Raw genomic sequence first — 114,550 nt, 5'->3', positions numbered from 1 at the left:
TCTTGTATGCTTAATGTCGATAAGGCAAGCGCTTTCAAAATTACCTTTATTTTTTCTTTTTTTATATGTAATGATGTAACACAGTGGCCGATCCAGAAATATTCATATAAGGGGGCCCACTATAACTGCCGCTAAGAAGGGCCCACTATAACTACCCACGAGGAGCCCGCTCCATGCATGCTTCAGTGGTTCCCTAAATAATCAACCATTTTTTAAATAATAAAAAAAGTGGGGACCTGTCACTTGCCCCTAAATCCACCTATGTTACAATATTGTCGATGCTTAGATGAGTGCTGAGCGCCAAAAACATGTTTAAACCAGAAACATATTCAAAATATGTATCTGTTTAAGCCCCCCCCCCCCCCCCACACACACACTTTCTCTGTCTTCCTATATAAGTCGCATTCGGTGAAATCAGAATTATGTAAAGAAGACGGGATTGCAGCTACGACAAAAAAAAAAAAAAAGTCATCTGTGACATGTTTCTCAGTTTCCTGTCGGGGCCTTTTACGGATGATATCATAGCCGTCAGTAAATGAGCATGAGTTTTCCCCATTGTTGAAGTCCGTACGGTTACTAAGTAAAACTTCTGAGTTGTAACTCATTATCAACTTAACCATTCAGAACCCTAGGTTTTGTTGCTTCCTTGTTCCCGTTGAATATATGACGGAATCAAACTTGTTTTTTAAGATCTCACCCCTCCCCTTTTTAATCACAATTAATGGACTTACAAATCATACTGGCCTAAAACAACATACACCACTGTCTCAGGTTGGGTGAAGGTTAAAACGTTTAAACCCGCTGCATTTGTTTGCACCGGTCCTAAGTTAGAAACCTGGTGTTCAGTGGTTGTCGTTTATACTGGTCCTTTTGAAGGCCCTTTAAAGCTTGTTAGACGGTGTGAGCCAATGGTCTGTGTAGAAGGCCGTACTTTAACCTATCTATAATTGTTTACTTTAAATTGAGACTTGGATGGAGAGTCGTCTCAATGGCATTCATATACAACTTCCTAATATATCTCATAATCATTGTACATGTTGTGCTAGTGATGCAAAAATTTAATTGATGTCATAATTTGATTTTTTTTAAATATTATTTAAATCATTCGGTCTTGATTCCGCCCAACAATCTTTACAAGGTATTTTGTATGCTTCATATAACACAAAGCTCTTCTTAATGCATGTGCATTATTACAGGAATCTGATGTTCATAAGTTGTCGTTTGTTTATGTGGTTCATAAGTGTTGCTCGTTTCTCGTTTTTTATATTGATAAGACCGTTGGTTTTCTCGTTGGAATGGTTTTACACTATAGTGATTTCTTGTTTACTTTTAATATATATCAGCATTCCTATATCAGCATTCCTATTGCTGAAATGCGAAACCGCGAATTCACGGAAATGCGAAAATGTGAAACCGCGAAATCACGGAAACGCGAAATTGCGAATTCGGAAAGAAAACATATTTCGCGTTTTTGCGTTTTCGAATTCGAATTTTCGTGTTTTCGACTTCGCAATTTCGCGTTTTCACCCTATAGAATATTAAGGGCGAAAACGCAAAAACGCGAAATGGCCTGTAGGCCATTCTAATCCAGTTCAAAGTTCTTAATTTTCCAATTAAGGGCCCCTTGACGGGACATAATGACAACAATACACCATACATTAATATGATTCTTAACACATAAACATATATACATGTACGACATGTACATCTTTCAAGTTTTGTCGGCGAATCAAAGCAAACAGAAATACCTATAGTATCAGCATTTCTCTGACTTACGATGTTATATACGAAATGTTACAAACATTGATGTCTCTGTTTTAATAGATAAGAGGATAAATGTATCCTCCAATAAATTCTAAAACTGCATAATTAATAACTAGATAGCTACAAATTTATTCAAAGAAATGAACTATAATTAAGAAACATTCAATTTCAATCATAATCATATTCTATAAAATATTCCAATTTTTGTATTCTAGGAGATGAGCTTTTCATAAGAGGGGCGAGTTGACAGACGTTTATATTGATATTATCGGAATTTGATCTATTTCATAATTTGGGCGATTTGGTAAACCACAGTGAAGGGCCGAATTGGTAGTAGGGCGAGTTGTCTTCCATTCAGAATAAAATGGAGAGCACTATTTCGGAACTAGTGAGGCCGGCAACTACTGAGGCAGGTTTTTGGTCCCGCCTACTTGAAATAAAACACGCCTACTTTCTGAACTCTTTTTTGTTGGAGATAGAATAAGACTACAGTATACGGGACTGAAACATAATTTTTATCAAAGAGCACACAAAATGGCGAAACAGTTTGAAGCGGGGAAAAGTTGTACATTTGAAAAGATGTGTTTAGACAACAATAGATGATTAAGTAACATGGACACAACTTCTCAGTCATTGTATGAAGATAACATGTATTCAAAGAAAGGTTTTAGTTATTGGGCGCCAACTTAGATAACCGGAGATCATGGTGCCATGAATTTCATTTTAAAATTTCTCGTCCCCAAAACTTGCAGTTGCATACATGTATGGACATCTGTCTTACAAGACGTGTTGAATCGTTGACCGTCTGGGCTTACAATTGAAGGAAAAGAAAAGCCTTCACAGGGGTATCGAAAGGCAAGGGAGATGGGTAAAATTTGGCTAAATACGGAATGGCCACATAAATCTGAAAACTAACAAGGCCTGGTTTGCTTTTTACACTGTATTTAGGAGGTCAGAACTGAGACATTTTGTAATAACAATCTACAAACCTTTGAAAAAAATGATAAAAGCTTTCTGCATTTTGCGGCCTGTTTCTCAATTTCTTCGTCCCGTTTTCGCTTCATCCGATTTGTTGATGGCATGATTAGTAACTGTATTCACTATTCAATCTATTGCAGTTTGCTAATCAGCTGATTACGAAATCGATTACAAAATGGGGTCCTAGTGAACTTTTGTTTACGTTTGAAGAGAAATAACTCAAGCGGTATTCATAAAATATGTCTTTTAGTACCGGTTGTTAATTATGACGATAAAGGCATGGCGTCAGAAATTTCGACAAAATTAGGGCAGGGCGCCAAATTTATTTCCTGAAAAAGGCAGGGCGTCGAGAAATCGCAGCAGGGCGCCATTACACGCCAAAACCATCTGTAGGAAACACTACATGTTGGAAATAAAAGTTTTTTTTTATACTGATGTAACAACATGAATTTGTGTTAAAAAATGCTTGCCTTCACCGGGACACAACCCTGGAACTTCTGTATCACAAGGCAGCACATTAACTGACTGAGCTAAAGCAGTACTTCCTTAGCTCAACCACTAATGCCTAACTAAGTACCTTCCACATTTGCTCAGGGAAGCAATCTTGTTACACCTTTTAGGTGGACAACAACCCAGGCATATTTTTCCTAAATAGGGTGTATATACTGTATTTAGCTTAAAAATTAAGGAGATCAGATGTCTATGACAACTAGCTAGACATGTTCTTGATTAACAATGTTTTTAAACTTTATTTAGGAGGTCAGATTCCAACACACCTACTGAGACATGGTCTTGACAAATGGAGATATATGCTGCATGTAAGAGGTCAGATGTAAACGAATACAAGCCAGACGTGATCTTGTCAAATAGGGATATACACTGCATGTAAGAGGTTAGATGTTAACAACTACAAGCCGGACATGTTCTTGATAAATGTTTTTGAACTTTATTTTGGAGATCAGATGTCCATGACAACTACTGAGGTATGTTTTTTATTAATGGTGTTTCATTCTTTATTTAGGATGTCCACAACAACTAGAGAGGCATGTTCCTTATCAATTGGGTTGCCTGTATATACAATGTAACAATATAGGTCAGATGCCTATTACAACTACCGAGGCATGTTTTTGATAAATGTTTTTTTTTACTATTGTATATAACAGGTCAGGTGTCCATGACAACTAGCGAGGCTGGTTTTTGATAAATAGTGTTTTTATATTGTATTTTACAGGTCAGATGTCCATAACAACTAGCAAGGCATGGTTTTGATAAATGGTGTTTTTATACTGTATTTTACAGGTCAGATGTCCATAACAACTAGCGAGGCATGGTTTTGATAAATGGTGTTTTTATACTGTATTTTACAGGTCAGATGCCCATGACAACTAGCAAGGCTGGTTTTTGAAAAATAATGTTTTGATACTTTATTTTACTGGTCAGATGTCCATGACAACTAGCGAGGCTGGTTTTTGATAAATGGTGTTTTTATACTGTATTTTACAGGTCAGATGCCCATAACAACTAGCGAGGCATGGTTTTGATAAATGGTGTTTTTATATTGTATTTTACAGGTCAGATGTCCATGACAACTAGCGAGGCTGTTTTTTGATAAATGGTGATTTGATACTTTATTTTACTGGTCAGATGTCCATGACAACTAGCAAGGCATGGTTTTGAAAAATGGTGTTTTTATACTGTATTTTTCAGGTCAGATGTCCATGACGACTAGCGAGGCATGGTTCTGATAAATGGTGTTTTTATACTTTATTTTACTAGTCAGATGTCCATAACAACTAGCGAGGCATGGTTTTGATAAATGGTGTTTTTATACTGTATTTTACAGGTCAGATGTCCAAGACAACTAGCAAGGCTGGTTTTTGATAAATAATGTTTTGATACTTCATTTTACTGGTCAGATGTCCATGACAACTAGCGAGGCTGGTTTTTGATAAATGGTGTTTTTATACTGTATTTTACAGGTCAAATGTCCATAACAACTAGCGAGGCATGTTTTTAATAAATGGTGTTTTTTTACTTTATTTTACTGGTCAGATGTCCATAACAACTAGCGAGGCTGGATTTTGATAAATGGTGTTTTTATACTTTATTTTACTGGTCAGATGTCCATGACAACTAGCGAGGCTGGTTTTGATAAAAGGTGTTTTATACTGTATTTTACAGGTCAGATGTCCATGACAACTAGCAAGGCTGGTTTTTGATAAATAATGTTTTGATACTTTATTTTACTGGTCAGATGTCCATGACAACTAGCGAGGCTGGTTTTTGATAAATGGTGTTTTTATACTGTATTTTACAGGTCAGATGTCCATAACAACTAGCGAGGCATGGTTTTGATAAAAGGTGTTTTTATACTGTATTTTACAGGTCAGATGTCCATGACAACTAGCAAGGCTGGTTTTTGATAAATAATGTTTTGATACTTTATTTTACTGGTCAGATGTCCATGACAACTAGCGAGGCTGGTTTTTGATAAATGGTGTTTTTATACTGTATTTTACAGGTCAGATGTCCATAACAACTAGCCAGGCATATTTTATATAAATAGTGTTTTTATACTTTATTTTACAGGTCAGATGTCCATGACAACTATCAAGGCTGGTTTTTGATAAATGGTGTTTTTATACTGTATTTTACAGGTCAGATGTCCATGACAACTAGCGAGGCTGGTTTTTGATAAATGGTGTTTTTATACTGTATTTTACAGGTCAGATGTCCATGACAACTAGCAAGGCTGGTTTTTGATAAATAATGTTTTGATACTTTATTTTACTGGTCAGATGTCCATGACAACTAGCGAGGCTGGTTTTTGATAAATGGTGTTTTTATACTGTATTTTACAGGTCAGATGTCCATAACAACTAGCGAGGCATGGTTTTGATAAAAGGTGTTTTTATACTGTATTTTACAGGTCAGATGTCCATGACAACTAGCAAGGCTGGTTTTTGATAAATGGTGTTTTGATACTTTATTTTACTGGTCAGATGTCCATGACAACTAGCAAGGCTTGGTTTTGATAAATGGTGTTTTTATACTGTATTTTACAGGTCAAATGTCCATAACAACTAGCGAGGCATGTTTTAAATAAATGGTGTTTTTTTACTTTATTTTACTGGTCAGGTGTCCATAACAACTAGCGAGGCTGGATTTTGATAAATGGTGTTTTTATACTTTATTTTACTGGTCAGATGTCCATGACAACTAGCAAGGCTGGTTTTGATAAAAGGTGTTTTTGTACTGTATTTTACAGGTCAGATGTCCATAACAACTAGCCAGGCATATTTTATATAAATAGTGTTTTTATACTTTATTTTACAGGTCAGATGTCCATGACAACTAGCGAGGCTGGTTTTTGATAAATGGTGTTTTTATACTGTATTTTACAGGTCAGATGTCCATAACAACTAGCGAGGCATGGTTTTGATAAATGGTGTTTTTATACTGTATTTTACAGGTCAGATGTCCATGACAACTAGCAAGGCTGGTTTTTGATAAATAATGTTTTGATACTTTATTTTACTGGTCAGATGTCCATGACAACTAGCGAGGCTGGTTTTTGATAAATTGTGTTTTTATACTGTATTTTACAGGTCAGATGTCCATAACAACTAGCGAGGCATGGTTTTGATAAAAGGTGTTTTTATACTGTATTTTACAGGTCAGATGTCCATGACAACTAGCAAGGCTGGTTTTTGATAAATGGTGTTTTTATACTTTATTTTACTGGTCAGATGTCCATGACAACTAGCGAGGCTGGTTTTTGATAAATGGTGTTTTTATACTGTATTTTACAGGTCAGATGTCCATGACAACTAGCAAGGCTGGTTTTTGATAAATAATGTTTTGATACTTTATTTTACTGGTCAGATGTCCATGACAACTAGCGAGGCTGGTTTTTGATAAAAGGTGTTTTTATACTGTATTTTACAGGTCAGATGTCCATAACAACTAGCGAGGCATGGTTTTGATCAATGGTATTTTTATACTGTATTTTACAGGTCAGATGTCCATAACAACTAGCGAGGCATGGTTTTGATAAAAGGTGTTTTTATACTGTATTTTACAGGTCAGATGTCCATGACAACTAGCAAGGCTGGTTTTTGATAAATGGTGTTTTAATACTTTATTTTACAGGTCAGATGTCCATAACAACTAGCGAGGCATGGTTTTGATAAATGGTGTTTTTATACTGTATTTTACAGGTCAGATGTCCATGACAACTAGCAAGGCTGGTTTTTGATAAATGGTGTTTTGATACTTTATTTTACTGGTCAGATGTCCATGACAACTAGCAAGGCATGGTTTTGATAAATGGTGTTTTTGTACTGTATTTTACAGGTCAGATGTCCATAACAACTAGCCAGGCATATTTTATATAAATAGTGTTTTTATACTTTATTTTACAGGTCAGATGTCCATGACAACTAGCGAGGCTGGTTTTTGATATATGGTGTTTTTATACTGTATTTTACAGGTCAGATGTCCATGACAACTAGCAAGGCATGGTTTTGATAAATGGTGTTTTTATACTGTATTTTACAGGTCAAATGTCCATAACAACTAGCGAGGCATGTTTTAAATAAATGGTGTTTTTTTACTTTATTTTACTGGTTAGGTGTCCATAACAACTAGCGAGGCTGGATTTTGATAAATGGTGTTTTTATACTTTATTTTACTGGTCAGATGTCCATGACAACTAGCGAGGCTGGTTTTGATAAAAGGTGTTTTTGTACTGTATTTTACAGGTCAGATGTCCATAACAACTAGCCAGGCATATTTTATATAAATAGTGTTTTTATACTTTATTTTACTGGTCAGATGTCCATGACAACTAGCGAGGCTGGTTTTTGATAAATGGTGTTTTTATACTGTATTTTACAGGTCAGATGTCCATAACAACTAGCCAGGCATATTTTATATAAATAGTGTTTTTATACTTTATTTTACAGGTCAGATGTCCATGACAACTATCAAGGCTGGTTTTTGATAAATGGTGTTTTTATACTGTATTTTACAGGTCATATGTCCATGACAACTAGCGAGGCTGGTTTTTGATAAATGGTGTTTTTATACTGTATTTTACAGGTCAGATGTCCATGACAACTAGCAAGGCTGGTTTTTGATAAATAATGTTTTGATACTTTATTTTACTGGTCAGATGTCCATGACAACTAGCGAGGCTGGTTTTTGATAAATGGTGTTTTTATACTGTATTTTACAGGTCAGATGTCCATAACAACTAGCGAGGCATGGTTTTGATAAAAGGTGTTTTTATACTGTATTTTACAGGTCAGATGTCCATGACAACTAGCAAGGCTGGTTTTTGATAAATAATGTTTTGATACTTTATTTTACTGGTCAGATGTCCATGACAACTAGCGAGGCTGGTTTTTGATAAATGGTGTTTTTATACTGTATTTTACAGGTCAGATGTCCATAACAACTAGCCAGGCATATTTTATATAAATAGTGTTTTTATACTTTATTTTACAGGTCAGATGTCCATGACAACTATCAAGGCTGGTTTTTGATAAATGGTGTTTTTATACTGTATTTTACAGGTCAGATGTCCATGACAACTAGCGAGGCTGGTTTTTGATAAATGGTGTTTTTATACTGTATTTTACAGGTCAGATGTCCATGACAACTAGCAAGGCTGGTTTTTGATAAATAATGTTTTGATACTTTATTTTACTGGTCAGATGTCCATGACAACTAGCGAGGCTGGTTTTTGATAAATGGTGTTTTTATACTGTATTTTACAGGTCAGATGTCCATAACAACTAGCGAGGCATGGTTTTGATAAAAGGTGTTTTTATACTGTATTTTACAGGTCAGATGTCCATGACAACTAGCAAGGCTGGTTTTTGATAAATGGTGTTTTGATACTTTATTTTACTGGTCAGATGTCCATGACAACTAGCAAGGCTTGGTTTTGATAAATGGTGTTTTTATACTGTATTTTACAGGTCAAATGTCCATAACAACTAGCGAGGCATGTTTTAAATAAATGGTGTTTTTTTACTTTATTTTACTGGTCAGGTGTCCATAACAACTAGCGAGGCTGGATTTTGATAAATGGTGTTTTTATACTTTATTTTACTGGTCAGATGTCCATGACAACTAGCAAGGCTGGTTTTGATAAAAGGTGTTTTTGTACTGTATTTTACAGGTCAGATGTCCATAACAACTAGCCAGGCATATTTTATATAAATAGTGTTTTTATACTTTATTTTACAGGTCAGATGTCCATGACAACTAGCGAGGCTGGTTTTTGATAAATGGTGTTTTTATACTGTATTTTACAGGTCAGATGTCCATAACAACTAGCGAGGCATGGTTTTGATAAATGGTGTTTTTATACTGTATTTTACAGGTCAGATGTCCATGACAACTAGCAAGGCTGGTTTTTGATAAATAATGTTTTGATACTTTATTTTACTGGTCAGATGTCCATGACAACTAGCGAGGCTGGTTTTTGATAAATTGTGTTTTTATACTGTATTTTACAGGTCAGATGTCCATAACAACTAGCGAGGCATGGTTTTGATAAAAGGTGTTTTTATACTGTATTTTACAGGTCAGATGTCCATGACAACTAGCAAGGCTGGTTTTTGATAAATGGTGTTTTGATACTTTATTTTACTGGTCAGATGTCCATGACAACTAGCAAGGCTTGGTTTTGATAAATGGTGTTTTTATACTGTATTTTACAGGTCAAATGTCCATAACAACTAGCGAGGCATGTTTTAAATAAATGGTGTTTTTTTACTTTATTTTACTGGTCAGGTGTCCATAACAACTAGCGAGGCTGGATTTTGATAAATGGTGTTTTTATACTTTATTTTACTGGTCAGATGTCCATGACAACTAGCAAGGCTGGTTTTGATAAAAGGTGTTTTTGTACTGTATTTTACAGGTCAGATGTCCATAACAACTAGCCAGGCATATTTTATATAAATAGTGTTTTTATACTTTATTTTACAGGTCAGATGTCCATGACAACTAGCGAGGCTGGTTTTTGATAAATGGTGTTTTTATACTGTATTTTACAGGTCAGATGTCCATAACAACTAGCGAGGCATGGTTTTGATAAATGGTGTTTTTATACTGTATTTTACAGGTCAGATGTCCATGACAACTAGCAAGGCTGGTTTTTGATAAATAATGTTTTGATACTTTATTTTACTGGTCAGATGTCCATGACAACTAGCGAGGCTGGTTTTTGATAAATTGTGTTTTTATACTGTATTTTACAGGTCAGATGTCCATAACAACTAGCCAGGCATGGTTTTGATAAAAGGTGTTTTTATACTGTATTTTACAGGTCAGATGTCCATGACAACTAGCAAGGCTGGTTTTTGATAAATGGTGTTTTTATACTTTATTTTACTGGTCAGATGTCCATGACAACTAGCGAGGCTGGTTTTTGATAAATGGTGTTTTTATACTGTATTTTACAGGTCAGATGTCCATAACAACTAGCGAGGCATGGTTTTGATAAATGGTGTTTTTATACTGTATTTTACAGGTCAGATGTCCATGACAACTAGCAAGGCTGGTTTTTGATAAATAATGTTTTGATACTTTATTTTACTGGTCAGATGTCCATGACAACTAGCGAGGCTGGTTTTTGATAAATTGTGTTTTTATACTGTATTTTACAGGTCAGATGTCCATAACAACTAGCGAGGCATGGTTTTGATAAAAGGTGTTTTTATACTGTATTTTACAGGTCAGATGTCCATGACAACTAGCAAGGCTGGTTTTTGATAAATGGTGTTTTTATACTTTATTTTACTGGTCAGATGTCCATGACAACTAGCGAGGCTGGTTTTTGATAAATGGTGTTTTTATACTGTATTTTACAGGTCAGATGTCCATGACAACTAGCAAGGCTGGTTTTTGATAAATAATGTTTTGATACTTTATTTTACTGGTCAGATGTCCATGACAACTAGCGAGGCTGGTTTTTGATAAAAGGTGTTTTTATACTGTATTTTACAGGTCAGATGTCCATAACAACTAGCGAGGCATGGTTTTGATCAATGGTATTTTTATACTGTATTTTACAGGTCAGATGTCCATAACAACTAGCGAGGCATGGTTTTGATAAAAGGTGTTTTTATACTGTATTTTACAGGTCAGATGTCCATGACAACTAGCAAGGCTGGTTTTTGATAAATGGTGTTTTAATACTTTATTTTACAGGTCAGATGTCCATAACAACTAGCGAGGCATGGTTTTGATAAATGGTGTTTTTATACTGTATTTTACAGGTCAGATGTCCATGACAACTAGCAAGGCTGGTTTTTGATAAATGGTGTTTTGATACTTTATTTTACTGGTCAGATGTCCATGACAACTAGCAAGGCATGGTTTTGATAAATGGTGTTTTTGTACTGTATTTTACAGGTCAGATGTCCATAACAACTAGCCAGGCATATTTTATATAAATAGTGTTTTTATACTTTATTTTACAGGTCAGATGTCCATGACAACTAGCGAGGCTGGTTTTTGATATATGGTGTTTTTATACTGTATTTTACAGGTCAGATGTCCATGACAACTAGCAAGGCATGGTTTTGATAAATGGTGTTTTTATACTGTATTTTACAGGTCAAATGTCCATAACAACTAGCGAGGCATGTTTTAAATAAATGGTGTTTTTTTACTTTATTTTACTGGTTAGGTGTCCATAACAACTAGCGAGGCTGGATTTTGATAAATGGTGTTTTTATACTTTATTTTACTGGTCAGATGTCCATGACAACTAGCGAGGCTGGTTTTGATAAAAGGTGTTTTTGTACTGTATTTTACAGGTCAGATGTCCATAACAACTAGCCAGGCATATTTTATATAAATAGTGTTTTTATACTTTATTTTACTGGTCAGATGTCCATGACAACTAGCGAGGCTGGTTTTTGATAAATGGTGTTTTTATACTGTATTTTACAGGTCAGATGTCCATAACAACTAGCCAGGCATATTTTATATAAATAGTGTTTTTATACTTTATTTTACAGGTCAGATGTCCATGACAACTATCAAGGCTGGTTTTTGATAAATGGTGTTTTTATACTGTATTTTACAGGTCAGATGTCCATGACAACTAGCGAGGCTGGTTTTTGATAAATGGTGTTTTTATACTGTATTTTACAGGTCAGATGTCCATGACAACTAGCAAGGCTGGTTTTTGATAAATAATGTTTTGATACTTTATTTTACTGGTCAGATGTCCATGACAACTAGCGAGGCTGGTTTTTGATAAATGGTGTTTTTATACTGTATTTTACAGGTCAGATGTCCATAACAACTAGCGAGGCATGGTTTTGATAAAAGGTGTTTTTATACTGTATTTTACAGGTCAGATGTCCATGACAACTAGCAAGGCTGGTTTTTGATAAATGGTGTTTTGATACTTTATTTTACTGGTCAGATGTCCATGACAACTAGCAAGGCTTGGTTTTGATAAATGGTGTTTTTATACTGTATTTTACAGGTCAAATGTCCATAACAACTAGCGAGGCATGTTTTAAATAAATGGTGTTTTTTTACTTTATTTTACTGGTCAGGTGTCCATAACAACTAGCGAGGCTGGATTTTGATAAATGGTGTTTTTATACTTTATTTTACTGGTCAGATGTCCATGACAACTAGCAAGGCTGGTTTTGATAAAAGGTGTTTTTGTACTGTATTTTACAGGTCAGATGTCCATAACAACTAGCCAGGCATATTTTATATAAATAGTGTTTTTATACTTTATTTTACAGGTCAGATGTCCATGACAACTAGCGAGGCTGGTTTTTGATAAATGGTGTTTTTATACTGTATTTTACAGGTCAGATGTCCATAACAACTAGCGAGGCATGGTTTTGATAAATGGTGTTTTTATACTGTATTTTACAGGTCAGATGTCCATGACAACTAGCAAGGCTGGTTTTTGATAAATAATGTTTTGATACTTTATTTTACTGGTCAGATGTCCATGACAACTAGCGAGGCTGGTTTTTGATAAATTGTGTTTTTATACTGTATTTTACAGGTCAGATGTCCATAACAACTAGCCAGGCATGGTTTTGATAAAAGGTGTTTTTATACTGTATTTTACAGGTCAGATGTCCATGACAACTAGCAAGGCTGGTTTTTGATAAATGGTGTTTTTATACTTTATTTTACTGGTCAGATGTCCATGACAACTAGCGAGGCTGGTTTTTGATAAATGGTGTTTTTATACTGTATTTTACAGGTCAGATGTCCATGACAACTAGCAAGGCTGGTTTTTGATAAATAATGTTTTGATACTTTATTTTACTGGTCAGATGTCCATGACAACTAGCGAGGCTGGTTTTTGATAAAAGGTGTTTTTATACTGTATTTTACAGGTCAGATGTCCATAACAACTAGCGAGGCATGGTTTTGATCAATGGTATTTTTATACTGTATTTTACAGGTCAGATGTCCATAACAACTAGCGAGGCATGGTTTTGATAAAAGGTGTTTTTATACTGTATTTTACAGGTCAGATGTCCATGACAACTAGCAAGGCTGGTTTTTGATAAATGGTGTTTTTATACTTTATTTTACAGGTCAGATGTCCATAACAACTAGCGAGGCATGGTTTTGATAAATGGTGTTTTTATACTGTATTTTACAGGTCAGATGTCCATGACAACTAGCAAGGCTGGTTTTTGATAAATGGTGTTTTGATACTTTATTTTACTGGTCAGATGTCCATGACAACTAGCAAGGCATGGTTTTGATAAATGGTGTTTTTGTACTGTATTTTACAGGTCAGATGTCCATAACAACTAGCCAGGCATATTTTATATAAATAGTGTTTTTATACTTTATTTTACAGGTCAGATGTCCATGACAACTAGCGAGGCTGGTTTTTGATATATGGTGTTTTTATACTGTATTTTACAGGTCAGATGTCCATGACAACTAGCAAGGCATGGTTTTGATAAATGGTGTTTTTATACTGTATTTTACAGGTCAAATGTCCATAACAACTAGCGAGGCATGTTTTAAATAAATGGTGTTTTTTTACTTTATTTTACTGGTTAGGTGTCCATAACAACTAGCGAGGCTGGATTTTGATAAATGGTGTTTTTATACTTTATTTTACTGGTCAGATGTCCATGACAACTAGCGAGGCTGGTTTTGATAAAAGGTGTTTTTGTACTGTATTTTACAGGTCAGATGTCCATAACAACTAGCCAGGCATATTTTATATAAATAGTGTTTTTATACTTTATTTTACAGGTCACATGTCCATGACAACTAACCAAGCTGGTTTTTGATAAATGGTGTTTTTATACTGAATTTTACAGGTCAGATGTCCATAACAACTAGCGAGGCATGGTTTTGATAAATGGTGTTTTTATACTGTATTTTACAGGTCAGATGTCCATGACAACTAGCAAGGCTGGTTTTTGATAAATAATGTTTTGATACTTTATTTTACTGGTCAGATGTCCATGACAACTAGCGAGGCTGGTTTTTGATAAATTGTGTTTTTATACTGTATTTTACAGGTCAGATGTCCATAACAACTAGCGAGGCATGGTTTTGATAAATGGTGTTTTTATACTGTATTTTACAGGTCAGATGTCCATGACAACTAGCAAGGCTGGTTTTTGATAAATAATGTTTTGATACTTTATTTTACTGGTCAGATGTCCATGACAACTAGCGAGGCTGGTTTTTGATAAATGGTGTTTTTATACTGTATTTTACAGGTCAGATGTCCATAACAACTAGCGAGGCATGGTTTTGATAAATGGTGTTTTTATACTGTATTTTACAGGTCAGATGTCCATAACAACTAGCGAGGCATGGTTTTGATAAAAGGTGTTTTTATACTGTATTTTACAGGTCAGATGTCCATGACAACTAGCAAGGCTGGTTTTTGATAAATGGTGTTTTTATACTTTATTTTACAGGTCAGATGTCCATAACAACTAGCGAGGCATGGTTTTGATAAATGGTGTTTTTATACTGTATTTTACAGGTCAGATGTCCATGACAACTAGCAAGGCTGGTTTTTGATAAATGGTGTTTTGATACTTTATTTTACTGGTCAGATGTCCATGACAACTAGCAAGGCATGGTTTTGATAAATGGTGTTTTTGTACTGTATTTTACAGGTCAGATGTCCATAACAACTAGCCAGGCATATTTTATATAAATAGTGTTTTTATACTTTATTTTACAGGTCAGATGTCCATGACAACTAGCGAGGCTGGTTTTTGATATATTGTGTTTTTATACTGTATTTTACAGGTCAGATGTCCATGACAACTAGCGAGGCTGGTTTTTGATAAATGGTGTTTTTATACTGTATTTTACAGGTCAGATGTCCATGACAACTAGCAAGGCTGGTTTTTGATAAATAATGTTTTGATACTTTATTTTACTGGTCAGATGTCCATGACAACTAGCGAGGCTGGTTTTTGATAAATGGTGTTTTTATACTGTATTTTACAGGTCAGATGTCCATAACAACTAGCGAGGCATGGTTTTGATAAATGGTGTTTTTATACTGTATTTTACAGGTCAGATGTCCATGACAACTAGCAAGGCTGGTTTTTGATAAATGGTGTTTTGATACTTTATTTTACTGGTCAGATGTCCATGACAACTAGCAAGGCATGGTTTTGATAAATGGTGTTTTTATACTGTATTTTACAGGTCAAATGTCCATAACAACTAGCGAGGCATGTTTGAAATAAATGGTGTTTTTTTACTTTATTTTACTGGTCAGGTGTCCATAACAACTAGCGAGGCATGGTTTTGATAAATGGTGTTTTTATACTGTATTTTACAGGTCAGATGTCCATAACAACTAGCGAGGCATGGTTTTGATAAATGGGGGATTTATACTGTATTATATAGATCTATTTCATATTATTTTTTTTGTTTATTAACTATTTGTGTATCCATACGTTAGAAATTTATGTGGAGTAGGATCTGCTTACCCTTCAGAAGCATCTGAGATCACCCCTAGTTTGTGTTAGGGTTTGTGTTGCTTATTCTTTAGTTTTCAATGTTTTGTCATGTGTTCTATTAATATTGTTTGTCTTTTTAATTTTTAGCTAGGCTTTGTCAGTTTATTTTCAATTTATGAGTTTGTCTGTCCCTATAATATCTTTTGTCCCTCTTTTTAAATCAGCTTTTATATATGTTTGCAAGTTAGCATGGGCTTTTTATAACAGTTTGTTGATATGGTAAAATATCATTTGATTTGCTGAATTTTTAATATCTAATTTTAATGCCAAACTAATTTTTGAACCCAATTTTACGGTCTATTAAACATAGAAATTGATAGTGAGAGTTTCAGGTTAAAGTTTTTGGTCAAGGTAGTTTTTGAAGAAGTTGAAGTTCAATGAACTTGAAACTTAATACACATGTTCCCTATGATATGATCTTTTTAATTATAATATCAAATTAGATTTTTTACCCCAATTTCACGGTCCACTGAACATGGTCAATGAAAGTGAATGGGGCATTCGTGTACTTTGGACATATTCTTGTTGAATATATATTTGATAAAAAAAATAGATCAAGCTATTGTCTTGTACAAGAATCTAACAGATGTAACATTTAAATTGTTTGGACATAGGTTTTGAACATATAGAGTATACTTCAACTTCTTTTACAGTGTTGTGACACAAGAGGTTCATAAATACAATACAGGGGAGACTGTTACAATGACACTGATGAGGAGAGAGAAAGGAATGACTTATGCCTTGCCCAAAGCTGTGTGGGAGAAGAAGGAAGGAAAAATACATAGTTACACAGGTAGTAATTTATCATCATAGTACATGTTGTTCATTCAGATACAACTTAATACAGTATACATTAATAGAAGCAAGGATCAAATCATGAACGAGAACCTTGGCCTCGATAAAGGTATTGGTCTTTGGTTTCAGTTTTTTCAAAGAGCTTGGTAAAATTATGGTTTATTTTAGAACTCTGTTGTGTAGTATTACTGCACAATATAATCATTATAAAACTGAGTTGTATTTTTTGCATAGAGAATTTTACTCATGTGCTTTCCACGTCTGAAAAAAGACATATATTTAGCTGAAATGATTAGAATATATCTACTTCCAAATAGTTACACTTGTATGACATCAAATAATTATTCTGCGATAACATATTTTAAGGGAACTGTTACTGAAAAAATTGCATACATGTGTAATCTGCTATAATAACCAATCAATTATAAATTATCCAGAATAGATTGAGTGATATAGGTCACAGGAGTCAACAAGAAGATAAAATTATTAGTAATTGGAATTTTATTTTGTTTAACTCTTAATTTAGATGATGTAAACAAAACAAACTTCCTCAAGTTGTTATCCATGTCAGAGGAAGATATTCAGAAGTTTGTTGTAGAACCAGAAAGATTGACATTACAGAATAAACTTAAAGATGCAGAGGTAAATATATCAGTTATTTAATGGATTTATGTTATTGTTGTTCTGAAAATAGTTGCTGAACTTCATATTACAGGTGCACCCAGATGAAATTGAGTTAATTTTTTTCCAAAGAAATCTTCCCTGAAAAAAGAACAACGGAATAGATTCTTCTTAATTAGATTTGCTAACAAAAAATTGCATATGTTGTTTCTTCTATGAGATATGCATCTAGCTAAATTTGCATTATATGAAGTATAATAGAAAAAAGAAGGATATGGGGTATTCATCTCTGACACAAAATCAGTACAGACACAACAAAATACATGTTATAAGAAAAGAACATAGTTTTTATTACTGTTCTTCATCTGGAAGTCACAGTGAGACATTTAATATGGGAGAAAAAACAACTCTAACTAATTGTTAGTTCAAATTGGCCCCTAGCACTAGTGTGAGCTTATTTAACCGTCAGAGCTCAGACATAAGCGAGTCCATTTCTGTTTTTGACTTAAAGAAGTCAAAACATGTATTTATTATAAAAATGTGTTTTCAATTTTAGACTTATCTTAGTCAGAAAATGACAGACTTGTTTAGGTCTATTTATGTTGATGAAAAAACTTAATTTGACTTGGTGGCCAAAGTACACAACCTATGACAGCAAAAACCTGTCTGAGAGTTCACAAGGACTTGAGCTATCTATATTTAATTATCTAATTAAACATCCTTACTTAACACAGATGTTTTACCTCATTAAGTGTGGTTCCAGGTGGTTGCATTGTAAGGTTAATTAACATTATCTCCGATTTTTTAGACTCTTATTCATATTTTTCTTTAGAATACAAACCATTGGCTTTCAATGTTGTCATTATTTGATTTAGATGCATGACCTTTTTATAAATATGCGTGGGTCTTGAAGTTAACCAATTTTGGTAACTTATCGACTTGTAGGAGTCTATATTTACAACTTTTTGATTCTGGTCAATTATTTCTTGCTTAACAATATTTGACTTATTAAAGTCGTATTTTATCTTGCATTAAAGGGAGACAAATCCTAAAACTTACAAATTAAGACCATTATGAGTCAAAAGCAGATTCAGACTTATTAATGTCTGAGCTCTGACTGTTTAAAAAAAATTGGTATAGAATTCTGCATGGTTATAATTCAATTGATCTTGTTTAATTTTTCAGACATCAGAAGTTGCTTTTATAGATTGTGCACTCCATTTACTGAATGTAAGTTTGTTGTTTATAAATGGTATTAAGAAAAACAAAAAATAAATAAAGTCAAAGACATGAGTTGTATCAAATCAGCTTTGCTTTGATAATTTTCATATAAAAAGGTGATTTTCTAAATTGAAGCTGTTTCAAGGAACAAAAATGCCCCATGCGGTAGGAAGTTTCAAAAGATTCAAATCAACACATCTGCTAAGGGCTGTTCCAAAAATAACATTTAGTAGTTGGGTCACTTTTAGTTAACCCTGCAATGAATAAATGTTATCCTTGAATTATCACAACCTATCTGACATTAGATTTTAGGAAAAGAGGCCTCCCTATACATTTTAACCTTCCTCAATGTAACTTTTTAATTAAATACTGTATTCCAGACAAGACAGCAGACAACAGATGGTCCAGGTAACACCAGCAGCAGTAGATCAGAATCAGAATTCTCAACTGAAGAAATACCAGAGTCTGCTGTGTCTGTACCAAAAATGCTGCCATCTACTAAGGTAAATACTTTATTATATCTACCATGGCTCCAATAGTTAAAACTGTTGGGGAGAATTCAAAAAATGAAAGGGCAATTTAAGTATCACTTTCTTTATCATGGCATTCTCATTTTATTGTTTAACACAATTTTTTAAGCAAAAACTAATATAGAAATATGTTTAAATGGTTCCAAAGATATTTACAACAGTAGATATGTACAACTTACTTGTTTTCTAATATTGCTGTGTTATGAGATCTGTTTATTGCTGGTCTTTCACTATTTACATGTATAAGCAGATGCGGTATGATTGACAATGAGACAATTATCTGTCAGAGTTCAAGAATGAAGTGGATTGAAGTTATTATAGCCCACTGTACTGTACAGCTGTCTTTAATGCTCATTTTTGTTCTGGATATCTTAATTCACCAGAAAGAAAATTATCAATTGTATTATCGCTATTTTGTGCATTTTTCCTTTGATCTTTTTTTTGTGGGAATTTTTCATATCATGCTATTCGCTAGAAACTAAGGAGGCATATGACGTTGCTAATGAAATTGACATGAAATTGGTCATCATAGGTTAAATAGCGATAAACAGATTAATATCATTGGTCATCTCAACTCTATAGCTTTTCTCACTTTCACCATCCCACCTCAAGCAAGAAAATCAATCTCGTTGACATGATCAACAATAATCTATAGGTATTTTTTTCAGGTATCAAATGGAATTATGAATTATTTACCAGGAACATTCAATACACAGGACCCCAGACAGTCACCACCTGTTGATGTTCTTCCTGATTCCTTACCAGTTGAGGAAGCAGCTGAATATCTAGAGATGCCAGTCGTTACTGAAGACTAGCAGAGTAAAAAGAGACAGTTCAATGACAATGCTTTCTACTTTTATCAAGGTATGTTTTATTTGTTATAAACATTATTTGAAAATTGCATAATGCATGGTGCACAGCAAAAAGATGTAAGCTTTTAAAAAGATTTCTGTTTATTAAAAGATTCAAGATTTCATAATAAATGTGTCAATCAGACAATCTGGTGTATTATAAATATAATTGACTTAATCAAGAAAGGTGACCGTAGAATATAAACTTTCTATTATGACCTGCCATAATAAGAAGAGGTATGTTATATATTCGTCTTTTGCTGCTGATGGTCGTTTACCAGGTTGGTTTTGATGGTGTAAAGCTGTAGAATATTGAAATAACAGTTCATGATTAGAATTTAGAAACTAAAATATATGTAAATATACTTTCAGCTTCCGATGGACAACATATCTACCTACATGCCCTGAATGCCAGGTGTCTAGTGAAGGAGTATGGTTCCCTGTCTAACTGCCCAGAGACTATCACTGCTAATAAAGTACAGATGGAAAACATATTTATGTCTGAGGTAAGTAATAGTGCAATGCATTGAGATTGGAGCTTTAACCCTTTCACCGATTGCTGCCCAGACAGAAGCTACTCTGAGACGATGGCTTCCCTGGCTACTATTACTCAAGTGGGAGATTTTCATAATAAATGCCAATACAAACTTGTTTGTAGTTATTTGTGTATTTATTTCATTCAGTAACGTGTTCACAGTTTTTTTCATGTTTTGATAATTTTTTCTTCATATTAAAAATAATCAAATTTTCAAATTTTCGGCATTATTTTGGTGAAATACTTAAAATTCTGCTCTTTGACCTCAAATCGTAATTTTTTTAACCCAAAACGGCAAAATTTTGACAAAAAATTTATGAGGCTGTACAAATTCCTCACACTGAACAATGTCCATTCCAAGTGTTTTGTACATAAAACAACATTTTATGTCAAAAAAGTATACTAGTTTGGCTTCAATTCTTCCATATTCTTTCCAAAAAAAATGTCCCCTCATTTCAAATTCTCGTAATTTCCGTAAATTTCCTCTGATTTTGACACGATTTTCAACAAACAGAAGCGCCATGTTTACACTTTCATCCGGGTATTCATCAAAGAAACATAACTCATATTTGCACTGTTTTAAGCGGGAAACATAAAAGAGGTATTCCGATCCCAGTAAAACTTGTATGATTTTACACATGATAGCCAAGTTGAAAATTTTCGTCACATTTTTCTCAGGAACTACAATACAAGGATTTCTGAAATTTGGTTTCAGGATTTATATAAGTCAGCTATACTGTGTGATTTAAGTTTTTGTAATTTTAATAACTTTCTTAAACTATACTGGATTTCTACCAAATTTGGACAGAAGCTTGTTTATGATCATAAGATAGTATCCAGAAGTAAATTTTGTAAAAATGAAATTCCATTTTTTCCGTATTTTACTTATAAATGGACTTAGTTTTTTCTCCAGGGAAACATAACATTCACTCTGTGGTTAAAGTTTTTAGAATTTTAATAACTTTCTTAAACTATCCTGGGTTTGTACCAAACTTAGACAGAAGTTTATTTATGATCATAAGATAGTATCCAGAAGTAATTTTTGTAAAAAATAACTCCATTTTGTCTGTATTTTACTTTTAAATGGACTTAGATTTTCTTCCAGTTAACATTACATACAGTTAAAGTTAAAGTTTTCAAAACATTTATTAGATTCATTAACTATCCTAGATTTTTACCAAACTTGGACAGAAGCTTCTTACACTTTAAGTATCTATCACCTCACTTTATATATCTATCACCTCACTGTTCATATTTTACAACACTTCATATATATATCACCAAACTTTATATATGTATCACCTCACTGTTCATATGTCACAACACTTTATGTATCTATCACCACACTTTATATATCTATCACCACACTTTATATATCTATCACCACACTATATACATCTATCACCTCACTGTTCATATGTCACAACACTTTATGTATCTATCACCACACTTTATGTATCTATCACCACACTATATATATCTATCACCACACTTTATATATCTATCACCTCACTATATATATCTATCACCACACTTTATATATCTATCACCTCACTGTTCGTATGTCAAAACACTTTATATATCTATCTCCAAACTTTATATATCTATCCCCACAGTCTCTATGTATATCTCCACATAATAAAACCCTATCACCTTACTTTATTTATCAATCACCACACTTTATATATCAATCACCTTACTTTATATATCAATCACCACACACTCTCTATATCTATTCCCATACTCTCTATATCTACTCCAACAGTCTCTATGTATATCTCCACATAATAAAACCCTATCACCTTACTTTATTTATCAATCACCTTACTTTATATATCAATCACCACACTTTATTTATCCATCACCACACACTCTCTATATCTATTCCCATACTCTCTATATCTACCCCCACAGTCTCTATGTATATCTCCACATAATAAAACCCTATCACCTTACTTTATTTATCAATCACCACACTTTATATATCAATCACCACACTTTATTTATCAATCACCACCCTTTATATATCCATCACCACACACTCTCTATATCTATTCCCATACTCTCTATATCTATCCCCACAGTCTATGTATATCTCCACATAATAAAACCCTATCACCTTACTTTATTTATCAATCACCACACTTTATATATCAATCACCACACTGTATTTATCAATCACCACACTTTATATATCCATCACCACACACTCTCTATATCTATTCCCATACTCTCTATATCTATCCCCACAGTCTCTATGTATATCTCCACATTATAATACCCTATCACCTTACTTTATTTATCAATCACCACACTTTATTTATCAATCACCACACTTTATTTATCAATCACCACACTTTATATATCCATCACCACACACTCTCTATATCTATTCCCATACTCTCTATATCTATCCCCACAGTCTCTATGTATATCTCCACATAATAAAACCCTATCACCTTACTTTATTTATCAATCACCACACTTTATATATCCATCACCACACACTCTCTATATCTATCCCCACAGTCTCGATGTATATCTCCACATAATAAAACCCTATCACCTTACTTTATTTATCAATCACCACCCTTTATTTATCAATCACCACACTTTATATATCCATCACCACACTTTATATATCCATCACCACACACTCTCTATATCTATTCCCATACTCTCTATATCTACCCCCACAGTCTCTATGTATATCTCCACATAATAAAACCCTATCACCTTACTTTATTTATCAATCACCGCACTCTCTATAATTATCCCCATAATCTTTGTATTTATACCGGAAAACAATGTCTGTATTATTTTCTTATATGACATGCATCCTCAAAGAAAACAATTAATACAGGTCAAACCATGTTTGTATTATGTTCACATATGACATGCTTTCTATAATAACAAAACACAAACAATTTATACTGGTCAAACAATGTTTGTATTATGTTCTTATATGACATATTATATTCTATGATATTCGTTAGGATTTTATTCACACATTTATGGACTGATGAGAAGGAAAAACTTTTTATTTACAGAAATGGACATCATCATTTATCTTTCAGAACATTATTGCTGTATTAAACACATTAGAAAAAAAGAAGACTGAAAATTTGGCAGTTTTGTTCCTGTGATGCAATGATGTCAGTAATTATGCATTCAGAATAGCATATGAAAAGAATGTTTTAGGCTTTCCATCCATGAATCAGAAGCTGCAAAACTCACCATGGAGTGGTACTAAACTACAAATTTCTACAAACATTTAAACAAGGCAGTTGTTTATCTTTATATTACTATATTTTTCATATTATTATCTTTTCAGAATAGCTGAAAATCATCTAATTTGTACACACTAGAAGACGCTTGGGTGTTTTTTTGCACATGTGAAATATGGTGAATTATGTGCTGCTACAGAAGCTGAAGTTAACATTTTGAAGAGGAAAGATCCAGACTTTTGATGACTACACTTCTGATAATTTCATATGTGTATAGTTTCTATGTCATTTTATTTTAAGGAAAAATTGATCAAAGTCAATTGGAGGGGTTGAAATGATTGTGCCTTATCAATGTAGAATGTTTACAATGTAATTGGAAATACATAAAGTAGAGTTATTTTTTTTGTATTTAGGAATAATCATGTTAAGTATTATTTTTATGATGATTTTATTTAAAGCTATGTATAGCAGAAATTAAATTTAAAAAATGAAAGAACATGTAAACAACAGTTATTATGAAAAAACTATTTACCAAAAATAATGTAGACTTTGTGAGTGCTAGATTAATACAGAAAACCATACAATAAGTATAGATACAGTGTAGATAGATATTTCATTTTTAAAGTGCAACTTGGTACATATACATGAAATGTAATATATTACAATTTTCTTGTCGTGAAAAACTTATGATAGTCATTAAATAATGTTTATAATTTTTTCAAATCAACTAGGATTGTCCTAAAACATTACAGTTATCACAATTATATATTAATCTTACTAAAATGTTAGGTTATTTTGTATTTCCATTCATAAAATGTGAAATTTAAAGTTTTCCCTCAAAAAGTGAAAAAGTTGGAATTTTCATGTCGTAATAAACTTTTGATAGTCAACTTTAATGATGTTTATAACTTTTTCAAATCAACTAGGATTGTCGTAAAACTCTACAGTTATCACAATTATATATAAATCTTACTAAAATGTCAGGTTATTTTGTATTTCCATTTATAAATGTGAAATTTAAAGTTTCACCCGACAAGTAAAAATAGTTAGTATTTTCATGTTGTGAAAAACTTTTGATAGTCAACTTTAATAATGTTTATGACTTTTTCAAATCAACTAAGATTGTCATAAAACTCTAAAGTTATCACAATTATATATTAATCTTACTAAAATGTCAGGTAATTTTGTATTTCCATTCATAAATGTGAAATTCAAAGTTTCATGCGACAAGTAAAAATAGTTAGTATTTTCAGGTTGTGAAAAACTTTTGATTGTCAACTTTAATAATGTTTATAACTTTTTCAAATCAACTAGGATTGTCCAAAAGCTCTACAGTTATCACAACTATATATTTATCTTACTAAAATGTCAGGTAATTTTGTATTTCCATTTATAAATGGGAAATTTAAAGTTTTCCCTCAAAAAGTGAAAAAGTTGGAATTTTCATGTCGTAATAAACTTTTGATAATCAACTTTAATGATGTTTATAACTTTTTCAAATCAACTAGGATTGTCCTTAAACTTTACAGTTATCACAATCGTTTATTAATTTTACTAAAATGTCAGGTAATTTTGTATTTCCATTCATAAATGTGAAATTCAAAGTTTCATGCGACAAGTAAAAATAGTTAGTATTTTCATGTTGTGAAAAACTTTTGATAGTCAACTTTAATAATGTTTATGACTTTTTCAAATCAACTAGGATTGTCATAAAACTCTACAGTTATCACATTTATATATTAATCTTACTAAAATGTCAGGTTATTTTGTATTTCCATTTATAAATGTTAAATTTAAAGTTTTCCCTCAAAAAGTAAAAAAGTTGGAATTTTCATGTTGTGAAAAACTTTTGATAGTCAACTTTAATGATGTTTATAACTTTTTCAAATCAACAAGAATTGTCCTAAAACTCTACAGTTATCACAATTATATATTAATCTTACTAAAATGTCAGGTAATTTTGTATTTCCATTCATAAATGTGAAATTCAAAGTTTCATGCGACAAGTAAAAATAGTTAGTATTTTCATGTTGTGAAAAACTTTTGATAGTCAACTTTAATAATGTTTATGACTTTTTCAAATCAACTAGGATTGTCATAAAACTCTACAGTTATCACAATTATATATTAATCTTACTAAAATGTCAGGTTATTTTGTATTTCCATTTATAAATGTTAAATTTAAAGTTTTCCCTCAAAAAGTAAAAAAGTTGGAATTTTCATGTTGTGAAAAACTTTTGATAGTCAACTTTAATGATGTTTATAACTTTTTCAAATCAACAAGAATTGTCCTAAAACTCTACAGTTATCACAATTATATATTAATCTTACTAAAATGTCAGGTAATTTTGTATTTCCATTCATAAATGTGAAATTCAAAGTTTCATGCGACAAGTAAAAATAGTTAGTATTTTCAGGTTGTGAAAAACTTTTGATAGTCAACTTTAATAATGTTTATAACTTTTTCAAATCAACTAGGATTGTCCTTAAACTTTACAGTTATCACAATCGTTTATTAATTTTACTAAAATGTCAGGTAATTTTGTATTTCCATTCATAAATGTGAAATTCAAAGTTTCATGCGACAAGTAAAAATAGTTAGTATTTTCATGTTGTGAAAAACTTTTGATAGTCAACTTTAATAATGTTTATGACTTTTTCAAATCAACTAGGATTGTCCTAAAACTCTACAGTTATCACAATTATATATTAATCTTACTAAAATGTCAGGTAATTTTGTATTTCCATTCATAAATGTGAAATTCAAAGTTTCATGCGACAAGTAAAAATAGTTAGTATTTTCAGGTTGTGAAAAACTTTTGATTGTCAACTTTAATAATGTTTATAACTTTTTCAAATCAACTAGGATTGTCCAAAAGCTCTACAGTTATCACAATTATATATTAATCTTACTAAAATGTCAGGTAATTTTGTATTTCCATTTATAAATGGGAAATTTAAAGTTTTCCCTCAAAAAGTGAAAAAGTTGGAATTTTCATGTCGTAATAAACTTTTGATAGTCACCTTTAATAAGGTTTATGACTTTTTCAAATCAACTAGGATTGTCCTAAAACTTTACAGTTATCACAATCGTATATTCATCTTACTAAAATTTCAGGTTATTTTGTATTTCCATTTATAAATGTGAAATTTAAAGTTTCACTCAAAAAGTAAAGATAGTTAGAATTTTTTTTTATTTTTTTTCAAATTACACATTTATATTTGTATGTACCAATTTTTGTTGATTGAGGAAAACTTGCATTTTCATGGGTATTTGATTTCATGGTTTTGTCAAAGGTTTGCATTCATTCTTATAGAAAATTTATAACTAATTATTAATGAGAATTTGTGGTTTCCAGTTTTCTACGAAAACCAAGAAACTTGGTATCCGATGAATAATAATGAATCCACAGTTATTGAAAATGTCACCAAATGAAATGTATTCACTGTTTGATATATTTTTTATGCATTGATATTAACACAATTAAAATTTATGTTCTCTGATTGAAAAGATGTTATAATATTTCTGCCTACAATAGTAGGGGTGGGCATTATAGTGTCTTGTTTTTGTGGTCACCTCCTGTCCTCCAAGTTGTGTGTTTGGCTGTCAGTATGTCTGTTCTCTTCAAGTGAATTTGGTCTGGTCATGATAGCTTTCAATGAATTTGTTTCGTACTTGAAACTTCGTATTTGTCTATTTTGAAATTCTAAATTCTATTCCAAATTAACATTTTGACTATATCACAGTTCACTACATGAAAAAGTAATCTTGTGAAATAAATACATAATTATAAAGACAAATCTGGTTTTGAAAGATAAATAAAGTGGTGCTTGGATAAAATTTATAGGAAAACTAATAAAATGTGAATATTTTTAATACTCTGAGTTTAAATGCCTAATTATGGTTGTCATCTCAGTGAATTACTGAACATATAAATATTATAGGGCAAATATGGCTAGGAGTTATTTTTTCCCTGGCTAATGGACTAACAAAGTATTGGTCAGCTTTATATGTCAACATATTTATTTGTTCATATGATGAATCAATAATTCTTATAAATAGTTAAATGTAGCTCAGCACAACCTGGTAATAATTTAGATAAAAGTATCTTAATCATGCATGAAAATCACATTTTTATGAAAAGAATACATAGATTTTTTTTCAAATTTACAAGATTTTGTTATAATATGCTTATATAAATGTAAAAATAAAATGATGTCACCAAACTTGTTTTCTTGCTAAAAGTGCACTCCCTGAAATGTCTCCCCTGCTTTACTTGTCATACTGAATTGATGTTAAAAGTGTGTGATATGCAAGTTTCACTATAAGTTCCACATAAACCCAACATTATCAATGTAAATGAGGTCAAGGCCAGACAAACCCTACCAGGCAAAGATTTACACCTTACTGTAGACCAAAAATAGTAATCATATTGCATATGGTATACAAGAAATAGACCTAATTACGAAAATTAAACATTGACTTTTTATACCATGAAAATGATGGTCAATGTCAGATAAAGCCTACTGAACAAAATGCACGTCATACAATTATTCCATACGCTAAATATACATGTAGTTGACCCAATAGTTTACAGAATTTATAAACAAACATAACCATAAAATAAACATTACCTAATGAAGTTAAGAAGATATGAACCCTGCAAGACAGACACACAACTATCATTACAGTCTTTGAATATAGTACAGTTGACCTATTGCCTATATAATCTAATAAACAAACATCACCATGGAAACCTTATAATGTCTGGATTGATTTATTTTTGTTGAATATAACTTTTAATACTATTGTGCTATTTTGTGAAAAATATGTCAAGGATAAAGGGAAATTTTGTATGCATTGAAGTGTTAAAATTATATAACTTACAATACATGTTCTTATGTTTAAAACTACAAACTTAAGAGAAGAGAAAGATACCAAAGGGACATTCAATATCATAAGTCGAAGATAAACTGACAACGCCATATAAAAAAAGAAGGATCAAACAAACGAACAACAATATACAGAAAACTGAAGATGGAGCATCACAAACTCCAATCAAAACCGGGGTGATCTTGTGTGCTCTGGAAAGGAAAACATATCCTGTTTCAAGTTCAGCACCCACCCTGTTGTTCATGTAACAACGAATCCGGTAATAAGTCTATAATAAGTCTATTATAGATGTGGAAATTACATAAGATGACGAGTGTGGCTTCATATTTAGTTGATGATAATGACAAACTGGACATTTTGATATAATGAAACAATTGCAATTGATTCACAATTTCTTAAGAACTATAGGCAGGTGGAGAGGAACACTTGACCAAATGAATTAGTATCAACTAGGGTCTCCAGATTATTTGCCAACAGCATGGTTTATCAAAACAACAGCATAATCAAACAGATACAGTTAGAGGTTATCTCGGGGACCATTTCACTACTTAATTGATAGGGGTGCCGCTGGGTTTCTGGGGATGTTATACATCTCAGTATTCAACAACTAGCAGATGTCTACACCTTTCTGTATAGCTTTGGGTCGTCCAGTAAACATATAAATGCAGTGTATGAAATGCAACACAAACCATATTAACCATCAATATTTCAGAATCGCAAACATCTTCGACAAAAAAGATAGTACTACCCTTTGAAACGAGGTTTTTTTTCAGACTTGCGCCGCTAGGCACATAACACAAAAACTATAAAAAGGACTTTTTAATTGTTTTACATTGTCGTATCGGGGCTTTTTATAGCTGACTATGCGGTATGGGCTTTGCTCATTGTTGAAGGCCGTACGGTGACCTTTAGTTGTTTATGTCTGTGTCATTTTGGTCTCTTGTGGACAGTTGTCTCATTGGCAATCATACCACATCTTCTTTTATATAGTCTGCAAATAATAACCAGAATAAGAAGTAATTATACTGACTAACTATACTTTATAATATAATGTCAATTTGCACGATAACGATATGATTCCATAACAAATACTAGTAGTGGTAAACATTGTAATAAGGAACTATATCGAATAGAATTAAGCTTTTGAACTTGAATAAAATTATAAACTTTAGTCATACTTAAGGACGAACAATAACACTCAAATACGGTAAGCGCCAGTTTTTAATAACACTACGTAAAACTATTTTTTATAGAAATATTCTTTATAAAGCACAGAGGTGTCAGTATTCACCTCAAAAACTAACAAAACCTTTGAATAGACTTATTAAGAAGGGATATAGTTACGATACTGTTGTCAGGTCATTAAAGATTGCATATTTTGGCGTTAATATTGATTCACTTATAGGGTCTTTGCATCGGAACTAAACAATTTAAAAAAAAAACAGTTGTTGGCATGACACGAGTTATGTTCTTCTCATATATTTTATGATGGTATGATACTAAACCCCTAACGGGAAGGATTGTGCTTGATGTTCATATGATGAAGACATAATCTTTCAGTCAGTTTAATTGAGGTCTGGAGCTGGCATGTCAGTGAACTGCTAGTAGTCTGTTGTTATTTATATATTATTGTCATTTTATTTATTTTCTTTGGTTACATCTTCTGACATCAGACTCGGACTTCTCTTGAACTGAATTTTAATGTGCGTGTTGTAATGCATTTACTTTTGTACATTGGCTAGAGGTATAGGGGGATGGTTGAGCGCTCACAAACATGTTTAACCCCGCAGCATTTTTGCGCCAGTCCCAAGTCAGGAGTCTCTGGCCTTTGTTAGTCTTGTATTATTTTAATTTCAGTTTCTTGTGTACAATTTGGAAATTAGTATGGCGTTCATTATCGCTGAACTAGTATATATTGTTTAGGGGCCAGCTGAAGGACGCCTCCGGGTGCGGGAATTTCTCGCTACATTGATGGTGACCTTCTGCTGCTGTTTTTTTCTATGGTCGGGTTGTTGTCTCTTTGACACATTCCCCATTTCCATTCTCAATTTTAGTATGTGTGCTATTTACAGCTAGGAGATAGATTAAAGGCAAAAATGTATTGCAAATACAAGACCACTAAATTTTCTCGAAAACCACCAGATCACCAGATGTATAGTCTTGGACCATCGTTTTTTTTGTTTTTTTTTTTATCTTTAAAGACTTGCAATAGATTTCAACAAATGAATTTATTCTTATCACACTTTCCATGGAAAGACAAGTTTCAGCTTTTAAATGCAAAATAACAACAAAAATCTTTTTTTTTGTCATGGTATTACAACATAGTACGGGTTGTACTGTACTGCAATATTCTAGGAAATACTTCATAGAAAAATCCATATACATAGGAGTACAGGAAGATACCACCATCTTGAATGAACACTTGTGAAACACTTGCCTGACAAGGGCCCATGATTGGTTTAATAATATAATGTCTAATGTCTAATGTGTAATGTCTAATGTACGGATTTTCAATAAGAAAAAAAAATAACAATAAAATAACACTTGAATGATGCTGCAATCTTTTAATCGGAAAATAAGTGTCCATTCCGTTCAATATTGACTAATTGGAACAAAATTTCAGTAAAGTCATAAGCACTACCCAATGGTACCTTTTTGCAGTGAATTAAAATTTTAATTCATTTTTCTGGGATATTTTACATATTTCAGTTCAACCATTTCAAAGGGCTTAGATTGGTGAACAGCCTGGCGGTCCAAATAAAATTATAAGGGCTGTATTCTTTATGGATATAATTCTAACAAATGAAAGAAAAATATAATGGTGAAAGAAAATCTGAATTATCAAACCTATGACTAGATCATCGCCAAGGTACTTTATAAAAAAAGTGATGTGATCGGATTGCCAATGAGACAACTATCCACCAGTTCAAATAAATTTGATAAAAGCAATTATGTGCAATATGTACGGCCTTTAACCATTAGAAACCCCAATACCGTATAGTCGACTGAAAAGGTCCCGATATATATATATATAAAAATGTGAAATAATTCAAACGGGAAAAACTAACAGCCTAATTCATAACGAAACTATTTTCGAGAACTAAGCACTGATACAAGTACGACAGACGCGAACCAACGACAACCACCGAACTATATGCTTCTGTTTGGGATATAAACATACATAATGTGGCTAGAATAAACCCTTTTGTTAGCGCTCACCACTGCCCCAACCTGGGATTGTGGTGTAATAATAAACTGTATAATTTAGTAGCAATTGGCTTAGCTCAAAGGAAAAACACAATACAAACAAAACACCGAAATAAGAGTACTTGCATTTACTGAAATCTCTCTCAGATTACCAACTGATAAACACTATAATACAGTAATATAACAAATACTGGGATACATGTGCCCCTATTATATAGAATAACTAATAAATGTCGAAGTTTGATTTAACACCACAAAAAGATATTTCAAGAACGAATTAGATTCCATTGTTATTAGGTAACTATTTATGTTCAACCTATTGCTGCACCATTATATCAGAGGCGGATTATGGGGGGGCAGGGGGCCCGGCCCCCCCCCCCCTTTTTGGGAAAAAATTTGGTTGCTTATATAGGGAATCATTGAAGCGTGACTGGTGTGGGCCACCTCTTAGGTCAGTCAGTGCCGGGGCCCCCACTTATGAAAATTTCTGGATCCGCCACTGTATATATTCAACTGTTTTAATTCAATACTTTGTGTGAATATGCCATTCTGTGAACCTTTGTTCTAATCTTTTTGTTACAATAAAGAAAATTCATTATATCAAAAAATATTTAAAAAAAATTCTCACAGACGCCTTCTGTGCACACCCAATGTATTTAGTTAGTGTAAAGACGTCTTAGTAGTCTGAAAAACGCATGTTACCTTGTGCAATGCCAAAATATTATTAAACAGTATGTAGCTAAATGAGTTTTTCATAACTGTACACACACATATATATATATGTGCAATATGTACGGCCTTTAACCATTAGAAAATCCAATACCGTATAGTCGGCTGAAATATATGTATAGCAATCTTTATTATTCAATTATGTCTTAATAAGAAACAATCAATCAGCCGTGATCAGTACCAATAAAACAATATCTAAAGATTTTACTTCTGTGTAAAACTAATGACCTTTAAGAATGGGTTTATTAAAACGAGCAATTAGCTAACACGATTCGTATATAAATTTTTGGGCTTTATGAACAACATCAATGTAAAAATTGGGATATGATATACCGTTGTTTATGCATTTATAGGACTATACAGGTGCATCCTAAATTCTTATCAAGACCTCTGTATCAATGAAAGAATGTTGCAAATATTTTAATTAATGTGTTGTAACAAAATCTCTGACTAAATAATTCATCAGATATACAAAAATTCCGTTCATTAAAACGCGACTACAGACACTGGCATGGCGAACACCGTGTTAAAATAGTCACACCATAAAAGTCGCCGATATCACTGATAAAAAATAGAACGAAAATTCGTCTCCTTTGCTGTTATTTTTGTATAGAGTTTCACTTGTGGTACTGAAATATCCAAATTTAGAAAAGGACAATTAATGCAGTCTATATATAAGATAAATTATTCAAAGTAAATGTCTGTGATTCATGACTATACGGGGAACAAGTCTGCTATTAATAAAGGAGCGAAATTGGTGCGCATAGTGAATACTCACAACCTGCCGATAAACTTTACTTCCTAAATGTACATGTACATTAATTTTATCCAGAAGAAAATATAAAAGCTTAAGTTATCTCATTTATACAGCTCCTGTAAGTATATCTAGCATTATTTCCTTTTCAGTACAGAAAAAAAGGCTTTATAAAAAAGAATTGAGTCAAAAACAAATGCAACCAGATTTACCAAAGGACCATTTAATCTATTAAAAGTACACGTACTTCTCTTTGGTATGGCTGTTTAGTGTACAGAGTCATCATAACTATTAACTTAAATGAGCGAACCATCGAAAGCACTTAAATACCTCTTTCAAACAAAAACATTATCGTAATCAATAAACTTCAATGACAAGTTTTAAGAATAAAATTAAAGATAGCAACTATGGCAATGTTTCAGTCTAGTAAAATGCATACGAAATTTACAGAGAATATTAAGATTTGGTAACTAAGTTGAACGCATCAATCTCATTGAAATAGAGATAAAGGATACAACAGATACAGTTAAGTCTGCCTCATATATTTTGACAGTAAGGATCGGTTGAAAACAAAACTTTGCGACAAAATGGATGATTTCCTAATGGTGAACTTTCCATTTCTATGTAGCAACATTCCAGCAGCGCCTGCATACGGAGTACATATCTCCCAAATGATACGATATCCACGGGCTATTATTTCCTAGTATGATTTCCTTGATAGAGATAGTGGGTTGCTGCTAACAAGAAAGCTATTAAACCAAGTGTTCCAAATGGTGGAGTTGAAATCATCCCTTTGTGAATTTTAAGCACACTGACCGCTACTGAATATACATGTCACAGATGATGTCGAATATGTTCCCTATGTCGTAACTAAAATCCCGTTCCATCGAATGTGACCTCCTACCGAATTCGACTATTTGCCGTGTTTGTAAATCAATAACATGATCAACACGACGGGTGCCGCATGTGGTGCAGGATCTGCTTACTCTACGGTGGCATCTGACAGCAGCCTAGATTCTGGTGGGGTTTGTCTTACTTAGTCTTTAGTTTTCTATGTTGTTTCTTGTGTACTATCATCATGTTACTGTCTGTCTGTCTTTTTTTTTTTAGCCATGGCGTTGTGAGTTTGTTTTCGATGTATGAGTTTGACTGTTCCTCTCGTATCTTTCACAACTTTAGGTTAAACAGATCTAACTCAAAAGCTGGGGTACTTTAAAAACTATGATTCTTATATACAAGTATATCCAATGTTGCAAGAGTAAGTAGTAATATACATCTATGTTGTATTTATTCGCTGGGGTGTAAAAATATAGTTCTTGTTCTTTTGAAAATCAGTATCGAAAAAACCTACAAAAGAGTGGCTGCCGCTTGTTATTTGTGAGGTTGTCAGGTCGGTCCCAATTAAACATATGTAACGTCCATATTCTTCAGAGCCGGTTTATTTAGACGTTTCTGATTTTGAATTCTTAAAATTGTACGTTACTTTACTGTATTTATTTCCTTATGTCATTCTTCTCTTATTCATTTCTCTATCTCTCTTATTCACGCTCTATCTCTCTTTTTGTATATGCAGTATAAAAGTATAAAAATTAATGCCGCTACAGTGATGGACACAGGGGGTCCATGGCCGTTTTGATCCTCCATTTTATTAACGATCAATGCATTTAATAAAAAAATTGGGACATGTGGTTGGAACCCGCCCCCAGCCCCCCCCCCCCCCCCCCCCCCCCAAACACACACACACACACCTCGTATTGACAAAAACGTTGATATTCAGTGAAATCGACGATGTCAATGTAATTTCAAATACTTCTAACCATTTACCATCAGAGACATGGTTTACTATTATTGTTAAGTGACACACCTTCTACTCTGAAACAATAATGTAATCAATTGGCTCCTTATATTATGACGTTTGATGAAGACATGCTATCTTTATAATGCTATACTGTGCATGCAGTAACCCTTTCGTCATCGAAAAGATACAACACTGACGCAAACAGTTACGCATAGTGTACACAAAGAATTGAGATGTTTTTATTTGAAACAAAATGAATTATCGGACGTGTTTTTCTCAGTGCTGATAAACTGATGATATTTGCCAATATATGACATATATCCTGGCATGCTTCACATGGTTGTCGTTACGATGAACTTAATTTGTACATTTTATTAAAAAAAATCATTGATAAATATTCATACAGAAAAGAGAAAAATAATAGACGACTTAATATATGATCAAATAAACTGATATAATCAATGGGCTTTGCTAATTGTTGAAGGCCGTACAGTGACATATAGTTCTTAATTTATTATTCATTGACAATCATACCACATCTTCAGTTGATTTATAGTATATGACACCCCCCCCCCCTTTTTTTTTTGAACGATATACAGTTAAACATTGGAATAACTTCAAGAAAGATGACACTGATAGATAATTCTGGGTTTCTAACACCTTATATTTGTTATAATTTAACAATTTCAATAGTCCAAAATAGTTCTTATAAAAAGTCTTTTGTTAATGAAATTTATAACTGATCTAATAAAACAGAAAAGCGAGTGACGAATAATTTAAGCCGTGCACTACAACAAAGAAATAAATGTAGCAAATAATCACTTATGTAAACTCTATTTATAATTCTAATATTTATTGTCATATAAACTCTGAAAAATAAGTTTGTGACAAATAATATAATAATACACACAATACATTTAACACTGTTTAACAAACAAAACCATAAAAACAAAAAAACAAAAACAATCTATCAGATGATATATAAATATATATATTACTTGAGTTTTTAAGCCCCTCCCCCTTTTCCATCACCGATAAAACACAATTGGTTTAATAATAATACTGGTAAACAATGTTAGGTTTTTATTTAAAACAAAAATAATATACTCGAACGTGTTTTCCTCATTTTAAACCAATCCCTGTCAATCACATGTTGTTACATGAATATTCATACAAGCCTCGGTAGTTGACGCACTTCACTGTTTGTAATTTAGTAATCTCGGAATAAAATTGTATTGATAGTCATTTGAGCGTTTATTCAATGGTAGAATAGAAAGAGTCTAAATAAATCTTACCGACCAGGATCCAAAAGATGTTTTAATTAAAATTACCTCCCCTAGCGTAGTATTACGAGCGGTAGGTTCTCTGGCCTTCCTTATATTGACAGATAGTCATGAATATAGCATATTTGTTTTTGATCGCTTGCCTGTGTGTTGGTTGTGCCAGTACAGATAATCTTTACAAAGTTCTTGGCGTATCAAAAACAGCAACACAGAAAGAAATAAAGAAAGCATATAAAGAAATGGCAAGGGAATGGTAAATATACTATATAGAATTATAATTTATGTCATATTACACTAAAACATACACCTCTTTAATTAGTGTATACACCACTTTGCCACTTTCGCATTTGTTGCAATTCCGTCAAAAACATTATTTGTACGGTCATCTTCAAGGGCATCTCCTCTTCCAGGGCTCTCTAAGCAGTTACTGTTGTCGTCACTAGCCAGTCAACACTGGGGTTGTGAGTTCCACCCCCGATTCCCTTGTGTGGGTGCATATGACCCCAATCTTAATTGGCTAGGACTGTCAGTTTTACTATTGAATGTTGTGGGGCACTCCCACTTCCTCCACCAATATTAAAAAAACTGGCTGACACAAAATAGCCCAAAAGCTGTGTTAAAAAGTGGCGTTAAAACACCTAAAATCAATCAAATAATTTCCACTTCATTCCCATGTTGAGTAAGAGGTTGAAAAAATATGATGTTACATGTATGAGGGGGGATAGGAGGGGTCCTGATCCCGAAATCCTGGGCTTCAAAACACGAAATCTGAGGTCTCCAATTTAAATAAAGTAAATCCTGACGTCCTGAAATTCGAAAATAAGAATACCCGAATCCAGAAAGGGTCAATCCTGAGCTTTAAAACACCCCATCCAAGAGTCCCGATAAAGGTCCTATCCCCCCTCATGTATATTGAAAGAACAATTCTGCAAATTAAATTAATCTTATTTAAATGATAATCAGCACTGCTGCCTTTAGGAAATTGTAATTAAGTACCTATAGATCATTCTAAGACTTTTAATGAACTTTAACAAAAATGGAAACATAATACAGACATTCATGTTAGATTCATTTATTGATTTGTTTAATTTGTTGCTAAACTCTTGTTGTCTTTTGTACATGAAGTAAGTTACTTGACTTGTGCATGTTGTGCTGTATCCAAATCTTAAGATATATATCTTTCTTGACAATATATATGTTGTGCTGTATCCAAATCTTAAGATATATATCTTTCTTGACAATATATATATACATGTAATTCATTTACTGAGGGTATTAGAATATTTGTTTTTTCATTTAGGCATCCAGATAAAAATAGTGACGCAAATGCTGCTGATAGATTTACAAAAATAAATGAAGCCTATGAGGTATGGTAATGATGATAATACATGTAATATTCAAATTTTAATTCTTTTTTTATAGCATTTTAATATTTAAAAATAATTTTTTAAACAGGACAGAATGAACTGTAGTACAAAATGTACATGTAATTACAGTAATTAACTAAATGTAATGCTTGTCCTAATAATGATTTATGTTTTTTTAATAGATTGTTGATTGATTTATCATGTTTATTGACTTTTTATTGCTAAATATGAAAATACGAAGATGAGGTATGATTGCCAATGAGATAACTCTCCACCATAGACCAACTGACATTGAGTTAGATTTGAAACTTATTCAGCTCTATGAAAGGATCTGACAAGAAAAAATGTAATTTTTAACAAGAAAACCAATGACCTGTTTTATGTACAAAACAACAAACAAGTGTGATATATACAGCATTAAAATAAAGAAAAAACACAAACCTGTTTATGTATACTAGTCTTTTATTGAATTGAAATATTTTCTAGAAAAGAAAATATGCTGTTTTAAATTCTAAAGGGCTATATGGGTAATTTTATTGTTCATACTAAAATGAAAATAACGTAAATTTCCATTGTTGAGGAAATTTTTAACCTATCATGACTTTTTGATGTACACTTTTGAAAATATTACCCAGAATGCATTAGAATCTGAATTGCTAATTTAATACATATATTACAGACACTTGGTGATTCCAACAAAAGAGACCAGTATGACAGATTTGGTTACACAGCTGCCAGGGAACAAAAGCCTTCACATGAATATCATAATCCTTTTGGTAACAACGATTTCTTCAGGGGCTTTAACTTTAACTTCAATGGAAATCATCAAGGAGAATCAGTTATAGAAAAGTTTAATATAAATTTAAGGTAAGTATCAGATAATTCCTAGGACGACAAACAAAAAAGTATGTGTTACAGTGTATACTGTACCCCTACCTACCCTAACTTTTATCCACTACCCTCAAGTTTATTTTGCCGTTTTTGATCAAGCAGCGTTTACTGTACCCCTACCTACCCTATTTTTATCCGCTACCCTCAAGTTTATTGTGTCGTTTTTGATCAAGCAGCGTTTACTGTACCCCTACCTACCCTAATTTTTATCCGCTACCCTCAAGTTTATTTTGCCATTTTTGATCAAGCACTCTTAAAGTCACAATATTGCTCCCATAGACTCGATGTACAAACAAATGTAAAAAATAAAAATTCCATACCTACCTACCCCATTTTTTTGTCAGCATGTAAACTGTGACACTTACTTTTTTGGTTGGCCCTATAATGAAAAAATTGATTCATATACATGTCTCAGTGTTGAAAGTTAGTAACACTTTTTTTATGTATATCACAGTTGTGGATTCAAATGGATGGAGCTAATGTAAATAAAAAATTGTAAAACATGTATTTATATCACAAACATGAGATTTTCTTTGTATTTAAAATAAAAAATCTATTGTAGATATATTATTATTAGTTTGATTCCAATTTTCATGGGGTTCGTGGGTACAGGTTAACCATGAAATCAAATGTTCAACGATTTACAAATTTTCTATAGACTCATTATGCAGAGTGATCAAAATCATAAAATCAAGCATCTGTGAAAAGGCAAGTTTTCCTCAATCCATTTAAATTGATACCCACGAAAAAATAAATGAATCTACAGTATATGAAAAAATAAGGTATTGTCCTTGTATATAATTAACAAGAATAACATAAATAAAAGAAATGCTTTTGCTTTGCTACTCTTCATAGGTTGGTTAAACCATTTATTAAAGCTAATTCTAAGCAAGATAGTGGATCCAATCATTTACCATACTACATTTTCTAAATAGATTTGATAAACATGCAATTCCAATGCAGCCAATAATATGATTTAAACAGTGCATTCAAGTTGATTCAGTTTACAATCACTATTGGTTGGAAACTTTTCACAGTGATTACTGGTGTTTGTAGTGGATTCCTCTTGCAACATATCTCTGTGTATGACCAAAAAACAGAGTGTTATCTAAATCACTGACAATCATCACAGTTAAACACTCAACACCAACACTAGTGTTATCTAAATCACTGACAATCATCACAGTGAAACACTCAACACCAACCAGAGTGTTATCTAAATCACTAGCAATCACCACAGTGAAACACTCAACACCAACCAGAGTGTTATCTAAATCACTAGCAATCACCACAGTGAAACACTCAACAACAACCAGAGTGTTATCTAAATCACTAGCAATCATCACAGTGAAACACTCAACACCAACCAGAGTGTTATCTAAATCACTGGCAATCACCACAGTGAAACACTCAACAACAACCAGAGTGTTATCTAAATCACTGGCAATCACCATAGTGAAACACTCAACACCAGCAAGTGAGAATTTTGACTGAACTGTATATTGAAGATTGCAAGGCCAAACAGACTCAGTTGAATGTTTAATTTAAGGTGGTACATAACACTTTCACTAAAATTAATTTGGTTCGTTTAATTTTCATAAAATTTTGACAATGTATTACTTTGACCCCCTTACAAAAATATAATAATTTCAAAAATTTTGTACCAACCGTTTTGTCAGAAAAATTACACTGGTTATATAGGTTGCAGTCTTGTAATTGACTGCTCCAGCTCCATAGGCTTACATGCTAAACAGCTGATCTTTGAAAATAAAAAAATAAAAAATGCTACATAGAAAAAAAATTTCATGTTCATATCATGTATGTACTCATGTGAAATTGTGATTTAATCCAAAAAAAAGGGGGTCTTGCCACGAAGAATAAAAAGTTACGCAATCCTGAAGTCAAAACATTTTTTTTCTACTTTCTGTTTGCTATTTTTACTAGGCCGCACCACTTCCAGTAAACATGATATCCTTCCACTTTCCTGGATTGATATCCCCAAAAGACGCAAGATTTTTTTAAAAGTCTATATATATGTTTCAATTCAGCATAAACCTATAATCAAACAGAAGATATTGAGTTCAGAAAAAAATTCAGAAAAAAATGCACTATTTTGTTTCCCTCCATGTTTTGACATGCACCGGAAATTGGAGTTGTAATACAAGACTGGTACCTATAGCAGTTCGACAAACACCAATTTTGATCATTGAGAAGCTTAATATTCCCTTTACAACACAAAGTAATTAAAACGTTTAGCTGACTTTACAAAGTTATCTCCCTGTAGTGTAATGTTCCACCTTAACAGTGTCCTAATTAGTTATCAGAGGTACCAGGATTTTAATTTAATACGCTAGCACCTGTTTCAGATAAGTTTAATTTAAGTTTAGAGATTGATAAAATTATAATTTTCAACTTATCTGATTAAGATGTGCCTAGGATGTTGGCTGCTTCAAAATTTTTGTTAAAGCTTGTTATAAGTTAACAAAGGCAAGACATATCTCTGTATGAACAGTTTATTTTTGGTTTATTTCAGAGCTTATGAAACAAAGATATTACCAGAAAGTGACAGAAAGCCATGTTTTCTATATACTTACACTGATTTCTGTTTTGATTGTGCCAGGATAGAACATCTAGTGGAAAAACTCATAAGAGATCTGGAAGATGTTGGTAAGAAAAGATAGATTTAGATACAGTGTACATCAATTTATTCCAGAATTTGAACAAATCAATACTTGTTAACCAAATCACCATTTCAGAAACAGACTATGGGTAATCTCATTGTTCTTTCAATAAATAAAAATAAAGTGACTTTATTGGTTCAATTGCAAGTGTTTACATACTGTGAATTGATTTATTTCCTCATTGTTTAAATTTCCTAATTTTTAGGTAAAGAACTTTCCATACAATTTATAAATTTGTGTATAACTTGTCCTCTAAAGAAAAAGTAACAAAAGGGTATATTTGCTGGCAATTATACCCCCCCCCCCCTTTTCCACAACCATTTTCTGCCTTCACAATAAGTTCAATTACTTAAGAACATATATTATATTTATGTGATATACATGTACGTAAGCTAATATGAGACAGATTCACAGTTTACATAGGGTTTGGTTAAGGCAGATTTCACAGTATTTTTGACACTAAGAGTTTGGTTTAGGCAGATATCACTATACTTTACCCATAATTTCAGGAATATGTGTTGGTACTTTTCATGCTGGACGAGCAAGATCTTTGACTGGAGCACTGAGGATAGAGAGGGTCCCAACACTTATCATGCTGATTAATGGACAGTTGACCACTTTCAGGGGTAGTGTAAACACAGCTGGTCTGAATAACTTTGCGAGAGGAGTATTTCCGAAAAATTTGTTTACAAAGGTATGTGTATATATGAAAACATATCATTCATATGAGTGAATGTGTGTTTTTCATAGGTGTATATATCTGGTTGCAGTAATGAACATATGTGTAAGTGTATTAGCGTACATTGATGTGACAAACTTAGAATATGGAAATGTTAGGTGAGGTATGGTTGCCAATGCCATTGGTACAACTGTCCAAATTACACAATTTTAAGCAACTCTAGGTCACAGTATGATCTTCTTTTAGAAGTTCATTTATTTCTTAAAATATGTGTATAAGATGAATTATCCTTTTGATCCATCTTTCAGATGAAATATAATTTTTAACCTGTTTTAATCACAAAATTGTGGGAAACCTATGCCTTTCCAACATGTCCAAACAAGGATTGATCTCTTAGTAAGGATAAAGATTTTTATGTACTGTCAACCAACTTATTTTCGCGAGCGATTTATTTTCGCCACTTTCTAGAGTAGAAAAATAATGCGAATATGTCAACCTTTGATCTTTCCTTAATAAACTTCATCAAATAAATCAGATAATCTCGAAATTAAATAGCCACGAAGTGGTCAAGAAAGGGTAAAACGCGAAATAAAGTATCCGCGAAAAATAAGTTGGTTTACAGTATTCTCATTTACAGAGTTGGTATGGAGAATAGAAAAGGAAATTGATGATTTATCTTTTAAAGACAATTTGTCCTCATCCAGTGACTTGTTTAAATGATGTAATTTTCAGTTTTATAGGAATTTTTAATAAAACACAGTTGAAAGGTATAAATTATGCAATGTATTAAACCTTTTTTCAGATCAATGACGGAAACTTTCAAGATTTTCTTGATGGCTGGAATGACAACCATGTACGAGCTTTACTGTTTATTAGAAGGGAGGAAATATCTATGAGATTCCTAGCGCCAGCCTTCTACCACAAAGAATTCATCAAGTTTGGATATGTTAATTTATGGACAAATGAAAATAGTAACTTGACAAAGAAATACAACGTGAATAGATACAGAGAAACTTTACTTATGTTTAATGAAGACACACAGACTCCTGTTGCTACTTTGGTAGTAAGTTATTTTTCATATTTATACAATGTATATGTATGTGCCTTTTATGCATGCCCAGCTTGCATAAACACTCCAAATTCCCTAATGTCACACATTTGTCAGGTGACTATAGTTACTATAGCATACAATGGAATCTAAATTCTGCCAACATTGAAAACATGGATGAGTTAACTTAAAAGCATGTTCATGTTAAGCTATACATGTTTCTTTGCTAAAAAAAACCCAGAGTTATTTAATTCATGTGATTTATTTGTACATGTGCATTTTAGCATGTCCTTGCTTGCATGTGTGCTTTCCGAGAGGGAAACATATACCTTTTGGGAGTTTTTCTTATTAACATATACCTTTTGGGAGTTTTTCTTATTTATTTTAGAGTTGGCAAAAATATATGAGTTAAAAGTTGTTGTTTTTTCAATTCTATGATAGGTTAGTCAAGTTTTTGCAAACTACAAAAGGGACTTAAAAATTAATGAAATAAGAGAATGGGGTTTCAGAATTTTGATTTTTTTTTTATATTTTCTAGAATATTTTGAAACTTATAGAGAATTGTTTACATTTTCTAGATGCCACAGTTAAGCAGGAGTACAATGGAAGAGGTATTGATAGCCAATAGATTTATCACCCTGCCACGGCTATCATCGCAGAGAAGATTTGAAGAGATTTGTCCAGAGGAAATGAAAGCAAAACGAAGGAGGTAGGTCTTATGAACCTTTAATGTTTATCTTGAATATTGCTGTAATAGAAATTTTGATATTGGAATGAAAAAAAATCCCAATAAGAGTTGGGATTTAGTGTTTAATTTTCTCATATTTAAACTGTGTTCTCATTTGTTTAATTTTTATGCCCCACCTACAATAGTAGAGGGGCATTATGTTTTCTGGTCTGTGGGTCCGTTCGTTTATTCGTTCGTCCGTCCCGCTTCAGGTTAAAGTTTTTGGTCAAGGTAGTTTTTGATGAAGTTGAAGTCCAATCAACTTGAAACTTAGTACACATGTTCTACATGATATTATCTTTCTAATTTTTATTCCAAATTTAAGTTTTGACCCCAATTTCATGGTCCACTGAACATAAAACATGAAAGTGCAAAGTTCAGGTTAAAGTTTTTGGTCAAGGTAGTTTTTGATAAAGTGAAGTCACATCAACTTGAAACTAAGTAAACATGTTCCCTATGATATGATCTTTCTAATTTTATTTCCAAATTAAAGTTTTGACCCCAAATTCACGGTCCACTGAACATGGCAAATGATAGTGCGAGTGGAGCATCTGTATTCTATGGACACATTCTTGTTTATGATACTCATACATAATGCTAAGAACCACAACAGAGTTTGAATTTTGGTAGTGGGTGATTTACTGTTTTTGTAGTAATGGCCCTTAGATAACTTGGAAAATTGCAAAGCTCAAGCAGGGACCTTCATGTCCTTAGAGGCATTCTTCTTTTATTTATATAGATAAATTGGGTGGCTAACAGCATTGTTAATTCTTTGATTTGATTTTTCTTCCAGACTGTGTGTGGTTTTGGTGACAAAGAAAAGTGAAACTGATAATGAAAAATTCCTGAACAGTTTCAGAAAATATGTTCAGTCATCGTCGCTGACACGGAATGAAAGAGTGAAATTTGCTTATATCTATGAAGATACACAGAAAAATGTGATTCAGAGTTTCTCTAAAGGTGATACATCCGAAACTGATGATACACAAAGCAAGGTAAAGTTCTGGCCTTGAAGGCATAAAACTTTGCTCAGTGCTCTGAGCACAAAAATCATGCTCGAAACATGAAATCAAGCAATTTGATTGGTTGAATTTCGAGTCTGAGTTCAAAAATTATGCTCGAAAGTTTTATGACCGTGAGGCCTGGTATACTGTGGATTCATTATTATTCCTGGGCTACAAGTTTTTTTTTATGAATTTGAATACTCAACTAAGGTTCAAGTTTTCTATACAGTATTAGTTCACGTTAATAATTAACAAAATTAGATATCCACAATAATACAATTTTTCCTCAGTCCACGAAATTAGTATAATTGGAGAAAAATGAATCAATAATACTCCTGCTGATAATCAATACAAATTCCTATAACTGAAAAGAAATAAGAAGATGTTGTTTAAGGTGGTACCCTACACTACAGGGAGATAACTCTGTAAAGTCAGCTAAACGTTTTAATTACGTTGTGTTGTAAAAGGAATATTAAGCTTCTCAATGATCAAAATTGGTATTTGTCAAATTGCTATATATACCAGTGTAACTTTTCTGACAAAACGGTTCAATTTAAAAAAAAAAATTATATTTTTATTAAAGTCACAAAGTAAATACTTTGACAAAATTTAATGAAAATTAAACGAGCCAAATTTATTTTAGTGAAAGTGTTGGGTACTACCTTAAGTGTCAATGAAACGAATTCCCATCCAAGTCACAATGTGTAAAAAGTAAACTATAGATTTAAGTACGGCCTTCAACACTGAGCCAAGACATGGAACAGGAAGCTGTAAAGGGATCCAAAATTAGTAAGTTTAAAACAATCAAATATGAAAACCTACAATGTTATCTATATAAAAAACCAGAAACAATGAAACACTTATGTCCTCATCAACAAAGGACAACCACTAAACAACAGGCTCCTGACCTATGACAGGTGAATACAAATACAGCAGGTTTAGAGTTTCAGGTTTAAAAATTTTAACATGCGCCAACCTTCACTCTAACCTGAAACAGTAGTGAGTCATTACAACATAATTTTTTTTTTTAAAAGATCAATTGAAATGGCTTGAAAAACAAGTCAACATACACTGTAAAGAAATTTGATCTATGGCATAATATTAATATAATATTAATAAGAAAAAGATGTTAAACAATGGCAGAAAGACAAATTTCACCTAGGACAAAGGTGTTAAATAAAATAACTAAAGGTACTGTACATGTGGATTCATTGATATTTGTTAGATGCCAATTTTCACAGGTAAATTTAGATATGATTATTTTGTTGTTAGGAGTACACATAATGATCAAAATAGCAACAAAATTCTTTATTTTATATTTTTTTCACTGTAGGTGATTATATTATGGAGAATGGAGAAAAATCATCTAAGTTACAACTGGCTCTCAAAAGGATGGGATATAGATAATATACAGGACAGTCGCAATCATCTGGAAGACCAAGTCAAGCATTTACTTAACTCAGACCAGTCCTTAGCTTACAGAGTTATACTTCCTGAATTTAACAATGAACATGCTTTGGTAAGAAAAAAAGTTAATTCTGAAATTCTAAGAAAATTTTTATGGGATTCAAGCAACTTTAAAAAAACGATTACATAGCCTTTGCGACAAATTGTTTGAAATGCTGTCATAACTGCTAAGTTAAGGATGTTTGCTACTGTGTTTTAAAATAACAAGCTTTTGAAAAGACTGTTATATATTGATAGTATATAAATAACAGAACTAAAAAAGAAGAAATTTTGTTTCGGCCTGTGTGCCTGTTTTTGAGATATAAGTCATTGAAAATTTGGCTTGAAAATATTCTCTCTAGACTTTTCATACAGTTAACAAAGGCAGCTTTTTCTTTCAAAAACAATGAAAAAATAACAAGTTTCATAAGATTTTCAAATATGTCTTTTGAAACTATGTGTAATGAGATGATGAAAAGAAAAGTAGCTATGTGGCTTAGGGGGCATAATTTTTTAAAAGCAATACATGGATAAAGCAAGAGGATTCCAAAAATCTGATAAACAATCAAAAGAGGGACGAAAGATACCAGAGGGACAGTCAAACTCACAAATCGAAAATAAACTGACAACCCCATGGCTAAAATGACTAGGACAAACAGACAAACAATAGTACACATGACACAACATAGAAAACTTAAGAATAAACAACACCAACCTCACAAAAAACTAGGGGTGATCTCAAGAGGAGCATACATCCTTAAGCTTGGGTGTTTGATGATATAAGGCTATTATCTTGAAGGAAATTTTGTTAAAATTTTGTACCTGTTTATCTGTATTTTATTTATAAATGGACTTAGTTTTTCTTCCTGTTAACATAGTCTAAAGTCTAAAGTCTAAAAGTTTTTAAAACATTTCTTACTTTTTGTTGTTACCCACCAACTATCCTGGACTTTTACCAAACTTGCACAGTAGCTTCTTAAAATCAAAAGATAATATCAAGAGGAATATTTTTATCGATTTTTTCCTCATTTTTGTTGAGGCTGCGATTAACAGCAAAAGTAGGAGAAACACTGGGTTCCATGGAACCCTTACAAATTTTGGATAGTTTAATCTTTCAAAATCAAGTTTTTTATGTTTCTGTTGTATAATGAATTTTATTTGATAAAGTATCTTTTTAATTAAGAGCATTTTTGCAACATACCTAGAACAGATGCTTAAAAAAGACTGCTGATCTACCTTTAATACGCTGGTATATTTTTTCAGCATTTGATCATCAGAATTTTCTATAAGTTGTGGAGTTGGGGAGAGAAAGTTTATCATTATCTTGCAACGTAAGTGATTACATAGATAACAATGTAAATTTGAATTCTGAAAGCTTTATTTGCATGCACTGAGCGTTCATTATTATTGATAATAGAGTACCAATTTTGTGAATTTCATCGTTATATATGGGTATAAATCCTTGAAATTCAATGTTTGACAGAGTACAAATTGTTCAATCAACTTTGCAGAATTTGGCAAACCAGGATAATAAATATCCACAAAATACAAATTTTCCTCAATCCAATAAAGGTGTTACCCACAAAAAGAAATGAATGATTATTATCTGTTGATCAACAATCAATCAATAAATAGTTTATATTATTTGATAATATTTGTAGATTTATGTAAATTTTTATAGAACAGTATCACACAAATGTTTTGTCTTGATATAAAATATTTTTTATGAAAATGGGGAACATTACACATATTTGAATGGTTACATTTTACATTGCCATAATTTGATACATTATGAAAAATTTGTTTTTTTTCCAGATATGATGCTATAACTTACATCACTGTTATTATGTCCTTGTTCCTAATGTTTGGTATGGGATTCTTCTTACAAAAGATGGCATCCATTGAAGAGGAGCAGATAAGGGAGACAACTCCAAAGAGATGTAAACCTAGACCTCCATCAGTGTAAGTTTGTATAAGAATGAGGAGATGTGGTATGATTGTCAATGAGACCTGTCTCCACTAGAGACAAAATGACACAGAAGTTAACAACTATAGGTCAACATATGATCTTCAACAATGAGGAAAAGCTTTGTTCTATCCATGTATGACTGTCAATAGAATCATGGAAGATTTTAAAACATTTTTCTGTTGGATTCAGTATTACAAAAATGTTTCCCTGTATACTGTGGATTCATTTATTTTCGTGGATACCAATTTTCGTGGATTGATGAAATCTTGTCTTTTTGTGGATATTTGATTTTGTGGTTTTGTCAAAGTCTGCACACATCCTAATACAAAATTTGTTATTCGTTGAACATTTAAATTCGTGGTTCACCTGGACCCACGGAATACACGAAAATTGGTATCCAACGAATAATAATGAATTCACAGTAGTTATATTTTTACTTTTTTAAAAGGTGTTGGGAGGAGGAAGTTGTGCAAATTTTAATTTCCCTATAAAATCCTTGTTAATCTTGACATTCGTACAAATATATTATATGCAATTGACATGAACATGAAATGAGGTATATCACTTTGAACAATATTTTGAGTAGTTTAATTGTTTATCATTCTTTGCCGGATTTAGATATAAAGAACAAAAGTTAGCATTAGTTGGTATTGGCCATGATATTAGTTTTTATTCAAATTAGTTTTAAGAGTTCAATTTTTCTACAACTGATCAGTAAAAACAAAAATCATGTTGACTTTTTACTCAGAATCTAGAAGATGCTTTCAACAGTATTGTGCTATATTTTGGCGGTCAGTTTTTAATGTTAGAGAAAGCTCGAATGCTGGAGAGAACCATCAACTTTCAGTTGGAAAACTGACAATTCTAGTCAATTAGGATTGGAGTTGAGTGTACCTGCTACGTGCAGGATTTTAACTGACAACCTCGGTGTTGACAGGCAAGTGATACAGAGTTTGACTACTTACAGCAAGCCGCCCCCAGGTTAAGCAACCAATAATCAATCAATTAACCTAAATCACAAATGGTAATTATGTAATAATTATTTGACAATTCGTTATATTTTATTTTTTCAGAAATGCAACAACAAAGTGTATAAATCTATATGAACTACGACCTGAGACATATGAAGAATTGGTCACTAACTCTGAAACAGGCTTGACAGTAATAGCATTGGTAGATGAAGATACTAAAAAATTCTTGTTAGAAGAATTTGGGAAACTGGTTTATCCTCTAACAAGGTATGTTTGAGCAATTTAACTATTAAAAGGACTTGTGTTTAATACTCACTCATATTTTTTGCCCTTTAATATCGAAATTTATGAACTTGGATAATATAGAGGTAGTTATATGAAAACATTTGTTAAAATTTTTAATTGTTTCAGTTGAAAAAGATTTTCACCAATATATTTGTGATGCATGAATGCAGGATATTTTGTTCAAATCTTCTTTTTTTGTTGTTGCATAAATTGGTAAGATATATGAGAGTTTTTTTAGATTTTTTTTTACAGTGATGCCACATATATATATATATATATCATTAAGGTGGCTGGTGGGTACAAAAATTTCAGCAAAAAAATTAAACCTTAATTTTTTTCATTACAAATTTTATCTATTACACTATTAGTTATTACTTTATGATTTGGTACAAGAATCAACCCAAAAAATCGATTCGGTTTGACCCCAGATGACTTTTAAAAATGTTTAGATCATTGTAAAAGCTCCAAATTATCTCCCTTTGGTGCAAAAATGCCATTTCTTGGCATTAAATTTGAAATATCTTTTTTAACTCATTGGTGACCTATATTTTTTATTATTGTTTTCAAATAAGCTGTACATAAACTAAATAATTGTAAAATTTAAGTGATTTCTGAAATTAGGTTATTTTTTTATTTCGATATTGCCTCTATTTCTCCTATTAGCTCAACAGAAAAAAGGACATTAACAAAAATGTATGCTTCTTCCAGGGGCAGATTGTGAGCTTAAATGAACAGTGACCCAATGTTTTAATTTTATTTTTCTTTAAAGTATATATTTTAAAGTTCATTTATAAAAAAATATAGCGAAATCCTATATTAGAAAAATATATATTAACTCAAACAGCCAAAAAAAAAAATGAAAAGTCTGAAAAAAATAACAAGCATTTTTTAAGATTTTCAAATATGGCTTTTAAAACTATATGTAATAAAATTATGAAAGTAGGGGTTAGCAGCAACATTTTTTAATGGCATTACATGGATAAAACCATAGGAATCTTGATACCTTGCAAAAATTCAAAAACAAGAGAACCCAACATCCTTAAAAGATAGGCACAGAGGAATTTTGAATTTTGGACAAAACTGATCTATTTTGCTGGCAAATCTTACATTCTTTGTCAACAGAACAAAGAAAGAGTAGACAACATAATATACTGTGCATCTACAAATGCATAAAAATCACAAATCAAGTTATGATTCATAGTTCTTCTTTACTTATACAGGTATAGTGGACTTACATTTGGTTTTGTGAACCTGGACTTGTATATGGGCTGGTATCGACATCTATTAGAAGAAAGTGTTGACAAAAAGATTGATCTTACAAATATGAAAGTCAAGAATTGTATAGGCACAGTTTTAGCCATAAACGGCCACAGAAATTATTACTATATTTACCATCCTAGACCAGCACGGAAATGGATACGTAATACAGACAAAGTGTCGAGGGCAGTAGGATTTGTCGACACAGATGATTCTGACAGCGATGGGAACAAAGATACACCTGTTGCCATCGAAAAGTTGTTAAAAGGGTTGACTGATTGGACAGATAGAGTCTTTGATGGATCTATTCCAAAAGTCAGAATTCCATGTTGGCCTGAATTGGCAATCAAGTAGAGAGGTTTAAGTCTTTTCCCAGAATTCCATGCTCAATGTTGTCTATACGGTGTTTATCTGAAGTCTGTTATTTAAAAATGATGTTTAATAACAAAAGAAAATGGAAAAACTCAATGACCACTGAAATTGTTATAAAGATTTTACAGAGAGTTTTTCATGGATCAATTCCAAAAGCCAGAGGTCCATGTTGGTCTGAGCTGGCAATCAAGTATTCTTTTTTTTACACTTACCCAGAATTCCATGTTTCATGTTCCATGTTGTCTACAAAGATCTTTACCTGAAGTCAGAATTATTTTTTTCTGTATGAATATTATTAATTTTACAAAATGATCTTTATCGACAAAAGAATAAAATTAATAGTTTCAGATTGATTATTGGGAATAGACAGACTTTACAATTGACAAATTTTTAAATGGATTGACAGATTTAATGGATAGGTCTACTGATGGATCAATTCCAAAAATCAGAATTCCAATAAGGCTTGAACTAGCAATCCATTAAAAATGTTTTCCCTTGTGTCAGAATTTCATGTTTTATGTTGTCTACAACGATCTTTACCTGAAGACAGAATTAACTGCCTTTTGAATTTTGAATTGGTCACTAAAATTTTGTTATGAATTATGTTTAGAACTCTTTTTTCAATTGAAAAGATGATTATGACACTAAATGACAAAGCAAAATCATGATAAGCAAAATAGAATATTAGAAACAAAGATTTATATACATTTTTCTACTGAACAATTTTGAGCAAAGAATACTAGATTTTTTTAACGATAAAATGTCATTTACTTTGACACTCCTGTTAGCTTTGTCATTTTAACATACCATACAAAGGAAAAATTAAAGAAAAAGGATATTCACCGTGACCAGTATTCTACATAGTTCCAGATACATTTTCCTTTTAAAAAGTAACATAAAATACTCTCTAAAAATATTTTTGTTTTCCTCGTCCTTGGGTTCATGTTTTTTGAAACGAACAGCCTACGCTACAAGTCAGATGAGTAAAACATGATAGATTGTCATTTTTATAAGCTCAAATGATTTCACATAGTTCAAATTTATCAAATCTCTTGCAATGCTAAATTCAAATTAAATTAAGATGTCATTTTGCCTTAATTACCACTTGTGTTCATTTGTATGTGATTTGAAAATAACACATAGAAAAGCAATTGTAGGGAAAAAAATTCTTATCTTATTCATTTGTGTATCTGACTCTTAGTGTGTGTTAATTAGTTAAGTATATTTAATGTCAGCGAATTATCAAAATATGTTAAAAATGAAAAATTACATGTGACTTATTCCAAGAAATTTAAACAGTTAATAGTAACATGGAGATTTTCCCCTAGTTTCAACAATGTCGAATGTTTGCAATTTTCCTGACATGGACATTCTTTATTTTAATATCACTTCTGTTGTTTAAATTTTTTTATAAGTTATTTATTGTAATTCTATTTTGTCAGAGTGAAATTGTAAGTTTTTAAAAGTTTTATGTATTATGTAAATAAAAGTTTTATGTATTATGTAAATAAAAGTTTTATTTATTCTATGGGAAAGTGCAATTTCTCTAAAAGAAAAAAGCATTGCATTTTTTGTTTTTATAATTGGAATTGATGGATACAACTAGTTAACTTTTTAATGATCCCGAGGGTAAATAGAATTTGAGCCAGATGTACTTTAGAAGGTTATGGGTTTTTTTTAAATGCAGATATTTCATGTTTGCTTTACTTGTTATCATACTTTTTGGTAATCAGATATTCAAACTTGTTGGAAATGGAATGGTCCTTCTTGATGTTACAAGATACAAATTTTTAGATAGTTGTATGCTATCTTTTAAGAAACAATCACAACAGCAAATGAAGAAAAGAAGAGTTTCGCCATGTTGTTTTCAGGCTTATCACTACCGTAGTTGTATAGACCTCTCAAGAGAATATACATGTAAGATTTATAAGAATTGGATATGATAAACGCTTATTGATAATATTGAAATTAGTATTTTAATAAAGATTAAGGCAGTTTTGTTATGACTGAAGTTGAAAAAAAATAGAGCTTAAAATCTTTATATAGTTTGAAACTATCAGGTATATGCATATTATGATCTGTGTTGTGTTTTTATAGTTGTACCTAATCTTATATTATTTATTGATGTGTGTTAATGTGTGTGTATGTTTGTGTGTTTATATGTATAAATGACTCCTACAAAATAGTATTTGACTTTTTACAAATAGTAAGCAGAGTCATTATAAGATTGAAGGGCCATCTATTAACAGAAGTTGTTTTCTTTTTCTAATAAATAACAATTGAACTGAATACATGTACCCCATTTATTTACTGTACAAACATCTTTGTACAATACAACAGAATTTTGATCCAGAAATTATCAAAATCACCAAAATCACCATGAAAACAAAATCTGCACTTATCAATTGCACTGGGATTAGTTTTAAAAGGAATTTAAGAGTCTTGTGGTAAATTTCTTATATCTTTTGCCTGGTATGGTTAGCCTTGTAGTGTTTTGGAATCTAAGCAACCCATGAGAGTGGGCCTTGCACCAATAGTAGGTAGAGTTTATGGTAACCTACACTACATCTTATGTGGATCTTGTCATTTCCTTGTACCCACAGAGTTGACTACTGTGGATTCATTTATTTTCGTTGGTATCAATTTTCGTGGTTTGAGGAAAATTTACATATTCGTGGATATTTAATTTCATGGTTTTGGCAAAGTCTACACTCATTCCGTTAGAAAATTTGTTATTCGTTGAACATTTGAATTCGTGGTTCTCCTGTACCCACGAAATCCACGAAAATTGGTATCCAACGAATATTAATGAATCCACAGTAATTCTAAATGGCCCCATGTAGCAATTTTTGAGAACACAAATCATTAAATTCTTTCCTTATAAGAATTTACCATTCAACACTGTAGAAAAATAAGACTTATTTCTCGGGTCAAGCATGAATGTCCACTGTTGGTTAAGAGATATGACAAAATGCATACAACATTTAACTGTGATAAATAATTTATAATAGATTGAATGAATAGTAATTCCAGTAAATATTTATAAATAAACTGTGATCAAGCATTTATAATAGATTGAATGAATAGTTATTCCAGTATGTATTTATAAATAAACTGTGATCAAGCATTTATAATAGATTGAATGAATAGTAATTCCAGTATGTATTTATAAATTAAAATTGTTTACTTTGTGATTCATTAGTTTGCATTGTATACAGAATATAGCAGGAAAAAAGAAATTTAAGGTTCTATTTGATAAGAGCATGGTTATAAGAACAAATATGTATATGTTAACAAATATTAGGGAGGAATCCTTTTTATACTTTTATAGTACATGTAGTATGCATATGAAGACTAACAAATACAAAACAAATTTTCCATTTTTGTGAATGGAAAATTACTATGCAATCGTTTAATATGTTCACAGTCAGGTGTTTTAAGTTTTCTGATTCAGAAATCAAAGCAGCTGTAAACAAAAGGAGTTTTTGACTGCATTTCTCAGTATTTTCATATTGTTTTGATAAGATATCAAACTAGCCCCTTGCAATGTGACTTCTTGTCCATTCGATAACAAATTGGTTACTAAGTGGTACATACATAATTACACCCTAGACAGTAGTAACAAGTCAATAGCAGATGGTTTTTATTTCATGTAGCTGTGAAAATATGAGCTGCATCCGATAGAAATCTATCTATAAACTTATTTACACCTTTGGTATTTAGCTAAATCTTGCCTCCAAATGACCTTAGATCTACTCCGAATCACCTTTTGACGTCAAGCAACAATCACTTTTAAATTGTGACGTCAAATATTTTAAATTATGATGTCAAAATTTACAGGAACCTGTGTGATTTTTCGTAATGGCGGACAAATTTGCATACAAGTGTAAATACGTCTATTGCAAGTGTACATGTATACGACTAGTTGTTTTTGGAACTTTTTATTATGATATAAACGATGATTTTTGATGTACAAATGTATTTAATATGGTTGTTATATCAACATAATTCTCAAACAGTTACAGACTTTGCATAGAGAATTTTAAAACCTGAAAAAGGTTAACATAATGTATTCATTTGCATAAGGAAATTTTTTTTCTGCAGCAATTCATGTTTGCCAATACTAAAAAAAAATCTTGAAGTCTGGACTTGGTAAGGTAACACTAGTAAATGCATTTTGAACTTTTCAACCATTTTGGTCTAAACAGCATCTGAAAAGTAAGAACTTATAACTGAGTTTTAAGTTGTTTTTCAGATATATTGTATATTCATTGTATTTATATTTGAATTTACTGTTACATGTATTGTGAAGTGATATTGTTTCAGGAATGAAATCCCTCATGCACAGTCATTGCACATATTTTCCTTGTGCACTGGAAGGTTTAGTTACATGTATTGCTGTTTTGAATATATTTGTTATTTTTTTGTATGAAATTTTATATTGTAAATTTATGGTGAAAACTTTTAATGATAACTAGTCGCTTCAGCTCAATGTGGGAATAGGAAGACATTTCTGATTTATTATGATACAACTGCCAGTAGTTTTTTTTATTAATGTTTTTCAACTATTAAGGTGGTACCCAACACTTTCACTAAAATTAATTTGGCTTGTTTAATTTTCATAAAATTTTAACAAAGTATTAACTTTAACCCTTTAACAAAAATATAAAAATTTAAAAAATTTTGAACCAGCCGTTTTGTCAGAAAAATTACACTGGTTATATAGCAGTTTGACAAACACCAATTTTTGATCATTGAAAAGCTTGATATTCCCTTTAATAACACAAATTAATTAAAACGTTTAGATGACTTTACAGAGTTATCTCCCTGTAGTGTTAGGTACCACCACAATTTGATGTAAGTTATCTCCCCTGGGGATTTCAAAAAATATTTTTCTGCTGCCATTGGTTTAATTAAAAAAAAAAATTATGAAAATTATTATTGTAAGGGTCTCATTTCCTACATTTATTAAGCCTTTTCGGCATCATTTGTATATTTACACATATTAATCTTTCCTACAATGTACTTTATTAAGTTTAGTAGATCATTTACATGTTAAAATGGAAATTATCCCTTTTTGCAGGTTAATTTAATGCAACTTGTACTGTAAATTCAGAAATTCTTGTGTGGATAGATAGATAATTTATTCTCATTAAACCATGCAAGAACAAAGGTTACAGAGAAGTTGAAAAAATGATATACATAAAAATATGCAAAATTGATTATAATGATTTCATGAAAATGTAAAATTGAGAGTGGCAATGGGGAATGAGTCAAAGAGACAACAACCCGACCATAGATATATGCATCAGATATCAGAATGCAAATTCTAATTACAAGTATAATGTTACTCATCCTATTGCATTATTTGTTATACTTAAAAACCTCTCAATCATTTCTGAATTTACAGTAGATTGATCTTTGTTTTCAAACCTATTGCACACATAAAAACATTTGACAATCAACCCTTTAGCCAGTGTAAATTAAAGGACAAAAATGATGTATTAAGTTGTGATTTCAATCTCAATGATTATTTCACATTAGCTAGTTTAATTTATGATGAATTCAGGATTAAAATGCATTTTCTATACATGTATTAGTGTAGTGCCAAAAAAAATATATAACTTGACAGATTTTCTTTTTGGTTTAAAATTCTGTGCATTTTAGTGGCTGAATATTTTTTACCTTTTCAAATAGTTTTCTATTTTGTACATTTCTCAAATTTAAAAGTAGATTTTATAGAAATATTAGTGTACATCCATCAACTTATTGTTATATGTCATGAAAGTTGTTATAATTGGTGCTTTGGAGGACCGTTATCTCAATAAAAGCAAAAAGAAAACTATGGTTTGTTTTTTAATGTTATATTTGTTATTCTCATAGGATTTTGTCTAATGCTTAGTCCGTTTCTGTGTGTATTACATTTTAATGTTACATTTTAATGTTGTGTCGTTGTTCTCCTCTTATATCTAATGTGTTTCCCTCAGTTTTAGTTTGTGACCCCAATTTTGTTTTTTTGTCCATGGATTTATGAGTTTTGAACAGCGGTATACTACTGTTGCCTTTATTTATATGATTCTCTGACTTTCAAACCTTTTGGATCTGGATCGGCTTTATTTATTTTTCTTCTGTAAACACCATTCTGTCCTTAACTAATACCTCAGAGGTACCATTATCAATGAAAAAACAAATATTTAAGGGGTGTAGCTCTGTATACATTATCACCCTATAGCCTTAACACTTTCTACTGATACTCATTCATATTATGACTAGTTTAAACATTGTTTAATCTTAGTGATGCCTCTAACTTTTGTTTTCATTGCTGGGCTATAATTTAAGGCAACAGGAATTTACCGATGTTTAAATATACCAGCTCCAGCTCAGTAGATTTTAACTACCAGAAATAATTTTCTGCCCTGTAGTTGATGCTTTAGTATTTACAGGTGGCCTTGATGCTCAAATGGTCTATGTAGTCTTACAACTCCAGCATGTGTCTGTCAACACCCAGGTTGTGGTTTCCGAACCAGTATGTGGGAGGTGCATTCCAATCTTAATTAACTTGGATTTTCAGGATTCCCATGTGTTATGCTCCCGTTACTCCGAAATGCACGTCAAAGATATTATGATGCAACTACTTGCTGGAATATCTACACTTTTTACCTTCTAGTAATGTATGTGACCACCTGGGGTTATAGTCATAAAACTTGCTAAGTGCACAGATCACAAAATCCATGCTCGAAACATGATATCCAACATTTTGATTGGTCGATTTTGAAGTTTGAGTACAAAAATCTGACTCGAAAGTTTTATGACATCAAGGCCTGATCTCTCTTGAAAATCCCTACCCAACTTTACAGCCCAATTAACGAGAATAAAACCATGAAAGAATAAGTAAAGTCACAAACTTACCAAACTGCAAGAAATATTGAAATAGAAAGTCCTTTGTCAAATGGAAAATCTAAATCACAAACAGACGTAATAGGTAAAAATGTAACAGTAGTCAACATTGTGTTATAATATATATAACTATAAAAGACGAACAAATATGTAAACAAAGAAAAAACAAAATGCCATACAGACAAAGCATATTAGCAAAATGAAACGCAAGAATACAAAAAATGAACACTGCAAAGCAACACCTTGACGGGATACATATTTATTTAAGGGTTTAAAGTTCCACATCAAGGATATTACCAAAAATTGACTAAATAGTGAAAACTAATAATTTATAAGGACATTTAAAAGAACACTATGACGCGAAATTAAGATGATTAACAAAGTCAGTATCTAGCAAGACCATAATGTATTATTTGCAAAGTTGAAGGGATATTTATCAACAAGGTCTTCGGATCTTCCAATGAATTTTTTTCGAAAATCTCCCTGCTCAGACACTGCAGGTGATATTTTATGAAGTCAAGGAAGCAGCTGCAGTAATCTTTTAATTCTAATATTAATGCCAGGACCACTTCAAATCATATAGCTGTCCAAATTTTGATGTTTCGTTTTTAACACTTTTTTTATATTCTGTGGTTTCCCCCGTGTTATAGTTCATGGACTTTTGGTACGTGTGATTATAGTAATCTAGATAGATACATAGGATATACACATGTAAATATGTAAACTCGTCTCTGAGTTATCATTTCCATCGCAACTGAATTTATTTTTATATACCACTTGTACTCTCTTCATCTAGAAGTTTCACGATTTTACTGAATTATGTTTATGGAAAAATATTTACATAAACTAAAACATTTTATACCAACTCAAACTGACTAACGAAATTCAAACATATTTTTTCATGTTTTGTTTCACTTTTGTTCATGTCTATACGGAAAGCATTGACCATCAAGGAAAAACGTCAACTATAAAATAACATAAGCAAAATACAAGACAAAAATCAGATAGTATCTTTCTGTGTGTAGTGACGAAAAGGACAATTCTATGATGCTAGTTCCATAAATATAACATAACTTGCTAACCCACGAATATCCCAAATATAACCGTGACGTTTTACTAGTATTTGTAATCATTAGTTTAACCCACAATTCCCTTGGCACCAAGTAGGGAATCCGACAGTTATTTTCCATTCTTTCTGTTGGTTGGATAAGTCTGACTTACCTTTAGTATACTTAACTTAATAATGTTTATTTTATATGAATGCCTCATAATTCATCAATAATGCTAAAATTTTACCAAAAAAAACCCCAACTTTCAATCGACTCAAGATAGTATGGTTCTTGCTTGTTTGCTATTTTGTCTAACAACAACTTTTTACATCATGGGCTTTCCTAGCTGATATTGGGGTACAGAATATGGCAAGTAAAGTGACTAATTTCTATAAACTATACACTGTGATTTTAGGTTAGGTCGAAGGTTGCGCCTGTTAAAACGTTTAAACCCGTTGTATTTGTTTGAACCCCAGGAAAGTCAGGAACCGATTGTTTAAACATAAACATGTCTAAAAAGTAAAATCACAAAAATACTAAACTCAGAGGAAAATCAATTTGGAAAGTCCATAATCACATGGCAAAATCAAAAAACAAAACGCATCAAAAACGAATGGACAAGAACTATCATATTCCTGACTTGGTACAGGCATTTTCAAATGTAGAAAATGGTGGATTAAACCTGGTTCTATAGCGCTAACCCTCTCTCTCTAATAACAGTCTCATCAAATTCCGCTACATTTACATGATGCGTTAAATAAACAGTCACAATTAATAAAATAGTCAAAATATGGGTACAACAGTCATCATCGTATAACAATTTTAAAAGGAACAATTTAACAGGACACAAAAACATCTACTATCTACGACCCCGCCGCAATTTTGCGATGGCCCCAAGACAAGAGCCTCTGGCCTTTGTTAGTCTTTTATGATTTTTAATTTTAGTTTCTTGTGTATAATTCGGAGTTTAGTATGACGCCCATTATCACTGTACTAGTATACATATTGTTTAGGGACCAGCTGAAGGACACCTACGGGTGTGGGAATTCCAGCTACATTGAAGACCTGTTGGTGGCATTCGGCTGTTGTCTGCTCTATGGTCGGTTTGTTGTCGCTTTGACACATTCACGATTTCCTTTCTCCATTTTATTTAGTATTGTCGGATGTTGATGTGGTTCATACTGTTGATCGTTTTCCGTTTTTTTTAAATTTAGATTAGACCGTTAGTTTTCCTGTTTAATTGTTTAATATTTCTCATTTTGGGGCCCTTTATTGCTTGCTGTTTTGTTAAAGCCAAGGCTCTGTTTAAACAGCTGTATTTTGCTCTCTAATTGTGTACCTTTTACAAATAGGGACTTGGATGGAGGGTTACCTCATTGACATGCATATGCATAACACATCTTCTTATCTCTATATAATAGGTACAGGAAATCTTACACGACTTTAATTATTCCTTTTTTGTTTACTGCATATGATTTTTGTCGAGCTAGCAACTTGTTGCAGAGAGCTCGACATAGGGATAGTGATCCGGCGGCGACGGTGTTAGCTAACTTCTTAAAAGCTTTATATTTTAGGTGGAAGACCTGGATGCTTCATAATTTGTATATAGATGCCTTATGTTACGAAGTTTCCGTCAGTCACATGGCAGATGTCCTTGATCTCATTTTAATGGTTCAGTGACCACTTGAAAAAAAGTTCAGTTTTTTTGTAATGTTGAATTATCTCTTATTATAAGTAATAGGATAACTATATTTGGTATGTGCGTACCTTGCAAGGTCCTCGTGCCCGTTAGACAGTTTTGGTGGTCAAGTCCATATCTCAGATACTATTAGCAATAGGTCTAGTATATTCGGTGTATGGAAGGACTGTAATGTGTACATGCCAACTGGCAGGTGTCATCTGACATTGTCCTCATTTTCATGGTTCAGTGGTTATAGTTAAGTTTTTGTGATTTAGTCTGTTTTTCTCATACTTTATGCAATAAGTCTACTATATTTGTTGTATGGAATGATTGTAAGGTGTACATGTCTAGCGGGTAGATGTCATCTGACCTTGACCTCATTTTCATTGTTCAGTGGTCAAAGTTAAGTTTTTGAGTTTTTGTCTTCTTATCTAATACTGCATGTTATAGGTCAACTATATTTGGTGTATGGAATTATTTTATGATCTATATGTCAGTCGCGCAGGTTTTATTTGACCTTGACCTCATTTTCATGGCTCATTGCTCGGTGTTAATATTTTGTGTTTTTGTGTATTTTTCATAAACTGTTAGCAATAGGTCAATTATAATTGTTGTATGGAAGCATTGTTAGCTGTCTGCCTGTCATGTCCATCTAGCCTTTACCTCATTTTCATTGTTCATCGGTCTTTTTTAGTGTTCTTAGTTGATGTTTAGTTTATGTGACAGTTGTAATAAAGCTTTATATTTAGGACTATCAAACGTAATATCAATGATTAGTCGAGACGTTACGGCGTGTGCACTCTTATTGTTTACTGCATATGAATTCAAATCAAAATTAAATTTAAAAAAATAAGTAAAAGCACAGGCTTTACCTTATAACTTAAATAAAGGCAACAGCAGTTTAATGCTGTTCATTGATCATACTAAATAAGGAAATAAATTGGGTTTAACAACCTGTCTCTGCATGATTATTTATTATAGAATTATAAATTAGTTTTGAATACAAACTTTGTATTGGATGTCAATAACAATTCAGATTTTAGATCAAACAATGTCGTACCAGTCTACCGACCCATCATGGCTATATAATAATAACCGTTTGTTACGTTTGTCATAATGGACGGAAGATGGGGATCCGGATCTACGTAACAGCTTCCTCGCATATTGCCCGTCAGGAGATACTAGTATGACGTCATACGAATTCGGGGCAGTAGTTTTTGCTGCATCTGAGTAACCAACGACAAACACATTTCCACTGCTGTCAGATCCTAGACCGTGTGGACGGCTAATGTTTTTGTCTTCAAATTTCCACATTTCCTTTCCACGCATGTCACAACAATGAACAGTTCCAGCATCAGTATTTGTATAATACAGTCTACTATTTGACGTTGTGAAGAATCGAACGCCATCGACGTTTATAGAAATTCTCTTCTGCACATTACCGGAAATATCCATTACTTGAATACCTTCGGTTTCTACTACAACGTAAATTTGGCCGCTCATATAGGAAATTCCTCTGCAAGGATAATTCGTCCGATATCGATTTGTTACGATTCCATTGACTTTTGAAATATCGAGCATTTCGATAAAAGACGTTTTGTCATAGGTTACAGCAAACGTATAATAATTGATAGACGTAACATCAAACGGATGCGCGGAAACAGGTATGTTATTATAAAAGTTACCTTTTGAATCGTAAATACTAAGAACTTTCTTCGATGGTTCTGCAAATATCATTTGTCCATTTGACGAAGAGGTGCATCCTTTCATATATTCACCGGAATCTGATGGCGATTTTATTGATTTTCGCAGATGTAATTTGACCCTCATGACAAATCTTGGCGGCGTACTTATTTTACCAGCACGGGATTCCGAAAGTTTATGCTCATCGTCTGTAACTTTATCTGGTTTATTCACCATTTCAACAGTTCCGAATGATGTTATATCGGATACGAGCGACTGAACTACCGGACTAACGCTCAATCTCAAATAAACATGTTTGATTCCAAGGAGCATGTCGGCAGTATGCTTTTCGTCTACGGCATATCTTTTCCGAAGCTGTTGAGTCCCAAGAAAAGTTTCAACATTTGTACTTAAATGCTTTATTTGGATTGTTTTATCTTTCAAGTCGTGGATTAATATTTTCTCTCGATCTAGTTCTTTTAGACTTTCATCCAGCTCAGCTTTTGTGCGTTCGTACACTTTGTTCAGTTCACCGATCAAATTTTTCTGAATTCTGGTAATATGATCGTTTATCTTTTTTCTGAGAGCTTCCAATTCTGTTTCAATTTTCTTTTTCTGGTCTTTGATGGTGTTTAAATTTTTCGTTCTTGAAGCTATTAATTTCTGTAAAGTCCCTGATAATTCTGATACTTTTTTTTCTAGATCAGACAACTGAAAAGATGTTTTCGCATCTTTTGATGCTTCCTGGATCGTCTGCACGCCATTGCATTTTGAATGAGTTTCCGGTTTACATTTATTACATGTGATGTCATCATGAAACTTGCAGTAAATGTGAAATTTGGAATCATGGTCATGTTTGCAGATTTTATGCACAGTTAGTGCAAGTTTGTTGTATTTTTGAATTGAAATAAATTTATGATTAGAGTTACCAGATAAATGGGTATATCTACATTTATGACAAAATGCTTTTTCGCATGTTATGCACCATGCATCTGCGTCTTTACTAACATGTCGTGTCTCGCAGTGGCAGCACGGTTTCGTATCTAGTGCTGACATTTTCTAAAAAAAAAAAAAGGAACATAGTAGTACAATTAGTACCATATTAAATCAACCAGATTGACATTTCGACATTAAATATCGCTTTGCAAAATATTTAAAAATTCAAAACTTTAAATAAAATCCGAATATCTTATAAACAACAGTGTATACTATACCAGGCAAGTAATTAGGGTTTTGATGTGGTTTACAGAACATAGAACAATACAAAAGAAAGGGCAAGTAAAAGAATAAAAGAAAAAAAAAAAGAAAACCAGAGCGGTTGCTAAAATATAGAGCAAACAGATTAATTGACAAACAAAATAAAGAATCGAGAATGTGGCATAAAAGGAAAGCAACAAAGTAACTTGCGAAGGACCTTTAACTAGAACCTCATATTAAAGCAAAATCGTTAGTTTCTCTTTGTATGTATGTTAACGAAAAATAGAAATTTATGTACTAGTAAAGGTTCTCTTCTTGTTTTCTTTCGCTTCACTTCAGACTTTAAAAAAGTATTTGGAAATAAAATACTGGAACCTGAAGTCGAGCAAGTTAAAGATATGAAAGTGATTTTAAGTAGATACATACTTAAGGAAATTAGCTAAACCATTAAGACACTACAAAACCCAGATAGAAACTAACTAAAATGTTGATATACGGCTCAGTAGTGTCGCTTTTAAATGTTATTTCTTTCTTTTTTAAATCATTAAAGAATATGCATTTGATTGCCGAATATCATCTTTGTCTTTAATCTGACAAAGAGAATAGTCTAATTTTTCTTAATCATTAACAGAAAAAAATTAATATATACTCACATACGTGTATTCTAGCTTGTAAATTAATCTTATAGCGTGGTTAAAATTTTAGTTTAAAAGATAGAGATCTTTTAAACTTTGGCAACAAATGTGTAACAGTAAAATAAATGTGTCACTCTTTTTGAAATCAAACATTCAAGACTAAATAATTTTGAATACATTTTGTAGTTCTATACTTGTAACATTTGAAAAGGCTAAAAGTGGTAGCTATTTCCAATTAGTTAAACAAGAACACTACAAAAAAGTTAAACACCATGAATGGACATTGACAAAAGGCTACAGATCGTATTTTTGCAATAATACGTATCATATTTTTCTCTTTTTACTACAATATATCTGAAATTCTGGTTGAGTGGGCATGAGACGGGAGTCCTGATATCTGTATTCTTTAGTTCATTTTGCTATTGTTTCTTTATCTTATTTTCATTCCTTTTTTCTTCATTCTTTTTTGTCTGCACGTTGTTCTTTCCTTTTTATATTTAGTATATGATTATTATCTGTTCTTTTTTTTTTTTTTTTTTTACATATTGCTTTCTTTTTAGTTAACTCTATCTAGAGCCTCATAGATATTCGTGCTGATGTACTTTCAGAGTATTATTAATCAGTGTCTATATTTGGTTTAGATATTTATAATACAAAAACAGCACAGTTTAAACCTGATCGAAAGTCGGTCAAAAAACAAATAATTTAAATTAAGTAACAGTAACTAACTCAAATAGAATATTGCATTCAAAGCAAATCCTTTCGTAGACTATACTAGCCTTGAGATGGAAGCGACTAATCCATCAACAGATGTATATTTAATCAGTTGTGCTCAGTTCGTCCTACTTCTGCATCTACACATATGATAAAGCATAGACTTAAGTGTCAGTCCAACCGTTGGCTTACTGGGTTCCCTTTTATGAAAAACCTGGATCCGACCGTATTGATAAGTCTTTTATGGACGAAACTTGGATATACAGTTACACGTCTGGTGTCTTTGGTGAATGTATTTGTTACATTATAATCGTTTTGAATGGTTGAAAATTTTAAGCAGACTCAGATTCATTTTTACCTTTGTCTTTCGATTGCTGTAATTGTGATTTTTTTTAGATAGTTCTCTTTGTCATTTGTCATGTGCATTTTAAAGTGAGAGGTTTAGCTAGCTATAAAACCAGGTTCAATCCACCATTTTCTACATTAGAAAATGCCTTACCAAGTCAGGAATATGACAGTTGTTATCCATTCGTTTGATGTGTTTGGACTTTTGATTTTGCCTTTTGATTTTTGATTTTCCTTTTTGAATTTTCCTCGGAGTTTAGTATTTTTGTGTTTTTACTTTTGATGTCTAAATATATTTGTTTGTTGGTTCTCTAAACGTTTGAGTTGAAATGTTATTTCGAAGAACTAATTTGGTACTCTAGATCACAGAATTACTAAATTGATGCAAATATAATATTTGATAAATATTTTATTAACTATCTAAAACGCTCTTAAGTTATATGAGATAAACATTCAAATAACAGCATACAAATCTGCCGACCCATCAAGACTGTATAGAACTAAACGCTTATGTTTCTTGTCATAATCAACACCCGATGGTCGACCAGGTCTCTTTAGTACAACTTTGCTACCGCTTCCATCGGGTGATATCGCAACGACGCTGTAGAAACTTTCCGACGGAGATTCTTTATCTGTATCGACCGCGTTCGATCCCAGCACGAAGACAATTCCCACGGCATCCAATGTTATTCCCTGTGGACATTCAACAGATTTCTCCTTAAAGGTCCAAATTGTCTTTCCTCTCAAATCACAACAACTAACTTCTTGAGTGATCTCGTTTGTAAAGCATAGTCTGCTATTAGAAGCAGACAGGAAACGAACATCGGCAACATTTATTGGCAATATCTTTTTTATCTGACCCAAAGTGTCCAGAATCATTATTCCCTCATCTTTGACAACGACAAACAGCTGACCGTTCATGTACGATATACCTCTGCACATGTTTTTTGCATGAATCGTTTTCGATACCTTTTGGTACGTTGTATCAATAATCTGAATGGAATTTTGTTTTTCAAATGTTACTGCGACTGTGCAGTAGTTAATCGCGGCAATGTCGAATGGATGGCCCGGTACAGTAATACTGGTAACGAATGAACCTTTCTTATCATAAACTACAATCATTTTGTTCTCAGGTTCAGTAAAAACCATTTGTCCGTCTGATTTAAATACACAATTCTTTATAAACCCTTGATGTCCAGATGGTTTCTTCACGCTTTCTCTTAGTTCGACCTTCAACTTTTCTAAAGATTTGGTATTCGACTTTGGTCCGTTTTTAGGTTTTGTGTGTTGCTCTGGTGTCTTTTTATTTGAACTACCTTTTTGCACCTCTATATTTCCAAACGCCACTACCTCGTCATAGAATGCCTGCAAACCAGGTGCATGTTTGAGGACTAACGTTGTTGGTTTAGTATTTTTAATGGCGTCTGTAACTGCTGTTTCCTCTTCTTTAAATTTCGTTCTCATCTGTAATGTTCTCAAGAAGTTATGGATACTGGTCGATGGCGATTGGTTCAACATTACGGACTGTTCTTTCAGATTTTGCATTTCTTTTTTGCTCTTGTCTAAAGTTTTTAAACACTCTTCTATTTCGTGCTTCTGTTTTTGATAAGTCTTCTGTAGATCTTGTAGAAGTTCGTCCTGGACTTTATTTAATTTGTCGTTAATATTATTTCTTAAAGATGTAATTTCGTCCTCAATTTTTATTTTCCGGTCTTTCATAGATGCCAAATTCTTTGTTCTATTTACAATAACCTTCTGTATGTTACCTGCCAATGATTTAATAGTTTTATCAAACTCCATGGTAACAGTTGATAATCTTAACTCCTTTGCCGCTGCATGCAGTGTCGAAAAAGCGGCACATGCCTTGTGAGTTTCCGGTGAACACACGACGCAAACGACTTCATCGTGTGATTTGCAATAATAGTGAGATTTGTTCTCGTGGGTTTTGCATATTGCACTTTCGGGTGCGGTTTGCTTTTGGTATTTGTCGACTGTTATGAATTTGTGTCCCCTATTTTTACGATTCGATAAATGATTATAACGACATTTGTTACAGAAACCCTTCTGACACATGGAGCACCATGCTTCTGCTATTTTGATTGTGTGACGAGTTTCGCAAAGTGAACAATGGACATCTTCTGGCTTCATGACCTACATTTGAGAAAACAAAATCAAATTGTGAATATTCAGTGTACAGAACAACAAATAATGTTCATGATAATTATGATGAGATTAGAAACAGAAATTAAATTTTAAGAAGATTTAAGTCAAAACCATTTCAAACATAATTATGTATTGAGAACAGGACAATTTTTTAGCCCCCCCCCCTTTTCAACAACCCTTTATTTTTTGTTTTCCATTATTCTTAATTATTTTTGCGTCTTTTCGTGTATTTTCGAGAAATAACTAGCAATTGTTATTAACTATCAATTCCAAGTTAACTATCAACAGCGGGCAAAACATGCGCTGATATAGCGACTCTGCATGCAGCGGGAAATATATCAGCGACTCTGCATGCAGCGGGAAATATATCAGCGACTCTGCATGCAGCGGGAAATATATCAGCGACTCTGCATGCAGCGGGAAATATATCAGCGACTCTGCATGCAGCGGGAAATATATCAGCGACTCTGCATGCAGCGGGGAATATATCAGCGACTCTGCATGCAGCGGGAAATATATCAGCGACTCTGCATGCAGCGGGGAATATTTCAGCGACTCTGCATGCAGCGGGAAATATATCAGCGACTCTGCATGCAGCGGGAAATATATCAGCGACTTTGCAAGCAGCGGGGAATATATCAGCGATTCCTAGTATATTTGTGTACGTATAATACAGTAATAATGCGATAATAATTGAAACGAACGGGAAACAAAATAAATAAAGGACTTTGGAAACTTAAGGGGGAATAAAAATCATCCTGTCCCCAAGTACCTAGTATATGGTTGATGAATCTATTGTACATGACGAAGTTGTACCCATACCACTATCATGGTAACAGCAAGTTTAAAGGCAAATAATATATTTTTTATCATGCCACAATTTACAGAAAAACTAACTGCTCTTTTTTTATATAGCATTTTGATATATAAATTTATAAATTAGCATTAAAATACATACAAATTCTTCTCAACGTGGTTTCAATAACAAAAATAATGATAAACTACAATAGAAATAAAAAAAAACTTTAAAAATTAATAACAATATTAATGATAATGATAATAAACTTTAATAGTAATAAAAAAATATTTGAAACACTCTTACCTTTGTCATGGGTTACAATTACTTTGTATATATGTGTATGTGTGTATATATGTGTATATATGTGTATATATTTTTTATTCAAATGTGTGTCAATGTATGAAAGAAAAAAAATATGATATAGCAGGAGTAATTGTTGTTCTTTTAACCATTTCACTGAATTTAAAAAATCTTTTGAAATTATTATATATACTAATCTTGATTACTGATTTTTTGAAACAATTTTAACTATTTTCATTCATTTTTTGTGACCAAATGAACAGATGCTAAGATTATAAAAAAAAAATGAAAATACTAGTGCGCCCGAGGCATCTTGGTTTGCCTGTATTCATCAAGAACTCTCAACACCGAATTTTTTTAAAACAAATGTATATAACTCAGGAGCTAACAAAACCTTTAAATAGACTTATTAAGAAGTGATATAGTGATGATGTTGTCAGGTCATTGAAGATTGCATCGGAACTAAACACATTTATTATTAATAAACCAGTTGTTGGCATGATACGGGTTATGTTCTTCTAATATATGTTATGATAGTATGATACTAAACCTCTCACGGGGAGGATTGTGCCTGATATTCATATATGATGAAGACATAATTTTTCAATCAGTTTAATTGAAGTCTAGAGCTGGCATGTCAGTTAACTGCTTATAGTCTGGTGTTATTTATGCAATTATTGTCATTTTAATTGTTTATTTTCTTTGGTTACATCTTCTGACATCAGACTCGGACTTCTCTTGAACTGAATTTTAATGTGCGTATTGTTATGCGTTTACTTTTCTGCATTGGCTAGAGGTATAGGGGGAGGGTTGGGATTTCACAAACATGTTTAACCCCGCCGCATGTTTGCGCCTGTCCCAAGTCAGGAGCATCTGACCTTTGTTAGTCTTGTATTATTTTAACTTTTAGTTTCTTGTGTACAATTTGGATTTTTAAAAAGTATGGCGTTGGTTATCAATGAACTAGTATATATTTGTTTAGAGGCCAGCTGAAGGACGCCTCCGGGTGCGGGAATTTTTCGTTATATTGAAGACCTGTTGGTGACCTTCTACTGCTGTCTGCTCTATGGCCGGGTTGTTGTCTCTTTGGCACATTACCCATTTCCATTCTCAATTTTAAATGATGTATAAAACCGAAACAGGACCAAGTATGACCAACAATGATAGCCTAATTCATATCAAATTTAAACTTTGTTGTTATCTTCTTTGTTTAATAAACTTCGGCGTAGTGGCTTGCATGAGCTGATCCGTTGTTTGAAGAAAAGAGGGGAAGGATGTCGTGATTGTGTGTAAAAATTCAAATGTTTGTTCAAAAAGGGTGCCTATCCTCCTCGAATCTTTCACTGGCTAAATCGAGCTTACAGTATACCAGAAGAGATAAGACACTTCTGAATTTGCATTATGCATAACAGAGGGTATGGGTCAACTTCCGAAGCAAGGTTGTCGGCTCTCCGGACATTCCTGAAGTCCTGCGTGCCGAGTTTATGAGCTTCAGTCCTTGCTTGGAAGTTGGGTATGGGTATACTATGTGTTTACAGAATAGAGAACAACTGAATGGGCATTATTTTTAGTAGAGAAAAATGAACTAAGAAAAAAAGAAAAACATTTATATGTATTAAAAATTTGCCCATGATAAACAATTTTGAATTCAATATTTACATGCCGGTATATGGCACATTTCAGTTTTTTGGAATTTTGGGTCCTGCTCAATGCTATTCAACTTTGTACTTGTTAAAGTTGTTTGGCTTTATAACTGTTTTGATCTAGGACTCATGTTTGCTGAAAATGACACCCACACACTGTCACCAAACAAATGCGCGTGTTTTAAAATTGTCAATAGTCTCAGAAAAGGATCTGGAAGGGTTACGTAGAATACAAAATATTGTCAAAAAAAAATGAATAGAGAAATATAACTGACAAAAGATATAAAATGAATAAAGGATCAAAAGTATACTGAATACTGTTGAAAATAAAAGAGAATATGTTTTATTATATGGTTATTACAGAAACTTGAAGATGATGTGCCACCGGACAAACAACAATCGAAAAATCTACAAGTTGTTGATAACTTTAGGTTCTTTCATTTCAATTCTTTCAATTTAAAGTATACTTACCATTTTCTTTTCTTTGTGATGAACTTTTAAAGCTATTTTATCATTCCACGATATTTAGATAACTAGCTTTTTTTTTAAATATTTTAGCAGTTTTTCACGTCTATTGAAGTCCGTCGTTGTTCTTTCGATTCGGTTATTAGTTTTAATAAAGAAGGTAGACAACTCTGCAAAAACATGTGAAAATGTCCCGTCCAAATGATTTAAGAATTTTCCAAAGGTTATTGAGAAGAACGATATGCTTGCATCGGAATTTCTCTGCTGGTAAAGGATCTTGACATTTTACTTTTAGTTTTGCTTACATTGTGCACCTTTAAAATGCTTTATTCCAAGTTGACGGACTGTAAACATGAAGCTTTCGAGCTGTTAGTGTTTCGGCAACAGTGAGAACACTCAGAAATTAAAGTGATTATAAACTCAGAACATTGACTTTAAACTCAGAGACATCAAGGGTTCTAAGGCTCTTAATTCAAATGTTTATATTGAATTTTCTATGTAAATAGTATTGATAAGATAATCCCTTTAATGTGACTATACATGTACATATCATTAATAAACATTTACCCATTTATGGGGTGCACCAATAAAGTGGTGGATAATACATACCAAAGAAGAAGAAGAAGTGACACAAATTATACCGCAAATTATAAGTTCGGTCCTAGTCCATAATAATTATGACATCTGGCAAAACTATTTTTTTTCTGGAATGCTTTCCTACATTTTATTTGCACTAGTTCCGCCCCACAGCCCCCACTACTAATATTTCTTATTGATCTAAACAGATGTACGTGCATTTATTGTGAGCCAATGCTCCTTGTTGAAGGCCGTCCTATAATGGTTTACTTTTTTAAAATTGTTATTTGGATGGAGAGACATAACTCATAAGTTCGTTTTGAGAAAGAGAAGTATATACAACATGTACAATGTGTACATGAATTATGTAGTTTCAATCAGCTGTGAAACAAGAAGATGTCACACATGACATTTCCCTTTGACTTTGGTGCTTTGTTGTCATTTATATATATTTTATTACCGTCAATAAAGAAAGATTGAACACATATCCAACTCCTAACTTTTTCACAAACTTGCCGTAACTTGACTCACTAATGAAAAAGGTAAAATTCTGTTGAATATGGTTAGCTAAGAGGTCCAGTTCCGCAGCTAGAATATGGTCTGCCAAGTCACCCACTGATGAAAAAGATAAATCGAGATAAAATTTGTCATGCCAACTCGTCTCACTAATGTCATGTCAAGTGATGCACTCTTGTTGAGTATAGGACCTGTCAATTCACACCACTTTTAAATAAAATGAATACTTATGAAAACCTCAGTGATCTTGTTTTTTGTGTATTTCTTTTCTTTTGGTTGAAAGACATACTTGTAAACTGACCTTGGATGTTTTGACCTTTATCAGGACTCCAGGCATGCCAGGATCGGGTGTATTTAAGCTCTGGATTTTGGAATTAGGGAATTCTTTTTTCTTCATTTCAGGATGTCAGGATTTAAATTTCTGGACCTATGGGATTTTATGTTTTTAAGCGCAGAATTTTGGGGATTGAGACCCTCTCTCACATGTTACCTGCAGGTCACACCTGAGAATTTCACCCCATACCCATGATACCCATGATTTTTGAAATAGCAGCTAGGTTTTTACAGAACCTACCTATTAAATTAATTGTTAATTTTCCCCCATCCTTACCATGCAATGAAAATTTGCCACATGATGTAATTCAAAGAACAATCAATCAATCAGTTATTCGATGAAAAAAAAACAAACAAATATAAACCATATATTTTTTTAAATACTGTAACTATATAGCTTCAATGATGTGTTTTTTTTTCATAAAAAGGTGCAAGCAGTTCTCCTGGAAAGTCTGCCAGCTTACACAACAAAGATCCTTTACCAGTATTTCTCCAAGAAAGAGTTCAGACAATACTAAAGCAGATGACTGGCTTTGATATGGCCAAAGTGTTTTCATTTAATTTAACATTAAAAGGAAAGAAGCCTACATTTGCATTAGTAACAGACGAACAACTTGAAGAGGTGAATAGTTATAATACTATTGAGAATAACTAAAACTATATTTTATACTGATTGATCATGTTTTTTTAAAGAAAAAAAGGTCAAATATACTTAAAAAATAGACAGAAAAGAACAACAAAAATAATTATCTAGACAAGTTCTCAAATACAATGTAAGTCAACATGGTCAAGCTTAATAAAGATGGTAGAAATTGTCAGTTTATTTCTTAAATGTGTTTATAATCTCTTCAAAGGAGTAGGTTTGGTAAAGACCATATTTGACCCCCATTATAAAGTTAAATTTTTCAAGATAAAAAAAGGTTTTAAGTTGAATTAAAGACTTGCATTGTGAGAAAGTTAAATAGAACCAGTTGTGTCAAAGTTTTTTTCTAAAGTGTTGACTTTTACATCCTTAATAGGCCAAGATATCAGATTTTGACAAAATTTGACAAAATCGACCTTAATTGAACCAGGAAATATAGAGCGCAGGAGCCGACAAACAAAATATTCAAGCGGGTTTAGATAGGGTTAAATGAATAATGCCCTTAAAAAATGAAGATTAGAGAATAACAGGGAAAAAAATGAAGACTAGAGAAATGCGGGGTCTAATTTTTTGAAGATTAGAGAAAAAAGGGGTTAATTTTTTGAAAATTAGAGAAGAGGGTGAAATTAAATGTTAACAGAACAACAGACCCCCCATCCAGACCCTCATTCAAGTTTGGCATGTAAAATGTACTTACAAACATTATTTTAATAGAACTTTTATGTCATCAGATGCACTCTATGTTTCCTGTCATACATGTATTATCAATGGGAATTACAAGAGTACTTTTTGTGACATCTTGAATAAAATGCAGGAAAGAAAATTTTCAACAAAAATGTGTTTTTTCTATCAAGTCACTGTACTACATGTAGCTCTGATTCATTGTGATAATTGTCAATAACTCCTAATTTGAATTTTGTGATAAAACAAACCAGTAACACTACATCTCATAAGGACTAGCTATATATAGCTTTTCCCATGCATTCATTTACAGTGGCTGACTTAACACTACATGGTGGGTCTCATTGGGGTCTAAGCGTGACGCGGGATTGCCGATTTTTCGTAAGCGTGAAACGTGAAAGTCAAATTATTGTGTCGTGAAAACTTGCGGGACCCGGGAAATGAAAAAAAAATGAGAATTGGTTACGTACATAGTGTAAGCGGGATACGGGAATCGGACAAAACAGTAAGCGGGATCCGGGATCGGAACCCCCCAATGAGACCCCCTACATGTACCACTTAACAAGTTTATATTGTTGAAATATTCAATTCTTATGTATTCTTAAATATCAAAAGTTGACTTGTAATTTATTTTGATGAAACAAAAAATACAACATATCAGCTACAAAGTTTGGGGAGAGTAGCTTAGATAAGCTAAAGGTTTGCCCGTCATGTTTCCATTCTCATTGTTTGGTAGGGATTTTGTTTATTAGGTTGTCTTTTAAAAAGCCATATCCTTCTCACGCATTTCTAATAATTATATTAATAGAATTTGATAAGCAAAAGAAAAAGCACATTCACTCCAGTCTGGCAGGGTCGAACAAATCTATCTTTCCCCACTCTCTAAAGTGCACTGTAATTTAACAAATTTTTGCAATGTTTTATCATCATGATCATGTTTATTATTGGGATTATATATGGAAAATGAAAACAAACATTTTCAATGTTTATTGCTTTACTTGAAAGATGGCATACTTTAAAATCTCAATGGGTCCCAGACCACAATTATTTTGTAGTGCATTTCTCTTAGAACATAAATGAAAATTAAAAAAATCCCACCTGCGCTTTCTCAATGAAATTTTTACAGTGTGTTGTACATGTTCTACATTTGGGACAAATTATATCAAAACTATAGAAAACTTCATCAGCTCTATAGTCGCTGTCAGCTGAAATTCGTAGCAGTTATCAATAAAAATAATCTAAACTAAACACCACGTTCACTCGAGATATAGTTTTTCACATTCCATTCATAAATCGCAAAAAGAAAAACCACTACTGACCTACCTTTTAAGTGATTGCACTGTGATAATCTTGACCTTCACATTTTCCAAAACTATTTTGAATGGTGGAATCCGCCATTGTTTTTTCCGGAAGTGTTCCCCTGGAGTTCAATTTCATAACATTTGCATAAAGCGCGGGAAACCGTATCACATCAATGAAAAGAACATTTCAGGAAACTGCGTAAATGACGAATTTCACATGTAAACAAATGATCCTCATAGAAACGAAGATGGCGGAATTACAATGGAAAACATTCTGGAAAATGTGAAGGTCAGGATTATTACAGTGCGATCACTTAAAAGGTAGGTCCGTAGTGATTTTTCTTTTCGCGATTTATGAATGGAATGAGAAAAACTATATCCCGAGAGAACGCAGTTGATAGTTAAGATTATTTTTACCGATAACCGCTACGAATTTCAGCAGACGGCGACTATAACTTAAAATATGGACAATTTTATGTTTAGGGCGTCTTGAAATCTTTTGACGGCTTCTGAAGTGCTAATTTTTAACCTTTTTCAGCTGGACCAAATCACTACTTTCCTCTCAAATTCTTGACCAAAATTTTTTTACAGTGTAATTTCACCCCCCTACTTGCAATTTGAGGCATAAAACATGGAGAAATAAATTTGGAGGGGGGTATAAAAAACATTGGCAGGTAACCCACTGTCAACACTAGGGACTATACATGTATTTGTGAACAACGAAAATCAAGGGACGACAATTGTGGTCTCGGACTAATAATTGTAATTAATTGATCTCATGTTTTTATTCATTTGAATAATAAGGACATCTGGTATAATTGATAACCAATGTGACAAGGCCCTGACATGAGAAATGTTAATAAATACATCAGCCTGATTTACAACAAATAAATATGACCTTCATGAACCAATATCAACCATTATCTTATGATATTTTGAATGTACCTTTTTTTTACACTATAAAAAAAAGATGTGGTATGTTTGCCAATGAGCAATGATGAGACAACTCTCCAAAATAGACAAAATAATTCAGATATCAACAACTATACCCATAGGGCCTTCAACTGCAATAATAAATCCACATGAACGCAAAAACTTCTGAATTAACAGAACTTCATTATTTATCTTTACAGATGCATTTGAAAGCCATAAGAAAGGCAGTATACAAACTACAGATGCCACCAGTAATGAAGGCTGATGAACCTGTGGAACAAGTGTACGGTCAAGATCCAGAGATAGCTAATCTTTTAGACTTCAAATTTATCTTCACAGACATTAGTATAGGACTTAAAGATAGAGTAAGTTAGAACAATAGTAAAACAATAATACAAGGTAAATTCAAGGGAGGTTCTTAAAATCTGACAAGATTATAAGTTATATATCAGCTTTAGGTAAAATCTAGAGACTTATATTGCTAGCTTATGTTAGATCCAGAGATAGCAAGTCTTTTATACTTCAAATATGTATTCATAGACATTAAAATGGAGAATGGAAATGGGGAATGTGGGACAAAAACCTGACCAAAGAGAAGAAAATAGCCAAAGGCCACCAACGGTTCTTCAATACAGCAAAAAAATCTCACACCTGGAGGCATGCTTCAGCTGGTGTGCTTCAGCTGGCCCCTAAACAAAACCGTGTACTTGTTTAGTAGTAATGCAGGTCATGCTAAACTCTGAAAGATATAAAAAAAAAACTAAAATTGAAAATCATACAAGACTAACAATAGCCAGGGGCTCCTGACTTGGGACTGGCACAAAATGAGGCAGGGTTAAACATGTTGTTTTTTTTAAATCTCAACATCTCAACCCTCCCCCTATACCCCAGCCAATGTAAAAAAACACAAACACATACTAGCAATTTTTAATATGCACAGTAAAACTCAGTACTACATTAGTATGTGACTAAAAATAGATTGAAAGATAAAACTACAGAACTCCAAGGTTAATTAAAAAGTGAAAAGTTCATTAACATCAGACTTAACATGCTTAATGGAGGTACATGATACAAAGGGAATATTTATAACTCATTAGTTGAAGAAAAACTGAAAATGACATGGCTGAAATGAAAAATGACAAAAAGACAAACAAGTTGGCAAGTCACTTCGAATTCATAGAAGACTAAAGACAGAGCAACACATGAAGGTTGCACTTTGTAAATACAGCAGTTGCTCAAACCCGCCTCTTTTGGGGAGTAATTTAATATTCATAGAAAATTTATTTTGTTTACATACTGGTTCCCAGTTATGCTCTCTGTGTTCCATATCGCAGAGACAGAACTTGGGACTGTTACCAGTAAATAAATACGTGCATATTGTTTACATTGAAATCTGTGGTAACCTTTCATTCGAGGTATGGGTAGTTAAGAAAATTAGTGTAAGTTTAAACTCTGAGACTTCAGGGCATATAAACGTTGAAAATATGCCGCACAGCCCTATATTTTGACCTTTCAAAAAAATTGTGGTGCATATGAACTTTCAATTCTAGGATAAGATTTGTTTTCCAAACTTATTAGTAAAAGTGGTACAGTTTTAGCCGTTTTATTTAAAAGGAGTTCCTATGAGAAATTGCATTGTCAATATTTACAGAAATGCAACCCGAACAACCCCCACCAAACTATAAGACTGACCTCAGATGCTGTTCAAAGAATCGATTCATGCAGATGCTCGGCATGTGGTACCTGTCAGTGAGTTTGTAAATTGAATGACAAATGTGTATTTTGTTATAGGAATTAGTTATACTTTTGTTTTATGTTGTTCATGCAAGTTAAGAGTAGGTATATGAAAAATTTGTACATGTATTTTAAAATATTAGTTAATTATGCATATGTAGTACTTACAAATGTATGTTTTATTCAGGATAGACATGTGACAGTAAGGGACACAGATGGCAGTCTGAGACCTGCAACATCAGATGAGAAACAGAGAGCATGTCAGATGTACAGTACGAATGAAGTTCGCAAAGTTATAATGCCAAAAATGTTTGAACCAGATTATCTTGAGGTTAATATATAGGACAAGGAAAAAATATATACTGTGGATTCATTATTATTCGTTGGATACCAATTTTCGTGGATACAGATGAACCACAAAATTAAAAGTTCAATGAATAACAAATTTTCTTAAAGCTTGTAATGCTGACCTCAACAACCACAAAATTAAACATCCACTAACATACAAACTTTTCTTTATCAATGAAAATTGGTATCCACGGCACGAAAATAAATGAATCCACAGTATTAGGGCATAGATAAATGTATGGGAAATGGCTTCAAACCCTTATGCTTAATATTTTGCTTCTGAAAAGTATAATTTCAATTTGATCCTGTCTAAAAATATGAAATTATGAAATATTGTAAATTCGATAAGAATGCACCATCTTTGTTTCTAAAATATTTTGATATCTTCAGTTGTTGTGGTTACCGAAGCTTGTAAATAGGATTTTTTGTTTATTGGTTTACTTCCACTGATGGTTATTATCTTATATTCAATGAAATGTTGTATGTAATTTTCATTGTAGTACTGGACATGATAAAAGTTGACTGATTCTTTATAAATTCTGGATAATTATTTTTGAAAAATACCAGAATTTAACAAAGACTAAATGGGGGAAACAATGGTGGTATTACTCCAATACCATGGTATTGTCAAACTTTATTCTCTTTTAGTTTTATGGATATATTTCTTGTGGAAGTTCTTTATAAAAGTTTTTTCAATTTTACACCCTGGGATAAATACTTCATCAGAAATACATTGTGTTTGTTATCTTGGGTCTCAGTCCGTCTGTAAAATCAAGGTTTTATGGAATGATGCACCAATTTAAAAATTTTATCGGTTTGCAGAGGTGAATTTAAACTGTAGAATGGTATAATATTTAAGCCTTTGGTATGAGGCTAGGTCAAGGTATTGTCTAATAAGTTTAACTACTGTATCATTAGTCTGTTTATACTGAGGTTGTGAGTTTGAATCACTCACATACTGACGTAGTTCAACTCTAATCTTAATTGACCAGAATTATGAATTTTTCGACAAAAGGTGTTTGTTCTCTCCAGGCTTTCTTGGCTTCCTACATCATTAAAAACTGATTGTAGTGGCATTAACCACCAATGATTCAAAATCATTTAGCCTTTAAAAAAATTCACTGTAAAAAAATCAATTAAATTGCCAAGTTTGAATAACGCAGTACTGATATCTACATAAGACTAAGTAATGAAAACAATACACAATGTTGTTCACTGTTTTTGCCTGTTAAATGAATAATTTTGTTATTTAAGGTAAAATAGTTATGATGAAATATTGTTCCTGGGTAATACTAATAAAAATTGAAATATCTATTTTCGTTTTAGAATATATTGCATGAAAAGAACTACATATATTTATTAGAGCGAGCTTGTATACAGTTTGAACCAGACAGCCCAGATTTTATTAGGGTAAGTCATTTTATAAGATTTCTATTTTTTGATATGATTTTATGTTATGAAAAATTAGTGTTTCCATGCATACATGAAAAGTAAAATAACAAAAATACTGAACTAGTAGGAAAAGTCCATTATCAAATGGCAAAATCAAATGTTCAAACACATCAAACAAATGAAAAACAATTGTCATATTTCTGACTTGGAAGAGGAATTTTCTCATGTAGAAAATGGTGGATTAAACCTGGTTTCAAAGCTAGCTAAACCTCCCACTTTTATGACCATCACATCAAATTCCGTATAATACATATGACATACAATGTATAATACCATCATTTTGATTTCGACAATTTAAGTTGGAGTTATGGGACTTTGACAATAATTTTTTATTGTTACACAATGATACCTTGTGTTTTGTGTTCTCGTGTTTGTCTTTTCTTTTATTTTTAAAGATGTTGTCAGATTTCTCTTTGACTTTTTAGTTTGAATGTCCCTCTTGATTCTTTTGTACATAAAAAAAGAAAAAGTTGTATGATTGCCTATGAAAAATAAAAATGGTAAATTTAAATAAAAATTATGGAATTGATATTTTACTTGTATTAAAACTTATAATAGGACTTTTGCCTGGCAATCTGAATTATGAAGTGAAAATTGTAGATAAAACAACCTGCATGGTTATAAAAGATAAATTTAAACTTTCTAAAACTGTCTGTTTTATAATTTTTTAAATAATAACTTATAAGGTTTCAACTCCATTAGGAAAAGTTGACCTTAGATATCAATGGATTTTACAATTTTTTAGGGCTTTGTTGGTTATATAGCTCTCTAGTTAATTCCCATTTCATTCATCTTTGGCTGTCAAATATTGGCTTTAAGCATTCCTAATGAAGATAAATCAAGAGAAGTGTTACAGACGCATAAAATTTATAACATGTTGGTTTATTTATTTTTAGCTCTAGAATTATACATGCAAAGTTTATCTGATTTTTTTTTAATCTCATTTTAGGTTTGTAACCGAGTATACAACCATGTAGCAGACACACAGACATTCGATGCCTTGAGATCGACCAGATTTTTTGGACCAATGACATTTTATTTTGCCTGGAATAATAGAATAGAATCCTTACTTACAGATATGATACAGAATGATTTGTAAGTTGTTGTTAATTAATCATTAAGGGGCACTAGCTGTTAAATTCATGTTCACCTATTTTAATCAAATTCTCATATTTGTTTTATAACAATGTAAAACATTTTTCCAAACTATTAAAAGTCTAAAATAAACAATAAACAGGGCTCAGGAATTAAAATATATAGCTTTTTTTCGTGTGAATTTTAGTCTAGGAGCCATCTAATTAATTATCGAGTTGACCTCTAATGTCGTCCGATGACCTTATTTATAAGTGATGTAAACATAAACATAAATATAAATATGAATAGATTAAGCAAACTGGTGCTGTTTGATTATTTTAGATTTATTTAATTTAATATTATAGATGAAAAATAACTGTTTATCATCATTTTTACCTGTATAAAAATGATATTTTGTGGAACAAATCAGTCAATCAAATGAACACCATTTGTTTCACTTTCAATGTTGACATTCTTTTCCTTTAAATAAATTCACACATACAAATCACGTGTTATCCATCTCAAGCTAAGGTGTTAAATAGAAGGTCACATGAATACGAATAAATGAGGTCGAATTATTTACTTACAAGTGAATAATTCATTATCAATGTTTGTTAGCTTATTTTGACAAAATTGAACCATACTGGCTGCTAAAATTGAATTATTATTTCATTATTTGCATTTCATAAAGGATTGGGCAAAAAAAACCCAACAATAGATTTTTTGTTGAGCCTGCAACTTTTGTTGCAGAAAGCTCGACATAGGGATAGTGATCTGGTGGCTGCGGTGTTAGCTAACTTCTTAAAAGGTTGATATTTTAGAAGGTGAAAGACCTGGATGCTTCATACTTTGTATATAGATGCCTCATGTTACGAAATTTCCATCAGTCACATGTCCAATGTCCTTGACCTCATTTTCATGGTTCAGTGACCACTTGAAAAAAAAGTTCAGAATTTTTGTAATGTTGAATTCTCTCTTATTATAAGTAATAGGATAACTATATTTGGTATGTGCATACCTTGCAAGGTCCTCATCCCCGTCAGACAGTTTTCACTTGACCTCAACCTCATTTCATGGATCAGTGAACAAGGTTAAGTTTTGGTGGTCAAGTCCATATCTCAGATACTATAAGCAATAGGGCTAGTATATTTGGTGTATGGAAGGACTGTAAGGTGTAAATGTCCAACTGGAAGGTGTCATCTGGCCTTGACTTCATTTTCATGGTTCAGTGGTTATAGTTAAGTTTTGTGTTTTGGTCTGTTTTTCTCATACTTTATGCAATAGGTCTACTATATTTGTTGTATGGAATGATTGTAAGGTGATCATGTCTAGCAGGCAGATGTCATCTGACCTTGACCTCATTTTTATGGTTCAGTGGTCAAAGTTTAGTTTTAAAGTTTTGGTCTTTTTATCTAATATTATAAGCCAAAGGTCAACTATATTTGGTGTATGGAAATATTTTATGATCTATATGTCAGTGGTGCAGGTTTTATTTGACCTCGACCTCATTTTCACGGTTCATTGCACAGTGTTAAGTTTTTGTGTTTGGGCTATTTTTCTTAAGCTTTAAGTAATAGGTCAACAATATTTGTTGTATGGAAGCATTGTTAGCTGTACATGTCTGCCTGGTATGGTTCATCTGACGTGACCTCATTTTCATGGTTCATGGGTCTTTGTTTAGCTATCTTGGTTTATGTTAAGTTTATGTGACAGTTGTAATAAAGCTTTATACTTAGGACTATCAACATTATATCAATGATTAGTAAATAAGGCGAGACATTTCAGTGTGTGCACTCTTGTTATATATCTCGTAGTTAGTGCCCCTTTAAGAATGTGCTTAGGTGAGGTTTAGAAATTTGTGTCAAATGTTCGCACTCCTTTTTTTTTCCTACAATAAATACTTATAATGTCCATTTTACTATTCATCATACCACCATTGATTTTCCCCCATTTGTCTTTGTTAAATTATCAAAAAATTGTGCAGAATTTATCTTTGTTTCAAATAAAGAAATACTTGGCATGAGTAAACTTTTATCCGGTCCAATACTATAGAAAAAAATCACTTAACTAACATTAATTTCATTGCATATAAGAAAATAACCATCACTGGACGTTAATCAATCAACGTTCACCTCTTTTTAACCTGTTTACAAGCTTTAGTAACCATGTAACCTCAAGTTTTTTAATATTCTATAGAAAGCCCAAATAGAAAAAAAAAGTGCTTTGAAATACCCAAGATATATGTTTATGACCCAGAAATGTTTTACCGCAATGAAATGGAGGATAACCTACAACTGTCAAATTCATGCGAATATTTTTTTCAACATATTTATTGTATGCAACCAGATGTGACGTACTATGATTAATTAACTGGCATTACTCTTAAAACACTTCAATAACTCATAAAAGGTCATTTACCAAAATTTAAAAAGGTCCTTGATTTCTTTTATTTCAATTTGAGACCCAAATAAAACCAATGCAAATTTTTTTTTTTTCATTTAGATTAAAATATGAAAATTAAATTATAAATTAAACATGTATTTAATTTTTTCAGGTTAGAAGATGCTATAGATTTGATAGAGTTATATCAGATTATTCACCCAGATGTTAAACTGTTAGAAGGTTTAAATATGGTTACCATGGAAATTGATAATGTTGAACAGTCTGAAGAAGCTATGAAACAATTAAAGAAAAATAAGATAATGAATGGATACTGCATTAAAAGGGAAACAGATGAAAATACTATTAGTGAAAAACTGAAGATTTTAATGGTAAGGTTTTATTTGAAGAGACAAGTAGTATTGAACTAAATATAATGACTTATGATGTACAGTAGTTATTGTTTGTTTATCTAGATTAGAATGATTGTTTTCCCATTTGAATGGGTTTACACTAGTAATTTTTGGGGCCCTTTATAGCTTGCTGTTTGGTGTGAGCCAAGACTCTGTGTTGAAGTCCGTACCTTGACCTATAATGGTTTACTTTTATAAATTGTTACTTGGATGGAGAGTTGTCTCATTGGCACTCAAACCACATCTTCCAAAATATATATATTATAAAAATTAACTGGCCTGTCCCAAACTTTTCAGTATAAAAAGTAATTGATTTCATTTGCAAGATATTTTTACCAAGGTCACCTTGAGCAAAAGCATTACTAAATAACAATCTACAGTCTGTTCGTCCAATGGTATTAAAGTTTTTTTGGCTTTTATGAAAGGGATTAATTATACATTTGTTTAGCAGCTTGATTATTTGAAGTAGATTCAGGAGATAACTGTATTGTATTTTAAGCTTGGGCTTCGTAAAGTGTAGATTTTACTGTCGCAAATTGATTTTACCTAGTGACGCTAGTTACTAAACAATGTGACAATGTCAAACATAAACACTGGACATATTTATATATTGTGTACCCTTCAGAATGGTTTCAACGATGACTTAAGGAGGATCTGAGTCTCAAAATGTGATATCCATGTTTTTTTTGTGAGAAATAACATATTAAAAAAAAATTGGAATTCAAAATGGTGGCTTTCTTAGTTGGGGCCTGGTAGAAAATATTTGTCAACGTCCAATGAAAATTACAATAACAAACGAATTGTCTTAGAATTAACATCTGCCATGCTGTTTGCTGATATTTCAAAATTTTACAATGCTCATTGAAACAATTGAAAATTTTCATCAAAGTTTTCTTAACTTCTTAGTAATTGAATTATTATATATTATAATTTTTAGTTCGAACTATTTTTGGCCTCTATGGAAGAAAGTGGTTTTATGTCGTTCTAGAGCTTGATAATGTTGAATTGTAGCTATTAACAATTTTTACATCTCCTGTTTATCAATAGTTTGAAATTTTACTACACTAATTGTACAAGGACAAATTTCATCAAAGTCTTCTTTGCTATTTAAGATTAGTTATGTTTCAGCATACAAATAAGCAGGTGTGGTATGATTACTAATGAGACAATTATCCACCAGAATTCAAATGGCAAAGTTAAAAGTAATTAAGTACAGCCTGCAAATTATATTTTGATAATTTTTTTTTATGTCAAACTGGTATGTCTTGATATATGTTTTATGCATGATTAATTTAAATTTTCAGGATTTTTGTAAGCACCATGCCAGTAAAGAACATGCATCAGAATTAGAACTTTCTATACAGACCTATGAAGACAGACTACAATCACACCAGATAACAAAACAAAATGCATAGTTGTCATAAATGTTTATTTCTAAATTTGTATAATGGTTGTTTGCATTTTGAATTGTATATATAATGTTTTTGTAACTATTAAAAAGAAGAAAAGGTTTCTGCATACAGCATGTTTTTATATTTGATGATAATTATATAACAAGCATTTACTGATAGATGATTTTGGAAACCGGTTTTGTCTAGCCTGAATTAAGTCCGAAAATCAATATTTAAGACATCAATAATGATTAGTTCAGTATATGGGCTCCGTCGGATAGACATCAACCTTATGCAAGTCATTATCAATATATATGTTATCCGGTCTCGGAATGAAATTAAGTCTCTATCAAAAGTTTGTAACGGTTTGAAAATTGAGTTGTTAAAAGAACCATATAAGACAGACCAACAGTCATCTTTTATTTCGTATTTTAACATTTGGAATGTTCCTAAAATCAGTCAAAGTTGTATACAGGTACATGTTAATGTGTACTTGCATAAGGCTGATTTCTATCCGACGCAGCTCATATCATGTATATTGGAAAGTAGTAAATGAAGGTCTTTTATAATCATCAGAACATCTGATTTGTATGTGGGTTATATAGCCCTGCCCCTTCAGTCATGGTCTATTGAATCTGAAACTTTTACTTATTATATATATATAAGTTAAATGTAACCACTAATGATTGGTAGTATGGGTGTCTCTGCCATTTTGAATGGTAAATGAGCAGAGCACAAAAAGTCCAAATTTCAAATCAAGTCAGCAAAATTTGGAAATTTAATCTAGATGCAAAACCAGAAATTTTACAAAAGGCAAAACAGTACTTCATGATGCGTCAATGTAACTCTTAAACTTATTGATTAATGTATGTGAAAAAAAATTTAATGAAACTAGTATTACCCTAAATCAACTGTCCAATAAGATATGTGATACAGATGTAGATAGTTACCACAAAATCAAAATGGAAGCAAGAAATCTGTTAAAAAACAACAAAGAGGAATATGACAACAGAAAAAAGTCAAAGATGAAAAGCTGAACTCTCCAGCTGTAATTGTAACACAGATATGGTCAAAAATAATTTCCAGAAAATTGTCAGATGACAGTGGTCGAATCAGGGATGATGATCTTATAAAAGCGAAAGTGAGAGGAGATGGGAATTGTTTCTACAGATGTATAAGCCTTTTTCTCTGTGGCATTGAAAACCACCATTATAAAATAAGACAAGCAACAGTAAAATGTATGAACATGAAGATACATTTTTAATAGATGAAAACTTTAATTCACATATGGCTCATCAGTCAATGACTGATGACACACTAGAATCATGGGCAACAGAAGTTGAAATAACTGTGCAACTGTAAGTGAAATGTATGACTATACAATATTTGTAAAAACTAAAATAGATGGAATAGTTGCATGGATTAAATATTCACCAATGAATGGTGCACATAATAAAGAAAGATGGATAACCATTGAGCATTTCCAAATATTGTATAGTCATACATTTCACTTACAGTTGAAACTTAAGCAGAAAAAGTGTGTATGTAAGCAAATTCATCTTACAACAAGTAGCATCCAAGAACAAAAAAATATAGTTGGAAACAAAGAAGTACAAAATGATGAGATAGATTGGTTTGATCAATTAATATAAAAGATAATAGTAATAAAGACACAGAACCAATAACTAACAAACCTGAGAAAGAAAAGAAAAATATTTTAGAAAACGAAGTCAGAAATACAAGTTGCCCAGTCATTAATCTGTCCAATTAAAATCTAAATACAAAACACATGTCATTGCTATCAAAAGGATTGTCTTTCTTGCTCAAAAGAAGATAAATATTGGTAAAGTTTTAGCAGATTTATCAGAATTGGAAAGAAGATTGAGACTTACAAAATATTTTTACAACATCAAGGAACATGAAGAAATTAAAGAGAAATCAGAATGCAGCAAAAAACGTAGATTTTTTTTTTTTTTTTACACCAAAACCAGGAAAAACATCTGGTTAAGTACTTACATAGTAGGTAGTTACAGGAGATGTCATGACTTGTCTGAACAGCGAATAATATCAATAAATCTTACAACAAAAGAAGAAAACGCTCTTAAGGATATTTTACAAGATGATGATATAGTTGTACGGAAGGCAGATAAAGGATCAGGAATAGAATTTATCAACAAAGAAGAATATTGATGGGTCTTATGTAGACAAAACGCGCGTCTGGCGTATAAAACTATAATCCTGGTACTTTTGATAACTACTTACACCACTGGGTCGATGCCACTGCTGGTGGACGTTTCGTCCCCGAGGGTATCACCAGCCCAGTAGTCAGCACTTCGGTGTAGACATGAATATCAATTATATGGTCATTTTCATAAATTTTCTGTTTACAAATCTTTGAATTTTTCGAAAAACTAAGGATTTTCCTACCCAAGGAGGAGATTACCTTAGCTGTATTTGGCACAACTTTTTGGAATTTTGGGTTCTGAATGCTCTTCAACTTTGAATTTATTTTGCTTTTTTTTTTAACTATTTTGATCTGAGCGTCACTGATGAGTCTTATGTAGACGAAACGCGCGTCTGGCAAATAAAATTATTTTTTGATAACTATTAAGAAAATAGAAGTGGAAATAACAAACAATGATACTTATTCTGAGACAGAGCAAAACACGACACATCAAATTACAGAAAAGGTAAAATCGTTAGTAAATAGAATGCAAAAAGGGGGATCAATTTCTGGGGAAATGAAAACTTATTTGATATCAAGCATCCACATCCAGCAAAATTAAAAGGCAACCCAAAGATCCACAAACAGAACAAACCATGCAAAACAATAGTTTATGGGATGGGTACTGGCACTGAAAGAATTGCAGAAATAGCAGAAAAGGAACTAGACAACTATGTTGTCAACTCCCAAAGTTATATTAGAGATACTATCGTTTTTTTAGATAAACTTTCAAAAGTAAAACAGCCAATACCAAAAAAATAGCATATTTATTTTGTTTCGATGTATTAAAATTATACCCGTCTATTCCAAGAGAAGAAGGTATATAAACATGTAAATAAGCTCTTGACACTAGAAAAATTAAGAAATACCAACCAATGATATCCTAGAAATAATAAAATTAGTTTTAGAGGGGAATAACTTCAGATTGATTGTCAGAGATTTTCTGCAAAATGAAGGAGTGGCTATAGGTTCAAAACTAGGGAATACAATGCATGTTTTTATATGCGACAATGGGACAAAGTGCTGGAAAAATTCAAAGAGAAACCATTGTTTTAAAAACGGTTCATTGATGATGGTTTTGGAATTTGGACTCATGGTGAACAAAAACTTAAAGAATTAATGTACTTTGCAAACTCAATAAATGGCAAAATAAAAGTGGAACCTAGGTATAACAGCAAGCAGATTGAGTTCTTAGATACACTTGTGAAAATAAAAAAAAATGGTAAATTAATGACAGACCTTTATACAAAGCCAACTGATAAACATATATATGTTCACAGCAAATCATCTGTCGTCGTCGTCTGTCGTCGTAAACTGTTTCAAGAATCTTCTCCTCTGAAACTGTTGGGCCAAACACTTCCAAACTTTAACGGATGTTCCTTAGGGTATCTAGTTTATAAATTGTATCCGAAGTTTTGATCTATCAACAAACATGGTCGCCATTGCTAAAAATAGAACATAGGGGTCAAATGCTGTTTTTGGCTTATATCTCAAAAACGAAAGCATTTAGAGAAAATCTGACATGGGGGTAAAAATGTTCATTATGTCAAGATCTATCAGCCCTGAAATTTTCAGATGAATCAAACAACCCATTGTTGGGTTGCTGCCACTTAATTGGTAATTTTAAGGAAATTTTGCAGTTTTTGGTCATTATCTTGAATATTATTATAGATAAAGATAAACTGTAAACAGCAAACATGATCAGCAAAGTAAGATCTACAAATAAGTTCATATGACCAAAATTGTTAATTGACCCCTTAAGGGGTTATTGTCCTCTAATGACAATTTTTCACAATTTGTTCATCATATTTGCTAACTTTAAAAATCTTCTCCTCTAAAACTACTCAACCAAATTCAACCAAACGTCAACTGAATGATCAGTAGGGTGTATAAAATAAAGTTTGTGTTTTATTTTCTATTTCGTCAAAAACCTGACCGTCATGGCTAAAAATAGAACACAGGGTAAAATGCAGTTTTTGGCTTATATCTCAAAAACTCCAGCATTTAGAGCAAATAAGACAAGACCAGCGGGGACTTAGTTTAACATAGGACCCTTTGGGAAAGGCATACAAATGACTTCTTTTAGAGAAACACTGAATGGAATGAAACCAAACATGGCATTAATGTTCCTTATGAGGTTCTGATTAAGTGTTGTTACTTTGTAGCCGATCCATCATCCAAAATGGATGCCAGAGGGGAACTTAATTTAACAAAGGACCCTATGGGAAATATATACAAATGTCTTCTTTTAGAGAACCACTGAATGGAATGAAACCAAACATGGCATGAATGTTCCTTATGAGGTGCTGACCAAGTGTTGTTACTTTGTAGCCGATTCTTCTTCCAATATGGCTGCCAGTGGGGGACTTTTGAATGAAATCAAACATAGCCTGAATGTTCCTTTCCTTATGAGGTTGTGTTGTTACTTTTAGCCAGATTTTTTTAATTTTTAGTATGATTTCAAAATCCCAAGTAAAATCAGGTGAGCGATACAGGCTCTTGAGAGCCTCTAGTTGATGTTTTGGTCCTTTTATTAAATTGGTGCATATTGAAGTCAAAAGGGTCCAAAATTAAACTTTGTTGATTTCATTAAAAATCGAATTATTAGGGTTCTTTTTTTAGATTTTGAATTTCTGGTCCCGTTTTCAAATTGGTGTATACAGTAAGTTCGAAAAGGTCAAAAATTCAACTCCGTTTAATTTAAACAAAAATTGAATTATTGGGGTTCTTTGATATACTCAATCTAACTGTTTGTATAGATTGTTAATTTTCAGAACAGTTTTTAATTTGGTCTCAAATTGGTCTACATTAAGATCAAAAGAGTCCAAAAGTTAACTTCGTTTGATATTAATAAAAATAAAATTCTTGGGGTTCTTTGATATGCTGAATCTAAACATGTATACAAATTAGTTATAACGGGCCCTGTTTTTAAGTTTGTCCAAATTGGGGTTCAAAATTTGACTTTGTTTGATTTCAACCAAATTTGAGGGTTCTTTTATATGCGTGATATAACCATGTACTTAGATTTTTGATTTTCGAGCCCTCTTATCAAAATGGTCCACATTGAGGTCAAAAGGGTCCAAAAGAAATCTTTTTGTTTGAATTCATAAAAATTGAATCATTGGGATTGTTTGATATGCTAAATCAATCCATGTATGCTTGAATATTGTGTCCATACTGCCGTTTCAAGCTGCGCCCTGCAGAGCATCTTATTTCATATTTATTTTGCAATACTATTAATTAGTTTAGCTTCTTTTCACATAAGGACGTTGTTACCTGTTTAATTCATACAAAATGTGTCATTTTTTCACAATCTGTAGTGCAAGAAAAAGTTCAGTGATTTATCATTTTTATACGACCGCAAAATTTGTTGGGATCGCATGATTTTGTCGTCTGCGTTGTCGTCGTCCGAAGACACATTGATTTCCGGACAATAACTTTGATTAAGTGAATTTATCTCTATGAACTTTTTAAGAAGGTTCATTACCACAAAAGGAAGAATGGGATTGATTTTGGGGATGATGGTTCCAACCGTTGAGGAATTAGGAGCCCAATAAATATCTAGTTTCAGGAAAATAACTTTGTATAGTTATTTGGATTACTCTGAAATTTTTAGGTATTACAAGTAGAAGATTGGGATTCATTTTAGGGGTTATGGATCAACAGTTTAGGAATTAACGGCCAAAAAGCATTTTTCTAGTTTCCAGACAATAACTTTTGTCTAAAAGAGGGACGAAAGATACCAAAGGGACAGTCAAACTCGTAAATCTAAAACAAACTGACAACGCCATGGCTAAAAATGAAAAAGACAAACAGCAAAACAATAGTACACATGACACAACATAGAAAACTAAAGAATAAACAACACGAACCCCACCAAAAACTAGGGGTGATCTCTGGTGCTCCGGAAGGGTAAGCAGATCCTGCTCCACATGCGGCACCCGTCGTGTTGCTTATGTGATTACAAATCCGGTAAATAGTCTAATTCGGTAGGTCAAATTCATGAAAGGGAAGGGGATTGTAGTTACGACATGTTGTCAATAAAGAAATCAAGCATCTTGATAATATCGGTTTCATTTTTTGTTTACAAAGTAGGATTTATCCCTCAAGATACTTGCATCTACGTTGGCCATTCTTTTTTATGAAGCAAAGTAATACCAACTCTTTTAATTTGTCTTTTAGTTTGGAATGTGGAATACTTGTGTAAAGAGTAGAAAAGTCAAATGTTTTAATACTGTTACAAGATGAAAGAGAGTTAGATTGTATGTACTCTAAAAGATCTTTGGAACTTTGAAGTATCCACATCTGATTCACGCCACCTCTAGAATAAGCAGTTTCCCAATAACTTTCTAGGCCGTCTTTGATTGCTGATAAAATGGATGTTAATAATTTAGAAAGGGGTTTCGTGGAGCACTTGGAAGACCCAGCAATATACCGTTGTTTGTAAGGACACTTATGTAGTTTAGGTATCCAATACAGTGATGGAAGATCCAGTTCTTCATCTTTGGTTGAAATACCAAAGGAACAAAGAACAGACCTATGATTATCCAGGATTTCCTCTTTGGTAAGTGTCGTGAGGGTATATGTTGGGTTTCCAAGTGAATTGTCTATACCTAATTCGTTTATCAAGCAATTAATGTAATGACTTTTACAGATAAAAAACGATGTTATTTGGGGCTTTGTCTGCGGGGACAACAACATATTCATCATGGAGGTCAGATAGGTGTATAGCAACATTTGGATCTTTGAAGATTGACGTAGCATGGGCATTGATGGACCCATTCAGTTTCTTAATTCTGATTTGTATTAACGACCTCACTGCCTTAATCCATTCGGATAGGGTGTCTACGTCTTCCTTCTCGCGCTTAGCCCATTGCCTGGCATAATCCTCGACTGAATCCATCAAAATTTTAAAGTTGTTTTTCCATTTGATGGATTTAGGCTCACGATATTTCGGACCTTTCGATAAAACGTTTCGTAGAGAAGTGTTATTAACAATGTTAAGGTCACCGGTAATAACGTGGCCAGCAGGATTATATGTGAATTGGGAACTAGCACAAGTGCAATCAGGAGGTTTAGACTTGAAGTCGTCAATATCGAGATCCTGCAAAACGCGTTTGTAATTGAAAATTTTAGTTGCAATATGATCTAAGTGTATAGATCTCTGAGACATTGTACCACAAGGTTCCATATAACAAAGGAGTGGCTGAGATTCAGTTTGTCTCAAACATTTAGGAATTAGAGCCCAAAAAGGGCAAAAAAACAAGCAATTTTCTAGTTTCCAGACAAATACTTGTGATTAAGTGTTTGGAATTATGGATCCCTCTGAAATTGTACTACAAAGGAAAGGCTTGGATTGAGTTTTCGATTTATCGAAGTATTTTAAATTTTGTATTTTTACAAAGTTTGAAGATGAAATCTTCAATTGCACTATATTGTGCTATAGATTTTTAAGATATTTGACAACTTTATTTTGTGTAAGAAACCTATATTATGTCAAAATATGTTTGAAAATATCACACAAACTTTACAAAGTTTTGACAAAGTATGAACAAATTTAATCATTTTAAATTTTATACTCCCATACCACCTGGATGCGATGCTATATGGTATGTTGTTGTATAAACATTCGCATGTCTCTTTTTCATGGAAATAAAAAGGTTCCACCCTCTCATCACGGTTTTTTGATTTGAAACGTTCTGCATAGTTCGAGTGGAGCATGTACATTTTTTTTTACAGGGATTCACAATCAATGATATTTGGTATGCAATTTTAAAAGCGAAGGAATTTTTAATTTCCATGGACGTTTACCGACCCTGTTTTATTAACTTTGAATGCTTTACATAAAGTGATTATTTACTATGGGTTAATATTTCGCTGTGGTGTCTTGCCATGGCTTTGTTCTGACTTGTTAACTTGTTTGCTTTATGGCCTTTAATGTTTGTCCCTAATATTTTGTTAACTGTGCACTTGCATTTGAGGTATCGCAGATCACATTTAATCGTTCATAGTGTGTTAATTTACGTTTTTTGATTGAGTTAAGCCTTCCAATTTATATTTTATCGTGTGATGTTATGCCTTTGTTTCAGAAAAAGGGAGAAGGTTTGGTACCATTAAAACTTTTAATCCCGCTGCAAACTTTTGCACCTGTCCTAAGTCAGGGATCTAATGTACGGTAGTTGTCGTTTCTTTATGTAATTTAAACGTGTTTCTCGTTTCACGTTTTTTATATAGACTAGACCGTTGGTTTTCCGGTCTGAATGGTTTTACACTAGTAACTTTGGGGCCCTTTATAGCTTTGTGTTCGGTGTGAGCCAAGGCTCCGTGTAGAAGGCCGTACATTGACCTATAATGGTATACTTTTATGAATTGTTATTTGGATGGATATTTGTCTCATTGGCACTCACACCTCATCTTCCTATGTCTGTTTACATGTTTACATATTGCATTTTAAAATGCCGACATTTGCATTATTCTACAATAAATACATACAGTCAAGACACATGTCTGTGTCGAATGTTTGTCAAATGTTAGTTTTAGGATAACATTTTTGGATAAAGTTGAAAGACTGACAGAACTTGCTTTAGTAGATTTACTAGCACAGTATTTTCAGTCATGGAAAATTCATAATAACATTTTAAGAGCAAGGCAAATTATTTTTTTTGTCGAGCTTGCGACTTTTGTCGCAGAAAACTCGACGTAGGGATAGTGTTCAGGCGGCTACGGCGGCGGTGTTAGCTAGCTGCTTAAAAGCTTCATATTTTAAAAGGTGGAAGACCTGGACGATTCATACTTTGTATATGGATGCTTCATGTTACGAATTTTCCGTCAGCTACATGTCCAATGTCCTTGATCTTATTTTCATGGTTCCGTGACTACTTGTAAAAAAAGGATTTTTGGTAATGTTAATTTCTCTCTTATTATAAATATTAAGATTACTATATATAATAAGATTACTATATATAATAAGATTGCTATATTTGGTATGTGCGTCAGACAGTTCTCAGTTGACCTCGACCTCATTTCATGGATTAGTGAACAAGGTTAAGTTTTGGTGGTCAAGTACATACCTCAGATACCATAAGTATAGGTCTAGTATATTTGTGGAATGGAAGGACTGTAAGGTGTACATTTCCAACTGGCAGTTGTCATCTTACCTTGACCTCATTTTCATGGTTGAGTGGTAATAGTTAAGTTTTTGTGTTTTTGTCTGTTTTTATTATACTGTATGCAATAGATATACTGTATTTTCGTGACTGTATATAATGATTTTAAGATGTACATGTGTAGCTGGCATATGTCATCTAGCTATGACCTCATTTTCATGGTTCAATGGTTATAGTGAAGTTTTTGAGTTTTCGTCTTTTTTCTTATACTATATGCAATAGGTCAGCTATATTTAGTGTATGGACATATTATATGATCAATAAGTCAGTCGCGCAGGTTTTTTTTACATTGACCTCATTTTCACTGTTTATTGCTCAGTGTTGAGTTTTTGTATTTTGGTCTGTCTTTCTTGAACTTTGACCAATAGGTGAACTATAGTTGTTGTATGGAAGAACTGTTAGCTGTACATGTCTGTCTGGCATGGTTCATCTGACCTTGACCTCATTTTCATGGTTCATTGGTCAATGTTTAGTTTTCTTGGTTAATTTTAAGTTTATGTGACAGTCGTAATAAAGCATTATATTTAGGAGTATCATGATAGGTAAAGAAGAAGAGACATTTCAGCGTTTACACTCTTGTTTACAAGTAATGCTGGATTAAATGTTATGACTGCTTTTCGTATCAAGCGATTAAATTCATATTGAAAGCTTTTAATATGAAATTTTACTGTAAACATATTCACTTAAGATTATCAATGATCCATGCAAATGATGTCAAGGTCAACTGAACCCTACCAAACAACATACACCATGAAATTATTCCATACATCAAATATAGTTTCCCCTGTTTATAGTATCTGAGAGACTACATAATCATACAAGTTTAACATTGACTAATGTACCATGAAAATGAGCACACGGTCAGATGATCCCTGTCAAACAGACATGTATGGGCAAATGGCATTAGACATCCTACAATATCTTATTTGTTCTTATAAGGTAAATAATCATTCCGGGATTCATGTGTTTGCAAAGAGCAGGGTCTCTCTTGCTCGGATTTGTGCTTTTGTCAAATGTAGGAAGTTGCAACAATATCCAGGCCGTATCAGCCGACATAGCTGATGACACACATGCATTATCATGAAAATAATATTTTGACATATTTATTAACTTTAATTTGATTTTTTCAACGTTTAATTTTGTATGGAAAAGGTCATGTCTCACTTTTTATATTTGTTATAAAACACGCTCGCAGTGATTGCAGTTATGTCGAATGAATATTAAAAACTGGCATCATCTGAAAAGTTATCATTTAATAAAAACTCATTGACATTGTACATGTCTGCAAATTTTGTTTGACCTTGATTTACGGCAAGATTATACCAGCTTTTATATTTACGACAAATCAATGAGCTATTTAAATCCCATGAGTTATTTAGGTAATTTAAATTTCTAAAATTGTCCTCTCCGTCGCTCCACTAATAGTGGTTATATCCATGGATTCTAAAAAAAACACTGAAGGATTCTTGATAATTTTTTAAATCTTGATCTGAAATTCGTTCTATCAAAAAATTTAAAAAAATGTTCTTAAGAAATAATCCTCAATTAATGCTTTTCAATATAAAAATGGCAGCATACAATATTCAAAGTTATTGCTTTGGGATACAATACGGCATATTTTGTTCATGCTGAACACGAATGTAAAACATACTACACAGAGAAACATGTGGTCATCATGCTCGTGTTGTTTCTCATTGACAACATAATTGTTGAATTTGGATGTAGATTTTTTCAACAAGTTGTCGGCATTCTTATGGGAACGATTTGTGTGCCTCCCCTTATAGACCTTTTCTTGTTTTCTATGGATCGGAGTTCCTGCAGACACTTGTTAAAAAACAAGGTAATCAAAGAAGCCCGATCAATTAATTTCATATTCAGATTTATTGCTGATGTTCTTCCATTCTTTTCAAATTTTTCTGCTTGGGTTTTATTTATATATCTTCAAGAACTAGAAATTAATCAAACAATTAGAGTTATACATTATCGATCATTTCAGTACTAGAATATATTACTAGCAAGACGATTTTATTTTGAAATTATAAATTTTCTCCACCTTTGCAGCAATATACTAGCTTCATCTGTATATGGATTATACATTTTCCAACTAATTCGGTATTCAAGTGATTTAAGCTGTTACTCGGACTTTATGAAACGTCACAAGTGTCTGAACAGAAAGTTGATGTGCCAATATTATGTCAAAGAACGTCACGTCCTGTTTCTAAATAAAGGTTCAGTGGAAAATACCAAGACGTTGATGATAAATATTAAATGTGAAAAGTTAAGCTAGCTATAAAACCAGGTTAAATCCACCATTTATTACATATAGAAATGCCTGTACAGAGTCTGGATTTTGACAGATATTTCCATTTGTTAGATCTGATTTTGTTATTTCATAAAGGATTTTCCGTTTTGAAATTTACTTGCAGTTCGATATATTTGTGATTTTACCTTTTTTATGAAAAGAAAACATAATTAAAAGCTTACGTGCAACTCGTTCAAGTTGTAAGCTTCCCACAAATACTTATTCAAATTTGTTAAACAAATGAGCTGGGTCGAATAGAAATCGACCTTATGCAAGTGTATGTAAATATGAACATGTGATAAACTCTGATTGATTTCGGAACATTCATATTCGAAATACAATGAAATTTAATGATGAAGTTTGTTCCGTTTTGTTGCATTCGATTAAAAATTCAACTTGCTGACAGTCTCATACTTTTCATTGAAATTTATCTCAAACCTGAAATAGGTTAAATGATGTATAGATATTGATATGTACAAGGTCGATTTTTTTCCGACGCAGCCCAAATTATAACACAGGTATACAACGTCCAAATAAACTTAGCATAGATACCAGGATTAAAATTCTGTATTTGCGTCAGACGCCCGTTTCGTCAACAAAAGACTCATCAGTGTTGCTCGAATACAAAAAATTAAAAAGGCCAAATGAAATACGAAGATAAAGAGCATAGAACCAAATATAAGTTTTGCAACTTATAAATGAAGGAAAGTCTGTTAGCTTGTATTCATATTGATACAATGAAAAACCATTTTTATTAACGATGTTTTAATTATCATTATTATCAAAAATAACAACAAATCATGCTTTGACAAATTCAAAATATTGAAAATCAATGTATACGTTATAAATTTACAAAAACCTGTTTTGATCAGATTTACAATACCACAAGAAACAAGAATTAACACTTATTATGTTTTGATTGACTATAAGCACTAATACATTTGTGGAGAGACTTGTCCATGTAGACTTAAACACACCAACAGTTGGGCAGACAGACATCAACACAGGGGGAAAGTACTGCCCCTTTTATAAAGGAATTATCCTTTTTGAATTTTCCTTCGAGTTAGATGTTTTTCTAATTTTATTTTTCACTCACATAAATTTTACGTAAATCTCAATTTATTGGTGAAGTTTACTCCAATCATGAAAGTCGCGTGAACTGAATGCCTTTATACATTACAAAGAGTTAATTAAGAAATAAATATGCTAACCTGGTAAGAACTATTAAAAGAAAGTAGAAAAACTTTTTCCCAAACCTTATATGCAGACATTGACAGCGTACTAAAATGGCTGTGTTAACAAAAAGTGAAAACTGATATTCTGTCTAGGAGAATCTTCGTGCTGGTTTAAGCCGTGCATACACGTAGTAGTGTTAAACCGCTGTCGGTTTTTAGAAATACTGTGAAAAATTCAAAATACACTTGAATAATTAAAACAATAAATATATAATAATGTACACATATCAATATGAGTTCTTTTTAAAATGCTCTCCACACTATAATAAAATACTTTAAAATGACTGATATACACCTTTGTTATCTATTTACATAATGACACAACAGTCATTCACTAAAAGGATACTGCTGTTTGTAAAAACATAACCACAAAAACATGAACAAACGAGAACCTTTTTGTACTAAAACAATATTTTAACTGTCCACAAGGTCAGCTACGTCATTTACTTCAAAAAATCAAACTTAAGTTAGTCCTTTCTATAAATAGATACAAAATACAAATGTTTCTTAAATAATATAGAATGGTCCATCATAAATATTCGAATATAGGGAAATATAAAATGGAAGAAAATCTTTTAAAAAATCAATAAAAAAATCAAGAATTTGATTCTGCGAAGTTTAAATGGTCTTAGTTGAAACTCCAAATAATCAACATAATCGTCATGACAAGTAATAGGCAGGGGATATGTTTCATTATCTTTACACTTTATTGGCTGCATTTTTTGTCTAGTTACTACGGCACTATATCAACATGAATATCCTGACAAGCCTCACACAAGGGAGACATTTTATCGTTCATAAAATTATAAGTGTCTGATTTTTTTCCAGTAACACCTTTAATGTATCGCAATGATTTTAATGTAAAGCAATGTACAGGGGAGATATTCAATAGTCTTAAAACTTATTAATGTCTGCATTGTTGTCAAGTAACAACTTTACTATTTCTATATGATTCAACGCACATGCAATAAATAAAGGAGATGTGCCATCATTTCTACTTTTATTAATGTCTACCTTGTTGTCAAGTAAGAGCTGTACTATGTTTTCATGGTTATTCCGACAGGCAATATACAGGGGAGATGATCCGTCATCTATACACTCATCTATGTCTGCCCCGTTTTCAAGTAACAACGTTACTATATCTACATGGTTCGCGAAACAAGCAATAGACAGAGGAGATGTTCCATTATTACTACACTTATTCATATCTGCTTTGCTGTCAAGTAACAACTGAACAATATCTTTATTACCTTCATGACAAGCCTTTAAAAGGGGAGATGTTTCATCATCTGTACACTTATTAACGTCTGCCTTGTTGTCAAGTAACATCTTGACTATCCCTGCATGATTATTCTGGCAAGCAATAAAAAGAGCCGATGTTTCATCATTTCTACACTTATTAATGTCTATCTTGCTGCTGAGTAACAACTGTACTATATTTGCACAACCTTCCTGACAAGCCTGTAAAAGGGGAGATGTTCCATCATCTAAACACTTATTTATGTCTGCCTTATTGTCAAGTAACAGCTGTACTATGTCTGAATGGTTATTCTCACAAGCAATATACAGGGGAGATGTTCCATCATCTAAACACTTATTTATGTATGCCTTGTTGTCAAGTAACAGCTGTACTATGACTGAATGGTTATTCGCACAAGCAATATACAGGGGAGATGTACCATCATCTCTACATTTATTAATGTCTGCCTTATTGTCAAGTAATAGCTTAACTATATCTGTAAAACCGTCCTGACAAGCAATATACAGGGGTGATACACCAGGTTCTTTACACTTATTCATGTCTGCCTTGTTGTCAAGTAACAACTTTACTATATCTACATGATTCTCCTGGCAGGCCATTAACAGAGGAGATATTCTGTTATCTGTACACTTGTTCATGTCTGACTTGTTGTCGAGTAACAGTTTTACTATATCTGTACATCCTTTATAACAAGAAATAAACAGAGGAGATGATCCTTTGTCTGTACACTTATTTATGTCTGCCTGGTTGTAAAGTAACAGTTTAACTATATCTACACGATTCTGTTGACAAGCCATATAAAGTGGAAATGATGAATCAGCTCTACACTTATTTATGTCTGCCTTATATTTAAGTAATAACTGTACTATATCTGTATATTCTAGTTGACAAGCTATAAACAGGGAAGATATTTCATCATCTTTGCATTTATCGATGTCCGCCTTATTGTCCAACAAAAGCTGTACTGCTTCAGTATGACCTAGCTGTGATGATACAAATAGAGGACTTCCACCATCACACCTACACCTGTTAACATCAACACCATGATATAAACACCACTGAATCAATGGAATATCACCTTTAAAACAACACTGCAGTAGTGCAGTATCTTGGCTTTTAATATCACATTTTTGTGCTAATTGTCTTTGATATTTTATGTCAAGTGTGTTCAAATAACACAGGTATCTCAGTCTGAACTTTCGGTTGGTCATATTGATATTACAGAAAACATTTTCTACTTTACCATTGGACCAGTCACTAACCATTCTCTCCATGTACATGTCATTGTATTTAAGAGGAACAATAGTAATGAACTGATCCATATTGTTTTCTCTTTCTAATAAAAATCGTTCCATGATATATTGACTGTGTGCATTTTTTATTAAACTCTGGATCATAGTTTTTCCAAAATAATAAGATAAAAAGTCAAAAAGTTTATCATGTATAGTTTTGTATATACCATATTCTTTCTTAATAAATGTATGTTCAAGTGAATCAAGTTCATCCAATAAAATTAACCTTGATGTTCCTTTCTCTAGTCGGCATGCCTCAAATGTGTTCTCTATGATTGCTCTTGTGTTTGTATCTATCTCGTCTGTCAACACTTCTTCCTCTAACTCATTGTTGAACATTACACACAATGCCAAGGCACAGTATTTACCAAAACACCCTTTCTTCTTCAGCTGATCAATCTCTGCTTCATACACTAAAAATGGATTCTGGAAGAAATTGGCAATATTGAGATAATGATTTTCATGATACAATTTACACAGAAGCGGAAAACAATCAAATAAATCACTATATTGAATAATATCTGAGGCTTCTGTGCCCAAATATATCTCTGCTATTAACTGATTTTCAGTTTTTGACAAGCACAAGTCTTCGGATAACAAGTTGCAAACATTGGCTTTGAAAATAGATAAAGAGTCAAACTTTTCATCTTTGTACACTTGTAATCGACAAGCCACAATAAGCTTAGTGAGTTTATTCTGAATCAGTTTTTCGATACGCTGCATGAATGGTTCCCAGTTCAGTATATCCGAATGGTTTATAGAATATGTCCCACAGAAGTCATCAATAACAAACAATGTCTTCTGATTTGGATTATAAAATTTAACAATGTCCTGTGGATTGGTTACAAGTAGTACATCATACCCTTCTTCTGCCATTTTCAAAACTACATGTTGTAGGGTTGCTGTCTTTCCAACACCAGAACTAGCTGTAATAGTTACACAACTATTTTCCTGGGCACATTCCAACACTTGTTTTGCAGCTGAAGTTTCTACAAAGTCACCATTAATCTTCCGCCATTGATCCAATATCTTACTGATTTGTACTAAAACATAAAATTAAAATGTCTTCTGTGGTCATTTTGAATTTGAATTAACCCTATTCTGACCGCACGTGATTGTAATAAAACAGGCCACAAAGTAAAACGGACACCCCACTTTTGCAAAGATTTTATTGCCGGTTGGAAGAAGACCAGCAGTAACCATATGCATATACCACAGTCACACTTGGGGAAGCAAGTATGAAGACATGCAACTGCACAGGTCTTGTTTGTACAGAAAATTAATATAAGAAAGACATGTTTAGAATTCATATTTGTGCAGCCACTCTTTCATACATTCAGTTCAAAATATGCTCTTAAAATACAACCAATTTCATTATACCGTATAGCGGGTTATTTTCGCGGGGTGTAAATTTTCGCTTATTTTCGCGGGGTGTAAATTTTCGCTTATTTTCGCGGGGTGTAAATTTTCGCTTATTTTCGCGGATAGAACAAAATCGCCAAAATAAATTCCGCCAATTTAAAAGTGTACATGCAAAGGTATTGATAAAAGTTTCGAAACCGCCAAAATAATAACCGCAAAAATATTTCGTATACCTTATTCAATGAAAATCGCGAAATTTTACACCCGCGAAAATAACCCGCTATACGGTATAATCTATAATCGAATTTGCTTTAATGAGGTCATGCAATAATAGAGTTCGATGAATTTGATAAATAATGAATTAAGTAAACGTCAATTGAAAAGAGATAGGAACAAATTTTAAATATATAACACAATTGGACCATTTTGATAGAGTCTTAAATATTAGAAAAATTAGGAGTATAAGTCATAACTAAGATACCTTATATGAATATTTAGAAAAATGGAAAATGGAAAACATTGGAACAGTTTTTACAGCAACTGTGAAAATCAAACTCAAACTGAATTGAATTTTCATTGTAAAAATAGAAAAAGTATAGGTAAAAATACCAGTCTCCATCAAACTTAAACACCACATTGAATTTTTACATGTTTTTGTGGTAAGATCATAATATTGTGTGTGGTTTAAAAAAACATGTTCCCCATTTCATAAGGCAGAGTATTGTCTCAAAAGTAATAAGTCATTATCCTGTTTTAATATCACTGGGGTAAAGCCGATGACCGTAACTGCATTCACGGTCATCCCAAGATGTCGGATGAAAAATTAGGTCAGTATTTTTGTTGTCTGGTTAAGTGTTTAAATCATCATTTTCTTTACAAAGCATACATTGGTACGATGTAAATTTATAAAAGATTCACACGGAAATCACAAATTACTACCGAAAATGTGTACTAAACAGGAAATTGGATTTGAATAAATCGCTAAGATGACCGTAAATCATAATCGAGATGACCGTAACAGGATCAGCAATTCATAACAAGGGTGACCGTAATTGGCTAAAAGATGACCGTAATTGTAGATGATGACCGTAACTTTTAAAGGATGACCCTCTATTCTAAGAAATACACATACTTGCATTCATAGCTTTTTGTTGAGTTTGTCTCAATAGCGGCTCGGATAGCGAATATGAATTTTTAATCAATCTCTTTTAACTATTTGCCGTATTTTGCCGGAGTTTATGACAATGATATTAAATTGCATATTTCAAATAATTAAATATTTATTGATGACATTAAAATTTGAATACAAATTAACAGCGATACGATGAAAAATTGAAGAAGAAAAAAACATTAATTAAACATATGAATATACAGTAATCGAACCCATGTGTATGGTTCCAGATCTAGAGGAAGAACAATAAAATCTTAAAATCTGCCAAAAAAAACCATTCCCTTGACAACACCGGATCCAATGGAAATGCAAAATTTATTCTGCATTCAGTTGGGTTTACTGGTATGCCATTTTCATATTTTGTTTTATAACATCTACAAAATTTACCCTCTTACCCAAGTTGAACAGTTTCTTAATAGTAATCCAGAATGCCAGCGTTTCAAGAACATATCTATTAGAGTATATTGTTTACTCGGAATAAAACCTTCAATTGCAATACGGAAATGAAATCTTCGTATCGCCCTATCTCTTTTAGTTTTGCCTCAATATTTGCAATAGTTCATAAATATAAAACAAGAAGATGTGGTATAATTGCCAATGAGACAATTCTCCACAAGAGACCAAAATGACATAGAAATAAACAACTAAAGGTCAACGTACGGTCTTCAACAATGAGCAAAGTCCATACCGCAGTGTCAGATATAAAAGGCCCCTAAATTACAATGTAAAACAATTCAACCGAGAAAACTAACGACCTAAAAAGTTCATGTTTTAATTCCGTTTGACATCCTTCTTCTACACTTACTTTCAAATTTGAGGAACATCTTTTAAATGATATAGTTTGTTCTTCTAAATTTATATTTGTCTTATAACATTTTCCTTACAGTATTTTAAGTTTTGTTACTTCAACTCTAAAATGTACAGACGTATACATGGTATATGCAGAATGAACAGTGTTCTCATCCAAAACGTTCTGTCTAAAACTAAATGTTTGTGGACCTATAGTGTACGTGTATCAGAATGCTGTCTACATTAAATGACGTGAATTTGCGGGTGGTTTAATGACATGTACTTATCTGAAACAAAGGACATTTTCAATGGTAGTTGAAACGTAATAATGTCAATGAGTGTACATGCTTTGGCATTTAAAAAAGTATATCTTTTATATGACATCAATAATAATCCAAGAAATAAAAAAAAAAAGTTTTGCGAATACTTGAATTGGGGGCTACATATGGTGAACTATGTATTTTTCTTCTACCTATAGGATAATGCAGTCTTATAAACACGTTTTATACCAACACTTTTTATTATTTGATACAAAAATTGTAATACAAATACGGATATATCTTAAAATTGATGGTCATCCTTAAAATGTTACGGTCATCTTTTATAAATTACGGTCATCCTTTTACAAATTACGGTCATCTATATACCAATCACGGTCATCCTTGTTATATATTACGGTCATCTGGAAAATATTTTAATCGCGATTTACGGTCATCTAAGCGATTTTGTCGAATCCAATTTCCTGTTAAATACACATTTCTCGGTAGTAATTTGCGATTTCCGTGTGAATCTTTTATAATTTTATATCGTATCAATGTATGTTTTGTAAAGAAAATGATATAGAAACACTTTAACAGACAATATATATACAAATACTGACCTAATTTTTCATCCGACATCTTGGGATGACCGTGAATGCAGTTATGGTCATCGGCTTTACCCCAGTGAATATGGGGTTTTAAATATAAAAAAAAACCCATCATATTTATCTTCTCAAGAATCGTTACTACATTTCGTAGTAGGTAGTGTAATGCTGCAATAATCCTCACTTCAGAGCAGTTTTCACCATCTCAACGTATTCAACTGGCACAAATCACATATAATGAAAATTATACTTTTTCACTGGGTATCCTTACCTCTAATATTCCAAGGCACTGTTGATTGGTCTAAATGTTTTGATCTTAGTTCTTTACATTCCTCTTCCATATTTTGACCGCTTATTCTCCTGACAGCCTATTTAAATTGAAAATTCAAAAGTTGATATTTAAATCAGAAAAGATAACTGTTTTTACATATGATAAAGATATGATTTGCAGGAGAATACATGTATCCTTAAGCATATAAAAAAGCATTGATTTTGACTATTTATCTCCACCATATTCTGTGCCTATGCTAAGTGAAGTTACCTGGAGCTTTAGTGTGTGTCTTTGATTGTCTTTGTTTGTTTTTAAATTGGAGTCATATGTTGGTGTTCTATGTAGTTTGTACTACTCTGCTGTATTTCGGCTTTCAAGTTTTTTCTCTTTTGTTTTTAATGAAATCATAACTCAAGAAAAAATCGGATGTCAAGTTGGTTCATTATAAGATATTGAACATTGAACTTTCAATTTGTTTTTGTTAAAGTGACATTAGCTGTCAAAATCATGTACACCCATTTGATTCAAACTCTCATATTTGATTATAACATAATAAAACGTATATCAAAATTACAATAAGTCTGAAAAAACCCAGTGAACAATGCATTCAACATTCGTGTTTAAACATTCAACTTTCGTTTTCAACATTCAACATTGGTTTTCATCATTCAACATTCTATTCCAACTTTTCAATAACGAATGACAACCTAGTAAAAGTTTTAATCAAAAGAGACCTATTAGTCATCATTTTATTTGATTCATCTACACTAAAGCTAGTTTCTAACTGTAAAAGGTTGTCTTAAATATGTCAGATAAAATTCTATAATCTTGGACAACAACATGAAATGAAAGCTGTGTCTTACTATTTGTACAGATCGACGCATGTAAGATGGAATAACGTTATACCAGTATACCAGTTTAATGTATAATATATGAAGGAGGTATAATACCTGTTGCTTTTATTTAAAATATGTTTGAACCTATAAATTTGAAGCTGGTCCTAACCTTATGGGATACATCATATTCTTACTCTTCTGATACACTTCAATTCAGTGACCGATATTTAATGTAAGTAGTAAATACTATTCTTGACCCATTGGTATCCTCCCATACAATGATAACATAAAGTCTTACCCCACTTGGTCGTAAATGATATTGTAAACATAATGATATCCTTCCATTTAGTGAATCGCCATTACTCTCAGTGATGATTTATATTCTTACCCGAAAGATATTGTGAAATGCAGTGATCATTTCCTTATGTAATCAATTATATTTCTATCCCACTGATAAACAAAATATTGTATTCTCTTAAGCATTACCTAGGAGTTTAAAATCAAATTCTTAAACCATTGATAATTATTTCTAGGTCACAAGAGACATCATTAACCCGCTGGTTATACACCTTAAAAATGTCTGATCATTGGCGTAGATGATAAATGATATTCTAATCCACTAATATCCTCCCATGCAGTGACAATAATAATTGATATTCGTGCCCCACTGATATCATCCCATTTGGTGGATGTTCATACTATTGTGCGATAAATGATATTCTCGCCCTAATAATATACTGTTAAGGAAGTTTGCTGCTCAGTTTTAAAATAAATAACTTTTCATAAAACAAGTATATATTGATAGGGTATTAACTAAGGAATAAAAAATCCAATAAGATCCTGCGGTCAATGTGCCTATTTTCGAGGTATTAGCCATTGAAATTTTAGCCGGAAAATGTTCTCTCTTGACTTTTCATAGCTTTATCATTGACAGGTTAAAGTTCTCAAAAACTATTAAAAAATAGATTTTATAACACTTTTACAAACGGCATATAATTATACATGTAAAAGATTTGTAAAAAGAAAAATGGGGGTCCATAGGCAAATTTTTTAAGGCATTCAAATGAATAAAACCAGAGGATTTCGAAAATCTGACAAAAAATCCAAAACATGACAAGCAAACATCCTTAAGCAAAGACTGATCATTATCTTATGTTATAATTGCATTCTTAACCTACCGATATATTTATCGTTTAAAGAGAAGGTCTACCATTACCTTAGGTTTAATTACATCCTTACCTGACTGACATCCTCACTCCCCTTGACAAGCAGTAGCTAATAATTAGCTGTATTTAAAAAGAGGCATTCATATCCCACTGATATCCTTCCAAGCTGCGGCTGATTACTATCCTAGGTGATAACAGATATATTTACCCCAGTGATATCCTCCCATGCGGTTGTAAATAAAGTAGACTTGATCTTTCCTTCTTCATGATGAGCCAGCTGGTTTCTGTAGTGCTTTATTCTTGCTAGGTCAGCTGTGGGTGTTTTATCTAAACCATTGGTAATTGGTCATATCCACCAGCAGGTGGAGGTAAACTCGTTAAGTTCCTTATTAATGCAATCATTAGTGTGACATCAAAAGTATTGGAGTTTGGGGCTCCTGTAAATAAAGGCAACAGAAGTACACCGCTGTTCGAAAGTCAAAAATCGATTGAGATGAGACAAATCCGGGTAACAAACTAAAACCGATGAGCAATAAAAGGAAAACAACGAAATATCAGAAACACTAAAGTGCAACAAAACTCCAAACGACAATGTAACACACAAAGAACACACAGAAATAAACTATAAGATAACATCTGCAATTTTCCTGACTTGGCACAGGACATTTTAAGAAAAAAATTGTTGATTGAACCTGGTTTTGTATGTAGCCAAACCTTGCGCTTTTATTACAATGTTAAATATAACAATAAAAGGACAACATTACATGACAGGTCTACAGTAAAAATAAATGCAAGAACTGTCAGGACAGAGAAATACACAAATAAACAAAAGCATATATATTTCGACATTCTAATAGTTATCAAAGGTATACAATTTAATACGCCAGATGTGCGTTTCATCTACATCAGCGACGCTCAAAACAAAATAGTCAGAAATCCAAAACAAGTATAATTAAATAGCATTGATGACCCAAAATTCTAAATTTTTTTGCCAAAGACGGCAAAGGTAATCTATGCCTTGGATAGAAAATTCTTAGTATTTAGAATAATTCATACTTTTGCAAACAGTAAATTTATAAAGAAATTACCATATAATTGATATTCATGTCAACATCGAAGTGCTTACTAACAACAGAATAACCAAAACGAACACGTAAACAACTTAGGGCAGCACATAAAAAAGCACAACAAAACCACGAATTGTCTATCACACGACGGGATTGACGCTACAAAATGACGTCATAGGTAAATTTCTAAAACATTAAATGAACAAAATGATTAGGTATCAAATTATCTTATTTGATGTATTGTATAACAAGACTATTTATATAGAATTGGGTTAGTAATTAGATAATTAATTGTATTATCTAGCTATTTCTGTATTTCTTCTGAATCAAACTGTAAAACAAATACATTGTGTACGTTTAGTTGCTTTAACCTAAATTCTTTATGTATGTTACTGCTGAGAAATTGGTAATTGATTATTGGGAAGTCAAAATTGCCCCTTTTGTCATATATTTTAGTGTGAAGTCGTCAATCTGTGTCAATATTGAGGGAAAGATCAAGGTATCAAGCAATCTAGTATCAGTAATATCCTTAATTTCAAGTACACGGGGATATATGAGATGCAAGTATTGGCTGAAATGTGGGATATTCATTGATTGAACATCATCAATATATCGGAAAGTGAAATTAAAGAATTTTGCGAGGTGCTTTTCTATATGTCGTTTAGAAGGTTCTGAATACATATTGCTTCATACGAGTACAAAAACAAATTGGCCAAAAGTACTATAGTTTGGGGCAACTGTAATTACAGATTTTAGTATAATTCAACCCATGTTTTATTAACATTATCCTGCTATCGATCTTTCTATTATACTAATGTAGGTGTACAGATGACACGAAGCGATATACGTATACTAGCCGTATAAAGTCTCTTGGTATCATGGTTCTGTTGCAAGCGAACGCTTATGTCAAATTACTGTATACGTCACAGTTCAATTTGGAGTACTCATTACGGTCTGCGTGCAAGTCATATTGATTTCGATCAAAAACAAGTTCAACGATTGGGATCGAAAAACCTACAACATTAATTGCAAGATAAAAACTGTTTGTCTTCAAATATCAGCTGTATATGTACTCGGCTCGAAACAGGTGTAATTGCTTAGTCCCGTATAAGTACAGCTGATATATAGGTACCATAAACAGTTATTGTCTATTCATATAGCAAATCAAATACTAAATTTAGTTTTGAATCAATATGAACAAAACTGATTTGTTTATAGAATTGAGACTCTTGTTTGTTATATAGTTTTTAGTTGATAACACTACGAATATATTTATCTTGTTAGCCAGTTGTCTCATTGAGATATATACCCGTATAACTCCTTTCCCTGATATCAAATGAAATTGAAAAAAAGAGCCTTATTATCATTAGAAAAACTCAAATACCTACCCGTACTGGGAAACAGTAAATTCCATTGAGCTGCATTAATAACACGCTTCTTTTTCAAGTCAAGAAGTTTTCCCATGTCCTGTTTAAAAGATGCTTCTAAGCAAGAAGGATGAAATTCATTATCGAATAATACACGCACAGCCCTTGGAGAAATTCCAGTCAGCAATAAATTCATTCTCAAATAATTCTCTTCTTCTGCTGAAACATGTGATATATCGGTAGATGCCATCTTGTCTTATTCTCCAAAATATTGATATTCCCTTAAATGCGAATAGTTAAGAGCACTGCTGCTTGAAAGTTTTTGCATCAATTACTATATAATACTATTGTAAATACAAGCATATATTGATGTATAGTGCTTCCAGAGAATTATGCTATATTTCGATACTCAGGACTGTATTCCGGATATTCAAACAAACATGTTCAATATCCCTTGTTGTTTTTTTTCTTCAAAAATTTATGAAACTTTGGGTTTTGCTTAACTTCCGTTACTGATACTCTTGGCTACTTTTTTGTTTGTTTGTATGAATAAATAAAAGATTAATAATTTTCAGTATGGTTTCTCTTGCACCCTGGTGATACAAATTCCAAAAGGTCTTTTTCGTCCTGGTTATTGAAGTATTATATGAGTATGAGAAGTGTTTTTCGTTCAGTTTAAAGATTCTTAGGATTTTCAACATTGTAGATTTCTGTCTGATAATTCCATAACTATCTCAAGTCTTCTTTGGCGCTTTTCTAATCAAGTTTTAACAGATTTTGAAATATGATTCCATTTTTGTGTTATTCCAGATATACAAAAATAGTTTTCCACTGAAATTCCAGTTTTAACTGAAAAAAAAAAATAGTTACCATAAAGAAATAATAAAGTACATTTTTGAAATGAGAGTAATTGTTTTATTCCATATTCAAGAGAGAAAGGTATGTACTGAAAATTATTTACGAAAACCAATTGTACATCAAACGCGTTAAACTTAATCGTACACGTAAAAGCACGCCACGTTTTGCGCGGTGAATATACTTTTTCCGCAAGTGAATATGATAATTTATTCAAAATCCTAATCCACACAGAAAACCTCCTAAATTACTTTCAACATGGAATAACTTTTTTAAAATCCCAAATCAATATGAGTTGTTGGAAAAGGATTCACTTTTAGTTGATGAACTAAATATACTCGCATGTAAGAACATTGTGTTTTAATGGTTGATGATTTCAAATGAGGAAAAGACAAAAAAATATATCAATGATACTGATAGATTGAGAGGGATCTGATCGTATTAAACGCTTTCCAAACAAGAATATGTATCCATAGGACTCAATATCTTGCTATCACATGTACTATCCCAATCGCCAGCGCAGATATCATATCCTTCAATACTTTGTAACACTTTACTCATATTAAGAACAATATTGCGGAGCATGTATGGAACGGATATGAACTCTGCGCCGGAGATTGGCATTATCCATCCTCGTGACCAAAACCCTGAAATTTGAAGCAACACCGTATTTCGATACATAATAAAATGAACATCATAGTTAGCATAGGCTCAAGTTTCAATTTGATGTGATATAAATTTGACGGTAAACTTCCTCGAAAAAAAACCACCATACAAATGATACGGTTATGATAAATAAAACATAATTTCTAATGGAAGGAGAGATGTTCAGGATGAAATCATTATACATCCTGTACCTTTGAAAATCGAACACACACATTTGATAAAGATTTTAAAATAATCAGTTTCATAAAAATTACTTTGTCGTTTATTTGAATTCAGTCAAAATTCAAATGAGTATTGCATTTATTTCTTATAACATAGAACCATCGTTTATTTGGTTTTGGACATATACTTCCGATTAGAAGGGGATAAAATAAAACCGAATATTTCAACTTTCTAACACCAAGTATGACAATTATCCCGAATATGCTTTACATCGTGTTTTACAAAACCTGTTATTTCGAAAATGATTTTAACAAGTCGGGCAATAACATTTGTTTAAGTCCTGAACATTCTGATGCTTTTAATTATACATATGATCATCCTATTATATGAACTAATATGTTCTATTTTTAAACAATTAAAAAGAATTCAGACCAGACATTTTGTTATAAAAATTCCGCATAATAAATTTGATTTTTTGTAAATTCTTTGAAATTTTTCCTAAAAAAAAAGCTGTCTGGGCGGTTTCATGGCCGGCAATCTAATTTAAAAGAGTAGATTTGGAAATATATTTCATCTAGATTAAAAGGGTGTATGAATTTTGTATCCTTATATTTATGACGAAGGTATTTATCTTTACTTTGTTATCTAGATTTTTTTGTCCTAAATAAATAAACACATAGATGTACAAAAAGGGTTTTCAAATTTTAAATTAAACTCATTGAATGATTTGTATAATCTCAATTCCTTTTCATTCTATTCAGAGAGATCTATTGAGTTTTTGAAGTATTTACATATTTATGATTAAATCCAACGTATCAAATATGTGTATATTATCTAGGATGTCAGTTTGTATACTAATTTTAAAAATCCGGCTATGCTTGGTATATTATCCGTGTAAGGAAAATGCATAATGTAAAATTAAATAAGATGAATAGCCCTTATATATGTAATGACATTCATAAATACATTTGTTTACCTTGAAAATCAATATATTTTGTATTTAAAACACGGGTTAGAAAAGATTTCCTAATTCATTTTTAATAAACGTTATATAAACATAAGAAGTCTGATTCTCGACCGTCTGAACCGATGTTCAATTGAAAAAAAAATTGTCACTTTCTTTCTTTAACGCAGACCCCTAATAATTTATTGTATATAATATAAAAGAACGTGTCGCTTTTGATATATTCTCTATCATAAACTAACCTCTACGTTATTTTATGTATAAATCTTACATATTGACCTCTTGAAGATTCTCCGTGTGAGGTAATAATTTTAATAGAAATTTTATTAAATGAGTTAAAAAGCGTACTCAGACATGTGCCGATAATTACACAATGATTCGTAATTTATAGTAAATATGGTTCTTGTCTATTTTCAGATATTTAAACAATCACAAAAAGAATACTGCAATATTCAATAATTTCAAAATCAAAACCGTCATCATAAAATTTATTTACACTTGCTATACACGACCGTGTGATTGCTGTGGTAAACAAACTAAGTAAGCATGTAGGACAGAAGTTTTCTCTTATATAGTATAATATATGTTATTCGGGTCACAGACAGGGTATATATTGTGACATTCACGGCTTAGGGCTTATATCCCCTGAGCCGAAGCATAGGGGATATAAGCCCTAAGCCGGGAATGTCACAGTATATACCCTGTCTGAGACCTGAATTAAACATAGATTACGGATTACCCGTGACTTAATGTTATTTTCCAGCTCATTTTCCGGTGCAGGATGTAAATTTATTACATCTGAAGTGTTTCTTTAATATTTTGAGTAATCCGTTTAACACACCTTTTCTTATCTGAACAATGTTTTCAATAAAGTTTTTATATATCATATTTTGTGTTTTGATGTGTGTGTGGCTTTGATTTTTACAACACATATATTGAAGAACCCAACCTGATATGTTCGCCATACGTGAAGGATTTTCTTATTTGCTGTGAACATAATTTTATCGCGTATGTAATAATTTATAAAAGCACTTTTAATATTAAATGTCAGTATTAAAAGTATAAACTGCGAGATTTTGTTTTTAAATGTATTATTGACTGAAGCACGTCATTATTTTCCCTCTGTGAGCCTCTGACAATCCTCAGTGTTCTGTATAGCTTTTGACTACGCCACATAGTAACCGGTGTTATGATAACGTTTTTGAGGTTCCAATTGGGGATAAAAAAACGTCAAATATACCCCCACAGTTTCCTGAATATATACTGACATCATTGTGTTGTTACCAAATCACAAACCTTGACACATTTGTAATCCGTAATATTAGGTGTCATTACTGATAACATGTGCTTTTGTTTATTACTTCAAAACTGCTTTAATAAATAGATAAATTAAACACTTACGAATATGTATCTCTTTCAGATGATAAATCCTTATTTTTCCTCAAGATTAAATGGCAGTCCGAATTTCGTATTTATATATTTATGAGGAAGGAGTATCTATGTATTTTGCAAACGAAATTTATCATTTGATTGACAAATGTTAAGCCTGCATGAATTCACATGTAGATTTAAACTCATTTCTCATTGATTATTTTGTACTGAATGCATTTCACATTTAGTTATTATATGAAATATCAGTTTTTAAACTAATTGAATCAAGTTATGCTTCGCATATTATCCGTCTTTAGAATATTCTAAAAAAAAAGATGTCTTCCCTGTATGTATGTATTCATATTTACTCAAGACATTTGTTCACCTTGAAGATAAAATCTAAAATAAAATATATATTTCATTTGTGTAAACAACACGGGCTATAAAAGAAGTATTGATACATTAATTTATCATATACTTCTTAATTTTACAGTATGCTAATATCATTAGATTTACGTGAATTCCATATTTTCCGAAATGGCGTTCAGCGAGAGCTGATATGAAAAATCATCAATTGCCTTTCCGTAACGTTACTCGGCAATTTCCGGAAAATACACCTAATTATACGTTTTCAGTAAAAAAAAACATAACAAAGAAGTGTACAAATCAACTATTATTAGAAAACAGGAAAATATGTGATGAAAAATGCAAAAGGCAAATATTACAATAAATGCATTTTGAAAGTTTCAAGTATAATTTAGAAAGTTACTTTACAAATGCTGACTAAATTTTCCGAAAGTGTTTTTTTCAGGTTTAATTGATAAAAATGAATTTAATAAAATTATTGGCAATATAAAAAATATAGTATACTGTAGTTTTCCTTATCTGTTAATGCATATGCTAGTAAGATGTATTATCAGCCCTTGGTCAAAATCCTTCATTATTCAGCTATTTGACTGCTGTTTAACCTAGGGGTGATAATACATCAGATATAAAAAAAATTCCATGTAATAATCTGATAATAGTGTATGTAGTATATAAACGTTACACATACATATGAAGTCTAATTCATAACCTTTAGACACAACTTTCAATAGAAAGAGAGAGAACTGTTATATTTTTCATTAACGCTGACCCCTAATAAACTAATGAATACGAAGGCGTCGCTTTTGTTTAATAAATCTCTTTCATACACTAACATCTACGGTATTTATGTATGACCCTTCCGGAAAACCTTAGAACAACCCCAGTTTTTGATGGGGTTCGTGTTGCTTAGCCTTTAGTTTTCTTTTTTGTGTCGTTTGTACTTTTATCTGTCTGTTTGTCTTTTTCTTTTTGGCCATTGCTTTGTTTATGATTGATTAATGAGTTTGAAAGTCCCTCTGGTATCTCCCGTCCCTCTTTTTTTTTATGGACCTCTTGTACAAATTCCTGTTTGAGGAAATATAAGTTATCTACGTTCATATCCGTAGATATGGATATTTTAACACCCTGAAGTACCCCAGTACACCATGAGGCGTACAAAGTGTGACGTGAAAACAACGTTTTTTTCATTATCTAAAAAAGTTTTATTGAAATTAGGAAATTTTACATATTTTTTACGGGATGTAGGGTACTACCTTTGGTAGAACCTTACAGGTAGTAAAATATAAGACGTTTTTAATACGGAGACAGAGAAACTGGATTGAGTCAAATTTGGCGCTTAATGTTGTGAGAGTTACGTCATAGATGGTTTGACGTCAATGTGGGTCATTTGCATAGCTAGGTCAGTAGTCCAATTCCTTGAAAATGTGGCAGTCAAGTGATGCATTTAATGAAATGAGTGTAAATGATCGGCATAATAGGACAAAATCGTTAATGAATTAAATATGTAATTACAAACATCATGGATAATCTAT

At 32.2% G+C, this 114,550-nt stretch overlaps 5 protein-coding genes across 10 annotated transcripts; 3 read left to right on the top strand and 2 right to left on the bottom strand.

Moving 5' to 3' along the window:
• Positions 1-2,189: 2,189 nt before the first annotated feature.
• On the top strand, positions 2,190-27,064 carry LOC134692050 (E3 ubiquitin-protein ligase RNF10-like). Of its 6 annotated transcripts, none has more exons than XM_063552407.1 (9): positions 2,190-2,371; positions 3,499-3,627; positions 16,427-16,566; positions 17,095-17,210; positions 18,375-18,419; positions 18,791-18,913; positions 19,609-19,804; positions 20,164-20,297; positions 23,661-27,064. In XM_063552407.1, exons 2-7 carry the CDS (start codon positions 3,542-3,544, stop codon positions 19,753-19,755), a joined length of 657 nt encoding a protein of 218 aa, XP_063408477.1. In that variant the 5' UTR covers positions 2,190-2,371; positions 3,499-3,541; the 3' UTR covers positions 19,756-19,804; positions 20,164-20,297; positions 23,661-27,064. The 6 variants fall into 6 exon arrangements, with proteins under 6 accessions (XP_063408477.1, XP_063408475.1, XP_063408479.1 ...); XM_063552405.1 differs by having other exon boundaries at positions 2,191-2,399; XM_063552410.1 differs by having other exon boundaries at positions 2,195-2,399; positions 3,499-3,725.
• A 9,223-nt stretch (positions 27,065-36,287) lies between these two features.
• LOC134692049 (dnaJ homolog subfamily C member 16-like) lies at positions 36,288-53,283 on the top strand. The gene is made up of 13 exons (XM_063552404.1): positions 36,288-36,471; positions 37,519-37,585; positions 38,265-38,452; positions 41,010-41,143; positions 41,667-41,851; positions 42,639-42,899; positions 43,463-43,593; positions 44,405-44,606; positions 45,949-46,134; positions 47,325-47,392; positions 47,877-48,023; positions 49,104-49,268; positions 50,507-53,283. Exons 1-13 carry the CDS (start codon positions 36,329-36,331, stop codon positions 50,895-50,897), a joined length of 2,268 nt encoding a protein of 755 aa, XP_063408474.1. The 5' UTR covers positions 36,288-36,328; the 3' UTR covers positions 50,898-53,283.
• Positions 53,284-61,586: 8,303 nt separating this feature from the next.
• Positions 61,587-63,281, bottom strand: LOC134692447 (uncharacterized). Its single transcript, XM_063552898.1, has one exon. The coding sequence runs from the start codon at positions 63,279-63,281 to the stop codon at positions 61,587-61,589; it is 1,695 nt and encodes a 564-aa protein (XP_063408968.1).
• A 7,355-nt stretch (positions 63,282-70,636) lies between these two features.
• Positions 70,637-84,385, top strand: LOC134692048 (small ribosomal subunit protein mS22-like). The gene is made up of 8 exons (XM_063552403.1): positions 70,637-70,753; positions 72,340-72,533; positions 75,670-75,834; positions 77,391-77,534; positions 78,878-78,961; positions 79,953-80,098; positions 82,632-82,848; positions 84,174-84,385. Exons 1-8 carry the CDS (start codon positions 70,675-70,677, stop codon positions 84,282-84,284), a joined length of 1,140 nt encoding a protein of 379 aa, XP_063408473.1. The 5' UTR covers positions 70,637-70,674; the 3' UTR covers positions 84,285-84,385.
• Positions 84,386-98,081: 13,696 nt separating this feature from the next.
• On the bottom strand, positions 98,082-100,774 carry LOC134692446 (ankyrin repeat domain-containing protein 17-like). Its single transcript, XM_063552897.1, has 2 exons — positions 100,603-100,774; positions 98,082-100,166 (listed from the first exon to the last, which is right to left on the bottom strand). Exon 2 carries the CDS (start codon positions 100,077-100,079, stop codon positions 98,082-98,084), a length of 1,998 nt encoding a protein of 665 aa, XP_063408967.1. The 5' UTR covers positions 100,080-100,166; positions 100,603-100,774.
• Positions 100,775-114,550: the final 13,776 nt, after the last annotated feature.

Source organism: Mytilus trossulus, chromosome 12 (genome assembly GCF_036588685.1).
Source record: "Mytilus trossulus isolate FHL-02 chromosome 12, PNRI_Mtr1.1.1.hap1, whole genome shotgun sequence".
Lineage (NCBI taxonomy): Eukaryota > Metazoa > Mollusca > Bivalvia > Mytilida > Mytilidae > Mytilus > Mytilus trossulus.
The sequence above is the reverse complement of the archived record's forward strand: the minus strand, read 5'-3'. Positions and strand labels throughout refer to the sequence as shown.

Coding starts and splice junctions, on each gene's coding strand:
- LOC134692050 (XM_063552407.1), top strand. CDS start 3,542: ATGGAGATATATGCTGCATGTAAGAGGTCAGATGTAAACGAATACAAG. Junction 17,211..18,374: donor ATAAACTTAAAGATGCAGAG/GTAAATATATCA, acceptor TTAATTTTTCAG/ACATCAGAAGTTGCTTTTAT. Junction 18,914..19,608: donor AAATGCTGCCATCTACTAAG/GTAAATACTTTA, acceptor TATTTTTTTCAG/GTATCAAATGGAATTATGAA.
- LOC134692049 (XM_063552404.1), top strand. CDS start 36,329: ATGAATATAGCATATTTGTTTTTGATCGCTTGCCTGTGTGTTGGTTGT. Junction 47,393..47,876: donor GTTTATCATTATCTTGCAAC/GTAAGTGATTAC, acceptor TTTTTTTTCCAG/ATATGATGCTATAACTTACA. Junction 49,269..50,506: donor CTGGTTTATCCTCTAACAAG/GTATGTTTGAGC, acceptor TTACTTATACAG/GTATAGTGGACTTACATTTG.
- LOC134692447 (XM_063552898.1), bottom strand. CDS start 63,281: ATGTCAGCACTAGATACGAAACCGTGCTGCCACTGCGAGACACGACAT.
- LOC134692048 (XM_063552403.1), top strand. CDS start 70,675: ATGTCCCGTCCAAATGATTTAAGAATTTTCCAAAGGTTATTGAGAAGA. Junction 75,835..77,390: donor GTATAGGACTTAAAGATAGA/GTAAGTTAGAAC, acceptor TGTTTTATTCAG/GATAGACATGTGACAGTAAG. Junction 82,849..84,173: donor AAAAACTGAAGATTTTAATG/GTAAGGTTTTAT, acceptor TTAAATTTTCAG/GATTTTTGTAAGCACCATGC.
- LOC134692446 (XM_063552897.1), bottom strand. CDS start 100,079: ATGTTCAACAATGAGTTAGAGGAAGAAGTGTTGACAGACGAGATAGAT.